A 144179-nucleotide genomic window follows, 5' to 3' on the forward strand; every position below is an offset into this window, starting at 1 on the left:
CAAAGATGATCAGGGGACTGGAAACAAAGCCCTATGAAGAGAGACTGAAAGAACTGGGCATGTTTAGCCTTGAGAAGAGAAGACTGAGGGGAGATATGATAGCACTCTTCAAGTACTTGAAAGGTTGTCACAGAGAAGAAGGCCAGGATCTCTTCTTGATCATCCCAGAGTGCAGGACACGGAATAATGGGCTCAAGTTACAGGAAGCCAGATTCCGGCTGAACATCAGGAAAAACTTCCTGAGTGTCAGAGCAATACGGCAATGGAACCAATTACCTGGGGAGGTGGTGGGCTCTCCCACACTGGAGGCCTTTAAGACGAGGCTGGACAGCCATTTGTCAGGGATGCTCTGACTTGGATTCCTGCATTGAGCAGGGGGTTGGACTCGATGGCCTTGTAGGCCCCTTCCAACCCTACTATTCTATGATTCTATGATTCTATGATTCTAACAGGGTTACACTCCCCCTGTCTTTCTCCCGCGAAGGTCATCATACAGGGTGATCAAGGCTGTTTCTGTGCCAAACCTGGCCTGAACTCTGACTGAAATGGATCCAGATAATCGGTCTCATCCAAGAGTGTTTGGAGCTGCTTGGCAACCACTCACTCAAGGACCTTGCCCAGGAGTGGGACATTTGCAACTGGCCTATAATTATTAAGGTTTTCTGGGTCTAGGGAGGATTTCTTCAGGAGTGGTCTCACCATCGCCTCTTTCAGGTGGCCCGAGACTGCTCCCTCTCTCAAAGAGGGATTAATCACTTCCCTAACCCAGCCAGCTGTTCCCTTGCTGTTAGTTTTTATTAGCCAATGGGGGCAAGGATCCAATATGGAAGTGGTTGTACGGACCTGTCCACATCCTTGAGCTGTACCAACTGAAACTCATCCAAAAAAACCTGGACAAGGCTGTGCTCTGGATAGCTCACCAGATTCACCTGCAGTAATACTGGAGTCTAAGTCCCAGTGGATGCAAGAGATTTTATTCTGGAAGTGCTCATCCAGTGCATTACAGCAAGCCTCAGATGGCTCCATAGTGTCCTTAGGGCCAGAATTAGGGATGTCAGAGAAATCTGCTGCGGATTCAAATGAGGCCGGATTCTTTGGAATCCGGCCTCAGGAATCCGCAGCAGATCGGGACCACTTACCTCTACTCAAGGAGGACTGGAGGTGGAACGGCAGTAGGCTGCTTCTTGCCAGCCAGAGCCGTTCGCCTCCTCCCTGCCAATTGCCATGTCTTTTTTTTTTTTTTTAATGGCGATTGGCAGGATGTGCCCATAGACTTTTACGCAAAATAGAGCCATGGACACATAGACTTAAACGCAAGATTCATGGCTGCATTTGCATCTAAGTCTATGAGCACATCCTGCCGATCTCCATTTTTTAAAAAAAAGACATGGCGATTGGCAGGGAGGAGGTGAACGGATCTGGTCAGCAGGAGGGAAGGTAAGTGGCCCCCAAGCCAGTTTCTCCCCTCCCCCGGAATCCTCACAGAGCAGAGCCTCTCTGGAGGATTCTGGGGGGGAGGAACGGATTGCCTCCCCCCCCACAGATTCCCCACTGGAATGGACGGTGGGGAATCTGTACACCCCTAGCCAGAATGTAAATGACCCTGGACAACCCTAAAAAGCTCCTCTGGGTGGCATATGGACAACTGAATAGAGACACTGAAATATTTTTTCCTTGCCACTCTCACTTCCTTTAAAGATACCTGGCCATAGGCACACATCAGGGTTCAATTGCATCCACTTAGAGTTTTTCTCCACCTGCACTCAAGCTGTCTCCTATTTTGTTCCATCACCCTCAGCTCTGGGGTATACCACACAGCTGTACAAGCTATACTCTGGAGAGGGCACTCAGGAGCGATCGTGTCAACCACCCGGGTCATTTTTGCATTCCACAGGTTGACCAGGTCTTCGACAGGAGCGCCAGCTGGAATCCCCCCCCCCCACAAAGCCCTCTGGGAACCATTTGGATCCATTAGCCTCCAGGGGCGGACCATCTTAATAGGTCCCCCACCCTTGCAGAGGGGAACTTCTGCTGTAAGTCTAAACCTCAGCAAGCAGTGATCTGACCACAACAAAGGGACTGATGCAAATTTTCCCACCTTCAGATCACCATCTCCATGGCCAGTTGAGAAAACCAGGTCTAGAGTATGCCTCGCTACATGTGTTGGGCCATTGACATGTTGGGACAGTCCCATGGCTGCCATGGAGACCATGAAATCCTGAGCCACCCCAGAGAAGGTGCCCTCAGCATGAATGTTGACATCCTCCAGAACCAAGTCTGGAGGATCTCAGCAGCACATCCGAGACCACCTCTGTCAGCACACCTCCAGAGTCTGTTGATAGTGGGGTGGGCGGTACACCAACAGAATCCCTAATCTGTCCCGCTGACCCAACACAAGGTGCAAATGCTCAAGACCAGTGGTCACATGGAGAGGGAGCCTGCAGAGGGAGATGGAGTCCCTATAGACCATAGCAAACCCCCCCCCACCTCCCCGGCCCTCAAGCCTTCCCTGATGCTGGACCAAGTACCCCGGTGGGCATAGCTGGGCGAGACTGACTCCTCCCTGCTCACCCACCCAGGTCTCTGTTAATATGCCAGATTGGCCGCTCCATCTACTATTAAGTCATGGATAACGGGGTCCTTATTCTGAACTGATCTGGCATTCAAAAGCAGCATCTGGAGACCCAAAGGCCTGGTAGGGCAACTACTAAACTTGCGGGTGCGGGGAGGACCAGAACACGGCACAGCCATTAACTGTCTGGGCCTCATTCCCCTTACCTGGCAAGCTCTCCTCATAACACCATATCTCCCTCTACCTGTTATTACACTGATTGGCCCCTCTCAGGTCCCCCCAATTGGCCCCTCCCTCCCAGGCACATACTCAGGCCACCAGAAAGCCAAGCAGAGGAACAGGGTCCAGGTCCTGCAGGACTCACAGCTGGATGGTCTCTGGCAGGAGCATGGCTCTTCTTATGTTCTTATTTGGTTTGAATGGGCCTTTCTCTCTCTGTTTTTCTTTCTTTCCCTCCCCCCTCTCTGGCTTCATTCATTCTTTCTTGCTCTCTCACTCCACCCCTCCCCCTGCACTTTCTCTGGCTCTTCTTTCTATCTCTCTGGTCCCTCTTCCTTTCCCTCTGGCTCCTCGTTCTGTCCTCTCTCCTCTCTCTTCCCCTCTCCCCATCCCCATACAACTGAATGGAGTCATTTCTCCATTCATTGCATGGGGTGAGAAAAAGGCCCCCTTCTGAAAACTGGGTCATTTTCAGGAATATGCACAAAGACAATACATACAACTGAATAATCTTGTCTTTTGGGTCATTGAAAAGCTGCAAGTGCCTAATGAGAGGCTCTTGTTCCAGAGGGAGATGTTCTGGATTTTCCAGCTGAAGAGTTTATCACCTCTTGGCCTCAGTGAAGAGATAACTTACCTCTGTTGGGAACAAGTGCTTGGAGAATATAAATAGTATGGAATAGGCCCATGCAATTAAAGTATATGCAATGTGTTTTATGTTATATGTACGAGCAAGCTGTTATTCATGAGAAAATGTTTGATCCCATACTCATAAACAGAGTGTCACTCATGAATTCACTGCCTAACAATATAGATCTCTGTCTCTTTAATTAGCATGCATTACCATGCATTGTTTAAATGTCACATGAAGCTCATTGGCAGCACTGTACAGAACATTTTCACATACAGCTGATCTGATGGTGCATGAAGGATAGCCACCAACTTAGTAAGCTGTCTGTGTCTGCAGCATTTGAATTGTTTATGGTATTCATTAATTTAAAACAGTTAGGTTTTTACTAAGAGCTTACAGTGGTATTTCATTGTGAACTGCCCAGAGAGCTTTGGCTATTGGGCGGTATAAAAATGTAACAAATAAATACATGAATTTTGGTGTTCTGACTTGTAATAATGTTTGCTTTTTAAAAATGCTTTATTCAGGCTTATAATAGTAGCTTTTATTATCTATGTTGTTCCTTCCTCTTTTCTTTATGTTTGTACTTTTACTTCTTTTACAAGATACTGCTTTCTTTTAAATTATATTTTTATCTCTAACAGCATTGCAATGTTTTGTTCATTAAAATGTATGTGCAAAGTTATTTACTTTGTATAATTGCTATCTTCTCCAGATTGCCCCGATGAAGGAGCTCGCAGTCTTCAAAATGCGATGGGCTTAAATAAGAGATCACTTAGGCACCTCTGATAACTTGTTCTCTTCTTGATTTTCCTTGCAAATTAAGTCACTTCTTTTCTTTTCTTTTTTTTACAGAATTAAAGGCATGTTTTCCATTTTGATTGGTATTGGTAGTTTGTTAAAAGCAGTAAAGCCTAGTTAAAATTTGTGGCAGGCATAGAAATACACCCACAGTGATTACTCTGCAGTTCTATATAGTCTCAACATGGTGTTTCAGAAAACCGCTGTTTTGGAAGGTGATCCTGCAATATACACCATGCGCGCTATCCTGTTTGAGTCCACTGTTAATGAGAGAAGGCTGGAGTTCGGCCAAAATAAAATGGCAGGATGCTAGCCAGCCTGCTCCTGCAGTGCAAACAGGCACTGGAGAGAATGCTGGAAATAGCATCATGTAATTCACTAACAGATACAGATGTATGTTGTTTGAAACAACACTTATAATAACATTACACCATCATGCAATTATAGTATATCCTATATTGTACACAGGACAAGCATATTTATGATTATGGGATTATGTAAGTGGCTACCTTATGGGGCACATACACGTAAAGAATAATCCACATTAATACACATTTTAATGTTAAAATGTTTTTTGGACACTCTTTTAATGAGCTGCAGATGTCCTGTTGGTGGATGCCTGTCATCTTGCTGGGTCCCCCATGAAAAATAGCAAAACCCCCTTTATCCAAGAAAGTATACCTGAAACTAGAATCGTCCAGCCTAGAAGATGCTGCCTTCTAGAAGATGCTGCTACAGAGAGGAAGGCCAGGATCTCTATCAATCATCTGAGTGCACATTACGGGAAGCCAGATTCTGGCTGAACATCAGGGAAAATGTCCTGACTGTTAGAGCAATATGACAATGGAACCCATTACCTAGGGAGGTGGTGGGCTCTCCCACACTGGAGGCATTCAAGACGAGGCTGGACAGCCATCTTTGACTTGGATTCCTGCATTGGGCAGGGGGTTGGACTCGATGGTCTTACAGGTGCCTTCCAACCCTAGTATTCCATGATTCTATGCAAAAAGTATCCTCTAACACTGTTGAAACAATTGTATTCTATAGCCTAGACGAGTTGTGCAGATTCTCAAAGGGTCCCAATCCAGTACTCTGGGGCTCCCCAGATGGCCACACCTACTCCCCGTGGCCCCACCTCCTTTCCCCCAGTCACCATCCATTTGGTGGTTTCCCCACTTTTGTGCAGTTTTTCCATATTCTGAAAGGTTGAAACGCCTCTCCCAAGGCTTCGTTACTGCAGCGAGAGCTTTAAACTAAAAATATGCTGGTATGGTTGACCATTTTGGAACCACTCCTTTGGCCTATGGGCCTGCCCCTGCTCACTACTGGAATGTGGCCACCAAAAGCTTCTCCAAAATGGAATTTGGTGCTGAGGCTGAAAGAGGTTCTGGGTACCCCTGGCCTAAGCTATGGAGAACTTGCAGCCCAAAAGTAGCATGTGTCCTGTGTAGGTGTAGATGGGGAGAGCTCAGAGGGAAGATAAGAGGGTGGGAGGGAAAAGATGGGGGGAAAGCCAACATGGACAGAATACTGGAAGGGGGGGAGGGGAGGGAAGAGAGGAGTAGGGGAGGCAATCAGGTCAAGCCTCTGGCAAGAGCATTGTGTCCCTCCCTAGGCACCCTGGGAGAAAGTGGGGGAGGGAAAGAAGCAGTGCTGGTTGGTGGCTCCAATTTTGGTGGGATATGAATCCATTCTGGGTTTCAGTCAGAGCCAAACAGAACTCTAAAGAAGCTATCCAAGATGCTGAAATTATTTTGGGGATAGGGTTCAGCACTAAGGATAGCTCCTTTAGAGTTCTGGCTGGTTCTGCCTGAAACCCATAATGGATTCACAGCCCCACTGAAATCGGAGCCACCAGCTTCCACTGGAGAAAAGGAGTAGGCAGAAAGAGAGAGAGGATGGTTAATGTAGGTGAAATGAAAAGGATTGCCTACTCTGCACCTTTGGCCACGTCTTAGGAGGTAGCTCTACTGACCTCTCCAGGACTCACTGGAAGCACAGTCTGCCAAACCTGGCTATAAACATGTGGCAGGAAAGCCAAATAGCTCTTGTACCATTTTTACCACTAGTACAAGAGAAAGTTATGTTTAGCAATAAAGTGCAATTGATCTTAAGGGGAAGGTGGCAGAAGTATGGAAGGTGGACCTTACCCATCCATATTAAATACATAAAACGCCAGTGAGCTCACATGCCGAGTGTCTTGGCCAGTAACTGGCGTTTAGTTTTAGTACGAGAAACTCCTATTTTAATTTACAGTAACTGTTACTGCATTAACATGCTGGATTTATATATGAATGATATATGGATTAAGTAGCTACTGAAAAACTATCACATTTGTATGCCACTCTTCCCCTAATGGGCTCAGAGAATAGCACACATGGGATTATTCCATTTTATGACCGTAATGAGCTTCCATTTCATTTCAGTTGTGGGAATCCAATGTATTTGCACAAAAGGGTACATACAAGGTCTGGCATTTCCATGGTCATGAATGGGGACATCCTGTGAGCACAAGAGAGTTGTGTTTGTTAGGCTTTACGTACCTTTTACCTATATTTTTAGTACATATGCAGGCTCTTCTATATTAATTATTAATTTTATTATTACTACTACTAATAATATTATTAGTAATAATAAAATTAATAATTAATATAGAAGATATTAATATTTATCTGCTAAAAACCCATCAAGGCAGTGTACAATGCTTTAAAACAATCAGCCCTGCAACAATAAAAACAGGAATTTCAAAAACCTGCACATTTTAAATGTATTGGGTTTGCCCCATAGCCTTCTTATATTAGGCCGTGTGTGTGTGTGTGTGTGTATTTTGTTTTAGATGTTATATTAAAACTTTCACTATTTTGTATAAATTGCGTTTCAAACTATTGGGATCATAAAACTGTATGACTCGGTTTGCACGATGAACCAACAGTGTGTTAACCATGGATTGTTTGGGAGTCAGCCGAAGTGAGTGAGCATGCTTGGCTCCCAACTGCCTGGCTCCTTTCAGGGAGCTAAATGACCCAGGGATGCTCTGTCCCTGGGTTGTTCTCTGACATCCAAACCCAGAACTCTGGGTTGTTGAGAGAGAAATGACTCAGTTATAACCCTCTGATCGGACAGAAAAGAGTCTGAGAACCAAAGGCTAGGATCTGGTTTTGAGCATCTTTGGAGCAGGACTTCAAAGCAGGACTTTACATATGTCCACCATAGCCCTGCTCAGCATCCCCTTTTTTTCTCTGGGTTCCCAGGCTGGCCATTTAGCAGAGCCTGAGCGACAATCTTGGTAACATACGAGCATGTATGTGTGAGATAATTCTAAGGTGGCCACTTATTAATCGCCCCAAAAGAGGAAATGCATCATCAAAAAAGTAGACAAAAGAGAACAATGATTTTCAAATAATCTGCATATGCTAAATCTGCATATGCTAATTTATATGCACAGATGCAAATTTAGAAAAATATTATAATTTAAATAGAAATACAGTAATCTCACCATGGTGTGGATGACTGTCACCAGGTGACCTCTGTGCCTGCCTATTCAGTCTGCTGTTAGGGTGCTAACTGTTGATGGGCAACAGTACTTACCGGTTTTTTAACCTTTAAACCAAAATTGGAAGGACAGCCCCTCAGCTAGAGAATGTTTCAAATCAAGAGTGGTCCTCTGGCAGCCATTCAACAGACTGCCTTTATTTGTTAGCTTTGTATTCAAATTAAGGCAGCATTCTTCTGTTTTCCTCTTATAAGAGTCTGCTAAGTTTCGGAAGATGAGCTTTATGCACAACATGTGTGCACTTGTATGTAGACAGGTCTCTGTGTGGGATGTCTGGTTAGATTAGCCTCATTATATTTTACTTATTTTCAGTTTAATAACCCGTATCCTGCTAAGCATCAAGGCATTAAAAACTGTGGAAAGGAGTGAGCAATTTCGGATATTTGTTTGAAAGCTCAGTTTATTATTTTTAATCACTAAATTAAAGCCTGACAACCCACAGCTATTCTCTAGATTTGCCATGATGGGACATCTGTGGCTTTATTTATCTGTGATAAATAAACTTTTCAATGGGAGAATCATTTCATAAATGTAGATTATCCGAAGATGAAGATATACAACACAGCATAATTGTTCAAAATTCAAATTTTGTGAAGTGCAAATAATGTATTTGCTTGTATGATCTTATGAAAACACATATATGGGAGTCTCGCTTTTCAGATTGTATTTTTTTAAAATTAATTCCATGCCAATCATGCAGCTTTGCATTTTACACCACCAAAGTTTCATTAAAAGTATGTTCACATCAAAAATGCAACTCCATCTTTCTTCATCATGTTTGCCTCTGAGCACTTCTGGTCTGAAAGCATCTGACAGGAATCACATATAAGTGTGTGAAGAAAATAGAAACATGTCTTACAGGCAAAGTTTCACATTTGGTTTGTTTCTCCCATTATCTTACTACTAGAAGCTGGTATTGCTATTATAATACTGGATGGTTTTCCTTACTGCATACCCTCGGCCCACAGGTTTCCTACCGCTGATAGAGCAAGCCTGGAAGATTATGAGACAGGATGTGTGTCTGTCTGTCCTTCTGTCACCACTATAGCTCCAAGACTGTGAAACCTAGTCACCTGAAACTTGGCATGCATACTAAGGGGACCTTAGAGGTGAGCACCTCAGGGTTGTTGTTGTTGTTTTAATAATAATTAATTTTAATTCATTTAACTGTGTCCAATACATCTTCAGTCACTAGGGGCAGACTACCCTAACCAGCACATTTCTTTGCAGCCCATATAATTCAAAGCCAGGGAAGTTTGTAAGGCCAAGGGATGTAATTATGTGCCTTCCTCCTCTCTCCCCCCCTGCTGTGGGGCAGCCCCTCCTCATGGGGGTGGACAGAGCCCTCCCTCAGCAATCTGCAGTGGTGCTCCTGGCTGGGGTCATGCCTGAGGTGCCAGGAGGCATGGCTTCGCTCAGATGGGGTGGGCACAATGTGTCCAGCTGACAACTGCATAGGTTTGATTGAAGGTTTTGCTGTATCAAACTAAGGGCTATTTAGCAGGCAGAGGGACAGAGTGATGTGCCTCCCTGCTGCTGTGGGGCAGCCTCTCCTCAGAGGAAAGGAGTGGGAAGACCTTTCCCTCAGGGGGCACAGGTGTGCATGAGGCAGGGACTATGCCTAGGGGTGCCAATAGGTATGGTTTCATTCTGACAGGGCAGCCATAAAGCCTCCAACTTTGACAGCGGCGTGAATTTCCTGGCAGCCTTCACTGTATCGAGGTAAGGGCTATTCACCACCCATGTGAAGCCAAGTCTGCTTGCCAGTTATTTAATAAAGAATCTGCCTTGAGATAAATTCCTGGTGAGATTTTACAGTTTCAATGAGATGAAAAAAAAGCAATCCCTAAATGAAACAATGCTAAGGCCACAGGGCTTCGGCTTACATTTCATCAAACATCACTGGGCAATAATGGCAGTTGGTTTTTCTAATTTCTGGAGCCTTGACTTAGTATTCAAATCCTTTCCTTAGGCTGCATTGTGTAATACAGGCTATTATTTAGGCCTAAATGTTAAATTCTCCTACTGAGGATAATGTCTAAATCCCATTAAAATCAACTGCCCACTAGGTGAAATTATGCACTGCTATTATAAGGAAGAATATGCCTTTTAAGCTTTCAGTAATGCATTTTACAGTGCCTGAAAGCCCATCAGACGTAAAATGCTGCCTTCGTGCATAATATTTGCAGTCACAATCAAATATATCCTTTAACATAAGCTTATGTAAGTATGCTGATATTTTAAAAGGGAGCAATACCATTCTAATTATGGTATTTGTTCTGACTTTATTTTGAGGGTTCTCCCCACTCTCCCATTGTTCAGTGGCACAACTGGAATTACGTAACGCAATTACATCAACTTTAGTGATTTTTTGCCTCAGATAATATGACCAAGATATTGTAACTTTCTTCTCTTGATGGTCTTTACCAATTCTGTTTGTTTGCTTACTCTGCATAGTACGTTCGCATGTGTTACTCGATCAGTCCATGGTATTTTCCGTATGCGTCGGTATATCCACATTTCAAAGGATTCGATTTTCCTCAGATCGTTCTTTTTAAGTGTCCAAACCTCCACTCTGTAAAATAATATTGAGAACACGTAGTGTCTTACCATCCCAATCCTTACTGCAAGATTAAGGTCCTGATTATGTAATTGTTTCATTTTAGCAAGCACTGTTCTTGCCATCTCCACTTTCGTGTTTGTTCATTTCTTTCATTGAGCCAAATTCCTAGGTATTTGTATTTTGTGACTTGCTCAGTTGGCATATTTATCATATTAAATGCAGTAAAAGGCTTACCACCATATATTCTGTTTTCTTGATATTTATTTTAAGACCATACTCATTACTTACTTTATTAATTTGATCTAGTAATTTTTGTAAGTCAGATATGTTATCTGTCATTACTATGGTGTCATCAGCATATTGAACTGTGTTAATTATTTTTCTATTGATGTTTATGCCAGTCATTTGTTTGGCAAGTGCTTCATTAAATATAGCTTCAGAATATAAATTGAACAGCATAGGTGATAGGACACAGCCTTGTCTTACTCCTCTTTGTATTTGAATTTCTTCAGATAATTCTCCATCTATACGAACTGAGGCTGTTTGATTCCAATACAAATTTTCTTATAATCAGCATGTCAATCAATCACTCGTGATGAACTTTATCAAATGCCTTCTCATAATCAATAAATCCCAAGTATATGTCTTTATTCATATCAAGACATCTTTGAATTAAGGTGTTAACCCCAAATAATGCTTCTCTTGTTTCCATCCCGCTTCTAAATCCAAACTGTATTTCACTTATATGGAGTTCTAATTTCTTATACATTCAATTGGGAATAATTTTGAGAAATATTCTTAATGTATGGCACATAAGGCCGATTGTTCTGTATTCAGAGCATTCTTTAGCATTGTCTTTTTTGGGCAATACTACAAACGTTGATTTAAGCCATGCTCTTCATATGATACCAGTTTTATAGATAGTATTATATAAATGTACCAAGAGTTGTATTTCATTCCTGTCAATTAACTTGAGTAATTCAAATGGTATCTTATCAGGGCCAACAGCCATTTTTTTCCTTTATGTTCCTGATAGCATATTCTACCTCCTCACACATTATATCATGTCAATCTCTAACTCCATCCTCTTTATTCAACTCTGGTCTTATATCATCGAATAATTCTGTAATGTATTCTTCCCATCCCTTAGGTTTTTGTGATAATTCTACTATAATTGTTCCATTTATCTTTTAGTAAACCACTGTTCCTTTTTCACTACAGCTGTCACTTCCTTTACTTTTTTATGTAAACCGAATGTGTCATGCTTGCTTTCTAGTTCTTCATTTTCTTTACATCTGTCTACCATAAATTCCTTCTGCTTCTATGATCTTATACTTTATTATTTTATGCATATTTTATTAAGTCACGTCCCTTATATTTTCTTCTTTCTTCCATCAAAGCCAGGATTTCAGAGGTCATCCATTTTCGCTTTCCTTTAAATCTATTATTTTTTAAATTAGACTCACTTGCTTTCAATATAGCTTTTATTTCATTCCACCTTTCGGTGACATTTCAGTGGGTTTCATTGTTGCTCTTAATACTTTGTAGATTCTCCTTTATTTTTCTCTTCACTTCTTTTATTTCAGTATTTCTAAACATATCGATATTTAAGTTTTGTGTTATTCTCTCTCTTAATTTCTTTAATCTTATATCAAAAACTGCAACAAGTTGGTTATGATCTGATTTCACATCAGCGCCTGGATATGTTTTTACTGACTTGATGGCATTACTGTATCTTTTATTAATGATGATAAAATCAATTTGATTTCTGATGATATTCTCTTTTGTATGTCTAGGTGATGTCCATGTATATAGTCTTCTTTTCAGAAGTTTAAACCATGTATTTGTTATAACCAAATCTTTCATTTGACAGAACTCTATCAGCTTTTCCCCTCTGTTACCTAACCTGTATGCTCCAACATACTCACTGACTTTTCCTTCCCCTACTTTTGCATTAAAATCTCCTAAAATTACATTGATGTCATGTTTCTTAGTTATTTTAAGAACCTCGTTTATTTGATCATAAAAGTCAAATTAAACATTCTTCACATATTGAATATATTTATGGCTGATGGTGTTGCTATAGTGGAAGTCAGTCTATAAAAGCACACTCCCCACAGGAGGAGTGGAAAGTCTGCTTCCACCAGCCCAGTTGCATGTGCCTAAATCTGGATCCAACCCTATAAATGAAAGTTACCACAATTTATATAACCCAAACTTGTATCAATGAAAGTAATATACGGCTGAATGTATAGTTCATGTTTCAATGATTTATAAATAAACCTCTGCCTTTAAATAAACCTGTCTGGTGAGCATCTTTCCTTAAATCTCTTGTAACATGTAAGCTTTCCAAGTCTCCCCTTTTACTGTCAAACTGATGTTCAAATGAGAATGAGCAACATCTTGTTTTAATCAAATGAGGAAAGATTTCTTTTTCTACCAAAAAAGAAAAACAGTGAAAGACTGCCATGATTGAAATGAAATATTGAACAAGACTCATAAAGCCGAAGGCAAACCAGGTTATCTAAGGTATTTTTTGAAAACGTTCTTGAAACAGGTTGAAATAAGTTTTCTTAGAAAGCCCCAAAGCAACTAGTCCCAGAAGGATGAACATAGTCAGTGATGCCGACAGTGAACTTGTCAGTTAGAAGGGAACTTTGCAGGTCAAAGCTGAAGTAACCTAACGAAGCATTAGTAACAGGAGAAGGATCTTTTTGTCTTCAGGTTTAATAAACATTCAATACACATATCTGTAGACCATTTTTATTCATGAATTTTGAGCTGTTCTACATGTTACTTTTTATAAAATGGGCAATTTTGATCTGGGCACACACTCTGACTGATATGGGCTTTAATGTCCCAGAACCAAACAGACACTTTGTACACAGCAACAAAAGGATTAATTAGCAAAGTGAGTCTTGAAAACAGCATCAAAATATTTCTAGCCCACCTGCCTACAGACAGCAATGTCAGCAGTCAGTGACATGTCAATGGCCTGGAAGAAAAAAAATTTACAAAGCCATCCTCAAGAAGCAATTGTTTAATTGCCATGAGCAAGTAGGAGATTAGAGGCCTAGGGTAAATATTAGAAAATTACGAAAAGATGTCTATTAAGAATAATAATATAAAAAGTGTTTATTGAAAACAAGTACTTACAATATGAAATATCCTGACATATCCAAGTTTTACACTGCACAAGTTGTCTGTCATAAATTGCCGTACACACTGAACTGAGTTTACTCCTACAATGAATAAGGTTTTTAAAATGATGGTATTAACACAGTTCCTCCTGAATTCTGAGATAATTTTAGAGTGCATGTGCATAAAATGTTTACAACACAGTGTACGCATTGAAATATGGTTGTTGTATTTAATCCTAGTTAAACTATTGTAAATCATATGCCACAAAGCAAACAAATATTTGGAAACAATCTTTTCAGAGTGGATTCCACCAACATGTTTCAGGCATTACAACTTTACTCCAGTGATCCTGTTGTGCATACAGCAGCTCTGACATGTTCATGCAGCACCATGCAAACAGGTTCTGCCACATGTTCTTCCATTCTCAGGAATCTTGCATGTGAGCTTTAATCAGGTGCATAGGGAGTGTTCAATGAATAATAAGGCCATGTGTGCTTGCATGGAGCTCAGGAATGTGGGCCTTGACTAATCCAAGTCATAGTTCTGCATTAAATCTCATTGAAATCAATGGGATTAAGCATTGTAAACACTTAATCCCATTGCAAACACTTGATCCCACTGATTAAACATTTTAATATTTCACTGATCTCACAATGTTTTGTGATGCTGACAAGCAGCTGCCTTTAGAATTACGGCCAGAGTCATACGTTCCTTGGCAAGCAAACTAACATTTGAGAAAGCAGTTCTCTTCACTTTGCAGCTGAACAAATAGACTCTGACCAGATTCTACCCTCACAATAATTGACAAAGCACCTGCAACCACTAGTTTTATAGATAAAAGTTTCTGTAGATCAGAATGTAAATTACAGAAAAAAAGACAATTGGAAGAGACTACAGTAAGAATCATTTATTTTTATTATCTCTCAGAAACTATGTGATCTGCCTCAAGAGAAATTTAGCTATGAGCGCAATATTAAATATTTTGATGTGGCCTGGAATACATTGTTGTTGATGCAAGCATGGAACGAATTTTAATATTTAATTGGCCATTGGATGAAAATTTCTGCATTAAAAGTCTAGCATGCAGCATATATATATTTAAAAATACCACTGGACTGCGGGTATACAGAAGCAACCCTGAGTAATTTGTTTCACCCTGGGAGCCAATTAGTATAGTGACTTACTAGTTTGAAAGCCCCCATCTCTAAAACTGGCACCTAAATCAGATTATACAAAGGAGAAAAGCAGATCAGCAGGAGTATAATCCAAGGCCAAATTTAGCTGCCTAGATCACGTGCAGAGCGATCTGGTAAGCAGACACAGTTAAAAGTACTAACAGACACAGCCCTTATCTGAAAGGCATTTGGTAGTAATTCTTTTGTAATTTAATCATCCCTTCATTTTGTATGACCAGAATCAGATTCAAATACTACTGTTCTAGTGCATGTGTTTATAATGCATGATCAGGAGTATTTTAATGAACAAGAGGTCACATATTTAGTTATTTATCTATCTATCCCTATATATTCTGTGTGAACAAGATGACATCACCACTGTGGAAACAAAATATTTGTGCAGCCCAAGCCTCTCGACACATGGATCTATTGCACTGCAATGGATAAAGTGGGATCCTGTACAACAATACAGGGGGGAACCTTATACAGGCAACTAGCACAGAAGCAAGACCCAATGATCCAACTCTTATCAAAGGCAGACTTGAAAAGGTGCCAGCTTAAAGACTGGGCCCGTTCCTGCAGCCCTTACAACTGGCTACATCGTGCACCTCACGGACTCCACCCTTCCTGGATCAAAAGACGGCTATACAGCAGAGCAGAGGGCATGCTCACAATTCTTTCAGGTTCTCAACCACACAGCTGAGTGGCCCTTGCTACATTAGTAAGAAAAAGGGTTATATTGTAAGCTTTAGAGCTTACTGTTTGATTCTGAAAGCCATAATCGGATATACTCAGTTTACTAGGAATATTTGGTGGGATTGGGAGTTGAGACTTTGGGGACAGTGAACCACTAACTGGTTGTGCACTACCAAATCCTGAAGAAATGCAAAGAACTTTCAATGAACATGCATCGATTTTACACTGACAGACACAACATGCCAAACTCCTTTTATGTCTCACATTGATTCAGAACATAGTTATCTATTTGCATATCTAATAGAAAACCACACTCTTTATAAAACTATCTGTATTGTTTATAGATTTAAATGAAGTTTAAAAAAGTATTACAACCCTTGAATCTTCTAAGTGGCTACATATCTTCAGCAATCATAGTGTCAAAAATCTGATAGCACAGTTGTTCTTCTGATCCATCCCGGACATAATAAGATTTGATGAAGCATTCCAGCCATGGCAACTCACCTACAAATCAAAAGCAAATTATCAGTTTTAATGTGGATGTATGTATTTCATAGTTAACTATAAGCACGACCTAGGTGCAATCCTATGCATTTGTTGTTCAGTCGTGTCCGACTCTTCGTGACCCCATGGACCATAGCACGCCAGGTCTTCCTGTCCTGCGCTCTCTCCCGGAGCGTGCTCAAGTCCATATTCATTGCATCAGTGATGCTATCAATCCTATGCATATTTAGACAGAAAAAAGTCCTACAAGTCCCAGCATTCTCCATCCAGCCATGCTGGCCAGGGAATGCTGGGAGTTGTAGGACTTTTCTCTATCTACACATGCATAACACTGCACCCTTAATCCATTTCTTAACCACCTTTCCAGACCATAGCATTCTGAAGGAGGCTTACAGCATAAACATACAAAATAACAACAACAACATATTAAATATAAATAACAATTTTAAGTAAAATAAGTTCCAATAAAATACAATTTTAAACTATAGATCAGCAACAAATACCATTAAAACTTCTAATTAAAAGCTAGGCAAAATATATGAGTTTCTGAAACCCTTGTGTATCATGATCTGACCATCTAGCCCCAATGAAAACTTGAGGGGCCACATACCATAGCAGCCGAGGTTTCTGCTACATCTTCCAAGGCAGTCCCCAAAAGAGCACATTACAGCAGTCTAGTCTGGGGCATAACTGAGGTCAGGTCTGCTTTCCCTAGGTAAGTCTGCAGCAGACATACTGACCGAAGTTGATAGAAGGCACTTCTGACTACTTCCACCACCTGTGCTTCCACAGACTGCAATAATTCCAGAAGGACCCCACAAAGGATAAACGTAGTTTCTATAAGGGAATTGTAACCCTGCCCAATAGCAGTAGAATCCCTCTATCCAGACCAGCAGATTTCCCTGCCAAAAGCACTTCCGTCCTGACAGAAGCTTCAGCTTGTTTGCCCTTATCCATCCCAAAACTGCCTCCAAGCATGGATTCAGGGTTTCCACAGCTACCCCTTGGATTAGTAGATGGAAAACAACATTAGAGCTGCATGTTATCCACCTGTTGATGACCCTGCAGCCCAAGCCTTTGGATGACTATCCCAGTAGTTCCACATAGATGTTAAATAGTGTGGCGGACAAGATGGAACTTTGTGGTACCCCACAGCCTAAAGGCCATAGGACAGAGCAGAAGCTCCCAACACCATCTTCTCAGACGGACTGGCCATATAGGATTGCAGCCACCGTAACACCATGCCTCCCAAACCCAACCCAACCAGGTGATCCAGAACGAGACCATGGTTGATGGTTTTGATGGTTTCAAAAGCTGTTGAGAGGTCCAGAAGAACTAACAGGGTTGTACTCCTCCCCCATCCATTCCCCAACAAGTAATCCATCAGGGCAACAAAGGCCATTTCTGTCCTCAAACCAGGTCTGAAACCTGGTTGGAATTGATTCAACTGACAACTGAACACATTTTAATACAAGTGATATGGAGGAGACAGATACAGTGGCACATACCATGTAGCTATAGTACACAACAGTATCACTTTGTAGCAGATGCAACTGCTTCATGAAAAAAGTTCATTTGTCTTTGGAAAGTAAGATGAGTGAGGGGGGAAGAGAGAGTTACTCTCCCTGGGGTTAGAAGTTACTTTAGCTGAAGCAACGTGAGCCCATATTGCTGCTCCTACAGGTAAAACTAGTTAATAGAATCAGGATGTGAGTTCTGGCAAAAGTACAGATACTGTAGACTAGCCCAGGTCAGAAACTAGTGCTTCAGAGAGTCACTTTGAGAAGGAAGCAGAAGAACATCAGCCAAGGCCCTAACTCCTTGCCCTGACAATGGCCTCCAAATTCTGTTACTAAAGAACTGTTCAACCTTACTTCTTTTTCCTCCGGGGTTAGAAGTAGGGGGAGGGGGAAATGGCACTGCTCAGAGGACTGGACTAGGCTCAGATGCTGCCTCTTGCTGACCCTTACTGCATGACAAATGAATCTTTAGTCAAGATGCAAGACATATTAGCTCATTTTTGTATAAAGCAAGTTCAGCATTAAATACACGAATCTTTAATATGTCAACAAAAGCACCCATCCTACTTGAAGCACAATCTTGTCTTTAGAGTCTTTAAACCATTCAGCTTAGCTTCTGTCTGAAATACTGCCTAACATACAGGAACCACTCCCAAGTGGAATCAATGTTTCTATATTTACTAGCAAAGGAGATATTACTTTACTTTACCTAATTTTGAAATCTCACTATAAAATCCATAGATCTTAGAAGCTGCTGCTGATTCTATCAGAGATTTACACTTCTGAAGGACAAAGTCTATTTCTTCACATGATCTCAACCATTGCCCTTATTTTCACACAGCAACTATGGCTCAGTAACACACAGGCATGCAGAAACTTTTCCCAGCAAAATCCCCAAATATTTAATTCAGAAAAAATAAGCAGGCCATCACATTCTCGGATAGCTAAAAGCCACTTGTAAACTATTTTGGCAGCAAACTGGACCAACTGTGGCAAGTGAATGCACAGACGGAGTCCAGCTTTAAGGATCTTTTTGTAATGTTATGGGATGGTCAGCATTTATAAGATTGTAAGTGATTGCAAGTTATGCCATCTGCGACTTTGAAGGGACATCAAGTTATACCATCTGCGACTTCATTTGAAGTCCTGGGTTTGTATCCAACATCTCTCTCAGGATATGATGGAGCTCTTAGATGGAACAACAAAGTGGCAGAAGTGTCATGTAAATAAACAAGAGCTACCATACTGAGCCTTTTCAAGGTTAACCGTGGTGATCAAGGGAGGTTCAACTGGCCTGTTTGCAATTTTCCTTTCAGAGACAGTCAAAAACTGCTCTTTTAGAGAGAGCTTTTTTGTGGGGGACGGGGGAGATAAGGCCCAAGCTTCTTCTATGCTTCTTCCCTTTAATGTACTTTTATTCATTTATTTGAGTGGTTTGCATTTGTTTCATGGTTGTCTATGTACTTTGATTATGCCGAGTGCCATCTTCAGCACCTTTTGGGCAGGTTGCATGGGGTGTGTGTGTGAAAGGATAAGGTTTTAAATAACAAGTCAACATACAGGCTGAGCTGCATATTTCTCTTTTCAGAGCAGCGTAACACTCATGGCAAGAGGAGCACAGAGCAGCCAAATGGGGCATTCCAGGGGACGTTCTGGGACAGAGAGGGCGGAAATACAGGTACAACGCATCCTATGTGTCGTATAGCAGCCTCCTTCCCCACTCTGCCCTCCTGCGGCTAGACAGCAGAAATAGGCTGTCTAGCCACAAATGCAGAGCAGGAGAAGCATGGAGGGAACAATCCACTCCATGCTTCTCCTGCCCTGCACTGGATAGGCAGTCACATCTGAGTTTGAAGGCGGCTGCCTATCCCCATAGGATTTCACCCTAAAGCAAGAAAATGTGAAGGGGGGGGGGGGTTTGCAAATTTGCACAGGTGTGAATTTGTGCCCATGCGAATTTGCGCAAAATCGGGGAATTAGAAAAAATCCAGTTCCATCAACGAGCGGACAACGGAATGCACCTGACAATTCGTGAAATGCAGATGGAACTGATTTTACAAAATCCAGTGGAGCTGGCTGTGCTGACAGTGGCTAGGGAGATCTATTCCATCAATGAAAGCAGCATATGGTATCTTTTTTATTCCCCCAAGGGCCTTCTGTTTTATATATTCTTTACTTGAACCCTGTTGAACTGTAAGGAACAATAAATACAATGGACACATTGTCTGTTTCAAAGAGGCTTCTCAGGCCAATGGAAGCAGAAGTGCCAGAATGCTTTGCAGAGATCTGCACAAATTGTGTAGTTTTTGCCACAGAAAAACATTAATGTCAGAATACCTTTCTATTTACTGAGGGTGTAAACAGGGACACCTGCATCGTGACTCTGTCAGCCTTGAAAAGCCATGTCTCTGACTGAAGACAAGTGACAATCAAAAGCATGATACCCCTCTCTCTCTTGCAAACTTAGCAGTCTTCTACATCACTACTTGGAAGTAGGAATTACACCCATGGACAGGACTCCAACCATACCTAGTTTCTAGTTCTTTCCTTCCCATTTTTTTCTCCCCTGCCTTCTTATTTCACACAGACATATTATCTTCCATTCATTTCATGCCTTCTCAACTGAAGCATCTCACCCCAAACCTCACCCCCTTTGTGGCAGTTCCTTCTCCTCTAATCACCGGTAATGAAGTCCAAGACCTTCCTTCTTTTCTCTGTAAGCCTTTGGTTTCCAAGCCTCTTCTGCAGTTCTGGTAGCACCTGGAGTCCCACCCATTCTACATTCTGACGAATGGCAGCAATCACCGTCTCACGCTGGTTTTGGCCCAAAGGATATTTATTCCTGGCAAATTCTCCCCTGGACTGCAATTTTGGCATATAGATGAGTTATCCTTTGTACCAAGTTCTTTCATTAGACTACTGCAGCCAATGGGAAAATCTGATGTGAATGGGATGTCTTTCTAAAGACAGAACAACTACTCGGTGTAGGCTAAGAACCTAAGTACAAGGCAGAGGTAGGCTCTGAGCTCCCAAATGCAAAACCACTCTTTTAACCCCATAGCTTTCTGCTCCAACATCCATTTCACAGAAGGTAAACTGGTGAGGCTCAAAGACAAGTAACAGAGGTGGAGGCTGAGCCCCAAATGCCAATTCACATATTTGCCCGCCACAAAGAACAACAAAATACCCATTTCACAGGAGGCAAACTGGTAATGCTCAGAGAAACACAAACACACACAGGCAAGAACACCCCCCCGAACCATGCATGTGCATACGCATGCGTGCACCACACACACATAGTATTCTTCCTCACTCCCCACTCTGCTCTAGTTTCCAAGGACACTCTCTATCATACCTTTTTCTTTTCTCTGGGTAGCTGCGCATGCTGGGCTGTAGCCATTTGCATGTGTATTTTCTATGAATGCCTCTGGAGCTCACATCATTTTGCAGCATGCCAGCCCCTCTCAGGTTTTGTTTTTACATTTAAAATTACAAGAATTTCCAGACTTGTAATTGTACTGCTCTGTTGTAATGTTCACGTTACATTTTTAATGTATTACTTTATACTGTTTTTACATTGGTTTTTATATTCTATGCTCTGTATTTTTTTTAATGTTAACTGCTTAGAGATCATAGAATCATAGAATAGTAGGGTTGGAAGGGGCCTTCAAGGCTATCGAGTCCAACCCCCTGCTCAATGCAGGAATCCAAGTCAGAGCATCCACGACAGATGGCTGTCCAACCTCGTCTTGAAGGCCTCCAATGTGGGAGAGCCTACCACCTCCCCAGGTAATTGGTTCCATTGTCGTATTGCTCTGACACTCAGGAAGTTTTTCCTGATGTTGAGCCGGAATCTGGCTTCCTGTAACTTGAGCCCATTATTCCATGTCCTGCACTCTGGGATGATCAAGAAGAGATCCTGGCCTTCTTCTCTGTGACAACCTTTCAAGTACTTGAAGAGTGCTATCATATCTCCCCTCAGTCTTCTCTTCTCAAGGCTAAACATGCCCAGTTCTTTCAGTCTCTCTTCATAGGGCTTTGTTTCCAGTCCGTTGATCATCTTTGTTGCCCTCCTTTGAACCCTCTCCAGTTTGTCTGCATCCTTCTTAAAGTGTGGTGCCCAGAACTGGACACAGTACTCCAGATGAGGCCTAACCAGTGCTGAGTAGAGGGGAACTAGTACTTCCCGGGATTTGGAAGCGATGCTTCTATGAATGCAGCCCAAAATAGCATTTGCCTTTTTTGCAGCCACATCACATTGTTGGCTCATATTCAGCTTGTGATCGACAACAATTCCAAGATCCTTCTCGCTCGTAGTGTGTTTGAGCCACGTATCCCCCATCTTGTAACTGTGCATTTGGTTTCTTTTTCCTAGGTGCAGAACTTGGCATTTATCCCTATTAAATGCCATTCTGTTGTTTTCTGCCCAGCACTCCAGTCTATCCAGATCACTTTGAATTTTGTTTCTGTCATCCAAGGTATTAGCTATCCCTCCCAATTTTGTGTCATCTGCAAATTTGATCAGCATTCCCTGCACCTCCTCCTCCAAGTCATTAATAAAAATGTTGAAGAGCACTGGGCCCAGGACTGAGCCCTGCGGTACCCCACTCGTTACCTCTCCCCAGTTTGAGAAGGTCCCATTGATAAGCACTCTTTGAGTCCGATTCTGTAGCCAACTGTGGATCCACCGGATCGTTGTTTCATCTAGCCCACTTCGAGCTAGTTTGCTCATCAGGATATCATGGGGCACTTTGTCGAAAGCTTTGCTGAAGTCGAGGTATATGATGTCTACAGCATTCCCACGGTCTACAAGGGAGGTGACTTGATCAAAAAATGAGATCAGATTTGTCTGGCAGGACTTGTTTTTGACAAATCCATGTTGGCTTCGAGTAATCACGGCATTGTTGTCAAGGTGCTTCCAGATGGATTGCTTTATCATCTGCTCCAGAATTTTCCCTGGGATTGATGTCAGACTGACTGGTCTGTAGTTCCCAGGTTCCTCCTTTTTACCCTTTTTGAAGATAGGGACAACGTTAGCCCTCCTCCAGTCATCTGGCACTTCCCCCGTCCTCCATGATTTCTCAAAGAGAATAGACAGCGGTTCTGAGAGTTCTTCTGCCAGTTCCTTTATGACTCTAGGATGCAGTTCATCTGGCCCTGGAGATTTGAACTCATTCAAAGTAATGAGGTGTTCCTTGACCATATGCCTGTCGATCTCAAGCTGCAATCCTGCCCCTTCAGCCTGTACTTCGCCTTTGCCAGGGGGGTCATAGACCCTCTTTTGGGAGAAGACTGAGCCAAAGTAGGAATTGAGCACCTCTGCCTTTTCTTTGTCATCTGTTATCATTTTGCCATCCTTATTTAATAGCTGAACCACCATTTCTTTCCTCTGCCTTTTACTATGCACGTAGCTGAAGAAAGCCTTTTTGTTGTTTTTAGCATCCCTCGCTAACCTCAGCTCGTTCTCCGCTTTAGCCTTCCTGACGCCATCCCTGCAATTCTGTGCTACCTGCCTGTATTCTTCCTTTGTTACTTGGCCTTCTTTCCACTTCCTATATGTGTCCTTTTTTGTTTTCAGGTCATCCCTAAGCTTTTTGTGAAGCCACACTGGCTTCTTCTGTTGTCTTCCACCTTTTCTTCTTGTTGGAATTGTTTGTGATTGTGCCTTGAGAATTTCCTTTTTTAAAAGTTCCCACCCATCTTGGACTCCTTTTCTCGTTAGCGTCGCTTGCCATGGGACCTTACTGATCATTGTTCTGAGTTTATTAAAATCAGCTTTCCTAAAATCCAGGGTACGCGTTTGAGTACACTCGGCTTTTGCTTCCCTTAGAACCAAGAACTCAAGTACAACATGGTCGCTTTCCCCCAGAGTTCCTGTAACTGCTACTTTATCCACTAAGTCATCTCTGTTGGTTAGGATCAAGTCAAGGATAGCCGATCCTCTAGTTCCTTCCTCTACTTTCTGTAGGAGGAAGTTATCCGCCACACAAGTCAGGAATTTCCTGGAGGGGCCATGTTTTGCAGAATTTGTCTCCCAACAAATATCGGGGAAATTGAAGTCCCCCATTACTACTACATCATGCTTCCTTAAAACATTGGCTATTTGCTTTTCAAAAGTTTCATCCTTGTCTTCTCCTTGATTGGGTGGCCGGTAGTAGACTCCGACCACCAGGTTCCTTTTATTCTTTGCTCCATTTATTTCAACCCAGATGCTCTCGATGGGGCTACCAAGCTCCTCCTCCTGTATTTCTGTGCAGAGATATGTATTTTTCACATACAGTGCAACCCCGCCTCCCTTTCTGTTCCTCCTGTTCTTTTTGAACAAGTTATATCCTTCAACTGCTGTATTCCAGTCATGAGAGTCATCCCACCAAGTCTCAGTTATACCTATCAAGTCATAATTTCCCTCCTGTATTAAGAGTTCAAGTTCGTTCTGTTTGTTTCCCATACTCTGGGCATTAGTATATAGACATCGAAGACCATGTGCTTCGTAGTCTGGCTTTCTTCCTACATGTGTCTGAAGACTATTATTGGGCGCTATCAGAGCTGTTCTCTCCATTGCAGTGCATGCACCTATGTCCATCGTTACCCCCAACATTACATCTCCCTTCCCCGTAGGATTCAGTTTAAAGCCCTCCTGATGAAGTTCTTCATGCTGTGGCCAAACACATTCTTCCCAGCCTTTGTGAGGTGCAACCCATCCCTAGCCAACAGCCCATCTTCCAGGAAGTATAGGCCATGGTCCCAGAATCCAAATCTCTCTCGTCGGCACCACCTTCGTAGCCAGTCATTCACCCGGAGTATTTTTCGTTCCCTTTCTATCCCTCTTCTAACTACTGGAAGGATGGATGAGAAAACTATCTGGGCCCCAAAGTTCTTGAGTTTCCTTCCCAAAGCTTCAAAGTCTGACGTGATCTCTTCGTAGCTCCGCTTGGTGGTATCATTTGTTCCCACATGGATGAGAAGAAAGGGATACCTGTCAGTGGGCTTTATGAGTGCAGGCAACCTTTCAGTCACATCTCTAATCTGTCCTCCCGGGAGACAACATACCTGGCGAGTCCACGGGTCTTCGCAACATACTTGGGTCTCGATCCCACGCAGCAAGGAGTCTCCCACTACTACCACTCTTCTCTTCTTCTTCTGGTAGGCCTGGGTTTCATCGCCTCTGTTTGACTGACCTTTAGCCTCTTGCTCACTCTCATGCAGGTTCCCCTGTGATTCTTCCTCTGCAGGCTGTCCTCCAGTCTCATCTGCAAGTACCTGGAATCGGTTCCACAGCTCCACTGCTTCCACTGGTGCAGAGTGGCGTCTAGTTCTTCTTCTCCTAACTGTCACCGTTTTCGAAGGAGTATCCTCTATTCCATTTTTCTTCACCTCAGCATTTCCCACTGCCTCATCTTGCTGTTGCTCTTCAAGCTTCTGGTCTGCCCTTTGCTGCTGTAGTTCCCCCATTCTGTCCAAGAACTCTTCGTGTTCTCTTATTCCCCGGAGGGTCGACAGTCGCCGCTCCAATCCACTTACTTTTTCCTCCAGCAGCGTGATCAACTTGCACTTGTTGCAGGTGTAGGCCATGTTGTTCTCAGGCAAGAAAACAAACATTGCACACACCTTGCAGGTCACCACCACTGGAGAGTCTTGTCCTTCCATAGCCTCTTTTCCCTTTTTGTGTCTAGCTTTGTGATTGTTCTAGACTAGCCTGTGCCTGCTCCTCTACTCAGTAGAGGTTAAAAGCAGAGTCCCACTGGTGTGGAAGTGTGTGCTCTTAGCCTCTGTCTCCTTTGTCTCTTCAACCACTGCAACTCCCCTGGCCAACTCCTGTTTGCTCCCCCTGTTCGCTCGCTCTGTTCGCTCACTCTCTGGGAGCTTGCCTGCTTCTGTAGTCCCTGGACCAGCTGGAGCAGCTTGCTCTGCTCTGCTCAGCTGGGAGGCGGGAAACAGACAGATCTTCGGACATTAAGTGGTATACAAGTAATAGAAATAAATAAATAAATAAAGTGTCTAAAAAATAAAAATCAGGAGGGACAGGGAGCCTGACAAGCACCAAGAGATATTGGTGCCCACAGGCATCACATTGGAGACCCCAGGTGTAGGGTTTTGTGGGACAGTCAGAAAATATGTAAATTAATTTCCTTTCCTGCCCCTTAGATTCAGGACAGGTTGCGGTATTAAAAAGATAATCAAATTACAAATATAAAGGATATGTATAATATTGACATACCTTTATCCAACCTCCGCATTAAGTAAGTGCCTTACCTAGATTTTTGCCTGTAGGGCAAAGTTTATTCATGATCCTCTCCATCTTCTCTTGAAAAATATTACTGATCAGGACTTCAGAAGCTGGAATTTGGAAGAACTTTTTCTGGAGGGCACAGGAAACATAACGTAGATATAATTAAACTGGGCAATAGACCTTTGTTGAAGGTTTCATTTTGAGGCCTAGAATTTAAAGTAACAGAAAGAAACATGTTCAAGTTTCAAGTTTTTAACTAAAGGAAAATAAAAAGGGATAGCATTGTTTATTCACAGAAGAAACCTTAATTGTGTTAAGTACATACTTAATTTTTTTTTACATTCTGATATAAAACTAAAATGAAACTTTTTAAAAGCTATCTTCACATTAATCAAATTCATAAGTGATCCTAAAGTAAATTAAACCTCTCAGAGGGTAAAAAAGCAATCCACACCACTTTTTATCTTCAGTAAAATTCATAGCTTAAATAGAATATACCACTTTGGTATAGATAAGATCACAACAAAATATTAATGTATGCCTCAGGTGTACATTGAGCAATTTCTACCACCAATATGCAACAGGCTCACAAAACTCTCTCTAGTGGAGCATACTATTTTGTGAGCCAGTAAGTTAGTCTTAAAATTATCACCTTGGGAGTTAAGACTGAAATTACAGGTGCCTGTTGGTGCAACTCAGTATGAGCAGTGGTAATCATAATCTGTTTTACAGATTCTGTGTACATGATGACCTCTAATTTTAAATATTGTCTTGTGTAACCCTTCTATTTTTAAAGAACTGATTTAAGTTGGGGAGAAATTGGTAATTCTCATGCAACCACCTCCCCCACAACTTCCTCCTAGATAGTTCAGGTGTTCCATATAAATTCATAGACAACAACTCATCAAAGCTAGGGATTCTGTGGCAGTGCATGGCGGGACCTTGGAGCACACCTGGGTGGATCTCCCTGCCTCATGTGTTGGGCCTCCTCCCTCTGGTAAGGTGGCCCCTCACCCTCCCCTTGGTGGCTGGGATGTGTGGCTTTCAGGGTTTTGTTGTTTTTGCCACTGCGGCAGTGATGACAGCGGCAGGCAGCTGTAGCAGCAGGCAAGTGCTACTGCTGGTGTCCACCATTTTATTTCTCCCAGGATGCCTCTGGCATTGCAATTCCAGAGAGATGCTACTTCAGAAGCACCATGGGGGAGATTAAAATGCCAAGCGCCAGTCACAGAAACCTGAGTCCCAGCACTGGGCAAAGGAAACCAGTGGCCACCCAGTGCCAAGAGGACCACTGGACCCAATGCCTGTAAACAGCATTTGGGGCTGGCTGTGGGCTCTCCTGGATAATTGAGGCACTGGCAGCTGCATGATGGTGCCGCCTCCTAAGGCTAGGTGTGATGCATCAATGTATCATCTTTCCTGTAATGTTGATTAAAAAGACAAGGTTCGGATATGGCTATTTTTTCATCCAATTCTACATGCAGCTAATGAATGCATCTTTAACTAGTGCATATTTCTTACCGTCTTCTCCACTTTACTTGAGAGAATAGTCTCATACAAGCATACAATTATATTCAAGCTAAATATTTTAAGAGTACAAGAATCTCATCTCTTACACAGTCCATGAGATACACATCCAGTGTTCCTGTTCCATCATTCAGTGTAAACTTCATCACAAAGACATATTGGAGGGGCACTACTCCTAAAGCTAAGCAGGAGGAAAACCGCAATTATATTTAAAGATTACTCAGCACAAGAGAACAATAAAAAAGGTAAAACTTTTTTAAAATTCCAGTTTGAGATGCAGACAGGATAAACACTCCAGTCCAATCATCTGTTGTTGCTGTAGGGCACGGGTAAGCCACCTTTTCTCTGTTGAGGACGGCATTCGCTCCGGGTTAATCTGTTAGGCTGCATGCTAGCAGTGGGTGGGGCCAGAGCCAAAAGTGGGGTGGGGCCAACCTACTTTCCTCTTTCTTCTGCCTCCTTTTCTCTCTCTCCCCTTGCCTATCCCTGCTCAGCAGGATGCTGAGGTCTAAATTCAAGAGAGTTTAGAGACTTGCCGGAGGTCTAAACTGATCATCTGTAGATGGCTTTTGAAATTAGGCTGAGGACCAAATGCAATTAGGCCAAGGGCCACACATTGCCCAGCGCTGTTGTAGGGGAAACCAACTAAAGTGCTCTCGACTAAAGCACTCTCTCTCAATTGAGTTGAAAGGGATGTCTAGATTAAGCCATAGGTATAGTCATGTTGGGAACTGCCCAGAGAGGTATGGCTATGGTGCAGCACAGAAATGTAATTAAATAAATAAATCCAGCACAATAATTCTAAATTTAGTGTAGGATTTAAGACATACTTCTCAATAGCTATTTATTTTGCAGTCGAAGTCTTGCCATCATTACTGCGGATTTATTTCATTGTGCCCAGTTCTATTCCTAATGAAGTCAGTGGGGAAAGTGCTACTGATTCTTTAGTAAAAGAATGGTTCCCTGCAGAGCACCCCGGTAGCATACATCCCATTGAGAAAACAATTTATTTTGCATAGCTTAAATTCTTAATGCAGAACCCAAAGAAGAAATGCACACTGCCAGACACTTGCTCTTACTTGTCAGACACAAATTAATTTTGCTGGTTCCAGAAATTTCAGCTGAATTTCCTGGTTTTGGGCAGTGGGGAGAAAACACTCCCAGGAGACTGTGCTAATCTTCAGCCCGCAGGTTAATTTCAGGAACATTCTTATATTCACATACAGTGTATTTTGTTTTTTCTCTATCTCTGTCTCCCTCTGTCTCTCTCTCTCTCTCACACACACAACTATAAAGCCGTGCCGCTGCCCCAAGCAGTTGCTCAACTGCTCTAGCTGCATACCTGGACAGAATGCCCTGAGAATGATGCTATGCAATGTATGGTCATTTGCGGGGCATTCTTGTCCAGGGATGTGGCTGGAGCAGCCGCACCACCCCTTAAGTGTAGCAAGGTTTCTTTGTTGAGAGAGAAATAAAGAACCCCACAGCCACCTCCTATATTAAGGTAAGATAAAAATTTCTGAAATTTGCCTATCTGGCTGAAAGTTGTTGAATCCCCCCCACACACACACATACACATTTTTGTGGGGAACTAATGGTCCTGTGAAAGCAGGAAGATATTTCATATTTAGACACTTTTTGTTTCCTTTTTGTTGTTGTTTAGAGATTATAGAAGGGGAACAGAAAAGCTGTTGGATGTATCTCTCCAATATGTCCTGTGTCAGGACATGACTAATTTAAGTGAACAAACTGAGTGCATGGAGTAAGGTAGGACTTCTTCTCTCTGCTAAAATGCAAGTACCTTGAAGGGTGAATGCTATACAATACAGAAAGCTTTTTCTATGTGTGAAGTACCAAGGCTTTTCTCTATGCCTCATAGCTAGAGGATAATAGTGCACCATAATTCACCATATGGTTTTTTAGACAATAATTTCTGAAAAGAGTTAGGTTTCAATAGAATCAACATTTTGTGCTGTGATTCCTGGGCATATCACTGCACTCACTTGTATTGGTTTTGTAAGAACTCCCTAATTTCTGGAAGTAAAGTCTAATCAATTTTGTCATGGACAACAAATGAAAGAGAAGCAGATCTTGATTGTTGATGTATGTAATCATACACAAATTATTACAAGTTCTATTTAATGTTGCTTTTTGCTAGCCTGAGACTAGCTTGTTTCTATAGATGGCAGAACAGTTGCCTGGTATGTTTCTCAGGGGACAGAAAAGAGTTCCAGAAGAAAACAATTAATAGAAGTGGGTTAGGAGTTGCTGTTAACCTCTGAGTCGTATTCTGAGCAGTTCTAAATTTACCCAACTTTGTCTATATGTGCACATGCCACTACATTTGAGTGAAATTATTTGGCTGCTTCATTTAAACTTAAGACTTTGGGGAGGGGCTGTGGCTCAGTGGCAGAGCACATGCCTTGCACATAGAAGGTCCCAAGTTCAATTTTCAGCATCTCTAGGTAGGATTAAGAAATAATCCTGCCTGAAACCCTTGAAAGCTGCTGCCAGTCAGTGTCAACAATACTGGGCTAGATGGGTCCAATGGCCTAACTCAGCATAAGCCAGCTTGTTCCTATGTGACTTCTCAGTTTAAAAAAAATACAGTATTACTGAATGGCAGAAAAGCATCTTCTAACCTTGTGATATTGTAGTGGACTCCCATGATGGGTCTTCCTGTGCAGCAAGGGAGTTCAGACTCGATATTGGCTTTGGATCTGAACAGTGCTTACACCTAGCATTTAGAACAAAACACTGGTAAGAACTCTCATGTATATTCAGCTATTCTAAAAATCAAACTTGTTGGTGAGAAATATTTTCTGGCTGCATAAAAACAAATGCTTTATATGGCATAGAAAGCCATGAAATTTTAATGCCTTTTATATATAAATGTCAGCAAAAGTATATGACTTGGCCAGTCTAACTGAAGAAGAATGACAACTGTTTATCAATATATTACTAACTATATATTCGCTAAACTCCACTTTTTCTAATCTAATTATACAAACTTGCTTCACAATAGAAATAATAAATCTGGCATGGTACAATATTTTAGAACATGACAGAATAAAGACATGTGACTTTACTTATGCCCAAATGCATTATAAGTAATTTCAACAGCTTATTTTTACTACTTTAGCAGTTAAACATCAACATAACCACAAAAAAGTACTCCAAGAGGGATAATATTTCTGTTGCCACAAAAGCTATCAACATAAAGTTGTGTTTGTAGGTCTTACTAAGAAAACTATGTTTCCTGCTTTTAAAAGATTTAAATGCTTGTATATCATGCTTAAACCATAAAACAGGTATCTACTGATTTTTTATGAGTGCATAAAGCCAATCAGGTATTCTCATAGTGTAGAGGAAGTGACTAATGTTGTCCAGTATAATTGGTCATAAGTCAAGACAAATTAAGATTGTGATTTCAAACACGTTTTCATTAGTTCCACTGACTTACACAATATGCAGTTATAAATGGGATCTTGCACTAAACTACAGACTAGATTAAATTATAACTTGCTTCTGTATAAGCAGACAGCAAAACAAACAGTTCTTATGATCTGAATATGAGCTGTGCAACATATGTAATCAGAGACTGGAAGAGCAAAAAAAAAAGCAGTATTAAAATATCATAGAGCTGGAGGCAGTCTTGCAGGCTATCTAGTCCAACCAAAGTGGGAGCATCCCCAACAGATGGTTGTTCAGCCTCTGCTTGAAGACCTACAATGGAGGGTTCCTCCCACATAGCAAGTGGTTCCACTGTAAACATGTTCTCTTTGTTAAGACATTTCTCCTAATCTTCAACCAAAATCTACTCTCCTATAACTTAAGAATTAGCGCTAGTCCTGCCCTGAGGGGCAGCGGACAAGTCTTTGTCCTCTTCTACATGACAGCCTTCAGCTTTTTGGAGAGTGCCATCACTTCTCCAGGATAAACTTTCCTTCAGTCCTTCCCCATAATACTTGCTTTCCAAATGATCTGTTTCATTGCCCTCCTCTGAACCTGTTCCAATCTGTTTACATCCTCCTTAAAGTGTGGTGCCCAGGACTGTACACAGTACTCCAATGAAGTCTGACTGGTGTACAATCAAGTGGAACTATTACTTCTTGTGACTTGGAAACTATGGTTCTCTTATTGCAGTCTAAAATCACATTGGTCTATTTGCAGTTGCATTGACATGGATTAAGTAATAGCCATACTGATCCAGTGGCACTTTGCATATGTGAGAGTGCTGATATGGATGCACACATACAACCCCAATGCATGCTACAGCTTTCCCCATTTAACTGAATGGAGGCAACTCTGCAAATTTCATGCTTAAAATTCCCCAGTCCACTGAACAAGGTACTCCTGTTCCTGCATATAAACAACATCAGCACAGCTCTGGACTAGGGGGAAATATTTCATTTATGGCAAACTCCTTTTAGGGTCATCAGCATTGTTGTTGTTCAGTTGTTTAGTCGTGTCAGACTCTTTGTGACCCCATGGACCATAGCACGCCAGGCCTTCCTGTCCTCCGCTCTGTCCCGGAGTGTGCTCAAGTTCATATTCATTGCATCGGTGATGCTATCTAGCCATCTCATCCTCTGCCGTCCCCTTCTCCTTTTGCCTTCAATCTTTCCCAGCATCAGGGTCTTTTCCAGGGAGTTTTCTCTTCGCATTAGGTGGCCAAAATATTTGAGCTTCAGTTTCAGTATCTGTCCTTCCAATGAGCAGTCAGGGTTGATTTGCATACATAGGGTTATATCTAATGGCGTTGTTCTCTCTGGAACATATTTGCAAAATATGAAGGGGACTATAAGAGAAAGGACGGGGGAAGAGGAGATGGGGAAGTCCTGTTGCATGAGCAGAAGTCCCACTACGCATGAGGAATGGATCCAACCCACTGAAAGAGCAAGTGTGGTGTAGCAGTTGGACTTGGATTTGGACTGGGGAGATTGGTTGGCACGGAACTCACTGAGTGATACTGGGCCAATTGCTTTCTCTCTAAATCTCCCTCCCAGGATTGTGGGGATAAAATGGAGTTGACTACTATGTATGGCAAACTGAGCTTCTTGGAAGACGCACAGATATAAATCAATATTTTCATAATAACGCATAACATATGTTTTTCTGTATTATTGTTTGATTATCTGATCTTTTCTTTAGATAATTACTTCGATGACAGAGAGTGTAACTCAGTGGACCAGACAATATAAAGAATAACAACAAAATCCAAAAATTGAAGTTATACACTAACATATGGCTAGCTTTTGGTTCACATTCAGACCACAGTCTTATCTTCCTGTCCTATGCATATTTAATATTGGCTAGAGGGACAGATAATGTAATTTTCTAAAGTTCTAACTACTGATCAAAGGCTTCACCATCAGAATCTGAGCAACTGAAAGAAGTCAAGTTTCACTATAATCTACTTTTTAAAAAAGGAGAAAAAAGAAAGATTTACCCATAGTACTGCATATTTCCTTCCCAAAAAAATGGAGTGGAAAGATCCAGTAACATAAGACCGTCTTCTGTGGATCTCACAGGTATAATTCCTTTAAATTTTTTTGAGAGCTTCAGTATTTCCTTTAGTGTCCCTCCTATTGAAGAAAAGTAAAGATGTTAAAGTTATTTTAAAACTTTGATCACTTGGATCACTACCATTATTTATTGGGCTATCACGTTTGTCACTGATCACATAGAATACAAGGCTAGATATACAAAACCTTAGAAGTAGGTAATTGCTAAAATAACATACAGGCACAGCAGCCCAACTCCAGCATTATCTTTTTTTTGCCCAAAAGGACAAGGACTCTGATCAATAATAATAAACATATAACACATTTCTCTTTGCCTGTGCAAGAAGGCAAAGATCTCAGGCAGAGATTCAGAACTTTCACAGCTTCCCTGGAACCAGAAGGAAAGCAAGAACAGACCTGCATTTCATCCACATACTGGTAATACTGTGCCCTGAAATTCCAGATGACCTCTTCCAGCAGTTTTATGTAAACACTGAACAACAAAAGATTAAACCCTATGGATGCCTGAGTAATAGTGGCCATGGGGCCAAACAGTTCCCCAATCCCATCTTCTGAGACTTGCCCTCCAGGAATCATCAGAGCAACTGCAAAACTATGCCTCCAATATTCATCCCCTTCTGGCACTCTAAAAAAATTCTATAATTGATGGGACTGAAAGCCACTGAGAGGTCCAACAGAACCAATAGGGACACACTCCCCCTGCCTATCTTCCAGCATAGATCAATATAGGACTAACAGATCTACAAGTACAAACATAGGTACTCCTTTTTTCCACAAATATAGGCAGCTTCTGGAACAAATTTTTGTTCTTAAAAAAGAAGAAGCTATAGTAGAAGTAGATGGGCACAGTCCAATAGAAAATTCTCTTGCAAAAGTGCACAAAATGAATGGGAGCTTATTAATACGTTCTGCTTGGGTAGCTGCCATTCATTTCAGTAGAATGTATGTGGCTTTGTAAAGAAAAAAACTCCCATGCCTGATCTACTGCTTTTTCATACTAATACAGTTTTATCTATGTGAAAACACTGACATCCAGAGGATGGCTAAGTTAAAAGTACATTTGCAGCAGGAGAGACATTCCAGCCTATATCTTATCCAGCTAGAAGTGGACTTTTCAAAGGACAGAATATGAATGCCAAATAACAATGGAATCAAAGTTAGATTATATAAATCGATTTGTAAAAAACAAAGCTTCTGATTTACTATTAAGTATTTCATTCACATTCAATATATAGCATTTTTCTCCTTGGATTGTCCCTCCCCTCTCACCCCCAGCTGTTCCTCTTATCATGTTTAAAATAGATTTCAGAGCTTCAAGTCAAGGAGACCTATGTCTGAGCACTACCATGCAGTATCCAATAGGGGCTGCCAAGGGCAGCCAGCCCCACTGGCACTGGTCCACGCACACACAGACCCACCACCCCAGGTCTGTGCATAGCCATGATATCATGCTTCTGGGGGCAAGCCCCGATATGTACAAAAAGACGTGTTTCCTGAAGGGGTGCATCCTGCCCCTCCCAGAAACGTGTGTTTTTGCACATGTCAGGGCTTGCCCCCGGAAGCGCAATGTTGTGGCCGTGCATGGGCCTGGGCTAGCGGGGCTGTGTGCATATGGACTGGGGCCCAGTGGGGCTGGCCACATGCACACAGGCCCTACTGGATAGTACCCTAATCTCCCCCATCCCTTCTTTTCCCTTGTATATTTTACCCATATTTACAACACTAAGAAATTTGCAGGAGGATGAAAAGGTATCTAGGATACTATCTAGGATACAAAGCTAAACTTTGAATCATACCCATGGGATCCGATTTTTAAACAAAGTTTAGCTTGAATTGTGTCCCCAAATTAGTATGCATTTAAGATAGTATCCTAGATATCTTTCTCATCCTCCTGCAAAATTCTTAGTGTTGTAAATATGTGCACACAAATCTTCATGTGTACAGAAGCTTGCCAGTGCATGAGGTTCATTTCCCCATAAACAAAAGAAAAAAAAGGGATCCCTGTGTACACATGGATTTGAAAATCAAACATGTATGTGTTGCAAACATCTTCATTTTATTTATTATGTTTCTGTACTGCCCAATAGCCGAAGCTCTTTGGGCAAGTTGCAAAGATTAAAAACCATTAAAATACATTATACATAGGATAAAAACTCATATGCATACAAACATTTACACATATATCTAAACAATTTTGAAACTATCAATAAGAAAACCCAGGACTTGATTAAAACTTCTCTTGTGAAGTTTTGTTGGCTTACTCAGGAATCACATGAGGGTAAGAGCTGGATGGATTAAGTATAATGTGCTATCAAATATACCGGGTATGGTTTAATTAGCTAACCTTCGATCAGGATTAAACTGTCTTCTGGTCCTCGAAGTAGTTCGTCATGTTTTACAAAATGAACAGCTATGTGTCGCTGTTTCTGGTTTTCAGTACCCCACACAGAAGATTCGCAGAAGGATATACTGAGTAAATCTGGATTTGAACATGAAGCTGAAGCCTCTTGCATAAGTGAATCAAGTTCATCCCCATCTGGAACTTCTTGCCTGAAAACAGTTACAACTTGAAGTGAACACCAGGAGCTCGCTCAAAACAACATGGTAGACTGAGGTGGGGCACTTTAATCAATAAACACAAAAATACGGTGACAAAGTTACGACAGACAATTTCCACATGCATGTTTGACACATGGAAAGCAGGATGCAGGAGTTTAAGGTCTTCATGATACCCAATTCCAGAGCATATGGGACATAATAAAAAAGGGTCCAAAAAGGCTACATTTCCATAAAGCATTCAAGGTGATCAGCTTCATTTGCATTTGGTTAAAAGTGACAGAAAAGAATACTGCAAAATTAGACTATCAATTCTCTTTGCTATGATTGAAGGTTATTTAATACAGGGAGATTAAGTAATAAACCCATATTAGGGAGGGATGAATCAGTCTATTTCCTGTCCATCATGCCTGGTGTCACCTGGCATGCTTGGGCAGCTGCTGGAGCCCAAAGGCCAGGCAGGGGTGTCACCTACTCTTCCCCCATCCCCACCCATGGATCCCGCCTAGCATTACCATTGCTGCTGCTTCTTGGGCCCCCAGCAGCACTGCAGCAGCCACTCACTGCCCTGGATGTCCTCGCTGGTGGCATTTCTGGACGGGAGGAGAGCAGCTGCTTGGCTCTATTGCACAGCAGGCAGCTGCCCTCTCCCGCTTCTCCAAATGCAATGCCCATTGGGTAGACAGTTACACTCTGATCTGTATATTAGTCCAGAAGGTGGGAAACCATTCAGTCCTTATTGGAATTTGCAAATACTGAATTCCTCAGGCATCCCCAGCCCACATGTACTATCTCTTGTGTGAAGTATCTTTCTCTGAGAACAGGGAAAAGCTTAACCTTTTAGTATGCCTAACTTTGTAGATGTATCCACCACACAATGAATCAAAAATTTCTCTGAGTAAAAGCAGATTATAATGTGGTTACTTCTGCAAGCCACAAGCAAGTAAGGGTTACTAACGAACAAGCCTATGTACTTCGCATTACATTTTAAAAGGAGCGTATTCTCAAGGTGTTGACATGCTGCACTTTATCTAGGAAGGCACTTCAGCACATATTTACACTGCAATCTATGATGACAGAAGGAAATAATAGGCACTTGACATCTTAAGTTGCAAGTGATCCAAAAATCTAGTTGACCTTAACTGTGCTCTGTAAGTAACATGTTCAATTCAGTATGAGGAGCTTATAATAAAGACCTATCAGGGCACTTACAACAAATTGCACTGAGGACAATGAAGTTTAACAGACTGATGGAGCTTCTTAGGTTCAAATCTTGTCAGCTTAGCTCTGATGCGGTATGGCTGAGGAATCCTGCTGTTCATAATAGTACCCAGTGCTGTCTCATCAAAATGCTGGTGATCCGTTAGCACTGCGAAACATTGAAATATCAACAAACATTTGGATCAGCATGAACAAACATCATGACAGCAGGAAGCTCATCACAAGATCAATGCACTTAAGCAAAGCCTGGCTAATTTGACCTATTTTTCAGTGGTTTTTAAGTGACCTCTTGAATAATGTTTTTGGTGTGTGTGTATGTAGATAGATAGATAGTGTTAGATTGGGACTCAGGATATTCTAGTCCTCATTCGGCCATGAAGCTCATTGAGTGACTTTGTGCCAATCACTGACTCTCAGGCTAACCTACTTCATCGGGTTGCTGTGAGGATAAAATGAAGAGGAGGAGGACAACGTAAGCCACCCTGGGTTCCTTGCAAGAGGGAAAAAAGGTGGGAAATAAATGTAACAATAAACAAATACATAATATATTTAAGATTTATATGTCTATACGTCTTGCTCTTTGCCAGACAGATACAGTAGGCAGATTACATAAAAGCACTTTTCAGTTGCTGGCCTGACAGGCAGGAAACCCCACGTCTTGGAGTGGAGATGGGCGAATCAGTTTATTTTTGGTCTGTGTCACTTAAAAGTCCATTCTGTTTATGCATGAATCTTCTATTTTCTTTAATCGGCATGAAAATTTTCATTTAAATGTTAAAGTGTTTTCTCTCAAAATACACACCTTAACATGTATCTTAATACATTTGCACTCAGAACTGTCTCAGAACATTTGGGATGTGCAAAAAGGTAAGATAATGAGGCTCTGATCTGCAAATTAGTCTGGGAAGTGCAAATCAAGTCAGTTCATATTCAAACTTGCAAAGAATGAATTTGTCAAGCATCCCTAGCTTGGATTCAAAGGTGCCTTAGCAAACAGATAGGCAGTTCTGTTCCCACAAGGTCCCCCCGCCCTCCATTTCTTTCAATGATTGTCCTTTTTTGTCTGCAGAGCAGGGCAAAATGCTTTAAGTACATTTTTAAAATGCCACAACCCACACCATTCTAGAGGGTCCCCAACCTTTTGGGGAGGGGGAAGGGAAGAGGAATGGGCAGGAAGCCCAATTGTGTGAGCAGAGTTTCTTTCGATTCGAGATACACTAAATTTGAAATTCCTACCTGTAACAGATAACTGTTGGCATCTTTCCAAACTGGATCCTACTTAGAAAAGAAAGAAAGCAGGAATTGATTGTCCTTTACCTTATCACATTTTCATACGAACAGGAAAAATCAAAATCATTAGGTCATCATGAATTTCAAAAGAAAAGACAGAACTATATTGTTTTAAGATGACAAAGAAATTGTATGTTTCAGAAATAATACCCATGAGCACTGATTACCCATCGCATTTCTGCTGATCTTTTTTTAAATTGGTTAGCCATACTTCTTATGTAGGATTACCTATTCCAGTTGATGGAAAATGTAATGTGATCTCAAATAACCCAATGTGAAGTTTAAACATTTACCTATGTGGCTTAAATTTCACTTCAACTGCATACATTCTTAGGATACTTTGATGACAGGAAAAGCAATATTGCACATTCATTCAGAAAGCAAAACCTGCTTGCCTAATTCAGCTAGTCTTAACAACATGTTATCTGCTGAGAGGCCAAATTAGAATAGCCAACAATGGATTACAGTTTATGTCTAGACATTTCGAGGATCTCTTGCATATTTTTAGCCTGCATCAAGATCAGAAATGGCAGGTATCATATTCTCACAGAGTGAAAAGGATAGAGATTTTAAAAAACAATTCTTACACGGAATGTAAGTGTGCTCCAGTTCTGTAGAAGAAGCTCCTTCTGCGTACTCCCTTTCTGTCATGTCTGCAGAGTCCAGGAATCTGAAAATGAATTGGGGGGAAAAAAGTGAAACACTTGAAGTAAATAAAGAAATATATGGCTATTAGAAAGGCAGTCCCCTGTCAAAGCCACTGCTTGTGCATGTCACGCCACTTTGTGCATCCTGGTGATGTGAAAATGTTCAATAATGGCGGACTTCGAACATGCTGCAATGCCCATCTTTCTCACCTCTGAATTCACATGCTAATACTGCTTATGATGTTAGGATTTCCAGATCTACTTTTTAAAAATAGAAGGTATTTTCGAACTATGATTCCTAATGTGCACAAGTATGAAAGGGCTTGTTGTTGTTCAGTCGTTCAGTCGTGGGCGTGATAAAAAAAGGGAAATGTAGTTTCGGAGGTGTGATTGTTTTAGAAAAAAAGCTATGTCTTAACATAAATGATATTTGACAACTATTGTTGCATCTGGATTACTACAATTAATGTTAATGGTTCGCTTGGACCCAATGTTGATCTACACTCTACTACAACAGTACAAGAAATGTAATGCTTAAGATTGACTTGCAAATTTAATTATGGATAGGGTATGCTTATATTTCTGGTTAATGAATTCCAAAAAGCGTTAAAAAGAACAATCTTATGCATGCTTACTCAATCATATGCACGCTTCATTAAGTCTCACTGCATTCAATAGTTTGCTTCTTAGTAAGCATGCTAGAGTTGTATCCAATGTTAGCATAAGCGGAAGGCAGCTTGTGCAACTAATCTTTATTTTCTTGTCCATAGTCCTTGCACTCCTTGAAACCCTCTCAAAGTTACAGTACCTCAGAAGGTTGTTCTATTTCTGTGGGGAACCACAGCCTGAATGCTGGTTGAATCCTGTTTTATGCATGGTCACTCATCATGGTGGCTCTTAGGCATACCGGTTCATTCGAAGAAAACTTAGCACGTATACAGTAATTTCAAGAGTTCAAAACATGCCAAATACATTACTTTCTTATAATCTTTACAACAGGGGTCTTGAACCTCAGGCTGATGGGCCAAATCTGGCCCTCCAGGGGTCCCCAGAAGGCCACGTCCCTTCCCCTGGGCCCGCCCCCCCTTCCTCTCGATGGCCTATTGTTTGGTGATTTTGCAGCTTTTGCGCAGATTTTTCCCAATACTAAAAGGTTTAAAAGGCCTCTCCCAAGGCTTAGCTGCTGGCAGCAAAAGCTTTCAACTAAAACAGGCTGCTATTTCTGGTATTGTGGACTCATTGCTTTTGCCTTTGGCTCTGCCTACCACTGGAATGCGGCCCCCTGAGAGATTCTCCAATACTGAATTTGGCTCTTGGGGTGAAAGAGGTTCAGCACCAGTGCTTTACAAATAAAATAGTATTTTAAAATAGCTCAGCTTCATCCCCATGCTGCAGATGGCGGGGGGTGGGGGGTTGAAGTTGAGAGAGAAACAGCAGCTTGCATAAGCCATGATAGGGAAGGTTCAAACCAGAATTCATGGGCCAGCCACCACTACTCAGCACCAGATGGAACCCTAGTCTCCATCACTGATCTGGGGGATGTTCGTTTGGGAATTCAGGAATTTGGGAGTGGGGGTCAAAATTACAAGGCAAAATTACAGTTGAGTCTTCAACTGATGGGGGGAAACTCCCAAAACTTGTGTTGAATATGCTGAATATAGTACCATAAATACACTCTTTCATTGTCTCTTTTCCCAAATGACAGCTGTCTTAAATATTATTTACTCACCCCTTTAGTTCCTTGACATCTGTGTGGCTTTCTGGCAGGGCCGTAATTCCACGGCCATATCCGGTGCCCCCATGAAGATGAAACTGTATATACGAAATATCAGACTTGCCTTCGGGACTTTGGGGTTTTGCATGCAAACTGTACATTCTAATAAAGCTTCCAACCTTAAAATATATAAAACATTATTTCAGGAGGCAAAACCAAACAGGACCATTGTTTTTATCTATGAGAGAGAGAAGTGAGCAAGATAGTGCAGTGCAACCAGGCCATATTGTATGCCATACACAAGATTTACATTTCAAGCAACAAGCAGTCTCTTAACTTTCCATTCAATTCATGGATAAAACCTCCTTCTGTCATCAAACCAGCTTCCGGTTGTTCCCAAGGTTTAATGATAACTTCTAGCTTGCCCTACTAGTTACTGCAATTCTCTCTGCTTTAGAGCAGAACGGACATTACAAAACAGGTTATATCCTACACGCTTAGAATGACAGTCATACTATGTAAAGATGCAGACGTATAGTAATTACATGCATCATTTCACTTTGCTTTATGGCTTGGCTATATTTGGAAACTGGATATAGTATCAGTGATACCAAATGCTCAAAATACACCTTGAAATATGTTGAGTAAAAATTGATGGTTGGAGCATCAATATAATTGTTTACAATTACAGATGAACATTAGGAATGCATTATCTTTGGGTACATGTTATGTCTAACAGATATTTTTTTAATATAGGAGAAGGTAGTTCTACTTACACTCCCAAATTAATGTGTTAGGAATGTAGGTGTTATATTCAGTGATTAAACCAATGGTTTATCATATACCTATATGGAATTATTTAATTATGGTTTATAAGGTTTAATAATATGATTTCATGCTATGACTATTAATGTATTATCCATTTTATATATGATACTTGAAATGACACTTATACACTACTCACTATGTGTGTGTGCATGTGTGTGCATATATGTATGTATATGATATCGAAACTACTTAAAATAAGAAGTATATATATAACTATACTCACCATGCAAGTATGTGTGTATATTTGGCTTTAGGTATGTGTGTATATAACCTATTTGTATCAATCTCAGTATATATCACCTATTTCCCTATGAAGGACAGTAAAGGGTTACCAGCATAAACCTAATTTCTTGGGATTGCATAAAACTAGTGCGTTAAGTTATAACTTCTTTATAATTTCATTTTAAATAAAAACACTCCCTGCGAGGTATTTTCTCATCCCTTCTTCCTATAACAAAGGAAATAACAAAAAGGCTTCATGATGTCCTATATCTTTTGGAGGTTTCTGGTAGGAAATCACTGTTCCAAACAAAATCTGACGTTTTATTATACTCCTTCTGATGTGATGGGGAGGAGAGCCTTACTTTTTATCAGCAATTGGCAAAGGGATTGTTTCACATTTCTCACTCTGAATCCTACTGCTGCTTCCTTTAACCTCCATTAGATGGTGTTAATGTATCACAGACTCTTCATTTTAGTGAGGGTATACACCCCTACCTGGATGCTGGACAGCCATCTGTCGGGGATGCTCTGACTTAAATTCCTGCATTGAGCAGGGGGTTGGACTTGATGGCCTTGTAGGCCCCTTCCAACCCTACTATTCTACCTCAAAATGATACACCCACATACAAATTTGAACTCCTGTCTTTTAACAACTCACTGATTATTTCAAGGTACTACTTGTTGGAAATCTACTCAGTCAAACAAAAGAAACACCTTTAAAGGATCATCTTTATAGAACTGGGCATGCCTTAAAAAGGCACGTTTACAGAAATGTTATTAAGGGCATAATCCTATGCATGTTTAGACAAAAAAAAAGTCTACAACTCCAGCATTCCCCTGGCTGGGGCATGCTGGGAGTTGTAGAACTTTTTTCTGACTATATATGCATAGGACTGCACCCTAAAGAAGATATTACATGTACAATTTTATGGGAACATGACACAAATGGTGAAGTCTGTCTCCAGTAGAGACATGTATGATGTATGCCCTGGATCCAAAGAAGCACCCAACTAGTAGCTGTGCCCAGTACATTAGTTCAACAATAAATCCAGCATGACTGAAAACTGTTTTATTTAGAAACTTAAACATGTTTGAGAAACCTTGGCACAAACAACCCCATAAAAACGTAACAAAACAAAATGAAGGAACATCCAAACCAGACAGTATAAAACATAGAAATTAAACCAGATTATAAAAATGTTCACAATCAGAAGAGATCTCAAATGAGATATATTTTAATGGCTATATATTCTAAGTTTAGCTTTTAAATGTATTAGGGCTCAATCCTATGGGGATAGTTGGCTGCCTCTGAACTTGGAGGTGGCTGACTATCCAGTGAAGGGCGGGTGAAGTGCAGAGGGAACCATCTCCACGCTCCAGCTGCCCTGCATTTGTGGTTAGACAGCCTATTTCGGCTATCTAACAGGGGAGCTTTGGAGCAAGGGGCGTGGAGGAGGTCGGACAGCGTATAGGAAGTGTCGTCACGGCGCTTCTGTGGTCCCCCCCCCCCAGGAACATCCCCCTTTTGGCCGCTCTGTGCTGCTCTTGCGCGTGTGGAGCCGGGGACAAACCATGCCTCTCACAAGGTGGGAGGGGGACAGCGGGGAGGGGGTGGATTTCTGGGAACCAAGCTCAGAATGCTGGTTCCGAGCTCAGTTTCCAGAAACTGAAAAAATCCTATGGCTGTCTAGACGCTGTCTAGCGGCCATAGGATTGAATCCTTATTCATGTTAGGTGACGGCCTCCTATGAGCATTTTGGTAATGCAGGGAACCATCACTGAAATTTGTGTAAACTAGTGACTCATCATGAAGTCTGCAATGTGTTGAGTGTCAGCAGTTATCATGGGACATCACCAATATGCTCCAAAATGTTTAATAAAAAATATTGCTTAAAAAAAGAATGCGTTGTGATAGTACAAATCTTTCTGGCTTGTATGTCAGCAATGTGCAAGACTTGGTTCATATATTCATTTTACCCACTTATGAATATATTTCACACCCTATATCAATAGCTCTCAGGACGGGGTACAATCTAGCAATAAAACAACTCATCGTAGGACTAAAGAACAATAATTCACAGTTCGCTACACTCATAATCATTCTAAAAACAGCACTAATAATCTAAGAAAATTGATCAGACTGACCTGGGCCAAATAAACAGGTCTTAACTTGGAGACACCAGCTGGGCCTCCAAGGTTAGCGCATTCCATAAGCAGGACACTGAGGCACATATAGCGCCTCCATAGGATTCTGTCTGCCTGAAAGTCTGCTGTCCGAGTTGCTCTTTGAAGCAACTGTTTGAGGGAGGCTGGATGAACAAAACTGGGACGTGGCAGGGCCAAGATGCAGCAACTCATAGCCACCTTGAGTACGCTTCGGTGTAGACAGGTGGGATAGAAATAATACAAATAAATACAGCATTGCAAAAATAAATGTATTCAGATTTATTCTACTGAGAATCACCAAAATAAATTTAGGAAAATGGTAATGATTCTTAATATTGAGATCTGATACAGTTACTGCTGCAATCTTGTCTTCACCTAATGCAAACAACCCCGTCCTCCCTAAGCTGACTGTAGCTATATTGAAAATGTGCATTATCAATATTTTTCCTTTGGAGGGCAGCATTGTACACCGTTACCTTGCTGACTTGTGAACAGCAAATTCTAATCATGGTTTTCTGCACAGAAAAATAATAATCAAGAAATGTTAATGTTTAAACATCCATAAAAATGGATTTTTAAACATTAACATTTAAAGACAAAAAAGAAATAACCACTAATGCTATTCTAAAAATGTTTGTGCAAGCACTACGCTTGCCCAGAATGCTTCTACTGGTAAACAAGTGGGACCTGTAACAAAATGGAACAGGGTGGACTGCTTCTATTCATTGTTCCAGCCAGTCATGCCCTCACCTAGGCTATTCCATTCCATTTTTTCCTCATATCCAGTTTTCCATTCCCCCCCGTCAGTATTCCATTACCACTAGGCAACCTCATTGCTCATGGGGCTGTTCTGGGTTTGTTTGTTTTTTGTATTTCTGCAAACCTTGAGGTTCCCCCAAGTCTGCTTATACATCTCTCTTGTGCATGGAAGTTGCCATTTTAGCAACTCATGGCTGAACACTGGAAATAGAATGATTCTGTAATAGTTCTCATGTTTGTGCAAGTGGAAGAAGAGCTTCCTCATGTGGAAGATACTACACCTGCCACAAAAGTGCTTCTCATCTCACTTCCATGTCTAAAGTCCTCTTAACACTACTGCAGATATGGCTGGAACTCAGTGACAGAGCACACGGTTTGCACACAGAAGATCCCAGGTTCAATTGCCAGCATCTTCAGGTAGGACTAGAAAATATCCTGCCTGAAACCAATAGTCTGACTCTGTATAAGGCAGGTTCCTAAGTTACTAGAATTAAGATAGGTTGACCTTGGAGGAATGCACAGACATACTCAAGCCCCCTTGTAGAATCTCTGGCAAATCTGTGTGGCCTTCAGGATATGTGTATCTTACCCCTTCCTGTGTTATGGGTCAAGAGAATTTTGGACTGGGCAGTTATGCAGAGGCACATCTGTGGCATGCAAGTATAATGTGGAAAGAAGCTATTAGGGTTAAAGTTCCAAAAAAGATATCTTTGGGTAAAAGCTAATATAAGAGTAGACCCATTGAAATGAATGGGACTTAGGCTAGTCATGATTAACTTAAGTCCCATTCATTTCAATGAGTCTCTTCTAAGTAGGACTTACATTAGATTTACCCTTCATCTGAGTCTTCACTTCTGCCTATACCAGGGAAATATAAATACCAACATATGCAGATAGCAACTAAGTATGTGATAAAAGTGTGGTCTAGAAATATTATAAATAACTAATTATTTTGGTGAACAGCATATGCAGGAGCCATTCTGACTGCATTACCTGGGAATGCAACACATGGTTTGGAAAACATACAATTTGCCCTGAAGTGTAAATATAATCAACACCACATAATAGGCTGCAAAGCCTATTTTTATCAGTAGCAAATAAAAAGCAGAGCCATAATTTACCATTCAAGTGGTATGTAATTCAGTGAAATTAAAGTTTTGTATTACATTCAAGGGAAAATAGTGTTTTAGACAAACTGCTGTTGGCAGGAGTACTGCAATATAATTTCACACTGTGCTCTTATTTTTAAAAATGAAACATAATGTACTACCACCCCCTCATAGTTTTTCCATATTTTCTTATTGTATGCTTTCATGCTCACTACCATGTGTTCAATTATATATCATTTAAAAAATAAAATTAAACATTTCATTTTCACACAGCTTTTGCTATTGACTATGTGGTATAAAGATAGTGTAAAGGAGATTTGTACATTAAATCCCCACCTCCATATTCCAGCTGTTACTGTAAGAGGGAACATGATGCTATTGAAAAAAGTCACCTGCCATTTGATTAGGAATTTACATGGCAACACAATCCTGAAGAAATTTCAAATGCAGAAGAGAGTTTCTGTGAAAAATATAGCACTTGACTGCATCCAAATACTCATGGCAAAATTCAACTCTGTAATTCTGGTCATCAGAAGAACAGAGTTTAATGTGTTTATTTCAGTTTGGAAATTCACAACGACATGTGCTGACTTCACTCTGGAAGGTGGTGAATTGCAAAAGCATGTCAGAACCTCGCTACAATGCAATCCCATCATGTGAGAACCATGTCCCATCTCCCCAGACACAGAAAACAGGGGCATCCACTCCCCCTCCCCCCATGACCCCAACAGACAGAGAAAATGGGAGGGGATTCCCAACTCCTAGGGAAAATTAATGGCTAAGTAGAGAGATAAGGGGAGATACAGTGGATATTCATCCTTTCCACCTTTCTCTGTCTGCTGGTTGGGGAGCCTTTGGAATTCTTAGCACAGAACCGTTACATTGTGAGAGTAATGGGTACCAAGCTCAAAATACTCTCTCATGATATTAGAACCCAGGGTCATCCTATGAAGCTGAATGGTGGGAGATTCAGAACAAAGAAAAGGAAGTAGTTCTTCACATAGTGCATAGTTAAACAGTGTAATTCCCTTCCACAAGATGTAGTGATCGCCACCGAGATGAAATTGTATTTTGTTTTGTTGTTTCATTGTGTATTTTAATATTTATTTACTTGACTGATGTATTCCAACATATCCTTTCTCCTTAAGGCTATGACAAATAGATGGGAGCGGGGAGTTAGAATGTTCAGATTTAAATGGTGTCTCCTGATTGGCTGTTGCTTGTTCAGTTGGGCGAGAGAGGGAATAACAGTCACTTGGTTTTCTTTAGAGGGTGAGGTAGGGACTGGCTTTCTGAGGGGTAGGATTAGGGCTCTAGCTTTGGGGGTGGTTAGATTCCCCTGGGAGGTGGAGGAAGGTATATTTATTATTTTGATGTATTATTATTAGAAAGGGTAGAGTAGGTAAGGAATTAATAAAAACCTGAAACAAGAATTTTTACGACATAAAACTCAAACTGCACTGAAACATCTTATACCGTGTAAATAAAGTTTCGTTTTTAATTTGTTCTTTCAAACCGCACCATTCTTGGTCTCATTTGTTAGCAGTAAAAGGGTTAGATGAAGCTAGGAAAGAAGTAAGCCATGGTCCAGGAATCTACACACACACAGAGAAATGAAAGGTTCTCTCCTTACGAGGAGAAGGGTGGTGGCAGCGTCTTAATTAAGTGGTTGCTTAGGTTATAGCTGATGTATTCTTTCCACACACACTTGCTCAAGAAAAAGGTTGAGATTATAGAAGTACTTGGTGTTGTAAAAATATTTATGAGGAGTGATGTTATAATAATCACAGGTGGGGGAAGGGAGATATATCACAGCCACCAATTTGGATGGCTTTAAAAGGGGACTGAACACATTAGTGGCGGATTAAGATTATCAATGGCTACTAGTCCTGATAGCTATGTGCTACCTCCAGTATCAGACGCAATATGACTACGTATACAAGTTGCTGGGGAACATGGGTGGGAAGGTGCTTTTGCAATCATGTCCTGCTCATTGGTTTCCCTTGGGCAGCTGGTTGGCCACTGTGTGAATAGAATGCTGGACTAGATGGACCCTTGGTTTGATCCAGCATGGCTTATCTTATGTTCTTAAGAGGTTCCCTGAACAGGGAAACACATCTTGCAACATAATCATAAGGAAAGCCTGTACAAATAACATGGAATGGAATAACATGGTTAGGACTGCAGCAGACAGAAGCAAGGGATTTTAGTCAACAGATCACAGTTTGGAATAATTTTACCTGGCTTGAATTTAATTCTAGTGGAAGTACCCCTAGAGGTTAAGGCTGACAATCTAATAAGGTGCCAATATGATTTTAGGTGTTCAGGAATTAGTGAAGTTCTTTGTAAACAGCATATAGTTATATTAACATAATGTGGGAGGCTTCAGGACAAAACCAGCTAACCTCACAATGTAACAGAATACAATTTAATCCACTGGGTCCACCAATAATTTAACCTATTAGGCAGGGACAGTGGCTGATTCTTTTTATTGCTTATTAATAATATCAATGAATGTCTATCTACTACCATCTGCCACTCATTTATCGGTAATGTGATTTTATAGGGAGCTTTAGCATTTAATACAGCTGGGCATGCACTTATCTAGGAGTTATTTGCCTGTTTTTTTATTACAAAAACCCTTATGTGGAAGCAAGTTGGCACTCTTTAAGAAAACATTAGTTTTCTGTTTTCTCGCTTTCCTGAAGAATGAAAACCACAGAGCTACTAGAGAAAGGGGATCATGCAACTAAGAAGTCACTAACTGTGGCTTTCATAGGCAACAGCCTTTTATGGAGTATAAAAATATTGCTTAGAATAGGGACTACAAATTAGACTGCAGTTTATTTCACTTATAGGAAAGAATCTGAATACACAGAAAGATATAGTCTGTTTTGCATATGTTCACAGTCCATGACACCAGAATATCTGGAACACAGCTGCTTACTTCGGAAGCCACTTTTTCACAGTGAATTAAAGCAACAAAGTCTTTTTCAATTTCTCTCCTCCGCCGCCCCCTAGAAGAGTTAACCTGCTGGGAGGCTTTAACAGAGTAATCACAGGCAAGTACACCATTTCAATAAATGTAGACCTGAGGCTGCTAGCTTTTGGTGAGATCACAAATATAAAGTAAAGGAAAGCTAGCAAAAAGCCACGTTAGAATTGCTGAGGAGTTCCATTACCTTCAGTGATTTTGCTAACTGCACGTGATTATCGTAAACTACAATGTCCACTGTCAGATTTTTGAGCTGACGGATGAGAATGCTGTCTCCTTCAAGGTCATCTTCTTTAACAAGCACCTTCCAAGATGGGAAGGGGCATTTTGTGCCATCCCATACCTACCAGGAAACAAAATTAACTCTCATTTAAAAGCTGGCAATATAAATATCGTACACATTTAATATTCCAGATTAAGGCTACGATTCTAAGCACATGTGCTTAAATGTTTGACTGAAGCGCACTTCCAAGAAAATGTGCTTAGGATAAAGGAAGAAATTGCATGCACATAATTTAATTTAAAAGTCTGAGGCTTGAAGACCAACACAAATGTTATTGTATTTATTATTTAACAGGCTTATATAGCACTTACCATATTTTAAAAAAGCACATTAAAATACAGTAGGATACATTAGAGCATTTATAAAGGCATTAGAACCAAGTACTCACATTACCATAATTAGCAAGCAAACTGGGGCAGCACAATCAATCAGAGACGGCCTAGATAAAGAGATGGGTCTTTAATTGGTTTCTAAAGCATGCCACTGTTGGCACCTCCTGAATACCAAGGGGGAGGCCATTGTGGGTGCCACCACAGTGAAGGCTGCAAGATGGCAATCTGCAGGTCGCACTACAATCAGCAAATTGTTTCTGATGTGCTGGGGTAGCATACTGGCAGTAGGGGGATGCATGTTTTATTCATCCTCCTGATCACACTGGTTTCTGTTGGCATGAAGGCCATGAAGAGCTCTGAAATTCTGTCTTCTGCAGAGCTCTCTCAAACTGTCTACCATCTGTGCTGGTCAATGAATCAGTGTTGGTATAGGAGTGGAAATCAAGGAGGACTGCTGATGTTTGTCTATCTTGGGAAGAGATCCCAGAATGCTGGTGGTTAAGGCAGTCCCAAAATGTGCATCTAGCATTGACCTGACTTTATACACATATATGACTGAATACCTCAGAATATCTTTTCAATTTGAAATGGAAAGGCAAGGTATAAATGGTTTTAAGTAATTAAAAGCATTACTTATTCAAATTTCACTATTTCTCAGAAGAGGTCAAGCTTTAAGATATTAATATTTTAGACTAATATTTTCAGAACAGGCTAACAGAATTAGTATTTTGAAAAGACAATGATGGGATTGGCATTATTGCAGTTCCATTACTGTACACTATGGCCAGATCTTCAGCAGCATAAAAACAGGCCAGGAATCACAAACAAAGGGAATAATCCCTTCAAGTGCCATTTGAACATGGTGGCCAGATTCCAAAAAGATCTGTGCAAGCACTCCTCCCACCCCCATATGCTCCCATGCACATGTGGGAAATGTTCCCTATTTTTGCCCTTGGGCAAGTTGCAAAATACTCCGGTAGGAAGGAGGGGGTGGTGATGATGAGAACAACCAATGTACAGATGGAAACAAATACTTTGGATCTAACCCAGAAAATGAAGCTAAGGCAGTAAATAGAATGTACTGAAACTGTAAAAAAAAAAAAAAAAAGCTTTTAAGAAACGTTGATCTTGGCTTGTTACTGATAAGCCTAGTTTTTCTTATCTTGCATTTCAAAGGAAAAGAAAGGTTACCTTCAACCAGAGCAGTACAATATTTCAATTTACCAGTTCAAACAAAGTACGATAGGGCTATCCAGCACTGTGACATGACTGGGTCAAGCCGAGGAAAAACAAGCTTTTGATCACCATACATTCAGCTTGTTTTCGTGAACTAAAAGTTAACCTATTAGGCTGCAAGGATTTCACCCTCCTCCCCTTTATTACCTCTGTGAGATGACATTAGTATTTATTTATTGCTACTTGTTCCTGTGGATTTAATTCTTAAAAAAGAAAAGAAAAAAAGAAAGAAATCCCAGCAGTTGGTAAACACCTGCCAGCTATTGGTTTGCTCTTTTGCACATCCTGTTTTTGCACATCCTTGTGAATGGTCATTTGTGTATTGCAGAAGAGAAAACATCTGTTAAAACAAATGCCATAAGGGCTTAACAATAAACAGTTTCTCTGTTACCAGCACAGTGTTTAGTTGGTCTTGCCACTTTACACACATCTTTTGGTTTTAAGGGCAGACTGCTGTATTTGTTTTCTATTTATGTTTCCTTAAACAGTTGTTCAAATGTGTGACTGCCCAAAATGGTGAGGCTGTCAACGATCACAAGGGAATGTTGAAAACTTTGCATATATCTGGCAAGTGCCCCACACTATAGAAACTATCAACACTAAGCTTCTTTTAAAGGAGGAGAGAGAAATCCTATGGCCACTAGACACTGTCTAGAGGGCCGTAGGACTTTTTAGGTTTCTGGTAACCAAGGTTAGAGCCAGGGCTCCATACTCAGTTCCCAGCAACCACACTCCCTGCCCCCTCGTAGCGAGTGCAGTTGTCTCTGCGCTGGCTAGGTCTCTGCACTCGGAAACAGAACTCAGAGATGGGGAAAAGGGGGCAGTCCTGTAGGTGAGGAGACCATGGAAGCTGCTGTATTACACAGCTTTCTGTGCGCCATGCGGCCTCCTTCCCTCCCTGAAGCCGCAGCTAGACAGACGAAATCAGCCATCTAGCAAAAAATGCAGGGAGTCCAGAGCAAGGAAGTAAGGATTGCCTCCGTGCTATGGCTGCCCTGCATTGGATACTCAGAAGCTTCCGACTTCAGAGGCTGCCAACTGCAGCAATAGGATTGCACACTAACTTGGTTAAACTATAACAATAAAAGAAGATGTGTATCTGGCTGTCTCTCAGCGCCACAGTACCAAGACTGTGAAACCGAAACACCTGAAACCTGGCATGTAGTCCTGGTATATACATACGCACACGCAGCAGCAGGAGATAGTAGAGTCCCGAGGCAGTAGAACAAACTGTTCCACAGCAGATAGCACAGGATTTTGTTTTGTTTTATATCCATTTACATGACTTGGATTTGCATTTTAAGATAAACAGCTATGATGCAGGAGATGGTTTAAATAGAATTCCTTTTTATGTAGCATAAGTAACGATCCACATGAGAAACGTCACTGCTGCTTCAGTGAAGGAATAAAACACAATTTTGCTACTATCTAAGAATATGAAATATGGCTGATGATAACCGCTTATGATGCTAAAATGCAGATGCAGAAATATGAAGGAAGAAATAATCTAAGTGCTTCCCACTGTTTTTAAAACAGTGAACCTATGGTTGTTAAAAGAACCCGCTGAGACAAAAGAAAAAAAAATGAACACAAAAAGGAAAAGAAAAATGGAGATCCCTTTTGATTTAGCTGATCCTATGGGTTAGTTCTCAGGTAGTGCTACTTTGCAGGGGGACTGCATTTTGTTCCTTCACTGGTGTGGAGAGCTCTCTAGGTTGGGATAAGCAACCTGGTGCCCTCCAGATGTCATGGACTACATTTCCCAACTGAATGTTGAGTGTCAGTTGAGAAAGAAAAACTGAAAATGAGGGGTGGAGTAAATTGGCCTGGAAGAGGGCATGGCTGATACCCTGAACAGTAGAAGATCTGCTAGAATGTGAGGATACACGTGGCTGTTTTTTTGCAGGCCCCACTTGTAGTAAGCTGCATCTCCATGATCTTTCTTCTACTTTGTCACTCTATTATTATTATTATGCATGTATTACATTTATATCCCACATTTCCTACAAGGAGCCAATGGCAGTGTTCAAAATCCTCCTCCTCTCTATTTTATCCTCACAACAGTCCTGTGAGGTAGGTTAGACTGAGAGTCAGTGACTGGCCCAAAGTCAGCCAGTGAGCTTCATGGCCTAGTGGGGACTAGAACCCAGCACTCTAACCACTATAGCACATAGTATGTTAAGCTGAGAGACTGGTCCAAGGTCACCCAGTGAGCTCCATGGCTGAATGGCGATTTGAACTTGGGTCCTCCAGTCCTAGTCCCACAATCTAACCATTATACCACACTGGCTCTCTCTCCTTGCCCTCCCAAATCCAAACGTTAATTGAAGATATGATGCATGGAAGTAAATATGCAAAACCAGTTCATGCACACACATCTGCCTTGCCAATCTAACCACAGAGTTTGAATTTCATGAGTGGAATATAGCACCTCCAGACGTAGCTGGATTTGCTTGTTCTTGGCAGTGAAATACATAGGAAGGAAACCTGGCATAGATTGCACAACAACTTTTCAGTTAAAACTTTATGCGGGGGCAGGGGAGCAGCAAACCTTGAGAAGAAAGGAAGATCCATCCACTTTTGCTTTCCCTACTAGCTGGCAGGTGAGTTCAAAAAATACTGATGGCTGGATGTCAGACAATTTTGCTGGCGGTGCAGAGTTTTGAAGATTGCTCGCCACCCAAACGCGCAAGTCTTCTACGGTTTTTCTGTCTTCATCTGTAAATGTGAATAATTTGCTGGATGTTCGAGGAGCTACCGGTGTTCCTATGGTGCCATCAAATGTAAGTGCTGCAAATCCACTACTGGCAATCCCTTGCAGCTGGCCATTAAACTCCTTGACCTAGACAACAATAATAAAAATACAATGCCATATGGAAAAATAAGTGGTTTCTGTTCTTTGCATTCTTCTAAAAAAGCAAATATCAGGACTGCTTTACACATCTGAAGGGAATAACAAATTATAATAAATTGTAAAATGAAATAGACACTATGGTTTAGAAAGCTACAGTCAAGTAAAAGTCAATTATTATTTGAACTTATAGTTTTAGAACATTCCTGAATTAAAAAAAAAACAACTCTTGACTTTCAAGATATAGAATTGAAAAAGGTGCTCCATTATCCAACATGTTTTGGGTACACCAACTGGAATCCAACCCATACAAGCCAGAAATTAATCCTGATCCTAAACTGAACATATGTGAACCTAAGTAAAATACTGGGCGGGTTCGCACAACATGACAACCCACCCTGTGAATGAGCTACACGGTGTGGGTTGTTAGCAGAACAACCCATGGTGTGCGGAAGAGATGATGGGCTCACTGAGGGTTGTTCTTCCTCTCAGTCTTTCAGCTGGTATACCCGTCCTTCACAGAAAAATCCATCTTGTCAGCCTGTTCTGTCCCCCTCCCTGCTCTGATCGTGACCCCTTTTTGTTCCCCTGCTTTTTTGAAAGATTTCTTTGGCCCCACAAATTTGCACAAATGGGGCCATAGTTTTTTTTAAAAAAATTCAGCCCCAGAAATTTGTGCCAACGGAGCTGCAATTTTAAACAATTCTCCCCCCCCGGGGGGGGCTTTTGGAGGTGTGCAAGTGCACACTTACAATTTGTACAGCCTTGCCTTGTCAATCCCCTTGCATGTTTCAGCTGTCCAAGGGAACGAAGTACAGTAGAAAACATGCAAAGAAATTGACAAGGGAAGACTGGATATAGGCTAATTTGCGCACTGTTGACAGTGATGGGCCGGAATATTAAGTGCACCCAAAAGGGGGTAGGGACAAGATCGGCCACTTAGCAAGGTGATCCTCTGGGTTTTAAGTGTTGAACTGACACTTGTCGGTGTCCTCCTTCCATTCAACACCAACCCGAGTCTCCAGCGGCTCGAGAAAAGAAAGATCTAGGCTCCCACACTTTTTGCAGCTCTGTTTTGCAGTAACCGTGGCAGTAACTGGTTCAAATGACAACCCCTCCACAAAGTGCCATTTGGGCACTGTCAGAGGGGCAGTCACTGGTGAGGGAGCCTTGAGGTGGTACGGGCAGGCACAATTGGGAAGAGCGGCTCTGTGCCTGATCGCCACAACCCATGATGGGTTGGCTCTGCCAGGTTCGGACAACACGCCAACCCACTGTGGGCTGAATACCCCCAAGAACAAGCCGTGGGTTATCAGAGTGACTTGCTGCCCCAAAAGAAACCATCCTGCAGGAAGCGGCCTCGGTTCGGACCCCAGTCACTCTCTCATTTGGTGTGAGCCATAATGCAGTTTCTTCAAAATCCAGAAGCTAGTTATGAGAAGAAGACTGGCTTCTGCAGGGCACAAGATAGCATTCATTTATTTATTTCATTTCCATACCGCCCACTAGCCGAAGCTTTCTGGATGAACTGGTCCCAAGCAGGTGGGTACCAAAGAACAGAGCTCACCAGGCTTCAGGAGGTGGCCATTCCTGAATTAGGCTATAATCCTATGCACACTTACCTGGAAGTAAGCTGTCTGTAACACGGTGGGACTTCCTTCCAAGTAAATATGCATAGGACTGTACTATGAGATATGACCACTAGTATAATAAACATATGATGAGAAAAAAACAGATTTGTGACTTCTTGATAAAAATACCAAAGGCGTCTGAGATGCACAGAAATTTCAAAATTATTATTATTTTTATTTATTTTATTAGATTAATTAGCTGCCCATCTGGCCAGCTACCTGGCCACTCTAGGTGGCGTACAATACAAATAACAACACAAAATACAACAAATTTACATAATCAACTGAACAAAACAACATTGCCCTAAAAAAACCCAATCCATCCCAAATGCCCGCCTGAACAGCCAGGTTTTCAAAGCCCAGTGGAAGCTCATCAAAGAGGGGGCATGGCAGAGATTTCTAGGGAGGGAATTCCACAGAGTGGGGGCCACCACAGAAAAGGCCCTTTCCCTAGTCCTTACCAGCCTAGCTGTCCTAGCTGAGACAGAAGGCCTTCTGAGAACGATCTTGTTGAGCTTCCCTGGTGTTGTTGGAGGCGCTCCTTAAGATAGACTGGGCCAGAACCATATAGGGTTTTAAAGGTCAATGCCAACACCTTCAATTGGGCCCGGAAAACAACTGGTAACCAGTGCACGCCCTTCAGCACTGGAGTGATGTGGTCTCGCCAATGGCTACCTTTAATCAGATGGGCCGCCATGTTCTGCACCAGCTTGAACTTCCGGACCATCTTCAAGGGTAACCCCACATAGAGCCCATTACAGCAGTCTAGGCAAGAGGAGATCAGGGCATGAACGACTGATGGGAGCAGATGGTTAGGGAGGTAGGGGCACAGCTGCCGTATCAGATGGAGCTGGTACAGTGCCACCCGGCTCACGGGTGCACCCCATTCGACACCAAGTCAACACCCCCCAACCTCCTCTTGTCTCCCACAAAAAGTACTTTGGTTTTGTCGGGGTTCAGTTTCAGCTTACTCCTTTCCATCCAGCCCCTCACCGACTCGACACTTTGACAGGGTTTCTACAGCCAACCTTGGCGATAATTTAAATGAGAGGTAGAGTTGCATCTCATCCGCATATTGATGACACCGCACCCCAAACCTCCTGATGATAGCCCCCAGAGGCTTCACATAGATGTTAAATAACATTGGGGAGAAAACAGAACCCTGTGGCACCCCGCAAGTGAGCAGCCAAGTGTCTGAAGTCTCCTCCCCCAGAACTACCCTTTGGTACCTGCCAGAGAGGAAGGAACGGAACCATTGTAATACGGTGTCCCCTATGCCCAACCCCTCTAGGCGGTCCAGGAGGATACTGTGGTCGATGGTATCAAAAGCCGCTGAGAGATCAAGGAAGGAGCATTTGCCCCTATCCAGAGCCCTCCCCATATCATCCACCAAGGTGACCAAAGCTGTTTCTGTCTCATGCCCGGGCCGGAAGCTTGACTGAAATGGATCCAGATAATTGGCTTCTTCCAAGTGTGTCTGCAACTGCAACATCATCACCCGCTCAATCCCCTTGCCCCCAAACAGCAGATTCGAGACTGAGTGAAAGTTATTCAAGTCTTGGGGATCCAAGAAGGGCTTCCTTAAATTTAATACTTTATAGGAAAAATAAAACTTTCTCCCTTACTCCCAGTCTCTGATGAAGTAAAAAAACATCTCTAACAAATACTGTGAAACTGTGATAAATGGGTAGCCTTTAGTTCTTCAGCTGATGTCAGCAATATATATTCTATTACAGCTCAAGAGTGTATACTAACCAAGGAGAACATGTGGAAAAGCAGTTGGTCTCATTCGTCGTCTCCCTCAAATGGCTCACCCTTTCCCCCTTGTTGCCTCATGCTTAAAGTTCTTCCAAGAATATATGTGTGGTGCCTACATCTCTCAATCTTCCATCAAATGCCTGCTCAAAACCCACACACTTCTGGCACATCCCCTATTGCCCACGCCAGATTGCAGCATTATTTAGTTATTACATTTATATCCCATATTTTTTCCTTCAAGGAACCCAAGGCGACTTACATGATCCTCGTCCTCTTCATTTTATCCTCAAAACAACCCTGTGTGGTAGGTTAGGCTGAGAGTAAGTGACTGGCTCAAAGTCACCCAGTGAGCTTCATGGCCAAGTGGGGTCTTGAGCTCAGATTTCCTGAGTCCCAGTCCAACAGTCTAACTATTAAACTAGCCCTCTAGATGTGTTGGACTACAGTTCCCATAACCCCCAGCCATCATGGGGATCAAGGCACCGGGTTCGGAAGACTGCCCTACTGTAAGGAAGCCTAAGTACGTGTAACTGAAATAATGCATATTGTTCCCATATTTGCCCTTGCTTCCACTTCCTCCTCTGTTGCCTTCCTATGGTCTAATAATAATAATAATAATAATAATAATAATTTATCATCATCAGATTGTGAGCCCTCTATACTAGGATGAAAAGAAAATGATCCAGCGTCATATATATACTGATGTTGTCTAGATTAAACTGTAGCTCTCCTGAAATGAGATCTTGGAGGCCACAGTGGAAAGCTCACTAAAATCGTCATGTGAGCATATTGCAGAAGTCGAAAGAAAGACAAACTTTACAAGAAGTGTTAGGAAACAGTCTGAAAATAAAACAGCAGATACTATTACATAGGTCCATGGTACAGTGATATGAAAAACATGGCCACATTTGTATGCCACAAACAATTCTGCTTTCCCATTTCAAATAGGATATTGCAGAACTGCAAATGGTCCAGAAAAGATCTAAAACAGACTTCCCCAGCTTAGGGCCCCCAGATGTGTTGGGGCCATCACCAGCCAGCATGGCCATTGGCTGAACTAAAACGATCTGGGCTACAGCACCTTCCCTAAGAAGAAAGGCTAAAGGTGTTGGCTTTTTAAAAATTTACTTTTTTAAGGACTACTAAGACAGAGGAGAACTTTATAGTAGGCGATAGCATGTGGCTGATTATCAAAGACTATCTGAGGATCATTGGTCTGACCCAGCAAGACATTCTGGCCCTTACATAAGTTCTTAAATCAGAAAACGGAGGAAGAGATTCAGGGTTTGCCTTCCCAGTGGTGACACACTTAAGGTACTGACCCAAGAAGGAATCCCAATTTGGATTTAGATTTTGTTTCTCCACACAATATTTTAAGACCGTATAACTGTTTAAGCTACATCACCGAAAAAAGGCTATTTAAAGAAATCTGAGAATCATCCCATGTTTGCGATCAACTACAGTTTTCTTAAGTATGACTACATGGTCATATGAAAGCAAAGAACAATATTGATACTTAGTGTTTATGTAAAACTTTTTGACTATTCCAAGCACCTCACATACATTCTCTCGATAACCCTTACAACAATCCTGTAATGTTGTCTAGTGTTATTACTGTCCTGTTGTATGGGACAAGAGAAAGAGAAGAGCTCTAGGCTCAGGGAATATTGTCTGCCTAAGGCTACTATATCCATAGCTGAGGTAATATTTGAATGAGTAATTTCCCAGCTTACATTGTTAGCCACCACATGACACCTCAATTTCTTATGCTTTATATGGCCAGATGTGGGCCGGGGGAGCCCCACCCCTGATTTATGAACATACTTAATGGGAATGACCAAAGCTCAGTGGCAGCACGCAAAAAGTCCTGGGTTAAACCTCTGGCATCTCCAGGTAGGGTTGGAAAAGCCCCCTGTTTGAAACCCTGGAGAGCTGCTGCCAGTTGGTGTAGGCAATACTGAGCTGGAAGGACCGGTGCTCTGACTCAGGATAAGGCAGTTTGCTATTTTCAAGTAGAGGATGAACCCTAACATGAAGGGACACCTCACACAACCAAATCAGCACAGTGAATATGGGCTTGGCTGGATCCCAGAAGAACCGGGCACATGATAAAGTGATTGCTGCTGCAAAAGACATTGGTGGTGGTATAGCGAGTTAAGCTGTGAGCACAGTGAGGCCTATTTCTCCATGGCCCAAACTCATCTCTGATCCATTCATATCCACTGGGATGTCTAAGCTGGTTCAAATTTAGCTATTTCATTGGGGACAGTGGTAGAGGGAAACCTTATATTCTATGGGGAATGCAAAACTAATGTAAGAAGACTTTTTTTCGTCACAGATGATTTTAACATGACAAAATGTATGACCAAAAAGACAATGGGTGGAATCCAATTAGCTCATCCCACTGATGCAACGGCTTCTGTCAATGGAACGGGGGGGGGGGGGGGCGGTGATTCCTCCTCCACCTTCTGCCCATGCACCCTCAAAATCTGCTTTGGAAGGTTGGAGGACCCGCTGGAGAATATTTTGGGATGGCGGAGGGGCTGCAAGGGAATAGAAAGTCTCGTCACGTGAGCAGACCATGCTGGATTCCGCCCAAGGTGGGCTTATTATGTTCACACAAAGAAGGGTATTCTGAATCAAATTCAACAAAGCTTTCTAATTAGATTTGGGTTAATAACATATTTAAATCCTGATATATAAAACTCTCTATCTGTGCACCTTTTAAAGCATAATATTTTATTTTAATCATAAATTATATTATGATAATGCCAAAGTATTGAAATGTCTATACTTTTATATATTTTAAGATACCCCTGTTTGTTCACAATTTATTTTTTTGCAATGTGTGATAATAGGATAAGATGGCACTCTATTGCATAAAGAGTTTTGCACTGCAAGTACATGAATTAATTGAAACAATGGGTGCCTATTCCACATGTAACTTTTAGGCACCGATAAGCAGGAAAATTATAATTTACTTAGGCAGCTTAAAACTATAATGTTTAAGTAGCTTAATTAAACTTTTACTATTCTAAATTTGCCTGCCAATTGAACCCTGACCACTGTTAAATTGGATTCTCAGATAAACGGCTGCGAATTACACCATTGTAAGCGCCCAGAAATGGCCAAACCCACATGAAGCTGAGAGCTGGCAAATATTTTTTTTCTTTTTTCCTTTTCTTAAAGGAACAAATAGATATCCTGAAGGAATGTGGAGTTCACTATTAATTTTGCAAATATTTTGCTTCTATCAGATTTCTTATGAACAGATGTGAAGAGTAATGGAATACAAAGTTAAGTGTTCCTTCTTAGTAAATAGCGTTGCCTTGCCTAAATTAGATGTTCGTAAAAAGTTTAAACGTAACAAAACAAATTGGTGCAGCAGCTGCAGAGACTTGACTGTTACATTGTGCCTTAAAGTATAATCAGCTTCGAAGACAGGAGACCTATAATGATACCCAGTATTTCCAGTTTAAGTACAAGGTCCATGCACTGCCTTCCACTTGGTGAACAGTAAAAAAATCTATGATGTTTGAGAATGAAAAAATAAACTACAATTCTATTTAGGAGTGGAAGAATTATGCATTTTGCACACACCAAAAACTTTGATGTGCGGTGTTAAACTATTCAGGAATTTGTGGATCACAATCTTACTTACTTTGGATGAGTGCCCACATTATTAATAAATGGACGTTGCCTTTAGTTGGTGGTTTACAGGCTTTCAACACAGCAATGAAAGAAGGAAAGACACTGACTGCAACTCTGCACCCAGTGACATCCATTCAACTCTCATGAAAGTCCAGGAAATTAAAGCATGCACAACCTGGGACAGAATTTCCTTAACAGAGATGAACAATATGGACCTTAGAAGGACAGAAGTTCTATATTCGGAAGAGATGCCATAAGGGGACAGATTTCTCTTAAAACAAGAGCCCTAAAGAGACCCCTCTGATCAATTTTATGAAGGCCTGTCCTTTTTTAATGAGGTAAAAGCTTTTTCATAGGAAAAAGGCCAGAACCAGACTACTTAATAGGAACAGGTAAACTACCATGGAAAGCACTTAGGACCTACCTTCTCAATGAGCATATTATCAGCAACCCCTGATCACATACAAAAAATCACCCTCATAGTAAGATAGGACTGTATGCATAGGGTGCTCTACTCTAAGGAGGCTTCAGATTAGCTGGTCCACAAGGGCTATGGGGATATTCATCTATTATCGCCTATGAGATGAGAAAGAGAGACATGCACTCATGTATCTTTCCCTCCCATAAACAAGAATGGCAGCTCCATATGCCTATGTAATTCCATCTCACTAAGATGGATGGGAAGAATGACCTGCTCTTTTCTCCTCAAGAATGCTTCCTCTCCAAAATTAACAGCAAAAGCACTAAGATTACCTTTATTCTGTGAAATCGAACTATGTCACCATTTTTGTAGATTTCTGGAAGGGCATTTCTGTTTGTGTTAAACAGTGTACATATCAACTTGGCATTAGATTGGTCCACAATGGTTATCACCGAGCAATAATCTGTACAAAAGAAAGAAGGAAAAAAAACAGAAGTGAAAAAGAAGGCAACATATTTCTAAAGGCATGAATTATTACGCCAAACGATCATATTCTTTTATTTTCTGTTCGCTGAAGTCAAGTGACTTATATCAAAATAAATACACCGGCTGTGCCTTAAGCAAAACAATACAGTTTCCTGAGAAGAGCTATGAGTCAGATATTCTGCAGTTTTACACCTTTCTCTGTTACAAAATTCATGAGTTCTCAGTTATGTCATCCTCAGACTATGACATGTACAGAGATGTGAACTGGGCTGAAACTGCTACAAAATTACAAACATTGAAGAGCAAATATTTTTAAAGTATTCAAGCTAAAGACAGATAAGGAAACAAGTTCAATGGCAAACCAATCCTATTAGGAGCCAACCTTGACATGATCACTCTGCTCTGTGACATGAGATAACAATGATGATAGTGTGGCATGTAGAAATTCAGTCTAATGTTCAGTGGCCATGTTCAGACATCACAGTAACACAGGATACTCTGGAGCCTTGGCTGATTAGCAATGAGCAGCATGCTAGTGCACAGTCCTTGATCGCTCCCACTTGGCTCCTCCTACAAGCGGAAGTGGGTGAAGAAACCACAGACCCTCCGTCCATGGTTTATCGTGGCATCCGAACCAGGGATTCTGGATCGTCTCTCTCTGAACAATCCAGAGTCATAAACCATGGTTCGTTGTTGGCTTATGACTCTGGCTTGTTTAGTGAGGGACAATCTAGAACCCACTTCAGACAACACAATAAACAAAATCTGGGCGGAGAGTCTATGGTTTGTTTAGCTGCCCCCTCTTGCAGGAGCATCCAAGCGGGAGCTATCAGCCAGATGTCACAAGTATATTCTATAAAATAACCAGTTAATAACCAGCCTTAAGTCCCTACTGCCAAAAAATAATCCCTGGCCAAAAAATAATAACCCCTGCAGTGCAACTGTTCACTCATGCTGCCATCAAATAAGTGGCACATCTGGAGGATTGTGTAATCAGAATTCATCATGGATTTGGGCAAATTTAGCAAATTCTATCACACCTTTCATGACCACTCCTGGTTGTGTCAGCTCTCAACAGGAGCTTACTATGTTACGTCTTTGTACTTCTCATCAGTAAACTCTGTGCTGTGTGCGGATCACAACAACGTTATCTTCTAGTATACACCACTTCCTACAGAGGATGCACAAACGTTGGGGAAGGCTACAGACATTCAGGAGTGACATCTGATACAGATGTGTTGGATTACAGCCCCCATCATCTCCAGCTAGCATGGCCAATGCTGACTGGAAGTAATGGGAATTGCAGTCCAACACATCAGGGGGACACCAAGTTGGGGAAGGCTACATCGCTCTTTCCTTGCCATCCCCCTGATTCAGATGGTCATAAAACATAGGCAGGCAATTTTGTGTGGTTTGAAGGGCCACAGTGGAACTGTAGGATTTAATGGTGGACAAAGTAATTTTTATAATGCTCATAAAACAAGTAGTAAAACCTAGGCAATTAGTAGCAGACAAATCCAGCTTCCATCAGCTCAAGATCTTATCTTCCAAAAATGGTCAGTTGTCATGCCATAGCTATAGCAAGGGAAGATCATCAGCCTACTGGTCAAGTAGGGCTACTGTGATTTGCACCCCTTCTTCTCATCCACTTGAAGATAAGAAATGACAAAATAATGCAGGGAAGTTTAGACCTCTGCTCTGTGAGAAGCCAAAGGGCCAATGAATAGTTGCATCACCTCCATACCAGCAAGAATACCAGCATAGGAAAGATGAGAATAGCCCTAACTGGATGTAAATGGCTGTTTACAACTTAACTCTTTGTTTTGAACTGTCAAATGGATTTGCCTCCCTTACCTTTTCCATTTAACCACTTTCCTTATCTGTCCTGACTTCTAGTTATAACCCTGATGACAGGGTGTATATTTTCCTTCATGTACTATCTTCACCAAGCAGCCCTATGAGTTGCTTTGGGAAAAAATCTTTGTCTGAAAATTTGGCTAAACATGATTGAATGACTGTATGCATGCATGCTTTGACAGATGCAGTCTTTTTTTTCCCCAACTGACACATGAAAATGGCTTCATGCTTTATTACTCCTTCAAGTCCAGTCATTTTCAAATATATTAAGAAGAGCCACAATCTAAAGAAATAAATATTTTTTTTTTGGGGGGGGGGGAGGAAACACAGGAAAATGTCAAAAAACAATCTACCAGTGTGCATTTAGGTTATTTCTTTTACACACACACACACACACACTCTACCTATATACACTGTTAGAACAAAAAACCCTAAATAGGTATTTATGACATGATTAGTAGAAATATAGTAACATTTGATTTAAAACGTGACCATTCAATATAGTTTGCTGGATTTGTCCACTACTATGGAAATCATTTATATTTTAAATATTGCAAACTTGATATAAATCTTAAAACATAACAGAAGATTAAACTTCCTGTTTTGTATTAAAAACAATCTTGAGCAATTCACCTAATTTCCTCTGTATGATTAAGTGCAAATTGCCTTGGAGTTTTATTCTAAAGCCTAATAGTACTTTCAAGCCATCTTTAATCAAAACCCCACAAATATTATAATCATCTATATTATCCATTATAAATACTTACACACAATTCTCTGCAACTGTTGCAGAATGCACTGCCTGGATTAAGGTTTACATTATTTAACTTTTGAACAACCCAATAATGACACATTCAACAAATAGAAGTGGAATTTTTCTATTGACATGTTTTAGACGAATGGCTAACAATATGGAAAAATGATTACTTAACCAATTAATAAAGATACATTTCAGTAAACATTCAACATAATGCCAGGTGCCTCCCATGGGATCCACCTAAGGCAGGAGTTCCCAAACTTTTTGGACCTGCGGGCGCATTTGGGAATTTGAGATTCTGCTGTGGGCACCACCACAAAATGCCTGAGACCATGACTCAGAATAAGCTCAACTGCAAGAGATCAGTGAGAATCAGTGTACCAGAAAGCAAAGTCCTGAAAAGTAGCTGTACATCACAGTTCTGTAGCTACAGTGCAGCAGAATTGTGGTGGAAAAGCTGACATCTACTTATTCAAATTAGACCACATTGTGGAAAGGTAACTAGAAGACTATTCTAATCTTTGTGGGCAAGCATATAGGGCATTCAACCCTTCTATGGCTGTCACTGTAACCCACTATGTCATCTGTTATGATTTATAAACCATCAGAACCATACAAGGATTTAAACTTTTCATGATATTTGTCCTCGCAATAGCCTTCTGAGGTAGGGACGTGATCACAACAGTATTCCTTGGGGTTGGATCCAGACCTGCCCTTCTACAAGTAGAAGAGTTCTTTCACTTTGAGGAGGGGACCAAGATTCAGCAGAGGGTCCCAGTGGAGGCAGATGATTTTTGCAGATTTCCCCTTCCCCCTATAGCCCCCAGCACCACCACCTATGCTATTCCAGTGGATCCCTCGACCCCCCAGAGCAGGAGGCACAGTTGGCTGCAGGGGAAATGGGGAACTGACAAAAAATCACCTCTGCAGGTAATCCACAAGAACTCTGCCCACAGGTAGTTTGAATCCAACACCACATAAGCAAATGAGTCAGTCACTTGCCCAAGATCAATGTAGGTTCCCCAAACCACAGTGGAGCCGTGGATGTGCATGGCCTCCTATCCCACTCCTTGCTATTTAGTAACTTAGGGCATAATCCTATGGTCGTCAGATAGAGGCTAGACGGCCATAGGTTTGTTCAGTTTTCGGGATCCGACCTTGGAGCTCACACTCCAAAGTTGGTTTCTGGAAAACTGCCTGCCTCCGCCACCTTGTAGGCTGCGCAGATCGTCCCCGGGCTCCACCCTCAGAGGAGCAGCGTGGAGTGGGGCAAAAGGGGCATTCCTGGGGGTGGGGAAGGTGGGGAGTGCAGAAGTGCTGGCACAATGCATCCTATGCATCATCTGGCCTCCCCCTCTGCTCCGAAGTCCTGTGGCTAGACAGCTGAAATTGGCCAGCTAGCCACAAATGCAGGGCGGCTGGAGTACGGAAGAGAAGATCCCCTCCACGCTTCGTCTGCCCTGCATTGGATAGGCAGTTGCCTCCAAGTTTGGAGGTGGCCACCTATTCTGATAGGATTGCTCCCTTAGTTCACCATGAGGTATGAATAGCAAACGATCATTAGTGCATACTTAACTGGGCGGGAGGTGATTCTGGTTTGGAAAGCAAATTATTGTAGGATTTTGTTAATTCAGACAACATGGTAAGCTATGGCTAGCACCAAACAGGAAATCTTCAGGGACATCAGGTGTGAGAGGGTGTAAGATTGTGTGCAGTCTGCAAATCATCCATGATCCTCCAACCAATGAAGGAGCATCTGAACTGAGCCATAGCCCATTATCAGTTAGGTTCATAGCTAAGGTAAACCCAGGTCTTTCTTGTCAAGTTCTAAAAATCTAGTCACAACCGATGGTGAATGGAACTATTAGTGAAATGAACCTATTTAGTTTTAACAGATTCTAGATCCAGAGGAAACCTAAATCTATATCCCCACTCTATGTTCATCCCAGTCCTTTAACTATTTCCTACTACTTTACTTTAGAATGCAACTAAGTATTGCTCCATCCCCAAAATTACTATTAGATATATTAAACACCATGATAAAATCAGCCTTATATTCAGGCTGATTGGGGGAAATGAATTGATATTCAGACTCTAACTGGATCAGCAGTTTAAAGGAATTTGAATCCCACAAATAAGTCAGTAAAGAAACAGCAATGGGCAGTAGTTAAACTACAAGTAGTTACACTACTTTTCATGTAGCTGAATAGTAATTACAACTACTTTATGAAAAGAAATTCAAACTATATAGTTAAACTATTTTTTGATAGTTAATTACTACAATTTAACTACTAATAATGACTTCCATCAATTTGAGGGGAAAACTATTCAAATCATTATTAATTAAAAACACTGTAAATAGCAATAAAAATCCTAAATCAGTCACTAAGAAGAATTTAGGCATAGCTTCAATTCTTCACATCCAGAGAATGTGGCAACCCTCCTTTCAGTGCTATATCTAGTTGCCAGAAGCATGCTCAGTATGTAGCATTTTTTAGAGGACTGGGTGAACTCAGAGGGCAGTATCCAACTGTGTCATTTTGCAAATTCAAATAGTGCTAGTGGAGCTCTGCCAAATCTTTCAGTCGCGCAAGTGTTTGTACAGCCAGTTGCACAACAGTTTGCAGAAGTGCTTGCCTTTAGTGTAAGTAAAGTGTAACTTTAGTTGGATTCTCCCCCTGTGTAGAGTTTGGAACCTCGTTTCCACTAGTGCAATGTCATTTGCAGTAGTGGAATGACAGCGCTGGATACTGCCCAGAATATTTTAACAGTCCAGCCTGACCTAAGAAGTAAGGAGCTGCACGATAGGGGTAGAAAGGCCAGAACAGAGTTCTGCTGCTCTGACTACTTACAGATTTGCACATGTTATCTGAGTAAAGTAAATGTCAGAGAGTGCAATCCTATGGTTGCTAGACAGTGTCTAGATAGCCATAGGAGTTTTCGGTTTCCCAGAAATCTCACTCCCCGCCCCCTCCTGTCACCTTGTAGGCTGTGCGGTTCTTCTCCAGCTCCGCGCTTGTAAACATAGCGCACAGCGGGTGAAAAGGGGCATTCCTGGGGGCAGGGAGGGGAGGAGACCGCGGAAGCATTGTTACAACGCTTCTTACGCACTACGTAAGAAGTAGTGCGTAAGGCCCATGCAGGGCCCCCCCTACTCCAAAGTCTCCACCTAGACAAGCCAAATCGGCTGTCTAGCTGCAAATGCAGGGCAGCTGGAGCACAGAGGAGAGGATCCCTCCGTGCTCTGCCCCGCCTTGCATTGGATAGTCGGCTGCCTCCAAGTTCGAAGGTGGCCATCTATCCCAATAGGATTGCGCCCTAAGGCTGCAGTCTTTTAAGTCACCTAACAGGGAGTCAGCCCCACTGAACTGAATAGGATTTCCTTAGAGGAGATATGCACAGGATTGCACTGTAAAGTTCCTAGACTCCCACTAAACTGTTTTTGTTTGATGTATTTAACAATACAAATGTTTTATTTTCAGCCCAAAGTAGCAGTTAAATAAAAGGAACTAATACTATTTCACTCCTTCAAAGTAGTTACAAAAGCTGGTTCCAATTACTTTTACTGAAATGTAGTTAACTCACAGTTAAAAGTATTTTAAGGTAGCAGTTCATAGGTATAGTTAAATTACTAAAAATAGTTAATGGCCGATGTAAAGAAATTATTTTCAGTGACTAAAATTATTTTAAAGCTACTACACTTAAAGGAACAGTCCCGAAAAACATAGCCTAATAAGCATGAGACTGTGAATTAGCTCATAATTAGATAAGTCTGCAAATTATCTTCAGCAAATAAGCACAGAATAGATACAGCATGTGTGTCATCGACGAGGTATAAACAGCAGATAAGAAAAACAAATTATCCCAAGCATCATCAAAATCTGACAGCTTATTGTAAGCCTATGTACTGTATACCTCACTTTAATGAATACGGTAAAGAAATTGCACATTAGCAAGATAAACAAGTTTTAAGGTAACTCAAATTGAAATTTAATCTACTTTTTAAACCTAGACAAATAGACTGGCTGCTTGCATTTACAGCTCTGCATCACTATGCGGTTAACTTAGTTCAGAGAAGTAAAACGGAATGCAGAGTGTAAAATACTTCTACTAAACAAGGGACCTCACATTGCTTGAGGAGAGAAACTGTGTCAGTTCAACAGTGCAAACCTAAAGCTAATATATCCGCATGGATTACTAGAATCTGGCAGTAAAGTACAACTATCGCTTATAAAAATCTACTGTGCTGGTTTTGATTTTTTTTAATAACATGTTGGGCAGCATGCATGTCCAAAGGGACTTTCTACAGCCTGAAGGTTCTTCCTAGCACTCTAATAACCTCTGCTTTAATTTTTGTTTTAAAACAAGTAGCCCATGGGATTGCAGATACAAACTAGAAAAACAAAGCTCCTCTTTGGCTCACAGGCCTGCAATCAAATAAAAAGCGCCATAAACTCATTATGTTCTCAACATCATCTTCCAAAGACATTTTACTGCCTGAGGTGGAGCAGCAAATGGTACGCCCCCCTATGCCTACACCAAGTCAAGGCGCATAGTACCAAGGCCAGTCAAATTATTTTGGCAGCTGAGGCAGAAAATCCCATGAGAGCCTCTCCCCCTCCCAGGCAGTAAAAATAACAATAATAAATTAAACAACTAACAAAGTTGGTGCCCTTCCATGACACCCAAAATCAGCTGCCTCACTCTGCCGAATGGTAGAGCTGCTCCTGGTTCTCAAACCTTAGCTGTTGACTTAAAGAATTTGATATTGCTTATCAGGAGTTAGCATGACCTAGGCAACTAATCACACCGTAAAAACATAAGAAGAGCCCTGCTGGATCAGACCAAGGGTCCATCTAGCCCAAGCATTCTGTTCACACAGTGGCCAACCGGCTCCTCATGGGAAACCTACAAGCAGGACATGAGTGCAATGGCACCCTCCTGCCCATGTTCCCCAGCAACTGGTATACATAGGCATACTGCCTCTGATACTGGAGGTATTATATAGCCATCAGTAGCCACTTATAGCCTTCCCCTCCAGGAATTTGTCCACTCCTCTTTTAAAGCCATCCAAATTGGTGGTCATCACTACATCTTGTGGTAGCAAATTCCATAGTTTAACTATGCGCTGTGTGAAGAAGTACTTGCTTTTCTCTCTCCTGAATCTCCCACAGATCAGCTTCATGGGATGATCTTGGGTTCTAGTATTATGAGAAAGGGAGAAAAATATCTCCCTATCCACTTGCTCCACACTACGCATAATTTTGTACACCTCTATCCTGTCTCCCTTTACCCTCCTTTTTTCCACGTTAAACGATCTCAGCTGTTGCAACCTTTCCTCATAGGGGAGTTGCTCCAGCCCCTTGATCATTTTAGTTGCCCCTTTCTTACTTTTTCCAACTCTGCGATATCTTTTTTTTAGGTGCTGTGACCAGAACCATATACAGTATTCTAAGTGTAGTCGCACCACAGCTTTGTATAAGGGCAGTATGATATTGGCAGTTTTATTCTCCTTTCCTAATCATGCCTAACATGGAGTTTGCCTTTTTTACCGCAGCTGCACACTGGGTTGACATTTTCATCACGCTGTCCACCACAACCCCAAGATCTCTTTCATAGTCAGTCACTGCTAGCTCAGATCCCATTAGCTTATACTCGAAATTAGGATTGTTTACCCCAATGTGCATCACTTCACACTTGCTTACACTGAACTGCATTTGCCATTTTGATGGCCATTCCCCCCTGCCCCCCCCAACTTATGTGATATCATAATGAATGTGAGAACTACCTTAGCAGCCTTCCCCAACCTGGTACTCTCCAGATATTTTGGACTTCAGCTCCTATCCGCCTGAGGCAGGATGTCCACTGGTCCATAATGCTGGGGATTGCAGTCCAAAACATCTGTAGGGCACCAGGTTGAAGAAGGCTGCTTTAGGAACGTAAAGCAACCTTCATGTTCCTAAAGTTATATTATGTATAACTTGGTTTGTTCATAAAATTATCATTATATTTGAAAACTTTAAAAAGTGAACTCAGTAAATTTGTAATTATTTTCTGAATAAACTACACTTTAATTTAAAATACCAAACATGATTAATTTTATGAGCAAACCAAATTACACATAAAATATTTAGGTTCCTAGCTGATGTCTGACCAGAGAGAACTTCAGCAAATAGTCCCTGAAACATATGAATCACCCTAGAAGCCAGCATCAGGAAGCACTAGAGGCAGAGGAAGACAAGTTCAGAAACACAGGACACTGTAGAACAAAACCCAAACTGTCAAAAATGTACATTTTCTTCCATATTATATGGTGACTCCATTCACATGGGAAACTGAGCATGACTTGGACCATCCCAAAATGTTTATCAGTAAAAAATACACTGGATCAATAATTTTAATAAAAAATGGAAGAAATAATTATGCTGAGAATCTTACAGAGAGGATTAAAAACATTTTCCCCCATGGCTTCATTATTTCCAGATATTTTACATCTCTAGACTTTCTATAAATGTCTTATTACATAGTTTTTAGAAAACATCTGGGGGGGAGTAAAGTCTTGGTAACAATATGTAAGCCACCTTGTCTTAAATTCTAAAAGAAAATATTTCATAATCCAAAGCTATTCAACTTTTTTGGTGGTGGTGGTGGGGGAACAGTCCCTGGAAATAACAGAAAAAACATAATTCCCTAGAATTTCCCGTTTTTTCCAGGCCTTCACATCACTACCCAAATGTATAAAATTGAAGAAAACTACATTATTTTGTAACATTTAGGGTTGATATCTTCATTGAGCTGTCCACCACAACTCCAAGATCTCTTTCCTGGTTGGTCAGCGCTAGCTCAGATCCCATCAGGCTATACTTGAAGTTGGGATTTTTTGCCCCAATGTATATCACTTTACACTTGCTTACATTGAACCATATTTGCCATTTAGATGCCCATTCTCCCAGTTTGGAGAGATCCTTTTGGAGCTCTTCACAATCCCTTTTGTTTTAACCACCCTAAATTATTTGGTGTCATCCCCAAACTTGGCCACTTCACTGCTCACTCCTAATTCCAGATCATTTATGAATAGGTTGAAAAGCATTGGTCCTAATACAGATCCCTGTGGGACCCCAGTATTTACTTCCCTCCACTGGGATAATTTATCGTTTATTCTTACTCTCTGCTTTCTGTTGTTTAACCAGTTACTGATCCATAAGAGGATCTGTCCTTTTATTCCATGACTGCTAACTTTTTCAGGAGTCTTTGGTAAGGGACTTTGTCAAAAGCCTTTTGGAAGTCCAAGTATACCATGTCTACCGGTTCACCCCTGTCTACATGTTTATTGACACAAAGAACTCTAAAAGGTTAGTGAGACAGGACTTACCTTCGAGATAGCCGTGTTGATTCTTTTTCAGCAGGGCTTATCCTTCTATATGCTTACTAATGTTATCTTTAATAATGCCTTCAACCAATTTACCCAGAACACACGTTACGCTAACCAGCCTGTAATTTCCCGGATCCCTTTTTGAGAACTGGTGTTACGCTGGCCATCTTCCAGTCCTCTGGTACAGAGGCTGATCTTAGGGACATGTTGCATATTTTGGTTAGAAGATCAGCATTTTCATATTTGAGTTCTTTGAGAACTCTAGGATGGATACCATCTGGGCCCGGTGATTTATTTTATCAATAAGGTTGAGAATTTCATCTTTTGTCATCACTATTTTCCTCAGTTCCTCAGACTCCCTTCCTGAAAACATCAGTTCAGGCACAAGTATCTGTCCTATATCTTCTGCAGTGAAGACGGATGAAAAGAATTCATTCAGCTTCTCTGCAATCTCCTTGTCTTCCTTCAGTACTCCTTTAACTCCATTGTCATCCAATGGTCCAACTGCCTCCCTAGCTGGTTTTCTGCTTCTGATGTAGTTAAAGAATTCTTTATTGTTGGCCTTGATGTTGTTAGCGATATGCTCTTCAAAATGCTTTTTTGCATCTCTTATTGTCTGCTTGCATTGTCTTTGTGCAAGCTTGTCCTCCATTTCGTTTTCCTCACTTGGGAAAGACTTCCATTTTCTGAAAGAAGCTCTCTTTTCTCTAATAGCTCCCTTAACACTGCTCGTTAACCATGCTGGCGACCTCTTGGACTTGGTGCTACCTTTCCTAACTTGTGGTATACATTTTAGCTGGGCTTCTATTATTGTGGTTTTGAGTAATTTCCAAGCATTCTGAAGGGATTTAATCTTTTTGACACCCCCTTTTAGCTTCCATTTCACCAGTTCCCTCATTTTAGAGAAGTTTCCGCTTTTGAAGTCAAATGTGACTGTGTTGGACTTACTGGGCTCCCACTTAAATCTATATTAAACCTGATAGCACTGTGACCGCTGTTTCCAATTAGTTCAACAACATTTACATCTCATTCTAGGTCCTGGGTGACACCACTTAGGATTAAATCCATGGTCGCCTCCCCTCTGGTTGGTTCCATGACCAACTGTTCTAGGGCACAATCATTTAGGGTATCTAGAAATGTAACCTCTTTCTCGTGGCTGGAACATGCATTTATCGAATCAACATGGGGGTAACTGAAGTCGCCCATTATTACAATACTTCCTTGTTTGGAGGCCTCCCTGATTGTGTTTTCCATCTCAGGGTCACTCTGAGCATTCTGTTCTCATGGATGATAGCATATTCCTAGCACTAAATTAGTTTTGGAGCCTGGTATTGTCACCCACCCCCTTCATGGATCACTGCCTTGTTGTGGCAAAGGGGCTTGTGTAACTCAGTGAAGCCATAAGCTACGCCATGCAGGGCCACCCAAGATGGACAGGTCACGGCAGAGAGTTCTGACAAAATGTGGTCCACTGGAGAAGGAAATGGCAACCCACTCCAGTATTCCTGCCAAGAAAACCCCATGGAACGTATCACAAGGCTAAAAGATATGATGCCGGAAGATGAGCCCCTTAGGTCGGAAGGTGTCCAATATACTACTGGGGAAGAACAGAGGGTACTTCCAAGTAGCGCCAGAAAGAGTGAAACGGCTGGGCCAAAGCCGAAATATATAGGTCAGCAACCTTGGCCTCAAGGGAACACACTTGTTCCCTGAGAACCAAGAGCTCATTACACCGAGCACACACCCACGACTTCCGTCCAGCAGGTAGACAGTTGTACATGTGGCACTCAGTGCAATACACTGGATAGCCCCCTCCCCATTGCTGGCTTTCCACCTTCATAACTGTTTTTTCGGGGGGGACGGGGGGTTACCTGGAAAACTTAGTTGTTTATTACGAAAGGTGGGGAAATTATTTATAGTTATTTATTTACAGTTACTTATTGTGAGTACGGAGTAAGGAGGGAAGAGTTCACCACCCTGGCTTCTTCGCCCTGTTGTTACAGTCGCACAGTTGCTCAACTCGCTTGTTTGCTGACACTTTGTCACTGGGCCTGAGACGCTTTGTCACTGGGGCTCCTCATGCTCGGAGCAGCTACATCCTGCCACCTGTGTCCCACTGGAATGTCAGTGGAATCCACAGTTTTTATATGTATGCATTTCTACCAAGCAACCTGATAGCAACGCACCTTGAGTGCCATTTTTTTTGGTAGAAAGGTGGCGAATAAATGAAATAAACAAATAAACAATAGAAGCAAACTCTCTCTTTACTGAATGTCTCAACTTATTTTGAGCTGGTCACTTTGCAGAGATAATGAGTTTGGCATTTTGCGGAGTTCCACGTTATATGCTGGTGGTTTAGGTAATGGGGCACTAGGTTAGGGGATCTTGTATTTAATCTGCAAATTTACGATTCCATGAAATAATCTGATTGCATTGCTATTGTTTCAGAATAGCACAAACAGTTGACATAACATAAGCAGCACATTGTAACACACCACATAATTATCTGAAAGTCTGAGCTGTCTATATGCACCTCAACAGCGAATCTACTGAACAGCTATTTTAAGCCTGCTTGGTTTAACAGCAAAAGGCAAAATGGAAGTATTGCATCCATGCATCAGTAGCTGAATCCACAGCTATTTCTGTGTCATTAGAAACCCTAGCCTAGAACCAAATGCCATTTCAAATGGGTTCCATTTTCTATCATCATCTGTGAAGACTTCATATATCTTTATAGGAGGTCGCTAGCCTTAAAATTTCCATTTGATATATTTAGATGAGAAATGCCCTTTCTTCTAGTTATTCATTGTCTAGATGCCCTTTTTGGTTTTGACCAAAACTACAAGAGCTTTGGAAAGCGAAATAAGAGGATATCTGCCTGTCTAGAAATAACATATAAAAAATCAGCAACACACCCTCTGCAATATCCTGAAGGATAGAAAATCATGATCTTTTCAACTCTCTGTAGCTTTCAACAGAAGGGAGAGAGAGAAAAAAAATCCCTATTAAAATTAAGGCTGAGAATCTCACACTGAATGCACTTCTCTCAATTCTACAGACCCAGCGTAACATAGCATTAAAAGATACTGAGGCATAAGAATCTAAAAGTTTCATCTCAGCTACAGGATGACAATTCCATATATTGTTTTAGTGTGGTATACAAAAGATCCGAGAATATTAACTAATAATAAAATAACTTGTATCAAAGTTGTATTTGATTTCATCTGCAGGGACTCATTCATAATTATTTTACTTTTTTCATCTGCTAGGCATTCTACAAACTCTAGAGTTAGGTGCACATAGAAGGAAAACTACATGGACATTACATAAGGTGTGTGTGTGTGTGTGGGGGGCATTTTATGACATCTCCAAGCCCGAAACCCAATTTTAGCCAAATCCTGGCCCCTAAAAACAATTGCTAAGGCTCCCTCTGGCCCACAGTTTTTAACAATATGGCCATTTCTGAAATGGTCAAATGTTTGCAGAACATCTCATGATCTACAGATGTGTGTTGCATTTATTAGCATTTCAGTTCCATAAGATCTTGACAACAGGAGTAAGACAGTAAACAGTAGCTTGAAGCACCTGCCAGATTGATGAAATTCCATATAACAGAAAGGAAATTAGTTTCTGTCAATCGTATGGTTTTTCCCAACCATGCAACCTTTGACTCAACAAGTGAAACACAGCCCAGCAATCATGGTAACAGACCACCAACAGCTAGTGACTGACAGCTGAGTGAGGTTGGTGGATCATAAGTTGAATGTTCAAATACAAAATGTTGGTGTACAGTGAATAGGTAGACTTTATATGCCTTCCTGAATATTTCTATGGTATCAAAGAATAATAGAATAGTAGGGTTGGAAGGGGCCTATAAGACCATTGAGTATCTTTATTCCACCTGAGTCTTCTTTAGAAACTGCAGGTTCCAGAAGAGTCATGACAGCCACCTATTCTAACCAAGACTGCTGAACAGTAGTAATGTTAACAGTTAATATAGGCAAAATAATAATGTCTTCTCTTTTGTTTTGTTGCTTTGTATCGTTTTAGTCGAAAGTCATGAAGGGTCCAATCTTATGCATGTTTAGACAGTAAAAAGTCCTACAACTCCCAGCATTCCTCAGCCAGTTTGGCTGGCTGGCGAATGCTGGGAGTTATAGGACTTTTTCTCTCTCTAAACATGCATGGGATCGCACCCTAATACATTTATAAATAAGCATTTCCCCCAGTTGTATACTCAGGTATTTCCCCTTTCCTGTTTAAATAAGATTCTCATCTACTGCCAGCTTGGTTATTTATAGGGAGATACAAGTATATTAGGTACACAGTTTTGCTAGTGCACTATAGGTTTCTACAAACAGACATATACCTAATGATAGACATTGTGGTAAAAGAGACTACACCATTCCAAACTCACAGCCAAATTCTTCAAAGTGTCTTCTGTTCACATCCTTTCCTAACCTTTGACAATTAGGATTGCAATCCTATACACCCTAACCTGGGAGTAAGTCGCACTTACACAATGGGACTTACTTCTGTGTGGATGTGCATAGGCTTGTGTGGTTAATGGCCCATTTCCACCACCCTCTAGCCCAGGCAATTGGCCATGCTGCCTGGGAATTATGGGAATTGCAATGCAACACATCTGGAGGGCACCAAGTTGGGGAAGGCTGCTCTAGCTCTATTCAGACACTCAGCTCCATACATACACTAATGCACAGAGGGAGTGGCAATACACCTGCTAGCTCTGTCCCCAATATTGCATACCCTGCCCCGATGTCTGTGCAGCATCAGCACAGACTGGCTGCACAGACTGGCTTTGGGAACCCTGATTGTTAAGGGCTCCAGAACACGTGGAAGCTACATGTGTATAAGTATATGCATGTAGGATTCCTTTTGCAGATGCTGCACCGAACACATAGACACTGGTGAGTGAGGAGAAGACTGCCTGAAGATGGCTTCTGTATCCTCACAATCTATACTTCTTCTCAGCCCATATTCCCACAGTCACTTGTCTCTTCTCATTCTCACCACCCAGTCACTGGTGAGCTCCTTTTCTGCCCTACTCATATACTTTCTAAGGTTTACTGAGCCAGTAATTGCCTCTGTTCTCGTTTGACACTTTTCTCTTTCTAGCAGGTCATGGATCTCTCATTTCTGTATTTCCTTCCTGACCTTATAGCCATTGCCAATGATGTAGCCTATGGGGTTCACATGCAGTTGGACCAGGTCCCTTGGGGAAGAGACTTTTGGGGGTAGATATCTGCTACAGTTTAAACCAGCTAGCAATCTACATTTATTTATTTTTTTAAAAATGTGAAAATTCATATTCTTGGTCTAACAACGTTGTCAGTGCACAGGTAGAAGGGTTAGTATTTTATCTGCTCATATATTTATGGCTCACTTTATCTCAAGGGCTCAGAAAAGTTGCACATACTCTCTCAATCTCTCTCTCTCTCACACACACGCGCGCGCGCGCACACACACACACACACATACTTTTGTCCCAGAAGGGTTCACAAACCAAGTAAAACTGTGCTTATGCTTTCTGTAAATTGTAGATTCAAATAATTTTCATTACTGCTACAGTCTGCTTGTCAGATATGAAATAACCATGTTATAGTATTACGAGAAAGGTTGGCAATTTTGGAAGTCCGTTCTATGAGAGTGAGCCTTCCATAAATGTTCTATCAGCCCAAATTAAATTCCTGCAAAAACTGATAACCAAACTGAAGATACAAATAGATTTATAGAGTAGCCATGCTATTTTCCAGGTTCATGCATGCAATTTAATTTTAAATTATAAGTGAATGTAAGATTAAACTAATGATATTCATTTTAATTTCATTTTGCAGAAAAATAGACAAAGCATATGGTACAGTATCTATAATAACAGATGGACCATTACTAGCTCTTGATACCAAATTTAATTACCATATCAGTTTTAAAGGTCTGACATATAAATTATTTTACCTCATGGCACTTTATTCCCAATTTTTCATAACTGGATTGTGGAAGCACTTTTATCTTTCAATACTTCAACAGTTTTATGTTTGGAAGCTACTACCACAGACTATCTTGGGCTTGAACATTCATATTTTAAAGTCATTTGTAATTTTAAATAAAAGAATTGAAGGATGCAGTTCTATTTTAAATCAATGGGTTGGATCCAGATCAGTCATGCTTAGAGTACATCCATTGAAATCAACAGGATGTTAGTCATGAGTAACTTAAGTCCCAATGATTTCAACTGATTTACTCTAAGCATGACTAAGCCTGGATCCAACCCACTGTTTACAATGAAGGATGACTATCCTCTATTAATCTATCACGAATGATAGAAAAAACTTTCTTGAGTTTCTCACTGTTGCATCAAACAGTATGCATGGAAAAGTTGCTTTCCATGGCTGCTCTACAACTGTAGAAAATTCTTTAAACCATGGCTGATGAAGACATTACGCTCCACCTTCTCCTAACCATGCTAGCCTGTAGACGCCAACATTTCCTTCTTCCACATCTCTCATACAATAATGTCTTTCATTTTCAAAGCTAAACATAGTTAGGGTTATATTTGCAGGGGTGTTTTTGCTAACCAAACCCCAGTTTACAGGTATACTTTGATCATGTTTGCAAATTTTTATTTGGAAATAACCACGGTTAATGATAATGCCACAGGCTATGGGCTCGCTTGCTCTATCTCCAGCCTTCTAACCCTAGCATAATAATTCCCCCTTTCTTTTTTTGGACTTTACCATAGTTAGGGTTACATCTGCAGTGGTGTTATCATTAAACACATTTAGCACGAGACAGTTTGCAACCATGGTTCAAGTGGGTTTGTAAACTGTGGCCAGGAGTTTACCATGGTTAGCAATAATGTCACTGAAAATGTAACCCTGATTGTGGTTAGAAAAGAAAAAGGAAATGGGGGATTGGTGTGGTGGGGTAGGAGGAAGGAGCAGGCCAGCCCATAGTGCATTCCTCCTTTTCTAACCAGAGATCAGACATCACCATTATCTGTACTAAGCCTTGGAATCTCACAAAGCATAAGCATTTTTGAATGCTTTTTATGATCATTATCATAACAATGATAGACTAGAATCACACACACTAGAATGTTGTTTTTGGTATACAGACTTAATCTGATAGCAGGATGTTTTAAAGTAAAATCCACAGTTGGGTAATACTTTTATTATGGCCAAAGATAAGGCCACAAAAGATTGAGCAAGCTTTCCAGGTCTCCAGAATTCTTCATCAGGCTGGGTGATACAAAAAAACAGGGGATGCAGGAAGAACAGAAAAGGAACAGTAAAAAAAAGTACAGAAAACAAAACCCAAAAGCTTGCACAATCATTTGTGGCATTTTGGTTGGTCTTAATAAAAGTATTGCTTAACCATGGATTTTTCCCTTTGCTTGTTGTGTGTTTTAATACTAGTTATGCTTGTATCTGTTTTGGTTTGATATGCCATTTAGCATTCATTTTATGCCAAGAGCATACTAGGCACTGCACAGAGACTGTAGTGACACAATCAGTACGCAGAATGCTGAAAATTTCAGGCCACAATCTTCAGCACACTCACATGGAATTCAAATCAACGGGGATTGATCAATGGGATTTTCCCAAATAAATATATTTAGGACTGGGTTGTAAGTTCTGCAATACTCTAACTGAAGACTGGGCTGACTTCAGTCTTACATACTCTACTCCCCCCACTCCAGGAATCCCTGCGGTCAACTGATGTGATTTTAATTTACATGAAGAATAAATACTCTGGATATATCTTAATAGTTAAGGTGTAGGAAGCTGGCTTATACCATCAGACCATTGGTCAATCTAGTTCAGCATTGCCTGTACCAGCCTTCCCCAACCTGATGATCTTCAGGTGTTTTGGACTTCAACTCCCATCAGCCCCAGCCAATGTGGTTGGAAATCCTCAGAGTTATAGTTTAAAACATCTGCAGGACACCAGGTTGGGGAAGGCTGGTCTATGGATGCAGCTTTCCAAGAGTCAGATGTTTCTGGCCCTACCTGGAGACACCAGTGCTTGAACCAGGAACCTTTTCCATGCAAGCTTTCTTTCTCAGTTACTGAAATATGGCCCTTCTCCAACTAATCTATATTAATTGATCCCAATTACACACACTTGCTTAAGAACTTTAAGAATACCTTGCTGGATCAGACCAAGGTCCACCTTGTCCAGCATTCTTTGTAAGAATCCTAGCAACCAGCAAGAGTTGGGTGGTTCATCAGAGATAGCAGCCACAACATACTTTCTGCACATATTTATTAAAAATAAAAACGTCAATAATTTGGATTTTCTGTATTCAATAATATGTACCTGTTCCTTTGGATACATATGGAGGCTTGAAGAATTTCACAGCACCGTACAGGTTGACAACAGTACCATCTTTAAGATGATTCAGAGGGGTGTATGTGTACTTGGGGGAAACAGGCTAGCAAGACAAAAGAAAAAGGGATCACATGAGAAAAAACTTTCTCTATAGAAAGTTCTTTGTCAAAACTTGTTCTCTCTTGCCAGGCTTTAGAAACAGGAGCTGGATGTCTTACCGATTATGAGCAAACAAATGATTTTTTCTTTCTCTGGATACAATGCTGTATACAAAGGTTCTCTTCCTCCATTGGAAGACTTCTCCCTCTTTTGGAAGAAGGGAACCTTTGCATCTAAATCATTATTCTTATCAGAATACGATTCTATTTATTCTATTATTTATTATTCTTATTTCCTGAGGAATGCGTGACTGTATTTTGCCCATTAGCTGCAATTGTCACAGGCCGCCAGCATTTGATTACTCTAGGAAGACCAACAATCTCACAACATATTAAAAAAAAACCATTTGCAGGACATTCTACAGTTTGAATAAATGTATAAGCTACTTGCATGGGCAGAGAAAACATACGGTTCCACTATATACAATGACAAAGAAAATTATGCCAATTGATTTTTTTGACACATTGGAATTTTAATCTGGCCCTAGTCAGTATAAAATCTTGCCAACTGCTTGAATTTATGTTGGGGAAATCTGAATTGTTGCCCTCTCCTGATACAGCAAATTTGTTTTAATAAAGTTTTGGAAAGGCTGCTGGGACATGAACATTTGTAATTTGTCCAGCAATGAGCAGAAGGTGCCATAGGCATTCTAATTATTCCTGTCATCATCTTGTTCTGCTGGCTGGCCTAATAACAGCTGGAATACTTTCAGACCACCTCCAACAATTTAACATGTTCAGGAAATTAGGGCACTTGCCAGCATTTCTGGGCCTGCAGTTTGGTTTGGTTTAATTTGGTGATGCTGCTTGATGAAGGATTTTCTACACAGAGAAGTTTTCATCTCTGTGTAGAGCTTCAGAAAAGAGATAAAAGAGCTTCAGAACACATTATAAAACACTGGTGGGCCTCTGTGTGAAAAGAGATGTCCAAAGGAGGAATTATAGTGTTTGAAATTGCTAAAAAATTCTGGACACTTATTTTCTGTCTTATTTCTTGTATAAGAGGGATTCCCTACAGAAGCTGTCAAATGGAGAATTATGAGATCTATAGCTATTATTTCTCTCCAACTTAAAGGTGCTGCAAAACTTATTTTAGGCTTTATTCCTGCAGTTCCTTGCTTATTTTCAAACTCTAAAAATAAAAACTTACCATGGATACTGTTTCTGAAGCAGTTGCTGTACATGATGACCTAGTACAAATCTGGGGAGAAAAGAACTGAAGACTGTAAACACCGTAAGACAGCAAAGATGATTTTAGACTTTTAATGCCAAGGTTTTAACAAGGCTGGACTTAAAAAAACCAAAAACTAAATACTATGTCCAGTTTCCAAAGGGCTAATTTAGAGAAGTGTGATAAATAATACTGCAACTGTAATAACTACTTTAAAAACAAGGGCTCTATTAATACAGCTAACATAGCATGCTTAGATATTTAATATAATTCCCATCTACTTGTCAAACATTTACTTTCCTCAGTGAGAGTGAAGAGCCTTTATGCTTTCTGCAAGCTCTTGTTTACTGCTTGTGCTTCTAGACAATTTGCAGAGAGGGCTTGTAACAGTTCCGTAAAAATAAAAAGAAATAAAATTTCTGGCTATTTCTCTAGCAGGGGTACCATGCATATAATAGCACAGTTGCTATAAACTGATCAGATGAAGCTATTCCACCATGAAGAAGAGTGCTGGAGGAGCTTCATCGACTGAAATTCTCATTGTCAGGTATCTTATAAAGTCACAGAAGCCTTTCCCTTCTGAGAGTGGCAACTATACCTTAAAACCTAACAGTTGGTAACGTAAGTTCAAGAGAGGACATGAAAAGCGTAAGAGAAACTTGCAGGCTTCAAATAAAAATTCTCCTTGGACATGCAGAATTAGTTGCATGGTTGCCATATCTGAGTTGCTTTCTGATTGCCAAACATTCTACAAAAATGACAAAAACCTGTCCTCCAAAAGCCTCCAAGGCAGGCTTTTGCTAACAGAACTTTGAGAAATCTCTTTTGCTGAAATCTCTTGACCACAGAAATGTCTGCTCTCTTATCCAATCTCCAAAATAAAGCCATCACTATGTAAATAAATTTACAGCATATTTACTATCCCAGAAAAATGACAAGAAGAGTAAAAAAATATGTTTCACTCTGCCAGTTCAGCAAGATCTCCAACTTCTCAGGCCAATGTCAATACAATGCTATTTTTATTTATCTGGCAAAAGGGCTTTCCACACATAAATGAGGAAGCAACACTGTGAAATGTAGATCACTACAACTTTAACACAATACAACCAGATTTAAAGGCCCACAACATATGGTAGTAATGGTTCCAACAGCAGTACCCAATACACTCAGTTGTATATTTCAGAATAACACATAAATATCCTGCCCCATGGACAGCACTGTCGAGATAAAACCATGTTAGCTCCACACCTTTAAATGCATAGATCAGGGGTGCAGAACTTATTTCAGTCCAAATTCCATTGTCAGAGAAGAAATTCCAGTCATGGGTGGGGCTGAAGGCAAATGGGTGGGGCCAAAAAATTCAAATATTCCAGCATATTTTAGTTTAAAGCTCTTCCTGCCAGTAACTAAAGCTTAGGAGAGGCTTTTCAACCTTTTAGAATGGCGAGAAATTGCACAAAAGCCAGGAAGCCACCCAACAATAAGTGGTTGGAGGAATAGGGATGGGGCCAGGGGAAGTGGGCATGGTCTGCTGGGCAACTTCAGAGGGCTAGAATGGGACCCTGGGCCTGAGGTTCTGTACCTTGCTGTCACGTTCTTCCGTCCTCTTCCTTCACAAGTAACACACTCCAGGAAACAAAGTTCTAGGCTAACACTACTTTATTCGTTAATGACTAGCTTCATTACAAATGTAAATTCTAGGAAACTCTCAGACTGCAATGAACTAGCTAATCCACACATCTACAAATATCAACAGATGATACCAAGTGTAAGTTAGGAAAGTTGCCAGCAGTCTGGGCAAGAACTTCACAGCCAGACTAGGTTTGCAGGGATGCCCGTCCCTTGGAGGGGGGCTCTCTCCTACAATGGCTATCATGAGTGGCCAACCTGGTGGAGTATCTTAGCTCTGCCCCTAACTTTTCCCACTTTGCTCTGCGGTGGACTCTTGCATCCCTCAAGTTATGTCCTTGGCCACCCCCCTCCTCCTCCAAAACTTGCGTTCTCATGGTGGAGGAATGGGAGAGCCGTTCAGCCTGTGCCATCTGTGAGTCAAGGTCTTGGGAAGAAAGTCTCGCTGTATCTGGGCTCACTGGGGAGGTTGCCTCCCTCTGTTCTGGCTGTTCCTTTCTGATTCTGAATCTGAGCTGCCAGACATCTCCACACGCTCAGATTCATTCCTGACACCCTGGTATAGAGTGATGTTGACTTTTCCCACTTAGATGAGCCTGCATAATGCATCAAATTGCTTTGAAACCCTGCCCAGCATCAAAAATGGCTTCCCACATGGCGCAGTACTGCCCATAATCCCCGAGTCCAAATCCTCCTTGGGCATGCAGTAATAGTTACATGGAGTTCGATCCAGATTTAATCATGCTTAGTGTAGGCCCACTGAAATCTATCACTAACTAAAGTCTCATTCATTTCATCGGCTCTAGATATAATTAAGTCTGGATCCAACCTAAGACTTGCTTTGGATGCTCGCTGAGGGCACAGTTGTTAATGTAGAGAAGAATTCTTGATATGCTTTTTAATAATTAAGACTTAGAAACTTTTTTATATTTAACACTCTTATTATATAATCCAGTTACAGACCACTTGGGGTTGGGGCGGGGAGAGAAGAAAATCTTGCACAACATACATAAATACTTGACCCAGCTTCGTCAGATATTTCTAGCTGACAGCAATGTCTGTCATCTTCATTGGTGGACTTGGCCAAGCTGAATCCAGTTACTATCATGATGTCCTATCGGAAGCAAAAATGCATAATTACTTAGCATGTTCTTAGTTATGACATTTCCCCTACAGTAATTCATTTAATTCCCTCTCAGAGAGGAGTAAAAAGAACATTTTGTGTGGAAAATGTTCTTGAGATGTTTAGGAAATATGACAAATTTTCACTTATTAGCCAAGTCCCCTTAAACAAAATCAAGGCATGATGTGGCCTAAGTTAAATCCCACTAATTTCAATGGGATTTACATACATGCTAAAGCTTCACTGAAATGGGTGTTTGGCTGGATCATGTTTGGAGTGAACAATACCCCTTAAGTGCTCATGAACAGTTGCAATTAGGAATGACACTACCAAAGAAGGATAGAATTGACCATTCTAAGATGAATAATGCTTCTTGGTACTAGAGCTACACATTTTAGCATACATAGGTTATGATTTTGAGATCTGTGGGTGATCAACGAATTGGGTGCATATGAGAGATCCTGAGCATGTCCTAGACACTGCATGGGACAAGTGACAACCTATCTTTCAAGTGACTGGAGCAAGCATCACAATATGAATGTTACCCATGTTTACATAAGAGTAATTAAATGTTTTACCTGTAGCTAATAAAAAGTCCATAACCAAGAATATAAATCACATACAGTTAAAAATGGTACTCTGGAAGAGCGCAACCGAGTATTTCTATCAAACAGATTTCTTGCAACTGGGGTGAACAAAATAACCCTTTTTTTTAGGACTGTGGAGATTAGGCTAGGAAAACAAAAATTCCTAACAAACAAATTTAGTGAATGGAAAAATTCAAAGATCTTGAAATGTGCAAGAATCAATATGATGAGTTACTGAATAACATAGGTAATTTAAACACAATGATGTTTAGAAAGAAAATTCTGATTGCAAAATTCAATTCTAAAAAGTTCCCTTAGCCAATGCTTATGTATAAATCAAGAAGACGAATAGATACTGCAGTTTCACTACTTGCTTCTATACATATAGGTTATTTTCTCAGCAACCAAACTTGCGTAAAGCCAAAGAAAGTCATTTTATAGAGACTGATTTTTGTAATGGCATTTACCATTATAAGATTTTAAAGTAGTTTTTAAAATGTCAAGGATTTGAAAAATACAGTGAAGCAATAATGGAATAATATTTGCATGGAATCCCCGTTAGGAAAAAAAAATCCGATGATTTTGGCTTGTCAGAATAAGAAGTGTAAAATATTATTAATCAAACAGGAAAATAAGAAGAAATTCATAAATGTTATTTTTGCAGGAAAGTGACTAACATATTTCTGTGATTGTTTTGACTTACACAATTTTTGAGGCTGATGTCAAAAAAAGATGTAATCCAAAGGAAGTTCGGTATATGCCAGTCTAACTGAAATCAATGGAATTACAGATGTCTCACTAATCTCAATTGAACTTATGCAAACTTCACTTTAAACCAGCCTTCCCCAACCTGGTGCCCTCCCGATGTTTTGGACTAACTCCGAACATTGTAGGCCATTGGCCATGTTAGCAAGGGCTGATGGGAGTTGAAGTCCAAAACCTCCGGAGTGCATCAGTCTGGAGGTCTGCTGCTTTAGACTATATACCCCAACAGGAGATCCAACAACTAAACTGCACATTGTTGAAAGTCTGTTGGGGTATATTTTCTACTAACTTTTAAGAATTGTACATTTGGATTCTGTGCAAGATATATGCAATTACACTTCATAATAAAACGCATATATAACTTTTGCATACATATTAGAATCTAGTAGTTTAATTATATCAGTTGTCTGTTTTTCGATACTTTTTGGTTATTTTCACTTCCAACTGCTGCCCTCATTTTGTTTTGCTTGTAGCCAACTCAAGCCAGGGTACACAAAGAACCTCTCCTGTCAGTAGCTGGATTTAATCACATCCCTTGTCTCTCACAGAGTCAAACACTGTGTGCTAGACGGTCCAGTATCTCTTAAGATCTTCAGTGTTGTGAGATATCCTGATGCTCATTCAGAGAACGCAACTGGATCACAGACAGCAGTGAAGATGTTGAGATACTGGATTGCCTAGCATACAGCGTTTGCCAACGAAGATCACAGATGTCAGCAGCTATCAGACCACTAGAAGGCAGGTTAAAAAAAAAGAAAGAGTAAAGATAACTGCCCATATTGCCTTGCATCACTCCTCATCTTACTATATTGTAAACTCCCAGATAAACGGGGGAGTATGAAAAGAAGAAAAGGTTGACCGACTGCATTACTGACAGGCAGGGAAACTAAGCGAGGTATCTGAGATGAAAATGAAACTGAGCACAGGGAATTGCAACGTAACTTAAAGGCTCCGTAACTTTAGTTAATTCTGGCATTGTCTGCGTTTTAAAGTGCTGCCTCAATTTGGTTTCTGCCTTCTAAGTACCTTCAGACAGATGTGCTCTTACTGAGAAGCATTTTACCCTCGGAGCCTCTTCTTTTGCATTCAATCTTGTACCAACAGCACTCCCATTAGCTTTACAGCCATGCCTTTTGTTCATGTGTTTATTTGATTACAATAAATAAAAGAGATTAAAGCTGACAGTTTTTAGCAAAATACTGCACTATGATTGCTCTTTTGGGTACTTCAGCAGTCTCTGACAGTGCTCCCCTAAATGATTTAAAATCCCCAACCTTAATGTTTTCTGTGGCAAAAAAACTACTAACTTAAGCGATACAGATTAAATTGTCACACACAAAAGTGTGAAAACAAAGCTTCATGTACAAAATTACCAAGGCATGACGCATTGTATTCCGTACCACAAACAGGGAAACATGTTACATATGCTATTGTTTATCATATTTCTTCCTCAATAAAAAATATCCTAATAACAAAAATGTGATAGGGAAAATTCCTTACACTTGAAACACAAAATGCTTATAAAGGTGTGTGCACGGTGGTGGGACTTCCAGCACTTGTGGACAGGTGTGTGTGTGTGGGGGGGGGGCTTCCACCACTTTTCCATGGAGTTCCTATAATGGCACCTAACTCAGCCACAGTTTCCCCAATTGAGGCATTCTGAAAAGGCCATTGTAAAACATCTTTGTTTAAGAATTTACGGTCGGTAAATTCATGGCTTTTTTATAAATGGTGAAATAAGAGATAAAGCAAAGATCTATGCTCCAGGATATTTCATTCCTGCTTCAGCATTTTACAAGATTACTGGATGCACAAGTGATTCTGGAGCTTGGCTGCTGACTCATGGTTAGACTTCCGCACAGCTGAGTGGACTATCTTAATCTCCCAATTTACTGGAAACTAATGCTAGCCTTGTGCAGACTCACAGAGTTGAGGACAGGCTAATAAATCTAAATTTTGCTGTATACACCAACGCTATACCACTGTTTACCTTCTTACATGCAACATGAGAAATATACAAGATTCATAATGTAACATCTCCTATTCTAGGTGTCTCCTTCCAAGACATCAACATGGTTTCCACAATTTGAACGTATAATTTAACCCCAAAGGTTGTTTTTAGCAATACATTACAAAAACTGATAACATTGGTATATCTCATACATTTGCATGACATGCTGTAATCAAGTACATTTGGTGTTATATATAAGCTTTAAACGCAGTAGCATTAGTAGCAGCGATGGTACGCATATACCCTTTCTAGGTTAGAGCTTTCGCCTTCCTTTAGCAAATCCTTGATTCCTTATATCTCCATATACAACTTATATCCACAACTCTGTTTGTTTAGAATAGTAACAGGTTTGCTCATTTTGCTTTGTAAAATTGCTAAGTTTGGCTGGCTGGTAAAAGCTGGGAGTTGAAGAACCTTTTTCTGTCTCCCTTGAGGAGGGAGTGATGCCATCAGCCCTCAAGGAGGCAGTGATAAGACCGCTCTTAAAGAAGCCCTCCTTGGATCCTCAAGTTCTGAACAACTTTCGCCCAGTCTCAAATCTGCCATTTTTGGGCAAGGTGATTGAGCGGGTGGTGGCGGTGCAGTTGAAGGCACACTTGGAAGAAACTGATTATCTAGACCCATTTCAGTCGGGCTTCAGGCCTGGGCATGGGACAGAAACGGCCTTGGTCGCCTTGGTGGATGATATGAGGAGGGCTCTGGATAGGGGTGAATGCTCCTTCCTTGTTCTCCTCGACCTCTCAGCGGCTTTTGATACCGTTGACCACGGTATCCTCCTGGACCGCCTGGAGGGGTTGGGCATTGGAAACACTGTATTGCGGTGGTTCCAGTCCTTCCTCTCTGGCAGGTACCAGAGGGTAGCACTGGGAGAGGAGGTTTCGGACCCGTGGCCACTTACTTGTGGGGTGCCACAGGGTTCCATCCTCTCCCCGATGCTATTTAACATCTATGTGAAGCCACTGGGGGCTATCATCAGGAGGTTTGGGGTGCGGTGTCATCAATACGTGGATGACACGCAGCTCTACCTCTCATTCAAATCTTCACCAAGGTTGGCTGTAGAATCCCTGTCCAAATGTCTGGAGACGGTGAGTGGCTGGATGGGGAGGAATAAGCTGAAGCTCAACCCTGACAAGACCGAGGTACTTTTGGTGGGAGACAAGAGGAGGCTGGGGGATGTTGACCTGGTGTTGAATGGGGTACAGCTACCCTTGAAAGACCAGGTCCACAGCCTGGGGGTCATTTTGGACTCCCAGCTGTCCATGGAGGCTCAGGTGTCAGCTGTGAGCCGGACAGCGCTGTATCAACTCCATCTGATACGGCGGCTGCGCCCCTACCTTCCCGACCATCTGCTCCCATCGGTAGTACATGCCCTGGTCTCCTCTCGTTTAGACTACTGTAATTCGCTCTACGTGGGGTTACCCTTGAAGACGGTTCGGAAACTGCAGCTGGTACAGAACGCGGCGGCTCGCCTGATTAAAGGCAGCCGCCGGCGAGATCACATCACTCCAGTGCTGAAGGAGTTGCACTGGTTACCAGTTGTTTTCCGGGCCAAATTCAAGGTGTTGGTTTTGACCTTTAAAACCCTATATGGTTCCGGCCCAGCCTATCTTAAGGAGCGCCTCCAGCAACACCAGACAGGCCGCTTAACAAGATCAGCCTCGGATGGCCTTCTCTCTGTCCCATCAGCCAGGACAGCTAGACTGGTGGGGACGAGGGAGAGGGCCTTCTCTGTGGTGGCCCCCACTCTGTGGAACTCCCTCCCTAGGGAACTCCGTCATGCCCCCTCTTTAATGAGCTTCCGTCGTGCATTAAAAACGTGGTTGTTCAGGCAGGCATTTGGGGTGGGTTAGGGTATTTTTTTTAAAAAAAATTTTATGGTAAAATTTTATTGTTTTAAATTGTTTATGGTGGGTTGTACATCGCCCAGAGTGGCTGGGTGACCAGTCAGATGGGCGATTAATAAATTTAATAAATAAATAAATAAATAAATAAATAAACATGCATAGGTTTGCGCCTTTAGTCACAGAACTAGTGTTTTAAAAAACAGAACTGAGATTGTCCTCTCACATTTACATTAAACTTTTTTTAAAAATCACACACACATTTGAGAAGCACACCAAGCATACCCTAGTCCTAGGTCATAAGGGAAACATGAACCCTCTGATGTTAGCTCACTTGGGCTGTTTGAAGTTTTCAGCTCAAGGGCTGGGGTCTGCAGCTCAGGCTCCTTAGTAATGATCTTTGTGATCTCCTAATTGGTGCTTTAGGCTTTGCTTAACACTTCTCTTTTTATCAAGAAGGGAACAAGCCGGTAATTAAGTTTCAGACACTTTAACTGATTTGGTGGAAGAGCTGATTCAGTAATTGGAATCAACTCTTAGTGCTCAATCTATACTATCATATTGGTATGCAGAACGTCACGTGGCTTTTTGCATATCCCCTGCTGTGCTAGAAAAATATTTTGGACCAACTCCCAACAGCCCCAGCCAGCATGGCCAATCTTCAGGAATTTCTGGAGTTATAATCCAAAACATCTGAAGGGCACCAGGTTGGGAAAGTCTATGGGGGAGCAACCCTATGGCCCCTGGACAGCATCTGAGGGGCCATAGGATACTTTGGATTCCCAGCACTGAGGTCTGAGACAGCGCTCTGATCTGAGATCTGGGACTCTGCACTCCACCCCCCTCTTCCCCTTACAGCCAGCGTGGAAAGAACCACGCTGGCTGCCTCTCTGAGATAAGGAACACAGTCTTGGAGAGGGGGTAAAGGGGGAGTTCCAGTGAGTGGGGAGGGGAAGGGACTGGAGAGGCTGGGATATGAGCTATCCTGAGGCCTTCCCAGTCTCCTTCCCTTCCCCTCCAGAACACCCCAGCTAGATGGGGGGGAAAGCCTGTCTAGCGAAAATGCAGAATGGGAGGTGAAGATCACCTTGCTACTTCTCCTGCTCTGCACTGGATGCTCTTAAGCCTCCAAGTTTGGAGGCTTATGACCATCGAGGGCAGAAGTCATCAGATTGCACTCTAAATGGGTTTTAATCTTGTAGTCAAGAACAAGAGAATGCAGAGACTTTGATCTACCTTGAAAATGTTTCCACTCGCTCAAAATTCTGAAAATTCAAGTTTCACTCATTGCAGAAAGAGCCATTTAGGCTGCAGCCGTATACTCACCTGGGAGTAAATCCCATTGAAATGAAGGGGGTTTACTTCTGAGTAAATATTTACAGGATTGAACTGTTACATACAGTGGGTTGGATCCAGAGCTGATCCTCCCAAAACAGAAAGGCTCCTTCTGTTGAGAGAGGGAACCAGGATCCAACACAATTCCGCACTGGAGGAAGGGAGCAGGGTAGTGATTTTTGCGTATTCCTCCTTCCCCAGCATCACCTTACACACTGTCTTGGAGGGTCCCCCAACCCTCCAGAGCAGCTGTTGGATGGCACTGGAAGATACAGAGGGAGGAGAAATAGGCAGAATCATCAAGTCTGTGGATTTCTGCTTCGTGCAACCCTGGATCCAAACCAATGTGAACATTCTTACTGAGACTGCTGGTTGACTTTTAATTTTAAAACACCAAACAAAGGAAGACCTCTCCATTTCTGGGGTTTCCGTGAGGTACAGAAAATGCTGGGAAGAGCATTTTTCACACAGAGGGGCAGGAAACTATATCTTTGTGGACTCATCTTAGCACACTCTGAAGCAGTGCTTTTTGGTCATGTCACATGGCTGAACTGTCTTTTCCCCACACCATCCTCTGGTCGCATGCTTGCCGAAATTAACTGAAGTCTAGTTCCATGGAGCAGGAGAGGTATGTACTAGAGAAGACAATGAAGTGCCTTTTTCAACAAGTACTGCTTTATAGTTTGCGATTAACTGATGCCATAGTACTATTTGAGCATACAGTACTACAGTAGATTTTGGTGAAGGAAAAGAGTGCAGCTCTCATATAACAAATATAAGGGTAGAAAGCATCCACATTTTGCAGCCTAGAAAGGCCAAACACTAACTTACTCACCATGCAATCTTATACATGTCTATCAGTGGTAAGCACCACTGTTCAATAGGACTTTTGGTATGTTTGGACTGCAGCCTTAAAACATCACAAGGCCACCCCTTGGTCTTGTAAAGTCACCTAGGTCAACTAGATGAGTAGAAAACCCTTCAAGAAAAAGAAAACCCAAGAAAAGAAAAACTTTTTAAGAACGAGAGAGATAAAAGCATTTACCCCTTGGTGTACAACTTTGTCACAATCCTCCGCCAACTTCCCAAACACTAAAGTATTGATGGCATCAGTCCTGGAATATGAGTTTTCTGACTCTGGAAAGACACACATGAATGATGCTACTATGACATTTATCTAAAAACAGCAAAGGAAAGCCATGCAGCAGTGGTTTCAGATGAGATTCACCCTGTAATATTACAAGGGCTGAGAGGCTAGGAACACTGTGTTGGTCCCATATAAATGTGCAGAAATTCCACTCACACTTGTGACCGGTGAAACTAAGAAATAAACACCTCTTTGTACATAGTAAATGGTCCAGTCACAAAGCATGCTTTACCTTCCAATAGGCCACAGAAATGACCAAAGAATAAGCTGCCCATTGTCAGGGTATAAATGATGCATGTAGCAACACAAGGTATTTTGCAAGTCCAGTCTTGTTCAGGGGTGGGTGGGTAACAAAAGACAAGATTCATGATTAGCCAATGGGATCACTTTATTTTAATAAGGGAGCAATCCTACTGGGATAGGTGGCCGCCGCTGAACTTGGAGGCGACTGCCTATCCAATGCAGAGCAGGAGAAGCAAGGAGGGGATTGTCCCCTCCGAGCTTCAGCTGCCTTGCATTTGCAGCCAGACAGCCAATTTCGGCTGCCTTGAATTTGCAGCCAGACAGCCGATTTTGGCTGTCTAGCTGCGGGAAGTTGGAGCAGGGGAAGCGGCAGCTGGATGACACGTTGGATGTGTCGTACTGGCATTTCTGAGTTCCCCGCTCCAGCACGTCCTGTTTTCGCAGCTCTGCGCTCCTCTTCCAAGCGCGGAGCCGTTCCACACTGCCTATGAGGTAGCATGGAGGGGTGGAGGTCAGTTCTCGGTCTAGACAGTTCTTCAGGGAACTGACCTCGGAGCACGGGCTCCAAGGCCAGTTCTTGGTCTAGACGCTAACTAGCGGCCATAGGACTGCGCCTTAAGGGAAATTGATTTTTGCAAAAGACTACATACTTATTTGAGTTCAGAATGCCAAAGAATGGGTTGTATCCAATGGTGCCATTCCATTAGTACATAGCTTTTATTACTTGCAGAAACAACATGTTATCCTTGCACAAACATAAAATCCAACATTTTGATTCCACTTGTTCAACGCATTCTGCAAGGTATTCCACAACTTATTATAATTTCATTAGGCGAGGTGTTGCTGGAGCTAGTTGGGCTAGCTGTTCTGCAAGCAGTTGTGCAGCCACTAGCAGAACACCGATTCCTGTAATTTTTCTGCTAGCATAGTGCTGGATATAACTGAAAGTCTTCTCAAATAAATTATCCCTAAACAGAATTACATTGCGCAGCTCTTTATATCTTGCACTGGTTCTCTCTTGTTCTTTACCCATTAGCTTCGTGCAACAGTTCTCTGTTATTGTTCCCGTTATTTCCCACCCACACCATTGGCTTTCGGTGCATATCTAGAATGATGAACACAACTGAAAACATTACACTTAAATACCTTGAAGTACAATCTTGAAGAAAGATGTCCCATTTCCAAGTCTAGTTAGTGGGTAGGAAATAACAACTGTTCCCTGAAACAGAAAGAAAGAGAAATCTAATTAAAGAGTCAATAACCTTTACAGCAGGAATTATCAATCATATGCAGACCTTCAATATATGTGCCAGCATTATCTGCCTGTGTTGACTTGCAATATCTCTGCAACACTAGTTCATATCAGGCTTCGTAGTGGTGGAACAATTATGAAAGCACTTTGAACATATACAAACATAGCATATACAACCTTAATTTTTGTGAACCGCCCGGAGAGCTTCGGCTATTGGGCGGTATAGAAATTAAATAAATAAATAATGAACCAAATCATGAAAACCTGTAATTATTCTCTTCATGTGTTTCTGAGGAGTAGCCAATTATGATTTTATGCATGGGGAAACAAGATGAGACTGACCACCCCCCAGCCTACTTTCACATCCAGTACTAATTTTTGAGCGAGTAACAAATTCTAGAGAACATTCGTCTGTTGTAGCAAAACCGAGTCCCATGGCACTCAAGAACTACCAAATTAATCTCAACATTCACCTCTATAGTCTAGAGCATCCAGATGCACATTGGTCACTCGTACTCCAAGTGGATCTTACATTTATTTGTGCTCAGCAAAAAACTGTGATCAACCTACAGCTCCCTCTTCTTTAGTTATTATTCATTTATTAAAGACTTTATAAACTGCCCCTCATTCTTATGGATACCACAGCAGTGTACAATAAGTATGACTCTAAATAGTCATATAAACCCAAAATGCAATAAAAACGATGAAATTAAAGTAACTGAGAGGCAGTCAATACAATAAGACAAGAACCTCAACTTAAAATGCCTGGGCAAACAAAACAGTTTTAACCTGATTTACATGTCAGCGCCAGACATACCTATAAAAGGAGGGTATCTCACAATTGGGGCACCAGTGCAGAAAAGGCTCTTTCCGTCATCATCACATAACAGACTGAAAGCACTAGGAGAAGAGCTTCTCCTCCAGATCTTAAGACATGGACTTGCTGATACAGGGAGACATGTTCCTTCAGATATTTGGGTCCCAGGCCATTAAAAGGCTTTAAAAGCAAGCACCAGCAACTTGAATTGGGCTTGGATGCAAATAGGTAGACCAGCGGTCCCCAACCTTCTTGGTGCCAGGGACCGATCCAATTTTTCCACGGAATGAGGGGGGGTTTCCGCTGGCGGACTTCAGGCTGCTGGGACGCAAATGGCATCTGCTATGCGGACGTCCTTTGCATCCCTATTCTTTGCAGTAATCAGCTACGTAAAGATTTATGTAGCCTATTACCTGTAGAACAGGGACGCAAATGGTGTCCGTGTAGTGGACGCCATTTGCGTCCCAGCGGCCGGAGTCGGCTGGCAGCTCCGCGGATTCGCCGCAGAGCGGAGCCGACGAGGATTCCGAGGGGGGGGGACAGATCGCCTCCCCCCGCGTAGACCCAAAAGTGAGGGGGTTTTGCACACCCCTGCGGCTTGGTTTTGCACACCCCTGCAGCCCGGGGACCCCTGAGGTAGACAGTACAGCTTCTTTTGAATCTGTGTAATGTGATTCCACCTGGCTACCCCAGTTAGTTTTGGAAGCTGCACTAGGAGACGCTTCTGGATTGGCTTCAAGGGCAGCCCCACCTGCAACACATTATAGTAGTTCAATCGGGAAGTTACCAGGGAATGATCAATATGGACAGGCTATCCCTATTCAGAAATGTTTGTAGCTAGTGTACCAGCCAGAGCTGGTAAAAGGCACTCTGAGCTGCTGAGGCCATCTGGACCTCAAGTGACAAAGCTGAATCAAGATATATCCCCAAGCTACAAACCTGCTCTTTCAGAGAAAATGCAGTCCTGTCTAGAACAAGTTGAATCCCAAATTGCTGGACATGAGAACCAATGACCACCTGTGCCTTCATTCTATTGGGATTCAACTTCACTTTTATTGGCTCTTATCTAGCCCATTACCAAGTACATTCTTGGTCTGTACTTACCAATGTAATATTCATGCACATGAAAAACTATGCTCTAGCTAATCCTCCAAAACTTATACCACAATCAATTTGTTGGGCTTTAAAGTGAAACAAGACTCTGTTGTTTTCCATTCAATACTTATGCATTGAATGCCTCATGCAAATATTTCATCAAACTGGGTAGCACTGCAATACTACTGAAGTAGTACCTCAAGATGGCCTAACATGATCCATACTTTCCCTGACTGCACTCACCATGGTGATTGTTTTGCCATCCTCTTGTGAGCACAAGAAGTCCCCACTTCCTTGCCAACCTTGGAGCAGCAGAGAGGAGACAAGGATCATCCCCACAGCTGTGCTCATTTTCAATTAGAGAATCTCCAAAGTTCAACACAACTGCAGGACCTCTCCAGATTCAAAGTTGGAAGGCTGGGGTTTGTTCTGGTGTTCCACTCCTGAGGTTCTCCAAGCTACCCAATTACAGCACAGAAGACTATTGGAGCCTTCCCCAACCTGCTGCACTCCAGAGGTGTTGGTCTGCAACTTCTAGCAACCCCAGGCCAGGACTGGACTATTGCAATGCACTCTATGAGGGGCTGCTTTTAAATACAGCTCGAGAACTTCAACCGGCATAGAACACATCTTGCGAAATGCTTGCTGAGGCTAGGTATTCAGAAAACGTTATGCCTATATTGTACCAGCTGCATTAGCTGCCTATTTGTTTCCAGGCCCAATTTAAAGTGCTGGTATTGACCTTTAACGCCCTAAATGGTTTGGGGCCATTTTATTTTATGGACTGCCTACACGCATACAAAGCTGCACAGGCCTTAAGATTGGCCTCAGAGGGCCTGCTTGCAAGCCCACCATCAAGATCTGTTAGACTGGAGGGCACAAGAGTTGGTGCCTGTGTGTGTGTTATATTTATGGATCTCTTTCCCAAAGGATAGACATCTAGCTCCATCTTTATTAGCTTTCCAACAGGCCTTGAAACCCTTTCAGTTTCAATATGCTTTTAAGTAGTGCTCTGGGCCGAGTTTTTAACTGTTTAAACTGATGCCGTGTTCAGTTTTTAATTTGTTTGATCTCAGTCGCTGGGCTGTATGTCTTTGGACTGCTGTTTTTAATTTTGTGATTGTAATGAGATATTTTAAACTGTCTATATGAGCCACCTTGAGAGGGCTTTGACCTGGAAGTGGCATATAAATACTGGAAATAAATACATAGGTTAGAGTCCTACATATGAAAATAATAATTCTTCCCTAGCTTAGTACTTCATATATTTCTTTGCCTCTCTCAAGTTGAGACAGCAGAACTTCTTAAACATAGGAAAATGTTAATGGTATGCACAGCAGAAGACGTCGGGTATAGTAACAGCCTTGCGTTAATCTGCCTCAATTACAACTTGCCTGCTCTCCTTTGGTGTTACTGCTTGTATGCCAGGTACATATTGGTCTGTTTTGGGCCTATGCATTACAGCAATAGAACTTGAACAATAAATATGCAGTGCAACCACTGTGATCATAATAATATGTTTCAAATCTGCTTCTAGGTGGAAAACAGATGTGGATCCTCCAGAGCAATCCCTGGCACATTAGCAGATGCCCCAGTAAATGCTTCTGTCAAATTAACAAGAGCTAGTTTCCTTGTTAACAGTGTTTCTGTGCCAGTCTTTCACAGTTACCTGGTTTGCTTATTTATTCAGGCAGCAGGTTTAAGCTGCATTACATTTGCTCCTCACCATGAGGCAAGTTTCCTCTAAGGATATTATCCATCACAATCAAATGGAATACTGAACATATATTTTACACCGACAGCATAACATATGAAATGTTCTCTTTGTATATGAACAAATTATGTCAGTAATTTTTACCAACTTAAACTGCATTTTCCCTCCTCTCCGCCCCCATATTTATTTTATGAGTAGAAATATGTAGCAGATTAAATTCCTGTGCCCAAATGGCTTAACAGTACAGATTCTGAGAGAAAGTACAAAGGCCTTAAGGGGAGGATGGATGAGAGTCTCTTTCTTTAAATTTGAAGGGAAGGGGAGGGGAGGGGTGGGGGGAGAAATACCATTGTACAGCCCGCTTGATTAAGGCTACAATCCTATACCCACTTATTTGGGAGTAAGCCCTACTGAACTCAACAGAACTGACTTCTTATTAGGCATGTACTGGATTGCATGGTTAAGTTATTGGGAGCTTGGGATACAGTTATCGCAGTAGAAAGAAGCAATTGAGAAGACATTCACATTTTGGGACTAGGATGCTGTTTCTGGTGCCTACGCAGGTAAAACAGAAGTAGCAAAGAGATGGTGAAAAGAGCAATTCAGGGAGATAGTACCTCCTGCATTCAAGTAACAAGCCCCACAACTTCACTAAACATCCTGGATCATTCTCAGATCACTACTGTGATCTTCATGCGCTGGAGACAAAAATGTATCCCAGGAAAAAAAGGAGTGAATCAAGAGCAATTGATATTGTTAGAGGTTAACAACTATTTTCAACCTTCAATTTACTTCATAGAAAAATTAAAAGGTAAGTGATGTGTTTCCGGAATGCTTTCACAGCACAGATGATCGTTGCCTTCAGTGGTGTTGTCCATCAGTATGTCATATGCAATTTGGAAAAAAAAAACACAATTAGCTAATAAAATGTGGTCCATAAGACTAAACAAGTGGGACCAACTCTTATTCAGGATACTCCATTTCATTTCCCTTCCCAGGATGGTGCTGTTCAGCTACAGAAGAACTGTCATATATGATGATTTAGGATGCAATCCTATACCAACTTACCTGGGAGTAAGCCCTACTGAACTCAATGAGGCTTACTTCTGAGTGGACACGTGCTGTAAGACCTTTTAAAAATGATTTGTAACTTTTGCAAGGCTGAACCAGGAATTATTATCTTTCATATAATCTTATTACTGTTACGGATTTAGCCTTTGTTTTCAAACTATCTTTAGGAAGCCTCTGGCTGCCAGTTAACTATCCACAGATGATCAATATACTTCAAACAAAGCATACACCAAATATTGTTTTAGGTGGATTCAATTTTGGTTTTGTACTAACAAGGATTAGTATGGGCAAAATCTTTTGGTCTATTTTTTCTTTTTATTAGAAATATACCTGTAACATCACATCAAAATACAACTTGCATAAAAACACATAAACACATTTTTTTTTGTTAAACAGAGCTTTGATAAAAATGCTTAGATTCAATAGCTTAACAGCAAATAGAAATTCTCGTTCCTATACTTCTAGTACTAACAGCTCAGAAAAAGGAGAGATCTCATTCTAAGTACGAAGTTCCGCATTCAGTACCAAATAGGCTATTCAGCTGACAGGTACGCAGGCTTGGTGAGCTTCTAATAAGAAGCGCTGACATCGTGATGTGCAAACCCACCCCTATCTGTGTTCTCGGGTGCCTGCCCAGCTGTTCACTGGACCACACTCGAGCCCCTCCTGCGCTCGGCGAGCAGCCTGCACTCACCACGGAGGCCTCATAGAGCTCTGTGGTTGCCATTGTTTGGGGAAAAATGGGGATCATGAAAATGTGCATATTTGCACATTCGCAAAATGCGCATTTTCACGCATTCACAAAATGCACATTTGCAAAATGTGCATATTTGCAAATGTGCAAAAATGTGCATTTGTGTGACCGCCATTTTATTTTCCAAAAAATGGCGACCACGGAGCTCACCAAGGCTGCTGGGGTGAGTGCACGCCACTCGCCGAACGGAGGCAGGGGGGTGAGTGGGGGCAGGGTCTCAGAGAGCAGGGTTTGAGGAAGGGGGTTTCTACTGGATTCCCAGACAGAACTGGGTGCCCAATCCATTCCTACTCCCACATTATAAAACCAGTATTTATAGAATTTTGTTTAGAAATTACCTCATAGGTAATATTATCTACTGTCCCATAAATTAGGGCTTACAGTCGTAATCATCTCATTGTTATTAAACATTCTTTAAAAATTAGAACATATAAAAAAGGCTTACATTTTCATCTTTCAGGATAGATACAATCAATTTTGAATTATACCTCTGAGAAGGTAACTCCTTACTCAAAATATGCCAATTAAACCTCTCTATAATTTTTTTCTAGACATCTGTGTATTCAGCTTTTTGATGTGCATACCTTACACAATACTTTTGCTCATTAATTGATAAGTGAAAAATTTAAGTACACTTTTGAATTGGAATAATACAGTCTTACACCTATTCATTACTCAAATAACTCTTCGGCCCAAGTGATAGGGCTTTAACTCAGCATTTTCTCTTTGGAAACCACCCAGGTCATACTGACAGTTATTTTTTTTTATGCCAGTTACCTAGAATTCATTGTGAACTTGCTTGGGTCTTTGTATATCTTTCCTTTAATACAATTACTACTCTTTACTTATTTACATTTTAAAATTCTTCACTATTCATCATTAACATTTGTCATTTGCATTTCATAATAAAGACATCCTATAATGAGAGATATGTTAGCATTTTCTATATAGTTTTCCCAGCAAGACCAATAAAGCAAAATCAGCTATTTCCTAAAAATTCAGGACACTATTGCTCCCCTCATTTTCCTTTTTCCTTTCTAACTATCGGCCCACTGATCAACATGGAAGAGAAACACATCATGTTGGGTTTATGCTCTGCATGTTTGTGCACACAGGGCAGTATCCACCTGAGTCATTTACATCAGTGCAAATGATGTTGTGCTAGCAGAAACTAGGTTCTGAACTGTGTGCAAGAGAAGAATCCAACTAAAGTTCCATTTGTGTAAGCAGTTGTGCATTATGCTTGTGGTATGCTACCAGCAAGATTTAGTGGAGCTTCGCTAGCGCTATTTGATTTTGCGGAATGACACCCTTTTACACATATGAGAAAAACTAATGAAGACTGAATTGCAGAGCTTGTTTTCATAACAAACAAAATTAAACTTTAGCTTATATCTCCAAGTGGCAGTAGCAATTAAAATACGTTAAAATTAAGTTCATCAGCATCAAATAAAAGCAAACACGTTGGGAAAAATCGGTCTCAAGTGTTCTAGTCTGTATATTAAAAAGTTTATACATTCTGCCTAATATACTGCAGCTACTAGCACTAAGCATTTACAGGCACAATCCCATTCATGTTTAGACAGAAGAAAGTCCTACCAATCCCAGCATTCCCCAGCCAGTTGGCTGGGGAATGCTGAGAGTTGTAGGACTTTCTTCAGTCTAAACATGCATAGTATTGTGCCCTAAAAGAGCAATCCTATGGCCCCTAGAAAGTGTCTGGGGGGCCATAGGATTGTTCGGTTTACTAGCTCCAAGGTTGGAGGCAGCACTCCAACTTCGGAGCCAGTAAACCGTGCTCCTGCTCCTTCCCCCTCGTAGCCAGTGGGGAAAGAACCACACTGGCTACCTCTCCGTGCTCGGAAACCTGAGTGTGGAGATGGGGAAAGGGAGGTGGTCCCAGGGAAGGGGAGGAGACTGGGCCTTACAGAGCTTCCTATGCTCACCCCAGCCTCCTTCCCTCCCGCTCTGAAGCACTGCAGCTAGAAATGCGGGGTGGCTGGAACACAGAGGTGAGGATCATCTCCATGCTCCAGCTGCCTGCATGAGGATACTCAGCAGCCTCCGCTTTCAGAGGCTGCTGGCTATCAACATTGGATTATGCCCTAAACGGAGAATATGCTCCTAATCACAGGTGGAGCAACACAATGTGTATTCCTTGCATGGGACTCACTACTAGACAGCAGAAAATTACTGTTAGAAACGGACCCAATTTTATGTCAAAGAAATAAAAAGAAAAGTTACATTGTGATGTGGTCCCTCCAAGTTAAAAAAAAAAAAAAGTTTGTTCATAAATTTAGGAGACTCTATTGATTCATTACAAGAAGAAAAATCCATTAAATCACCAGACTGGAAATTTTTATTGCAATGCCATTTAAGTTTGTGTCTTAAATGAAAAGCTCCTAAGCCATCAGTACATGTTCTAGCTTACCAAGGGTGCTAATAATAAAAAGGCAATGTTCAAAAGTTCTCCAACTATAAATGTCTACAAATAACAGTGCAATCTTATGCGATCCACCCACGCTACTCGTAAGCATCCTGCTCTGCATTTTAACTAGACGGGCAAGTTTTCTCATCGGAGGCTTCAAGGAGGGAAGGAGGCTGGGGTGGCCATAGAATTTCTCATATGGCTACCGCCCTGGTCTCCTCCCCTTCCCCAAGAATGCCCCCTTTACCCTATCTCTGGGTTCCGTTTTCCGGGCGAGGAGAGGGAGCCAGCACTGTTCTCTCTGCACCGGCTAGAAGGGGGTGGGGAGTGCAGTTTACTAGCTCCAAGCCCTGTCTCTGAGCTCGGAACCAGCAAACCAAAATATCCTATGTCCCCCAGACACTGTCTAGGAGACATAGGATTGCTCCCTAAGGGAGCCATCCTATCTAGATAGGTGGCCGCCTCTGAACTCAGAGGTGACCACCTATCCAAAGCAGAGAAACATGGAGGGGATCATTCCTTCTGCACTTCTCCTGCTCTGCCTTTTCAGCTAGACAGCCGATTGCGGCTATGTAGCCGTGGGAGCACGGAACGGGGAACGAGGCTGCTGTACAACACGTAAGATGTATCGTACAGGTAGTTACAATCTCGCTGCCCTGGAACACCCCCAGCCACACCCCTTTTCGGCCACTCCGCACTCCTCTTGCGAGCGCATTAGACGGGGCTGTTCCGCACTGCCTCTGAGGCAGCGCGGAAGTGTGGGGAGGTCTGCGGGGAGCACAGGCTCCAAGGTTGGTTCCCGGAAAACAGCATATCCTATGGCTGTCTAGCTGCTGTCCAGTGGCCATACCATTGCTCCCTTAGTTAGATAAGCCAAGAAGATTATTTTTAAATTAAGGCTAAATTCAGTAAGACTTATGTAAGTCTTAGGTAAATGACTTAGGTAAATATGTTTAGGATCAGGCTGTAAAGAGTAGGGCTGAATTTCCAAAAAGGAAATAACAAACAAAACAAAACAAAACGTGGCCTAGTTGTTAATCATAAGTAACTTAAACTTGTACAAATGATAATTGATTATTAAGACAGGTTGCACTTGTCTACAAATGGAATTTCCCCTGAAATGGGGCTGACATGTGTTTTTTCACATCCCTAGGAATGGGAGATATAAAGAGGAAAACTTTTACTGAACCCTGTGCCTATTGGTGTAAGAGTACGCAAACGTTCAGGTTTCAGAGTACGAAAACTTTCAGGAACCTGACAAGAAAGAATAGAATGGCAAACCAGTTCACAGGTATACAGTAAGTACAAAGACGCATTATAACAGTGCAATCCTGTACACTTTTACTTCACTGTGTTCAATGGCACTAATGCCCTACACTAATTTACCTGGGAATACACCCCATTGGACTCAATGGGATGGGCTTCCAAGTAGACACATAGAGAGTTAAAAGTAATGAAGAGTGTTGCGCCACCTTAGAGACTAACAAATTTATTCTGGCATAAACTTGATAGCTTATTCTAGAATAAATGTGTTAAGTCTTTAACGTGCCACAAGACTCTTTATTGGCATGACTGCAACAGATGAACACGGATACCCTTCGGCAATGCAGAGGACTGGAGCCTTAGGGCGCAATCCTATGCATGTTTAGACAGAGAAAAGGCCTACAACTCCCAGCATGCCCCAGCCAGCATTGCTGGCTGGGGCATGCTGGGAGTTGTAGGCCTTTTCTCTGTCTAAACATGCATAGGATTGCGCCCGTAGTCGACTCAAAAACAAGCATATTCCTACACCAAGTAACAATCCCACACTTCACGGCACAGACGGCAAATGGAGAGAGACGAAATCCGGAAGGAGATCTCCCTGGGGACCAACTGCCATCAGCTTCAAGAAGATGATAAAGTTTACCTGCAAATATTTGCTGGCATAGTCGCACCCCAGTTGCAGATGCTCGAAATCAACTTTTTGCAGGCCGCTTGGCAGCGAGCCCTTTAGCGCCCTGGCGGGGCCCTTCAGCACTTGGAGGGGCATGGCTCCTGCTCCAGACCAGGAGGCAGGCCTTTAATACACTAATAGCGCCCACATCAGTTCAGAGCTTGCGGGAAGGAGTGGCAAACGTGATCCAGACCCGCTTAAGCGCGCGCGCGAACTTGCGAGGCGATGCCGTGCTGGAAACACGGCCGACAACTTCGCGGGGCTCCCGGCCGCACGGGCGCTCTAGCTTGTTCTCTCCCTCCCCTCTCTATGGCTCGCGGAGGCGCCGCAACCCGGAAGTTGCCGCGCCGCACCCACGCGCATGCGCCTTTTGCTGAGGGAAGCTCGGCGAGCTCCGCTGTGGGCAGGGACGTTGTGTGGTTCTGGCGGGAGACACAGGTCAACTGGCTATTCGACGGCAGGGGCGACGGTTGGCGGTTTTTCCTGCTCTTTCGGTTAGACGAGCCCACTGTGGATGCTCGGGAGCGCTTGCCTCGCCCCGCTTGCTCCGCGGTAGTTTGCGCAAAGTGGCTCGAGACGCAGAGAAAGATGAGAAGGAGTCGCGGCTCCCGATTCTCTGCATGTTTACTGGGAAGCAAGTTCCTCTGCTGTCCTCAGTGGGGCTTATTCCCAAGTAAACGTGCATAGAATTGGATGCTGAGGGGCAATCCTAAAATACTTTATGTAGGGGAGTCAGGCTATCACAGTCCTATACACTTACTTGGGAGTAAGTCCCACTGCGAATAGTGGGACTTCTGAGTCAACGTGTATGGGATTGCATTGTAAGCCTTTGATAGTATTTGTGGTACATCTGAGTCGACGTGTATAGGATTGTGCTGTAATTCATTTAGGGCACAATCCTATGCATGCTTAGACAGAAATAAGCCCTACAACTCCCAGTATTCCCAGCCAGCTGGCAGGGGAATGCTGGGAATAGTACGACGTCTTTCTGTTTTAAAGATGCACAGGACTGCACCCTTATTCGCAATCTTCTGCTCAAGGCTGCAAAGCTAATCTCTTCGAAGGCTGGAATTCCTTTTTCCACCTTAAGTGTGGAGCTACCTGAATACAGGTGCTCTACTACTTCTAAGATCACACACACACACACACACACTAATGTATAGTTAGCCTATCCCAAGGCAAAAGGGTGAATTACAAAAGTTGTTAAAGAAATAGAAGAACCCCTATTCCATGATGACCTTCTCCATTGTAATGTGCAGATATGGAGGGGAATGTGAAAACGTCCACTCTGTGCTGCTACTGTTTTTTATTCGTTGTAGTTTTTTTTACCTTTGTTGGTTTTATGATGTTTTAATTGTTTTAATGTTTTCTGGGTAACCTGAGAACATTTGTGTGAAAATATATTGTTTATAAATAAATACTGTAGAACAGTTCTGTTTCTTGGATCTTAATTTAAGTTTTTCCCTGAAGGAACTGTCGTCAGATGCATTAGTATTGAACTTTGACTACAGAAGAGAGATGTCTGAGTTGACATCTGTTCTGAGAAAAATGTGTACATGCTCACAGCAATATGGAGCCATATACCTTTACACTCTGTTTTTTGAACAGGAAGTTTTCCTTTGAGTTATGTGGAGATGCAGTTCTCCATTTATTACTTTTATTATAGAAAACTATTTTGTGGATGTAGGTGCAATTTTCTACAAGTTTACTGCCAGAACTACCTACAAAAATGTTCAAATGCTGAGTTCACCTGTGGCCAGTAGTAAAGTGTTTCCATTTTTCAAGCTGCCCCAGAAATGTTTATATTGATTAAAACTAAATGCATAAATAAGTGTTAAGTTACTGGTGGAATTTTTTTATTTTTTTATTTATACAAAAATATATAGCAACATAATAAACAGAAACAGGTACAGCAGGTAAAACAGGCGCATCAGATAAAAACTTAACTAACCCATAAAACAAACACCTGCCTAAACAAAAAATAGTTTGCTCCTGTTTCCCCAAGGATGCTGAAGAAGATAGTATTCATTGCTCTGGAGTGTCAGGTATTTCTGTCGGGTATTTAGGTAGAGTGTCCCCTTTCAAAGGGAACTTCCTTCAGTGCAAGGGAATAAGGGCTAACCTTATTAGCTATGTTTGTCTGTATGACAGCAAGACTTAAGAAGATTGGTGTTGGGGTCAAAAGTGTGAACTGTGTAGTCCCTGGTTTGGATCTTGCTTTCACCAATAACTTACTCAACAGACTTAGGCAAACCATTATATTTATATCATTATTATGTGTCATCATAATTATTAATGTTCATTTACAGAGTGCCACTGTCCTTGGATGATTATAAACTATACTTTGATAGTGGATAGATGACACAACAAATAGAGGTGGTCAAAGCAGGAAAAAGAGGTAAGAGTAATGAGGGATTAATATTTGCAAATGCAGATGCACATGCTTTCAGCTCCATTTTATTAGGGGATGCCTTCCATCTGCACTTGTAATATTGGGAGAATAGTATTGGCCTATCTTACCTGGTTGTTCCATGGATTTCTTAGATCATGTATGTGAATCTCTTTGGACACTCAGGAAAAGTGTATGTAAGTGCTAGGTATTGTTAATAGTGTAACCTACTGCTGTGTGAAAATATGTAGGTGAACACACTTGCTAACGTATTGGAAAAATGAATGCTTCTTGCTCAGGCCAAGACTCAGTATTTTCACATTATCCTCTATTGGTACTTAGAATTAAGATGACTTATTTTCAAATGAAGTATTAAGCAAAGCAACTGTTGATCATTACTGCTAAATCTGACATGAGTACAGCTGAACAAATGAGCTTAGTACCTAAGCTTTTTATAAAATAAATCAGGGTTGATTTTCTTCCTCCAGAGACCAGTAAATATGCCTAGCTCTGGAAAGCTGTGGCTATCACATAACTTCATTGAGATGTCAATGGTATTGCTGTTCTAAGTGATTATTTCCTACAACAGCACTTGTTTACCAAATGCAAGGGAAAAGTAAAATAAAGGCCTGGATACTAGGCAGGGGATTCCTCTCCAGAATCTGTTTAGATGTGGAACAGTATATAAATGTTGTAAATAAATTTTTAAAAAGTTTTCATAATAAAAGTACTGATACAAAACAAAAGCCACTGAGAAATGTCCACTCAGCTCAATTCCCCCCACCTCTCAAACACACACATCCTGCCCCTGCTCCTTTAGTTTGGAATTTCCAGTGGCTATCCTGAATCTGTCCTCATGTGTCATGTCTACCTGACAGCCTGATCCTATACATGTTTACACAGAAGTGACTCCCACTGAGTTCAATGGAACCTATTCCCAAGTAAGTGAACTTTAACTCACAGTTTTAAGATAGTTACTCTGTGGATAAAGCTCATATTGACTGAATTCTGTCTACAGTTCCTAGCTATTGCAGGCAATTGATAAATACTGAGTATTCTTGTTAAGACAAATCAGCTATATTAATCTTTCCTCAGTCTATTTCATTAAATGTTTCAGCAGGATATCATTATTAACAAAAATCCATACTGACCTTTAAAGTTGGCATTATTGCTACCTTACAATATTGTGCCGTGATTAGCTGTTATTACAGTAGAAATAATGAGAGCTGTCACCATGCTTCTGTTTGACATTCTTGCACTCTTGTTCTCTTAGATCTCCTTAGTGGCTTGTACAACAACGTTTAGAACTTGCACAAAAGGTTTTCTTATATTTGGAAAACAATATTAACAAAGACTTCTTCCTTGTGCTTCCTTGCGCAAGGAAGGAAGCTTCCTTGTGCTTCCCAGAAGGAAATAGCCCTCTCCTCCAGTCCTCATCACAAAATAAGCTACAGAGTGGAAGGGATGGTAAATATACTCTGCCCATGTGCCTAAATGTTGCTGCTTCTCCAAAAGTTCTGCTGGATGCAGAACTATGGATACAAGTAGCAGTTTTTCTTCTCATTTTTTCCTACTTTTTTCTTCAGAGTAAGTATACACAAGGCTGCAGCTTCCTCTGAAAACTATTTGGAAGTTTCAATTAGTGCAGAATTCAATGTCTTTTCATGTGGATCATATCTCTCCAATCTTCATTGGCTGCATATTCACTTCTGAACCCAATTTAAGGGGCTGATGTTTACCGTTAAAGCCCTGAATGACTTGGGGCTCACATCTGAAATCACAAAGTAAAACAGCCCATCATCTTACGCTTTCAACATGGAGAAATATATTCAAGTAAAAAGAACTTGCTCTTCAAATGCAAAGCTTAGCAGTCTTACAAGAACAACAGAAACTGGTAGATCAAAATTAATTCAAAATCGTGCTGAAATGTTTGACCCTTAGTCCTACTTGAAATGCTCAGTTCAGCATATCTTAATCAAAGTAATTTTGACCGGATCTATTGAACTAGGATTGTGAAGAATTAGCTTAATAAAAGAAGCAAATCATTTTAAATATACTGGAATATACTAGGTGCTGATTGATCAGGAATTTTTCATTTCAGTCAGAGCAGTAGCGAAGATGAACATAAAGTGCATTTTAACTATACTGAATGAAATTAAGATTTGCTGTTACCAGTTCAAATTAGAATGAGGCTGCTGATCTCGTCCGTATTAACAGAGGACACAGTTGAGTGGCTGAAGCATGTTGAGCATAAGCCAGCGATGTGCGGATAAAGAGGTTGAGGCAGAGTGGCAATGATCTAATAAAGACAACTTGGTCTACCAGTGGTATTCAATGCTTAACTCATCTAGTACTGAATGTAGGTCTAGTACCAGAAGCTAGGAGTACATTAATGTACTGGCACAATTCAGAGCGCTACTTATGACCTATAAAGCCCTAAATTACTTGGGACCAGGCAACCTGAAAGACCACCTTCTCCCATATGAATCTGTATGGGTTTCTAATATCTTCAGGGGAGACTCTTCTTTAAGTCCCATTACCATCAGAGGCATGTTTGGTGAGAATGGAAGAGAGGGCCTTCTCAGTGGCGGCTTCCAGGCTCTGGAGCTTCTAGGCATGGCAGAGAATTCCGCCACGGATCTTGGTGAGGCTGAATGCCAGTGCATTTGGCCCCTGAAATCTGTGGCGGAATGAAGCCCCGCCGCCCCGCGAAATGGGCCCAGAACGGAGCACCTACCTGCGCTGCATAGCAAATGGCGTCCGCGTCCGCCATTTGCTTCGTCCATATAGCCGTGATAGGTTACATAAATACTTACGTAGCCTATCATGGCTAACGCAGGGACGCCATTTGAGTAGCCTATCACGGCAAAACTAAGGGAACGCAAATGGCGGTGGCTACGGCGGCCGCCATTTGTGTTCTCTTTTTTTCCCTCCGTGATAGGCTATGTAAATCTTTACGTAGCCTATCATGGCAAAACAGAGGGGCGCAAATAGTGGCCGCTACGCCATTTGTGCCCCTCTGTTTTGCCGTGAGAGGCTACGTAAAGGTTTACGTAGCCTATCACGGCGGAAAAAAAAGGGAACGCAAATGGCGGCCGCCGTAGCCACCGCCATTTGAGTTCGCTTTTTTTTTTTCCGTGATAGGCTACGTAAATATTTACATAGCCTATCACGGGCTGGCGTAGGGACGCAAATGGCATCCTCTACACAGGACGCCATTTGCATCTGCACCAGCCCGGCAGTGGCTGGCTGGAGGCCCAGCTGCGGGTTGGCCTGGCCGGCAGCTCCGCAGCCTGGCCGCAGAGCGGAACCAGCCAGGCAGGATTCCACGGGGGAAGAATGGATCACCTCCCCCCACCTGCGGAACCCGGCAGAGCCAGGTAAGCGGGGTATTGTACACCCCTAGGAGCTTCCTGCTGAAGGAGGCTAAGTTGGCTCCCTCTCTGCTGTTCTTTGCCAGCAGGCAAAGACATTTTTATTCGGCCAGGCCTTTGGCTGGTTTGCTGCTGTCTGAAAGGTGTTTTTTTTTTTTAATTGATTGAGTGCTGTTTATTCCTCTTATTGTTGTATTTTTAATTGTGTTTCAATGGATCTGTTATGTTACGTTTTAAGTAAGATTTTGTTTTTAGTTGTATTTTATTATTGTTAGCTGCCTTGAGTGCCATTTTGGCAGAAAGACAGGATATAAAACAAGTAAACAAGGAAATAAAATAAAGATTCTGTTGGTGTATCAGCCAGTGATTGGTACAGCAGACTCTGCAATCAAATGTCTGAGTTGGTCTTGGAGATAGTGTTGAGGACACTCTATCTCATTTATTTTCTTGAATGGCGTAACACACATACTGAAGCTAACTCAGGACTTCATTACCTCCATGACAGCCACCATGGGTTTGCACCCAGATAATAGCTGTCTCTGTAGGAGACTTAATTAGAGTTGATGATGAAATAAGTATTCCATAGTTAAGTGTTTGCTTATTTATTTGATTTCTACCCCACCTTTCTACCAAAAAAAAGGCACCCAAGGCATTGTGAAGAAAGAGTTGACCACCATGTCATATATTTATTTACTCTTTATTTATGAAGTGGGTATAGCCAAGAAAGATCTAAAGCCCAGGTGACTCTCCCCAAGTGTCTGGGGGCTTACTTACACAACCAGTACATTGACAGAGCTATAGCAAAAGTCTGTGCGATAATGATTCAACGGCAACAATAACATCTTAGCCATGTCTACAAAATACCATTTATAAGTTCCCTGCTAGGTGGAGAATGACCTAGTACAGGCATGTTGAATGTCTTTCAGCCTGATGGCCAAATTCTATTTTGGAGAAGTTTCAGTGGTGGGTGGGGCCAAAGACAGAAGGGGCAGGACTAAAATACCAGCATACTATAGCTTAAAGCTCTTACTGCAAGTAACTAAGGGAGCAATCCTGTGGCTGCTAGTCAGCAGCTAGACAGCCGTAGGATATCTTGTTTTCCAGGAACCAACTATCAGGAGCGCCTTGGCGGCCTCTCTCAGTAGATTCCAATAGCCAACTCAAGACACAGATGAAAGGAATTCTTTTCAAAGCTTTAATCCTTTTACAACTTAATGACTCTTTCAGATGCTAATCACCAACGACTAAAGCAAGGAACAGCAGAGTGGCCTAAGCATCAAGTAGGCAGTTGATCCCCATTTGAAAGAGAGTCACTTGAAGACCCAGAACTTATGGGCTAGGGAGAGATCCTCCCTCTTTCCCTTGGGTCCATGGGAGGCAGCCGTTGCTTGCGCGCCAAACGGGCGCTACGCCTCCTTTCCGCGCCCTCCATCGCTTGTTGCTCTTTGCGTCTGTGTAGAGCATCTAGGAAGCCCCCCTCCTGCACTCCCTCACTACCAGGGTCACTATCTATCTCTGGAATGCCAGCACGAGGAATCTCTGCCAGGTGCTGAGCCTGTGAGGGATGAGCTGGCTCCTCTCCGACAGATTGCTGTTCCTCCTCAGAATCAGAACTGCTCTGGGGCTCTCTGGGCTCAGTTTCCACCCTGACACAAACACGGAGCCCGCGCTCAGAGGTCAGTTCCCAGAGAACCAACCTTCCCCTACTTCCGCAGTGCCTCACAGGCAGCACGGAAAAGCTCCTCGCAAGAGGAGCACGGAGCGGCCAAAATGGGGTGTTCCTGGGGGGTATAATGGGGCGGAGAGGGTGGAAATGCCTGTACGACACATCCAATGTGCCGCTCTGCCCTCCCGTAGCTAGGCAGCCACAATCGGCTGTATAGCCAAAAATGCAATGCAGGAGAAACGCAAAGGGAACGATCCCCTCTGTGATTCTCCTGCCCTGCATTGGGTAGGCGGTCACCTCTGAGTTCGGAGGCGGCCACCTATCTCCATAAGATTGCACCCTAAGTCCATTTCTGCCTTTTAGAATGGGAAAAAAGATTCCTCTAAAGCCAGAAAATTGCCAAACGATTGGCGGTTTGTGGCTAGAGGGGGGCAAGGAATGGGGCATGGCCCTCTGGGGGAACCCTGGAGATTTGGCCCATGGGCTTCAGGTTCAACACCCCAGGCCTAATAAATATCCTAGATGGTGGTGGTTGAGACATGGTTTATCTGTTTTGATCAGTATGCACACGATGGATCTGGACATAATGCCATGTAGCCCTAGTTGTTTTGTCCAGGGCTTAGGCCTATTTGTATAATCACATTGGGACATCTTTTGTTCCAGTCTGGAGAGACTTGGCAAACTGGTCATGTACATCTGTTCTTATCCATTTACCATGAGCCAAAGCTGCCAGCAATGCTGGGTAGATTTTTCTTCACAATTAATTTACCATAAGTGATGCATATCAGCTTTTCTTTGTGGCAAGCACTGCTAAATAGCACTTTTCAATATACAGGTATTAAAATAATTTTCACTTCTCACAACCCTGCAAAGTAGGTTAGGCTGAATATGAGCAATGTGTGGCCTGGGTGAGTGGATATTTGAAGCTAAATCTCGAATGTCTGAGCCTGCAGTACCATACAGGATATAAAACAAACCCAATGAACCCAATGGGATTTAGTTCTAAGTAGGCATGCATAGGATTGTGTTGTAATGATGAAATACTGTGCACACTTACTTGGGAGAAAGCGTCATTGAACACAGTGGAACCTAGGTAAACATGTATAGGATCGGAGGATCAGGCAACGCATCCAATAATCCACTACATCATTCAAAAGAAGTTACTTTCAAAATGAGAAAGTTTGCACTTCTACTGCAAACAGGAAGGCCCTTCCCTCCTTCTTTTCAAACCACACTTGAACCAGAATGGACTATCTGCCAAATTTCATGTTGCTGTTTAGAACTGAGGGGAATCAACGAGGTTGGCAAGCATTCTACAGGCTAATTCTGTTACTTGTGCAACATTTAAGTAACAGTAGATGGTGCTGTTCATAAAGAAAGAAACCTGTTAAAATAAAATATTATTAAGGGAAGGACAGATGGAGATTCAGAGAAACATCCCCATTACAGGTAACTGAGATCTTCAGTATTTTGAGTAATAGACCTTTTTTTAATCACACTTCAGTATTTTTCATTCTGTACTAAGATTAATTTAGGTGAATTTACCACTTAGATTTGAGGGTTGTGTCACAATAGCATTTCCCTTCTAGCCATATAGTTTGATTCTGGTAATATAATAGACTCGTACCCTAATCCCAAAGAAATATTGGGAATTGATTTCAATGGAATTGTTTCTTCATTCTTGCAATGATGTCGTAAAAGGTCGGGAAAGAAGTCTACCTACCCGCAAATTTTCTTTAATTTTAAATTTCTACTTAAATTTTAAATTTTAAATTTCTATTTCTGCAGCCACTTAAAGCTAAATGGTTGGATCCAGACTTAGTCATGTTTAGAGTAGAGCCATTGAAATCAATGGGATGCCTGACTTAAGTCCTATTGATTTCAGAGGGTCTACGCTAAGGACAATTAAGTCTGGATCCCACCCATTGTGTTTATAATCAAGGTGTAAGACTGGGATCTGAGGCACATGTATTTGGTTATAAATCTTATTGAAAGCAATAGGCTGGCCAGGTTTCAAACAGGTACATACATTTTAACCTTAATTCAGAAAATGGCAACATGCTCAAGACATATGGAAACACCCAATGTTTGCTTCCACTACTCCTTCAGCTTTTAGCTTCGGCTTTCTAGAATCGAATTGCCAAAGTGCTGTTAAAATTGGGAAATATAGGAAGATTAAAAAAAAAAAAAAAACCCAAAACTTGGCAGTTGGTATATATCTGTACTGGGGAAAAAGCAGCTGCATAAATGCATCTGCTATACACAGGACCAGTTCTCACGATCACCGCAGCTAGTGTGTCCTGGCAGCCATCTTTAATATTCAGCCCATTGTATCATCCGAACCTGGGTGGCAGGGGTAGTATGAGGGTTAAACAGTCTTCAAATAACCCTACAACAGACCATTTGACAGCTTAAATAAGCCACAGCAGGCTGCAGAGATTGTGTGAACCCAGTCAATGTCTAGTTGTGAATTGCAGTCAGTGTTTCTTGTGGGGAAATGGCCATTACATTAATATTTACCATCTTTGACCACATACCCATAACTATTAAACTATGGCTTAATGATATATCAAGATACTCTAATACTGCAGGAATGTTAAAGCAAACACCACATAACATTTAAGACTGAAATTTCAAAAACTACTATTTTTCTCAAGTTGACCATGTTTTCAGATGAATATTTCAACAGCATGAATGATAAAGAAAAGTAAGGGCACAATCCTATGCATGTTTAGACAGAAAAAAAGTCCTACAACTCCCAATATGGTTGTAGCACTTTTTTGTGTCTAAATATGCATAGGATTGTGCCCTAAGAGTCTTTGGCAAGTCATCACTCTGAATCTAACCTGTTTCACAGGGCTGCTGTGATAAAATGGGATACTATGATATAGCTATATCTGTATCCCACCCTTTTTCCTACCTGGAACAAGGGTGGAATATACAGGTATGATGAATATTAAATCAAAAATGTTTTTGTTCTCAAGTTATTTATTTATGTCAAAGTTTGGGTATAAGCATAAAATTTTTAGGTGTCCAAGTGACCAGGCATCTGGGATTTACAGCCCAGACAGATGAGCTGCATGGACAGTGGTCCAAGGGTCAAAGTTAAGAGGAGACTAGAAAGCCCTAGCTATGACAACTGGCCGCAGTCTATGATCCAGAAATGAATATGATCCCTATCTTTCTCAGACAATCAGAAATGGCTGCAATTCATCAAACAGCATGTTATTGGATCTTATCAATTCAAGCCCTAAATGGTTTGACAGGAGGTTGGGTATGCAGCCCAGAGAACCTTGGTTATGGGGTGGTTTAGAAATATGATAAATAAAATTAATTTTTTAAAAAAATCTAAAGGACCACCTTCACCCATATCATCCTGCCCATACTTGAAGATCAGCTTCAGTGGTCTTGCTGGTATACCCACTGGTAAGATCAAATAGGTTAGCAGGCAAAAGTGACAGGACCTTCTCTGGGATGGTCCCACCGTTTTGGTATTGTCTTGAGAATGAATTACACTTGTCCCCTACAGTAAGCTTTCAAATGGGCCTTAGGTACTTTTCTCTTCCAGGCTGCCTTTCCCTGAAGGTGTTTTTGTGCAGCTGGCTTTATGTGATTCTGAGCTGTTTATTTTTTATTGGAATCCTTGCGATATTGTTTAGATCAGCTTTCCCTAACCTGGTGCCCTCCAGATATGGATGGAGCCAGGTTGGTCTCCCTGTGTCAGTCTTTGAATGCAAGCTGTTTGATTTTCCACCTGTTGCTTATCATCCTTAGCCTGGTCTTTGCATTTTTCATTGCCACCACATACTAATTTGAAGTTTTCATGAACTGTCAACCATCTTTACTGGATTCTTCCAGCCAGCTCTCTGATCCCATCAATGTATATATCAAGTTAGGATTATTATTATTATCCCAGCGTACATCACTTCCTTACACCAAACCTCAACCATTATGTAGTTCCTTCTCCATTAATCCACAATTTGGCAAGAATTCCTAATATAGTTAGGGAGTTGCTTTATAAGAAGAGTATTAAACACTTGCAACTATAACTGGGTCTAATGAAAGATATACAATAAACCTATACCAAATCCTAACAATGTTTAATTAGATACAAGTTCCACTTAATTTAGTCGAATTTTCTTCTGTGTGAGCACGCTCATGTTTGGGCTGTGAAATAAAATAATTTGCACACACCATGTAATTTGGATAATGTATTCTGTTTATGTAAACTTGCATAATTAAGCTGCCCTGGTAACCGAAGTCTGGTTTTTGGCTGTTCAAGGATGCTCTGCAGAACTTCAGGCAAACATTTAACCATAAATATGTTTTTCTATAAATGCAGCAGACAGCCCCAAACCCTGCATCTTGTATTACTCACAAAAATGGCAGTTGAGGATGCAATCCTAAGCATACTTACTAGGAAGTGATCCTCATTGGACGTAACATTGGACATTGGGCATGAGCAGATATGTATAGGGCTGTACTTTAAGGGCCTTTTATATATAATTTACCCAATGATGCTACATGTAGAGGGAACACTGGAGATACAAAACCAAATAATATACTGTTGGAGTTAGTTACACAATTAACAGTTTACAGAGCCGTTTATTGCAAACAGTGCAGCAAAGTATTATATTTAACTTTCAAAGAGAATTAATAAAATGTGACTGTGCCGGAAAATGGCAGATTTCTGCTTAGCTAAGAGTATAAGAAAAATCCCAATTCCTGCAAGAATAAATATGGTGAAAACTTCCAGAGGGGTAGTATAAATATGAGGCATCTCAACTGTAATCATCACAGGACATGAAAAGTAATTTTTTTAAAAAAGTTGGTGTCCATATGATATGTGGTGGTTGGGGGGCTGATATAGTAAAGAATCTTTTGGGAGCTGAACCCTTTTACCAAGAATCTATGATTCCAAAGAACTTAAATATTTAATATGTCTAGTCCTACTTTTCTACCAGTTAGGAATTAAATCAGTTCATTTTTACTCAGCGCTGAAGCTTAGTTTCATGGTCTGTGAGTACAAGAGCTGGAGCTAGCAAGCCTAGGGTCAAATTGTCAAAGTTATTTCTCAACTGTTATTCCATTCACAGCAACAGTGAAACATAGGATTGTCAGGGAAAGTCAGTGGAGGAAATGTCCTTTTAAGTTTCATACTTGGAACACAGAGACCCAATAGCATAGATAACAATTTCTCAGAAGTGTATTAGAAATCTTATTCTTGCAAAAGTTTCCTTCCTGTCACAACAGAAAATTGATATGATTCATCTTTATTTTGTTAAAAGAAATCTCTGTCACTCATGCTTGCAAATACAGACCATTCAAAAACCGTTGAAACACACACACACACACACACATGCATTTTTCAACTGTCCAAGTTGAATGAAATCATGCAAGTTTTAATGTGCACATACTATTTCATTTCATTTATTTATTTAAGATCTTTCTTAACTGCCCTTTATCCAGAAGATTCCAGGACAGTGCACAGAAGTGTCAATAAGTCTATTCATGTAAACATATAAATGCAATACAATAAAATAAAAACAACAAATGACCATCACAGAATGCAATGTAACAATTAAGCAAAATGAAAACAAATTAAAAGTATAAAAACAAACAACAAAATTTCATCTAAAATGCCTGAATGAGTAGGAAGCTCTTAAAGTGGCATCGAAAAGATTGCTGTGTTGGTGCCAGGTTAAACCCTTTGGGGATGGCATTCCAAAACCAGGGTACTGATGCTGAAAAGGCCCTTTCTGTTCTAAATAAAAAAATCACACTTGCTAAAGAGGGCATTTGGAGAAGAGCCTCCACAGAAGACATATAAATTGAAATAGTTTGTACTGGGAAGCTAGGAAGCCCATGCTGCCCTAGTAGAGCCTTCCCCAATCATGGCTGGTGGGGGCATACTGAGAGTTATAATCTAACACCTCTGGAGGGCAGCAAGTTGGGGAAGGCAGCCCCAGTAGTTCAGAAACAAAATTAAAAGAGCTCTAAATAAACAGCTTGATGAAAGTCAAATACGTTGAGGTGGAAACTAATAGATTTGATTAAAGGATATGCTAAGAACATCAAAAAATATCCCTGTTTGTCCTCCAGATTATATAGTGGGGGAGAGGAACAATAAGTGATGTAGGAAAATAGCATGAATTGTCTGCTAAAGCCTTTCCAAATCCCATTCTTGTGCCAGGGAGGATCACAGAATGGTGACTTGAGCAATGTAACCTCAGCAAGTACTCTTCTTGTACAGGAACCACTACTCACTCTATGTCTGGCAGGTAAGAATATTCCTTTTGCCATTAATCAGAGGAGAAGTTATGTTCTGCATTGAAAAGAGGCATAGAAAGTCTGGTTCTGCATAGTCAGCATGGGAAGCCACACTTAGACATGCCCCAGATATGAGCAGACATCCCTCTGTATTGCATGGCAGGGCTGAAGCACATCAAGCTAGGAGAGGACCTGACGGAAAAGAGCCCCAAATCCACAGTCAGACAGACACCATCTTCCTGCTCACCAGCTATAAGGGCTCACTTGATGTACTGCATAGAAACTGCTGTGGGCCGAGGTTGGCTGCCAGGAGACAGGATCAGGAAGGAATTTTTGCTGGGATGCTTGATTGGCCCTGGAGTTCCAGGCGTTTTGCATTCCTCATAGTTACCCTGGGCACTTGGTTGAACAATGACATTTGTTAACACAAGATGTAGTGATGGCTACCAATTTAGGAGGCTTTAAAAGGAGATTGGACAACTGAATGAAAAATAAGATGATCAATGGCTACCTGGCTGAAAAACATTTCAGGTTCTCTGAAAGATTTCCCCCTCCAGTATGAACGTGCCCATAATTTTAAACTTTAAGATATGCTTCTGAGGCTCTTCCTACCACCAAGAGAGACTAAGGTTTTGGATGATTTTAAATGTATTCAGTGCAATCTCTGCTTTTAAATTATTGTTTTTCTCCTGTTCTTCACTTGCTGTATTATAATGTTGTTTTCAAGTTTTAAATTGTAAGTTGCCTTGAAGGTTCTTGTTAGGTGACTTGGAAATAATTTTATAAATAAATAAATAGTCATGATGACTACATGCTACTGCCAGGAAGATAGCATACCTCTGAATACCTGTTGCTAGGCAACCACAGTGGGAGAGGGCTATTGGTCTATTGTATTGCTTGTGGGCTTCCCCCATAGGCACCTGGCTGGCTACTCTGGGAAACAGGATGTTGAGCTAGATAGAGCTTTGATTGGATCCAGCAGGGCTCTTCCTATGTTATGATGTTCATATAATAGTATCAGTCTCAGAACTGTAATTTTGTACAACAACCAAGGACAATCAGGGAGGAACTCTTCCCTTTACCTACCAAGCAGATGAGTTGGACACTACTATTGCTCAGAATGCTGTCTCCTTTCGTGTTGCCAAACTGCTTGGATGTTTGAACATTTCATAAAGTTGTAGAGTATTTCTACCTCAGTCCTCTGCATTTGTCTGTGTCCTTTCTTTCATTCACAGAAATATGCTTCCATGCTATTTTAAGTATTCTGGAAAACAAGTGGAAAAGGTGTAGCAACATTTTTGTTTTGTTTTGTTTTTCTTATAGAAGAGGAAAGCTACAGTTCTGCTTTGATCCTGATGTCGATTTGTTCTATCTTCTTGAGTGACACATATCAGAAAGGCAGGTGCACAAATTCATATGCAGACACCTGGACAGTAAACCCTGCTTGGCTGAGATAAATATGCATCAGCATCACTCAAAACCAGGTTTTTAGTGGCACACCATACACAATATAGGATGAATTTAGGAGTTTAATTCTGGACAAGATTTTGAAAAGTGGGGCTTATGAGAACCCGCTGTCTATAACTGTGAGATTTCTAAAGACATCCCCCCTACCCCGACATTTGGCTTCTCTGTAACAAAATCCCGATAGCTGTGGATTTATTGTGTGAAGACAAATACACTGTGTGAGCAGTTTAATGATTAACAGTTGTAGTAGCAGAGAATGGCTACCATTCTGTCTGTCCTGTCCAAATGATATAATGTCAATATAAGAAGAGCCCTGCTGGATTGGACCAAAGGTTCATCTAGTTAGGATTCTGTCTCTTCCAATGGCCAGCCAAATGCCTCCAGGAAGTCCACAAGTAGGGCTTCAAGTCAATAGGCCTTCTCCTTCCATTGTCCCACTCATCAGCACCTGGTATCAGTGGTACTTTGCCTCTGAACACTTTGAGCAAATTAGATTCTGGATTCCTGGATTCACAGGAAGCACTTTGCAGTGTGTTTGGGAAATGCACATCAAAGCATTTGATGGAGTCAAACTATAGAATGGAGTTCAGAATCAAAGGTGGTGGGAGCAGAAGGCAAACATTTCTATTTCCTGGGACTGTGCTGCTTGAGCAAAAACTGACAGCCATGTCCAAGAGTCAGAGATATTGGCCTAAATCTAACATAGAGTTAGACTTAATCATGCCCAACTGTATTAGATTTAGCCCATTGGACCTTTTAGATAATTGTTGTATTATTATATCTTCATTCATTTGGAATCTGGACCACTTTGAAATTCGTATCTGGCATTAGCATATATAAAATTTACAGAATGGTACAACTATTTATGATATAGGGGTTGAGTGAGATGTAGAATGCTTAGAGTAGACACACTGAAATCAACTGGACTTAAATTAGCCATGACTGACATCCCATTGATTTTAATGGGTCTGCACCAAGCATAACTAAGCCTGAATCTAGCTCATCGCATTAAATGTTTCTGATTATTTGTTATGTGTGAAATAGTGGTGTTTTTTTTAAGAACTAGTTAAATACACAGAATTTACTGGATATGTTTATTGTACCCTACTTTGGGGAAGATCTTTTACTCTTCAGCATTTACTGTGCACTCCTGTCCTGTGTGGTGTAGGCTAGTCAGCTAGAATGAATTCTTTTGAGAAAATTGGCGAATTTTGGGGGGAAGCTTATAAATCACTGAAAGTTGGCACAGAATTTCAGAGTTACAAAACTGAAGAACACTCATATAGTAGATAAGAATCATAGGAACATAGGAAGATGCCTTAAATTGAATCAGACCTTTGGTCCATCTAGCCCAGTATTGACAACCCTGACTAGCAGCAGCTCTCCAAGGTTTCAGGTAGGAGTTTTTGCTGCCCTACCTGGAGATGCCGGGGATCGAACCTGGGACCTTCTGCATGCAAAGCAGGTGCTCTGCCACTGAGCTATGGCCCCTCAGTCTGCAGAGGGAGGGGGCTATTGCCTCAAAGCTCCGCATGTGGACTCACATATAGACAGAATCTAGATTGAGAAGAGGGGCATAACGGGGTCTAAGGCCAGAGTCCACAGTTAGGCATATTTAAACTTCTGGATTGAAGGATCCCCTTCATGGATCACTGCCTTGTTGTGGCGAAGGGGCTTGCGTAACTCAATGAAGCCATAAGCTATGCCGTGAAGGGCCACCCAAGACGGACAGGTCATGGCAGAGAGTTCTGACAAAATGTGGTCCACTGGAGAAGGAAATGGCAACCCACTCCAGTATTCTTGCCAAGAAAACCCCATGGAATGTATCACAAGGCTAAAAGAGATGACGCCGGAAGATGAGCCCCTCAGGTCGGAAGGTGTCCAATATGCTACTGGGGAAGAGCAGAGGGTATTTCCAAGTAGCACCAGAAAGAGTGAAGCGGCTGGGCCAAAGCCGAAAGGACACTCAGCTGTGGATGTGTCTGGTGGTGAAAAGAAAATCCGATGCTGTAAAGAACAATATTGTTTAGGAACCTGGAATGTCAGATCAATGAATCAAGGTAAGCTGGAGGTGGTCAAACATGAGATGGCAAGATTGAACATCGACATCTTGGGAATCAGCGAACTAAAATGGACAGGCATGGGCGAATTTAATTCAGGTGACTATCATATCTACTATTGTGGGCAAGAATCCCTTAGAAGAAATGGAGTAGCACTCATAGTCAACAAAAGGGTGGGAAAAGTAGTACTGGGGTACAATCTTAAAAATGATAGAATGATCTCAGTACAAATCCAAGGCAAACCATTCAACATCACAGTAATTCAAGTCTATGCCCCAACCACTGAAGCCGAAGAAGCTGAGGTTGATCGGTTCTATGAAGACCTACAACACCTTCTAGAACTAACACCAAAAAAAGATGTCCTCTTCATCATAGGGGATTGGAATGCTAAAGTAGGAAGTCAAGAAATCACCGGGATAACAGGCAGGCATGGCCTTGGTGTACAAAATGAAGCAGGACAAAAGCTAATAGAGTTTTGCCAAGAGAACATGCTGATCATAGCAAACACTCTTTTCCAACAGCACAAGTGGTGACTCTACACATGGACATCACCAGATGGTCAATATCGAAATCAGATTGATTATGTCCTTTGCAGCCAAAGATGGAGAAGCTCCATACAGTCAGTAAAAACAAGACCTGGAGCTGACTGTGGCTCAGATCATGAGCTGCTTCTTGCAAAATTTCGGCTTAAATTGAAGAACGTCGGGAAAACCACTAAACCGTTCAGGTATGACCTAAATCATATCCCTGATGAATATACAGTGGAGGTGAGGAATAGATTTCAGGGATTAGACCTGATAGACAGAGTGCCTGAGGAACTATGGACGGAGGTCCGTAACATTGTTCAGGAGGCAGCAACGAAATCCATCCCAAAGAAAAAGAAATGCAAGAAAGCAAAGTGGCTGTCTGATGAGGCTTTACAAGTAGTTCACGAAAGAAGGGAAGCGAAAAGCAAGGGAGAAAGGGGAAGATATACCCAACTGAATGCAGAGTTCCAGAGAATAGCAAGGAGAGACAAGAAGGCCTTAAATGAACAATGCAAAGAAATCGAGGAAAACAACAGAATGGGAAAGACTAGAGATCTCTTCAAGAAAATTGGAGATCTCAAGGGAACGTTTTGTGCAAAGACGGGCATGATCAAGGACAAAGAAGGCAGGGACCTAACAGAAGCAGAGGAGATTAAGAAGAGGTGGCAAGAATACACAGAAGAACTATACAGGAAAGATCTGAATGTCCCTGATAGCCATGATAGTGCGGTCACTGAACTTGAGCCGGACATCCTAGAGAGTGAAGTCAAGTGGGCCTTAGGAAGCATTAGTAACAACAAAGCTAGCGGAGATGACAGTATTCCAGCCGAGCTATTTAAAATCCTAAAAGATGATGCTGTTAAAGTGCTGCATTCAATATGCCAACAAATCTGGAACACTCAACAGTGGCCACAAGACTGGAAAAGGTCAGTTTACATTCCAATTCCAAAGAAGGGCAATGCCAAAGAGTGTTCAAACTACCGCACAATTGCGCTCATTTCACATGCCAGCAAGGTGATGCTAAAAATCCTATAACCTAGGCTTCAGCAGTATGCGAACCGAGAACTACCGGAAGTACAAGCTGGGTTTAGAAGAGGCAGAGGAACTAGAGATCAAATCGCCAACATTCGCTGCATCATGGAGAAAGCAAGAGAATTCCAGAAAAACGTCTATTTCTGCTTCATTGACTACGCTAAAGCCTTTGATTGTGTGGATCACAACAAACTGTGGCAAATTCTTAAAGTGATGGGAGTACCAGACCACCTTACCTGTCTCCTGAGAAACCTGTACGAGGGTCAAGAAGCAACAGTCAGAACCAGACATGGAACAACCGATTGGTTCAAAATTGGGAAAGGAGTACGACAAGGCTGCATATTGTCACCCTGCTTATTTAACTTATATGCAGAGTACATCATGAGAAATGCCGGGTTGGATGAATCAGAGGTCGGAATTAAGATTGCTGGGAGAATTACCAACAACCTCCGATATGCAGACGATACCACCCTAATGGCAGAAAGCGAAGAGGATCTCAAGAGCCTCTTGTTGAGGGTGAAAGAGGAGAGTGCAAAAGCTGGTTTGAAACTCAACATTAAAAAAACGAAGATCATGGCATCTGGCCCCATCACTTCCTGGCATATAGAAGGGGAAGAAATGGAAGCAGTGACAGATTTTACTTTCTTGGGCTCCAAGATCACCGCAGACGGTGACTGTAGCCATGAAATTAAAAGACGCTTGCTCCTTGGGAGGAAAGCTATGGCCAACCTAGACAGCATAGTAAGAAGCAGAGACATCACCTTGCTGACAAAGGTCCGTCTAATCAAAGCTATGGTTTTCCCAGTAGTAATGTATGGCTGTGAGAGCTGGACTATAAGGAAGGCTGAGCGCCGAAGAATTGATGCTTTCGAACTGTGGTGCTGGAGAAGACTCTTACGAGTGCCCTGGACTGCAAGGAGGTCAAATCAGTCCATCCTAAAGGAAATCAACCCTGAGTGCTCATTGGAAGGACAGATAATGAAGCTGAAGCTCCAATATTTTGGCCACCTAATGCGAAGAGAAAACTCCCTGGAAAAGACCCTGATGCTGGGAAAGACTGAAGGCAAAAGGAGAAGGGGACGGCAGAGGATGAGATGGCTAGATAGCATCACCGATGCAATGAATATGAACTTGAGCACGCTCCGGGAGAGAGCGCAGGACAGGAAGGCCTGGCGTGCTATGGTCCATGGGGTCACAAAGAGTTGGACACGACTGAACGACTGAACAACAACAACAACAAACTTCTGGATGTTAAAATGAACATTTTTTTGCCTTTGGGTTATTTAAACGTATTACTCATGGAAGCTACGTGGCAGCATTTCAGCATATGCTCATTTATATCATCAATTTGTATGTCTATTTAGGTTTTCATGAAGTGAGGATGTTTCAGAAAAAGAGTGAGCACAACTAAAATGTCGACAAAGCATAAGAGAACTTATTCAGACCACAAGTGTCTTACACACTTACCTGGGAATCGATCTCACTGAACTCAGCTGGACTAATTTCTGAGTAGACATGCATAGGATTGGATGGCATACGTTCATTTAAATAATCAAGGTGAAATCAATCATGTGTGTAATATATGCGGTGTTCAACATGTTCCCTGAACACATGAGGGGGAAAGCAGAATGCTGTTCACTGGCCACACTCAAATGCCATTGTGCCTGCCGGCAATGTTCCGGGCAGCTGAGCATTTAGTGTTAGTTTGAGGTTGGTATCTACCCTATGTAGATACAGATGTACACTCAGGAATTGTGCCTGTGCTATATGAATGCATCTGTTTGTGAGCAGGGCCCCTTGACACCAACATTAATTGCACAGCTTCCAGGGGTGTGTGGCTGGTGGGCACATTGTCATCAGGGAGTGTGCACAATCCAACTCCCCTCTTGTTTTCAGCGAAGGTGTAGGGCTGTTGGGTGAACACCAATATTGTTACATGATTAAGGGTCAAACTACATGTTACATTAATTGCGTAGCATGTAGCAGGTCCCTCTCTTTGTTTTTTTACTCCAGAGTATGTGTGTGCAGCCCTGATTTAGATTGGGATTCCAGAACACTGGGAGGGGAGAATTCAACCTTTGCCCCACCCCAGCCCTTTTCTTCCTGAAATCCATCCTCTTGCGCGGGGTTTAAAAAAAAGGTGGGGGGAGCTTCTGTTGGCACCTATTTATTTATTTATTTGTTTATTTAAAATATTTCTTGGCTGCCTTTCAGGGCAGGAGCCCTCCCAAGGCAGCGTACAACAGTAAAACACAAATGTGGTATTAAAAAACGATAAAAACACAATAAAAACAGTAAAGATACAGTAAAAGCAGCAATAAAACACCAATAAAAACAGCAACAACAGCAAACATATCAGGGCCTTCTTAAAAGCCTGCAATGATGGGGCTTGGCGGACCCTGATGGCAACTTAATTCCAGAGGTGTAGGGCTACTGCAGAAAAGGCCCTCTTTAGTGTGGTGGCCCAACTAACAGCTCTCACAGGTGGGCAAGTGAAGGGCCTTTCTTGCTGATCTTAAAGTGCAGGCAGGCTGGTATGGGTGGAGGCGGTCCTTCAGGTAATTTGGTCCCAAACCATTTAAGGCTTTAAAGGTCAAAACCAGCATTTTGAATTGGGCTTGGAAACACACCAGTAATCAGTGCAGCTGGCACCGTACAGACATTGTGTGATCAAAGCACCACGCCCCCACCAACACTCAGGCGGCCACATTCTGCACCAGCTGAAATTTCTGGACCATATTCAAAGGCATCTCCACATACAGCGCATTATAGTCCAGCCTGGATGTCACTAGTGCATGGATAACTGAGGCAAGGTCCATCCTCTCCAGACAGGGCCACAACTGGTGTACCAGCCTAAGCTGGACTCCACAGCCACCTGGGCTTCCCCAGTTAGCGCAGAGTCCAGGAGGCCTTCCAGACTATACACTTGGTCTTTTAGGGGGAGTTCAACTCCATCTAAGACCAGTTGTATACCTCCATCCAGTACCTCCATCTTGTCTAGATTAAGCTTCACCTTATTTACCATCATCCACTCCCAAACGGCCTCCAGACACTTGTTCACAAGTTCAACAGCCTCCTTGGGATGTGTAAATGGAAATGAGAGGTAGAGCTGAGTATCATCTGCATATTGATGACACTTCAGCCCAAACCTACTGATGACTTCCCCCAGTGGTTTCATCAATGGAGGCTGGTGACTCCAATTTCGGTAGGTCTATTAATCCATTCTGGGTTTCAGTCAGAACAGCCAGATCTTTAAAGGAACTATCCAAGGTGGTGAACCCTATCCCCAAAATAGGTTCAGCATCTTGGATGGGAATTCTGGCTTGAATAGACACCAGCCTCCACTGGGTTTCATGTAGATTTTAAAAAGCATGGGGGACAGAGTGGTACCTCGTGGCACCACACAGGCTAATGGCCATGGGGTGTAAAAAAGTCCCCCAGTACCACCTTCTGCTCCTCCAGAAAGGACTGGAACTACTTTAAAACTGTTCCTCTGAAGCCCGATCCAGATAAACAATCCAGAAGGATACCATGGCTGATGGTATTGAAAGCCGCAGAAAGTAAAGGTATGTAAAGGTTTATTTGAAAGTAAGTTGAAATATTATTACATTAAAATACTGCCTAATAGACTCTTAAATAACACAGCACGTTAAACACAGTGGATTTCATTCTGTTAAGAGCTGCTAGAACAAAGTGAAAGTAGAAAATGATTTGGTTTTGCAAAGACTTACCTCAGTTCAAGCTAGCCCTTGTCTACCCAGCTTCTATTACTGATGGCAGCATTTTGCTCTCCAAATTTCTGTACATGGTCCAATTTTCTTCCATTATGCCAAGGCAAAGATCAATTATCCTAAATTTGCTATGATCTGTTGCCCATTTGATTCAGTACATTTCACAAAAGCCAAAAACAAATTTATAAGAACGAGGGAAATGATTGCAGGGTAAGTGTCTAATCATTTCTAGATGTTTTCCAAACATATACTCCCACGAAAAATGTCCCTGTAAATATATTGCATGCATAATTAATAAATACAAACGTAGGTGGTTATGTGGTGCTTATAAATCGTCACATTCAATTCTGTGTATTCTGCTCATTGTAAATAGCAGTAGGAGAAAGGAAGGCTTGTCATGTCTTGGCAGCACCACAGTTAGATATGTTGGTTGCTGCCCTGCCCTTGAAACACACAACCAGGAGTCACGGGGAGAAGCTGGTCTCATCTGTACTTCCCCTGCTTGCTTCTGAGATGACATCCAGTCTCACATGTGTGTAATTTTAATTGTTTTACTGTTTTAGGGAGCCCCATGCTCCGCGCTCACAAGAGGAGCGTGGAGCGGCCAAAATGGGGCGTTCCTGGGGGGCATTCCGGGGCAGGGAAGGTGGAAAAGTCGGTACGACACATCCTATGTGTCGTACAGCAGCCTCCTCCCCCACTCCGCTCTCCTGTGGCTAGATAGTCGCAATCGGCTGTCTAGCAAAAAATGCAGGACAGGAAGAGTGTGGAGGGAATGATCCCCTCCGTGCTTCTCCTGCCCTACATTGGATAGGCGGTTGCCTCCAAGTTTGGAGGCAGCTGCCTATCTCCATAGGATTGCGCCTTTAATGGTCTTGCTTCTATAGTTTTAAGGTTTTGTTGTTCACATTATTGTACACTGTCTTGATGGCTTTTTAGCAGGTAAGGCGGTATATAAATGTATACCACCTTCAATCAATCAATCAATTTGATTGATTGAATCAATCAATCAATAATAGCTGAGAGTGATTGCGTCTGCACCTCTAAAGGAAAATACTCCACGCAGGGCTTAACTATGCCCTGTTTGCTCCAGCTTGATGAGTGCTTTAAGGAAGATGGTGAGTGTTACAGTGACTTCTGTACTAGACCTTCCCCTGTGATATTAGTTAGTATATGTATTTGTTATCTGCCCCTCCTTCAAGGCATTCAGGCAGGCATATTAAGAAACACAACAGCATTCTGTGACAGGTCAACCTAGCCTTCCCCAACCTGGTGCCCTCAAGATGTGTTGGTCTAAAACTCCCAGCATCCTGGGGGACCTGGGAGTTGTAGTCCAACACACCCACAGAGACTAGGTTGGGGAAGGTTGGGTTAAACTGAAAGATGGTGCTTTGCTCAAGGCTGCCACATGAGTGTCATTTGTTGATTATTTGTTCAATTGCTTCCGACTCTTCGTGACTTCATGGACCAGCCCACGCCAGAGCTTCCTGTTGGCCGTCACCACCCCCAGCTCCCCCAAGGTCGAGTCCATCACCTCCAGAATATCATCCATCCACCGTGCCCTTGGTCGGCCCCTCTTCCTTTTGCTTTCCACTTTCCCTAGCATCAGCATCTTCTCCAGGGTATCCTGTCTTCTCATGATGTGGCCAAAGTACTTCAGTTTTGCCTTTCATTTCATTCCCTCAAGTGAGCAGTCTGGCTTTATTTCCTGGAGTATGGACTGGTTTGATCTTCTTGCAGGCCAAGGCACTCTCAGGATTTTCCTCCAGCACCACAGTTCAAAAGCATCTATCTTCCTTCGCTCAGCCTTCCTTATGGTCCAGCTCTCGCAGCCATAGGCTACTATGGGGAATACCATTGCTTTCACTATGCAGACCTTTGTTGTCAGTGTGATGTCTCTGCTCTTCACTATTTTATCAAGATTTGTCATTGCTGTCCTCCCAAGAAGTAACCGTCTTCTGATTTCCTGGCTGCAGTCAGCGTCTGCAGTAATTTTTGCTCCTAGAAAGACAAAGTCTGTCACTGCCTCCACGTTTTCTCCCTCTATTTGCCAGTTATCAATCAAGCTGGTTGCCATAATCTTGTTTTTTTTGAGGTTTAACTGCAACCCAGCTTTTGCACTTTCTTCTTTCACCTTCGTCATGAGGTTCCTCAGCTCCTCCTCTCTTTCAGCCATCAAAGTGGTATCATCTGCATATTGGAGATTGTTAATGTTTGTTCCAGCAATTTTAACTCCAGCCTTGGTTTCATCATGGTTTCATGTCGCATGATGTGTTCTGCATACAGGTTGAATAGGTAGGGTGAGAGTATACAACCCTGCCCTACTCCTTTCCCAATCTTAAACCAGTCCGTTGTTCCTTGGTCTGTTCTTACTGTTGCTACTTGGTCGTTATACAGATTCCTCAGGAGGCAGACAAGATGACTTGGTATCCCCATCCCACCAAGAACTTGCCACAATTTGTTATGATCCACACAGTCAAAGGCTTTAGAATAGTCAATAAAACAGAAATAGATGTTTTTCTGAAACTCCCTGGCTTTCTCCATTATCCAGCGGATATTGGCAATTTGGTCTCTAGTTCCTCTGCCTTTTCTAAACCCAGCTTGTACATCTGGCAATTCTCGTTCCATGAATTGCTGGAGTCTACCTTGCAAGATCTTGAGCGTTACCTTACTGGCATGTGAAATATGTGCCACTGTTCGATAGTTTGAACATTCTTTGGTGTTTCCATTTTTTGGTATGGGGATATATAGGTTGATTTTTTCCAATCTGTTGGCCATTCTTGTGTTTTCCAAATTTGCTGGCATATGGCATGCATCACCTTGACAGCATCATCATGCAAGATTTTAAACAGTTCAGCTGGGATACCGTCATCTCCTGCTGCCTTGTTATTAGCAATGCTTCTTAAGGCCCATTCAACCTCACTCTTCAGGATGTCTGGCTCTAACTCACTGACCACACCGTCAAATCTATCCCCGATATTATTATCCTTCCTATACAGATCTTCTGTATATTCTTGCCACCTTTTCTTGATCTCTTCTGCTTCTGTTAGGTCCTTGCTATCTTTGTTTTTGATCATACCCATTTTTGCCTGGAATTTACCTCCAATGTTTCTAATTTTCTGGAAGAGGTCTCTTGTCCTTCCTGTTCTTCCACTTCCACTTCCACATTATCTTCTTCCACTTCTGTGCATTGCTTGTTTAAAAATAATTTCTTATCTCTTCTGGCTTACCTCTGGAATTTTGCATTTAATTGGGCATATCTCCCCCTATCACTGTTGCCTTTTGCTTTCCTTCTTTCTTGGGCTGCTTCCAGTGTCTCAGCAGACAGCCATCTTGCCTTCTTGGTTTTCTTTTTCTTTGGGACGTTTTTTGTTGCCGCCTCCTGAACAATGTTGCGAACTTCCGTCCATAGTTCTTCCGGGACCCTATCTACTAAATCTAGTCCCTTAAATCTATTCTTCATCTCCACTGCATATTCATTAGGAATATTAGCGAGCTCATATCTGACTGATCTGTGGGTCTTCCCTATTCTCTTTAGTCTGATTCTAAATTGTGCAATAAGAGTGTCATAGCTAAATGGAATCTAAAGGTGCATTTTCTCATCAAAACCTATTCTGGCCAGTGCACCAGAATGACTCTGATGAACATCACTGTACCTCTAGAAAAGTAATGGTAAATTAAATAACTATTGTGTGTGTATAATAAGTAGCCAAAACTATTGTTACCTTTGAGAATGTTGTATCCTCTGAAACATATCTCCATGGAGTATTTCGGCTTTTTAAAAAATAAGTGCCTCATAGCCATTTGCTGTAGGTTCGCATTTGCGCAGTTCACAAAAGCAAATTTCATATTATACTAACTACATGCATAGCATATACAAAGAGCTCCAGCCAACCAGCTCACAGCAGCCACCATCCAACCAAAGTCAAGTACTTTCAGGTCCCATTTAATTCAATGGGAGAGTAAAGCATGTGCTTAAACTCTTCTGTTGAACCCAGTGGGATCTGAAAGTGCTTAACTTGGGCTGGATCATGCTAAATGTGTTTTGGATACAAAATCAGAATGCATTCGTTCTGTTAAGTTCATTAGATTTGGGATCAAGTCCTTCATGAGGATTAGGAAACAGTCATGTAAAATCTGAAAATGCTTTTCCCATTGTTCGCTAAGGCAATATCAATGTCTTTGTTTAAAATGAGATATCTCCTTTGCTAAATTAATACACTTGCTAATTATCCTCTAGTTGCTGTTCTGTACTTCCCTAATTAGTTTAGCTGTGTCATCCTATTGTCAAACTTGCAAATGATTCAATTAATCTTATCTTGTCCTCCCAATAGCCCTCTGTGAAAGTGAACAATAGCCTGGTATTTGTTTGCATCTATCTTTGGGTATAATAACTGTTCTGCATTCTGTTGTAAAATTATCTTGCTGCAAAGATATTTCCACATAGCTCTTTGTCCTAAAACATCAGCTGTCTCAATAGTGACAGCAGTTTCTGTTTTTTTCACTGATGAAGCAGAGTGTTCTTAAATTGGTTACTGAAACCACTGCAAAAAAACCCATGCATACTTTTTTTGGATCATTTCCCACTGAGCAAACATTACAGTGTGACACATATCTTGGCATTACAATAACAGAAAGAAGAAAATAGTTTAGCAGCAATGGATTCTTTATTTCCTTGCAAACCCAGGAACAAATGTAGCACAGCTATATATAAGTTGATTAAAATCAAAATGGTATTATGGAATGTATTTGATATTTAAAATGCTTGCATAGAACAGTGGTACATTCGTTATTATAAGAGATACTTATGGGATGAGATATTTAGCAAGAATGTTCACGTAGTAAAGTAGACTAAATTAAAGCCCCAGAATAAATGAGTAAATTTACTAAGGTGCTACTGTATGCACACAAGAATAGCCTTTTTTCAGCAAGGACTGTTTAAAGCAGGACTGGTGACTTCTGGAGGTCGGGGCGGGGGGGATTTCTGCTTCTACCAGAATTGCTACTGCTACCATTATGCCTGTGTTCATACAAATGGATCACTATTTTGCACTATAAATTGTAGGTGCAGGGCCCCCAAGCTGAATTGGGACCCCAGCCAGGGGAGGGGAGAGGGGAAGGGTAAATGTCCCACCTCCTCTCCATGCTAGTACCCCAGTTTGGATCAGCTCCGCCTTTTCACATTAGAGTGAAAAGGAACAAAACCCACAGCTTTGGCCCACAGACACCCTTGCGTTGGTGAGCTGATTAGTGTGATAAAAAAAACACCTTTGTTCCTATTCAAGCCATTGGAAAGATAGAGCTGAACCACTTGATGAATTGTAGCTCAGCTATGTTGCATTGAAATCTGTTTCTGAAGTTCCTTTATTCAAGAATGCCACCTTAAGGTCAGTGATCTGGGAAGCTGAAGTGTTCTACCATTGGGGAACATTTTGAAATGTTGCCATTTCTGATGTCAGACCTATGTCCATTTATTCTTTTGTGTAGAGACTGGCCTGGTTGTCTTACGTAGAATGCAGCAGGGCATTGCTGGCAATTGCTGGCATATATCACATTGGAAGACGAGCAGGTGTGTGAACCCATGATGTTGTAGATGACATTATTAGGTAATAGCATTGCCAGAGTAGATATGTGGACAGAGTTGGCATCTGGGTGTACCACAGGGTCTTGTTCCTGTGTATGTATCTCTGTATTCCCCTGTCTGACCCACTGATTTTCAATCAGTGGGACTTAAGTTAATCATGATGTAAGTAGACACTGGGTCTTCTCCAAGTATCACTACATCTGGATCCAGCCCAGTATAACTATGTCTAGTATTGATTGTTTTTTGTGTACATGTGCTTCACACTTGTAGCTGACCATAACAATGCTTGTCACTACTGCTACCACGTTTAGAATATGAGCATGCATCAGGGTAATCAATAGAACTATGATTAACCTGCCAGATGATCCCAGCGAAACGTGCTTTCTTTTTATTTCAGTGACATGAGATCAAAGACATGAGGGAACAATGGGAAATTTGTTCTGGTATGGCACTAGCTTAAAGAAGCCTGAGAGCAATTTTCACCTGGCAGTAGATAATGTCAAATCTTCTGTCCTTATTTATTTGGGCTGTGAATTATAGAGTGCTGCCTCATCCTTGTGAATGGCTGGAGGTACCTTCAAAATATTCAGAAATTGAATAAAGGAATTTGCTATTTGCATGCCTAGAGTCAGGGATACTTTGACTTGGATTCCTGCATTGAGCAGGGGGTTGGACTCGATGGTCTTGTACGCCCCTTCCAACCCTACCATTCTATGATTCTATGTGTGGGCTAGAAGGAAGGAAAACATAACTTTTGATCTGAAAAATGAATAATGGGGCATTCAGTTGTATTTTCTAATTTGTTGCATATTATCTATATGTAGAACACAAAGCATGACCTAATATTGTTTCCCATACCAGTAATTTTCTCTTTTTAAGGGTAGGGAGTTGTTATATTGAATCAAGGTATATATTTCACTAGTGTGTTTATCTGGCATTGCAGCACAGGAACCATGCCGTTTTCCGGCTATTTAGACACTCAAAATTTGTTTAGCACTGAAAATGTTATAGGTAATTAAAAAATTAATTGTATTATAAAGTCTAAAATTTGGTAATCACTAAATCCAAGCCAGCACTGAACAAAATACTCTCTAGTCATTATCTATATATTCAGGACACATATGGAGCAATCCTATGCAAATAGGCGTCTGCCTCCAAACTCGGAGGCAACCGCCTATCCAATGCAGGGCAGGAGAAGCACAGAGGGGATCATTCCCTCCACGCTTCTCCTGCCCTGCATTTTCAGCTAGACAGTGAATTTCCGCTGTTTAGATGTGGGAGGGTGGAGTGGGGGAGGATGCTGCCGGATGACACATAGGATGTGCTGTACTGGCATTTCCGCCCTCCCTGACCCAGAATGCCCCCCCCCCCAGGAACACCCCATTTTGGCTGCTCCGCACTCCTCTTGCAAGCGCGGAGGATGGGGCTGTTCCGCTCTGCCTGCAAGGCAGCATGGAATGGGGGGAAGGTCGGTTGTCTGGAAACCAACCTCGGAGCTTGGGCTCCAAGGTCAGTTCCTGGAAAACCAGATATCCTATGGCCGTCTAGCCGCTGACTAGCGACCATAGGATTGCTCCCATAGATGCTTGATTAGCCATCAACTTATGTTGGAAAAAATGCTGCTGACTGCCAAATATATGACTGTTAACCTTAAGATCATCCTTACTACTACTTTATGTTCACTTATCTAATTAAACTGCTTCATACTGCATTGAAGTTGTTTTATTGAGTTGGATCCTGGATCTGCATTCCATGAGAGGAAGGGCTCTGTTCGCAGAAGGTCCCTCTGCCTGATTTTTGGGGATCCCCCAGTCCCCCACAATTTACCCCATTCAGCAGGGTCTCCTGGCTCTCTGTGTAGCATTTTCAGGAAGCTGGAGGGGCTGCCATGGGAAGAAAATTGTGAGAAAGTCCACTTCCATCACCGCAATTAGTCCAACATAAATTTGGATCCAACCCATTGTTTTCAAACTGTACAGCATGTTATGACATGTCAACAAGCCAAAAAGAAAGGCCAGTTAGCATATAAACTTGTTCAGCAGCATTACCCAGAGACAAAACACTAATGCAGCCATGATGGTGCAGTCCGGGGTTTTCAGCTAACTGTTGAGCTCCATCCTGCCGACACACTGAGCTGAATTATTTATTATTTTTATTGTTATTTATTACTTATCAACAGCCCTAGCCTAGAGGCTTCCAAAAAGTGCTTTTCTCTTGGTGCCATTTCAAAGACTCTCTTACCATGTAGCAACCCAAACACATATAGAGTTGCATGCATGCACTGTAGATCCTAGGCTGTTTCTCCATCATTGTGCAGATTAGAGATGGATGAATCTGTCAATTTCAGTTTCTCTCAGTTTCTCATTAGTTCATCCCAAACTTTGAGAATTTTCCCAGTCTTTAGTTTGGTTTGTCATGAACTTTGAGATTTTTTTTCAATTGCATGAAAATTTGTACAGATTTTTGTGCACATTTATCCTATACATGCATTTTTTTACACAATTTTCTTTGTACACATTTTTGCAAGAAATTTTACTAATATAATGCATTTTTGAATGTAATTTCTCCTACTGTACACATATTTGTGTGCACATTAATATATGCAGGGTTGTGGGCTTTTTTTGATTGGTGAACTCCATTGCAAAATTCAAAGGAGTGCAACTTTTGAATACCTGAATTTTGGTGTATGTATTGGTTCAAAAGTGCGAAAGTAGGCAAGTTTGCATTAAAATGTGAACCAAACACATTTCTCCCCCATCCATCTTGCAGATGTTACATGCATATGGACTACTATATAGGATATGTTACTATGTGTCCTCATTCACACATGCATGCAGTCTTTACCAGAGCAAAAAACATAGAGAATGGGCTTTGGTGATGCCAGCAAAATCACATATAAAAGCCATCATTGCCAAGCTTCTCAGAAGCAGATAAGATTTTTTTAAAGTGGAACCAGCATGAGTAAATGTTTTTCAGCAGCCTCCCCATACAGGTTTATTTACCCTGAAGTAAACTCCAAAGGAATCCAAATTAGGAGTATATTTGCATGTTGCAGTCTCCTTCAGTTTGGGCAGATGTTTGAGTGGCAGTGTTCAAGGAATTTACCATCTTCTTCTAAGGGAGAACTATTCACCTAACTTAACTTGGCAGAGGATATTTAGGTTCTACTTCTATGGATTTTCTGCTCCTTAGTGTCAAACATATGTAGTCCTCTTACTCAAGGGATGCTCACTGGAGTGAGATTTATCTTAACAAACAGAATAGCTTTAAAAGTTGTGCTTCTCAGCTAGCTTTTTAAACATTCTTTCTTTAGCAATGTCCTTGAAAGCAGCCAGCTGGGAATGTGATGAAGCTACAAAGGTTGTATAATTCATCAAAGCAGAATACACTTGAAAGGTATGCTTGGGGCGGGGTGTCAAGGGGCCACTCCTGGTGACTTGATGGTCTCATCTGTGGGAACTCTGCATGCTTCCAAGTGCACTGTGTTGCTTAAGGTTTATTAGGTATGAGTAAGACTGACCCCTTTGCTAGGACAAAGGGTCTCTGACTTTACTAGCTATATAACAGGCAAAACCCAACAGATGATACCTTCATCATCATAATCACATCTCCTGTTACTATTAAAGGTAGAGACTCTGTTTATTAAAAAGCAACATTGTTGTGAATTTTGCACAGTACAAGTTTCTAGTGCATTATGCACAAGAGAACTGTATGTATGATATCATCATAGAACAATATAGTTCCCTGCAAAAAGAACCATAGTACAAGTAAGTACAAGGACCAAGCTAAATGTTACAAGAAAGGTGGAGTTGTCACCAAAAATGACAGCCCCGTGGCTCTACAGATCTCAGGGTTGCCTCTGAGCATATAGAGTGTCAGAGTAGCTTAGTTTCTGAGGAAGAGCTGCTACATGTGGGGGAGGAACTTTCCCAGGCTTCAGAGGCACAGCTGCATGGAGAGCCCCCCCCCCCTTCACACATCCCTCGGAGTGATAGAGGACAAGGGGAGGCGAGGGAAGGACAACCTGAACTCTTAGACGCAAGGCGCAGAGGCAGGCACAAGCGGGAAGTTGCACGGGTGGAACTTTGGCACTCTGCCTGATTGGCTCGGTGTCAACAGCTGCGCCTGGAAGTATCACGGGAGAGGGGGAGATCTTCCCCTCCCACCCCTGAAGTTAAGAGAGCTTGCTGTCTTTTTTCCCTTTGAACTCCCCGAAGGCTGTTTCTTTTGTGTTCCGTGAGTCTCTAGCAATTTGCATCTGTATGCCTCATTAGTGTAAATGGAATGAAAGCCTTGGAAATGCAGCCTCTGGTCTGAGTGTTGATTTGGCTCTTGGAGTTCTCAGCCAGGCAAAAAGGGAGTCCTGACAGCTTGATCTCCGTTTACTTTCTTTCTTTCTTTCTTTCTTTCTTTCCTTTTTCTCTTCTTTCCTCATCATTTTGTTCTTCACTGCCTCTGGGACTGCACCATGGAGCAGGCTTTGAACACGTTGACACAGGAGAACCAGGCTCTTCGCGATCAGGTCAATCAATTGACGGGTGCTGTACAAGCCTTACAAGTCGCCTCTCAACCCCTTCCGCCCCCAATCCCTCCCCGGCGAAAGGACCCGGTTGTGCTGCCAGAGAAATTTGCTGGTGAGAAGGGACTGTGTCAGATTTTCCATGCCCAATCGGAACTGTATATGCGCCTCCGGCCGGAGGATTTCCAGACGAACCAGATTCATGTGGGGTTTATCATGAACCTGCTTTTCAGGCATGGCAGCTAAATGGGCTTCTGTGCTTCTCCTCGCTAATGCTTCCCTGCTGGGGACTACCAGTGTTTCATGACTGTGATGGCGGGATTTTTGGGTGACCCCCTTGGTGTGGAGACGGCGACTCGGGATATCCACCGCCTCAAGCAGGGCAGGGTCTCAGTTTCCAGCTATGCGACCACTTTTCGCTTGCTGATGCAGGATTTACAGTGGAATGATGCCACTCTGGTGGCCCAGTTTTTGGTAGGGATGGCGGAGAATTCCACCACGGATTTCAGTGAGGCTGAAATCCCCCCTGAAACCTGTGGCGGAACGGCCTCCCCCCCCCCGCGGAACCCCCCCCGGGATGAAGCTTACCTGGGGCGGATGTTCCAGTAGTGGCTCCAGCGGCGGCAGCAGCAGCTGGTCTCTTAGCCAGCTGCTATGGACTCAAATGGCGGCTGCTGTACAGGCCGCCATTTGCATCCAGCCAGGCTGCCGTGATAGGCTACATAAGTATTTACGTACCCTATCACAGCAAAGGCAGCCACGCAAATGGCGGCCACCACGGCAAGCTAAAAAAAAAAAAAAACATACGCAAATGGCAGTGGCTATGGCGGCCGCCATTTACGTTCCCTTTTTTTCGCTGTTTTAGCCTATGTAAATATTTACATAAGCTATTACGGCGAAAAAAAGGGAACGCAAATAGCATAGTGGGCGCTATTTGCGTTCCTTTTTTTCTCTCGCCATAATAGCTTACATAAATATTTATGTAGGCTAAAACAGCGGAAAAAAGGGAACGCAAATGGCGGCCGCCGTAGCCGCCGCCATTTGCGTACGCTGTTTTTTTTCCCCCGGAAGGCTGCCCAGCTGCACCACGAATCAACCCGTCGTAAAGGTAAGTGACTTTCGTACTTCCCTACTTTTTGGACGGTTTGAATGACGAGATCATGGATGAGCTGGTGTGAGCGCCCCGTCCACCAACGCTGGCAGAGCTCATCCAATTGTGCCTGCAAATAGACAGTTGTTTGGAGGGGCGTTGTCAAGCCCAGAAGAGCTCCCTTATCCAGGATTTCCCTCCTCCCATTCCTCACTGGCCGCTGCCCCCTCTGCCCTGCAGTCCTGCCGCAGGGGCAGAAGAGACCCTGATGCAACTGGGAGCAACCTGAGCCACGCTATTGCTGGAAGAACTGGAGCGGCGGTGCACAGAATGGCAGTGCTTCAGATGTGGAAAGCAGGGGCACTTTGCCAGATCCTGTCGCTCCTGACCGATGGCCCCACCTCCTCCTCCACCTCCTGGGCCCCAAGCCTGACTAAGCCACCCCCCAAGCCTGTTGGGGGTCTCCAGTGCGGGGGCCCACTCCACAACTGGGGGCCACCTTCCCCACATCCCCCCACCGTCCCATCTGCTGCTTCTTGTGCACATCCATTCTTCCCAGTGGGGTGAGGAAGATGTCCTGGCACTGGTGGACTGTAGGGCTACTATCAGTTTCATGGATGAAACATTTGCTCAGCAATGCAACATTCCTGCTCTGCTCCTCCCTACCCTGTTGAAAGTGGAGACTGTTGATGGCTGTCCTCTCTTTTCCAGAACTGTTACGTGGATTACAGCTCCCCTCACTCTGTGTTCCCAGGAGCACGTTGAGCAGATTCAATTTCACATGGCCAAGGTGCCCCAATACTCAATTGTGCTGGGCGTCTCCTGGCTGTCTAAGCACAATCTCCATTTTTTCCCAGAGATCAACTTTCGTAGTTTCCCTTTGAACTCCATGAAGGCTGTTTCTTTCGTGTTCTGTGAGTCTCTAGCAATTTGCATCTTTATGCCTCATTAGGGTAAATGGAATGAAAGCCTTGGACTGCAGCCTCTGGTCTAGGGATGGCGGAGAATTCCGCCACACATCTCGGTGAGGCCAAATGCCAGTGCATTCGGCCCCCCGAAATCTGTGGTGGAACGAAGCCCCCGCCCCCCCAACCCACGAAAGGCGTGCAGAACGGAGCCCCCAACCCACGAAAGGCGCACAAAATGGAGCACTTACCTGCTGCTGTCCGCGCTGACTTGCGAATGGCGGCAGCCCTGCGGCTGCCATTTGCTTCCTGATCTTAGCCGTGATAGGCTATGTAAATACTTACGTAGCCTATCACGGCTAATGCAGGGACACCTTTTGCGTCCCTGAGGAGGCCGTGATAGGCTACGTAAGTATTTACGTAGCCTATCACGGCAAGCAAAAAACCCACAAACAACGCGTACGCAAATGGCGGCGGCTACAGTGGCTGCCATTTGCGTTCCCTATTTTTCGCCGTTTTATCTTATGTACATATTTACGTAGGCTATCACGGTGAAAAAAAGGGGAATGCAAATAGCGTAGTGGGCGCTATTTGCGTTCCCCTTTTTTCCCCGCAGTAATAGCCTACGTAAATATTTACGTAAGATAAAATGGCGAAAAATAGGGAACGCAAATGGCGGCCGCCACAGCTGCCGCCATTTGCGTACGCTGTTTTTTTGGAGGGGCCCTGCCATGATAGGCTACATAAATACTTACGTAGCCTATCACGGCAGCCTGGCTGGATGCAAATGGTGGCTGCTACGGCAGCCGCCATTTGCGTCCACAGCAGCCCGTCCGTGGCTGGAACTCCGGCTGCGGACGGCCCTGGCCGGCTGCTCCACAGAGCTGCCGTGGAGCGGAGCCGGCCGGGCAGGATTCCGGGGGGGAGGACCGGATCGCCTCCCCCCCCGTCGAGGATTCCGGGGGGAGGGATGGAGCGCCTCCCCCCCCCACCGCGAATCACATCCGCGAAAAGGTAAGTGACTTTCGTACATCCCTACTCTGGTCTGAGTGTTGATTTGGGTCTTGGAGTTCTCAGCCGGGCAAAAAGGGAATCCTGAGAACAGCTCTGTTTCATAACATCTAGGACAACACCCCTAATACCATTATGCTGTCCATTTCCCTCCCCTGTTCAACAACATTGGCTGCCACTGATGAAAGGAGCAAACACACAGTGTGATAACACCAAGATGTGGCACTTGACTTTACAGAGGGGGGGACAATGCAACTCAACACAGGGCTGCCATTGTCAGCAGCAGCCCTGTCTGAATACATGAAACTTTGTCACAGCAGACCAATGAAACTGAATCAGTCCATGAAACTGAATCAGACCATTGGTCCATCTAGACCAGTATTGTCTACTCTGGATGGCAGTGGCTGTCCAGGGTGGGCTTCCTTGTTAACTGGAGATGCTGGGAGTGCACATGGAGCCTCCTGCATGAAAAGCATGTGCTGTGCCACTGGGTTATTATGGCTCCTCTCCTTCCTTCCCTCTTTTAATGTTTAGTTAGGCCCCAAGTATTGTTTATGTAGTGTGCCTTGATCTGGCTGTGGAAATTCATGTTCTGGAGATTTCCAAAGCTTGCATCTGAGCATCTTCTGGAAGCACTGTATGACTTTTAAAAAATGCCATTGGCTTCTGGTTGCCATGGATGGGCTGTGATAAAACTTGAGTTTTTTAAACCCTTTTTCCTTTTTGCTCGTGTACGTGTGTGTGTGTAGATAGATAAACCTTCCCTGACCTGGTACATCCGGATGTTTTGGACATCAACCCATCTGCTCCAGCCAGAAGACTGGGACTTGTAGTCCAAAACATTTGGAGGGCACCAGGTCAGGGAAGGCTGAGACAGACAGATAGACAGACATTCATGATAGAAAATGGGGGAGGGGAAACCATACCACTCTCATACAATAGCATAAATTAGGATGATTAAATTCTTCAAGGAAAGAGAGATTAACAATAAGGAATTAGAGATACTGATCATTTAAGAAGCAGGATCCTCATAGTAAGCGTTAATATTTTATAAAGCCAGCATGAAAGCTAAAAGATGTTAACAGCTGGTGGGCCTTGTGAGACATCAGAGCTGGACTAAAAGTCTGACTGAGATAATACCTTTCCTTTAAATCAATGTAAAAGCAATTATATTCTCCTTAACTACATTTAAAAAACCTCCACCAAGATGCAGAGAAGGAAGATCACATCTGCCCCAGCTGCAAGCGGGCAGATAAGATAAGGCACTAGTCTACCCTTAATTACATGGTTCAATCTTTCTCTGGCAAGATGCTAGGGCTGAATAAGTTTATTATTGCATAAGTATATCTAGTAATAGTTCTGTCAACTTTTATCATGCCCTAGAATTGCAAGGTACCTCCTAGAATCAGCATAAAGATGCACTGAACTTCTGTAGTCAGTTGTTGGACTAGGGTTGCATCAAGATCCAGGTTCAAATCCATGCATACCAATGATCAAGACCACTGGAGAAGTCATGACTGCAAGGCCAACTTATGCCAACTGTGTAGGAACTTAGGAACTTAAGTTCCTACACAGAAGTCACTACTATGTAGAAAACTGCATTGACACCACATGTAGTTCCCCATCTGGTGATGATCCTACATGCGTTTATGGCTGTATACCATGCAGGGCCAATCCAGTTTTTAACCACCCTTAAAGAAAATTCGTGAAAGATCTATGTATAGCAATCATATAATTTTCTACATGGAAGAAACTTCTGTGTAGGAAGCTTGTAATGTATGAAATAATTCTTCAGTACCCATCTGTAAAATGGGTAAGATGACCTTGTCACAGAACAATTGGGAAGATAAAAAAGAAAAGATATAGCATGTGGTATATTAAAAGAACTGTTACCCTTTATAGCAGGGATGTACGAAACACTTACCTGGTTTCGTCCAGGGACATCCGCGGTGGGGGGGAGGCGCTCCGTCCCTCCCCCCAAAATCCTCGATGGGGGGGAGGTGATCCATTCCCCCCCCCCGAAATCCTGCCCGGCCGGCTCTGCTCCGTGGCCAGGCTGCAGAGCCGCTGGCCAGGCCAACCTGCAGAGCCGCTGGCCAGGCCAACCTGCAGTGGGGCCTCCAGCCGCTGGTGGGCTGCTGCGGACGCAAATGGCGTCCTGAGTAGGGGACGCCATTTGCGTCCCTATGGTAGCCCGTGATAGGCTACGTAAATATTTACGTAACCTATCACGGCAAGCAAAAAAACCCCCAGCGTACGCAAATGGCAGCTGCGGTGGCTGCCATTTGCATTCACTTTTTTCGCTGTTTACATAGGCTATTATGGCGAAAAAAAGGAACGCAAATAGCTAGGAGTGCACGAAAGCCACTTACCTGGTCTCGCAGCTTTTCGCGGTGGGGGGGAGGCGCTTCGCTGCTCTCCCCCCGAAGTTCAGGCTGGGGGGGAGGCTTCCCGCCTCGCCCAGCCGAAATTCAGGCCGGGGGAGAGGCTTCCTGCCTCGCCCGGCTGAAATTCAGGCCGGGGAGGAGGCGCCTCGCCTCTCCCGGCCGCGAAATAAAAAGTTTAAAAAAAACAACAACAACGCCACCATGATAGGCTACGTGACGATTAACGTAGCCTATCACGGCTAGATCTGCAAAGTCAGTCGTGATAGGCTACGTAAATCGTCACGTAGCCTATCACGGGTGACTTAAAAAAAAAAAAGCGCATACGCAAATGGCGGCCCCCATAGGGAGCCGCCATTCGCGTTCCTTATTTGGTCGCTGTAGTCTACGTAATCTTTACGTAGACTACAGCGACCAAATAAGGAACGTGAATGGCGGCTCCCTATGGGGGCTGCCATTAGCCGTACGCGCTTTTTAAAAAAAATTTTAAAGTCACCCGTGATAGGCTACGTGACGATTTACGTAGCCTATCACGGCTGACTTTGCAAATCTAGCCGTGATAGGCTACGTTAATCGTCACGTAGCCTATCACGGGGACGTTTTTTTTTTTTTTAACTTTTATTGGAATGGCGGCGGCGGCAGCCGGTCGAAAGATTGGCTGCCGCCCCCGCCCCTGACGAAGACCCGACGAACCGCTGCCAGGAACCGCCACCGGGAGGGACATTCGGGAAAGGTAAGTCCCGTCCTGGGGGGGGTGCGGGGGGCGCGGAGAATTTCTCCCCGAAACTTGTTCGGGGGGCTGAACACGTTGGCGCTCGGCCCCCCGAAGTTTCGGGGAGAAATTCTCTGCCAGCCCTACAAATAGCGCCCACTACACCATTTGCGTTCCCCTTTTTTTCCTGCCGTAATAGCTAATGTAAATATTTACGTAGGCTAAAACAGCGAAAAAAAGGGAACGCAAATGGTGGCCGCCGTAGCCGCCGCCATTTGCATACGCTGTTTTTTTTTTGGCTTGCCGTGATAGGCTACGTGAATACTTATGTAGCCTATCACGGCCTCCACAGGAACGCAAGTGGCGTCCCTGCGTTAGCCGTGATAGTCTATGTAATTATTTACGTAGCCTATCACGGCTATGATAAGGAAGCAAATGGCAGCCGTAGATGTGGCCACCATTTGCAAGTCAGCATGGACAGCACCAGGTAAGTGCTCCATTTCGCATGACTTTTGTGGGGAGGGGGGCTTCGTTCCGCCACGGATTTCGGGTGGCCGAATGCCACTGGCATTCGGCCTCACCGAGATCTGTGGCGGAATTCTCTGACATCCCTACTTTATAGTAAGAATAAAATAAAAGGTTTGTATACCCTTGTAGAGCTTAATGGAGCCATGATTTCATCCATACTCCATAATCTTTTCTCCATAATAATTTAATTTCAGCTTTGGCATCTCTGTTGATTTAGCTTGCAAAAATACTAGGGATGTATGAAAGTCACTTACCTTTCCATGGATTATGTTGATGGTGGGGGGGGAGGCGTTCCGTCCCTCCCCCCGGAATCCTCCACGGCCGGCTGTGCTCTGCGGCAGCTCCACAGAGCAGCTGGCCAGGCCCAGGCCAGAGCTGTCAGCTGCCGGATTTCCGGCCGCGGAGGGCTCTGGGTAGAAACAAACAAACACACAACCGCGTACACAAATGGCAGCGGCTATGGCCGCTGCCATTTGCGTTCCTTATTTTTGGCCATCTTAATCTATGTAAATATTTACGTAGACTATGATGGCGAAAATAAAGGGGAACGCAAAGAGCATAGCGGGCACTATTTGCGTCCCTTTTTGATTCACCGTTTTAGCCTACGTAAATATTTACATAGGCTAAAACGGCGAATCAAAAAGGGATGCAAATAGCGCCCGCTACGCTATTTGTGTTCCCCTTTATTTTCGCCATCATAGTCTACGTAAATATTTACGTAGACTAAGACGGCCAAAAATAAGGAACGCAAATGGCGGCGGCCGTAGCCGCCGCCATTTGCATACACGGTGGTTGTTGTTGTTTTTTAACCCAGCCATGATAGGCTACGTAAGTCTTTACATAGGCTATCACGTCTTGTAAAACAAAAAACAACCCCCCCCCCGACAAGACTGCAAATGGCGGCGGTGGCAGCCGGTCGGAAGACCAGCCGCCGCCACCACTGCAGCTGTCGCCACCGCCTGAAACATCTGCCCCAGGTAAGTCTTGTCCCGGGGCGGATCTGCGGGGTGGCGGGGGGGGGGTGGCAGGCCATTCCGCCACAGAGTTCGGGGGGCCGAATGCACTGGCATTCAGCCTCACCGAGATCCGTGGCGGAATTCTCTGACATCCCTAAAAAATACCCTAAGAAAGAGCTCTATCCTCACACTAAGGATTCTGTGAAGTTGGTCCCTTGGACAGTGTGAGAGCCGCCTACTTGCTTCTCTTTGGCAGCCCTTCTGTGAGACTGTGTCCTTATCGGCAGTGTATCCTTGAGATATATGAGCCCACAACTGAACATATCCTACAGCACTTCTCAGTGGCATACCTCTGTTATTTCTTGTGGCTATAGTGACCCATATAATGCCAGAAGGTATCATACTGCAGTGTTGCCTGTCAGAGGAAGGTGCTTGGAGGGTGCTGTAAAGATGTTTTCTGTATGTGTGTATGTGTGACAGAGAGAGGGGGGAGGGAGGGAATGGGGAGGGAGAAGGCAAGAGAGAGAGAGAGGGTGGGGAAGAGAGAGAGAATCTCACCTTTGGTTGGGATGTCACTGCTATCTGAGGAAGGCAAGTGTCGGTTTTGTGTTCATGAGTAATGTGTTACTGAAATCTTTGTAGGGGTGGTCAGCATCTCTGAATTCACTGCCAGCAGTCTGATTACACATTCAAAACATTTCCACGAGTAGGTGTTGATGCTATTTGTTTGCATAATTCTGTCAAGATCGACGATACTTGTGTTATGTCAAACGAGTGTCAAGACCTTAAGGCTAACTGAGTTGACCTATTCTGTGATACATCTTACGAACATAAGAAGAGCCCTGCTGGATCAGACCCAGGGTCCATCTAGTCCAGCATTCTGTTCACACAGTGGCCAACCAGCTGCCATGGGAAACCCACAAGTGGGCACAAGTGCAACAGCACCCTCCCACCCATGTTTCCTAGCAACTGGTGTACATAGAAATACTGACTGTGGTACTGGAGGTAGCACATAGACATGAGGACTAGTAGCCATTGATTGACTTTGCTTCCAGGAATGTTTCTAACCCCCTTCTAAAGTCATCCACATTGGTGGCTGTGGCATTCTTTCCTGAGGTTCCACCTTTCCCCAGCCTCCCCCTCAGAAACTGAGAAGCAAACCCCTCAGGAATGTCTGCTTTCACTTTGGGATGGCTGTACTCACTGTCCCACAAGCTTCAGCCCTTTTACTCTCTCTGGGTTCCAGAGAAACTCAGTATGCTTAATTGGTTCTCTCAACCCACTACAGGAGAAGCAACAAGGAAATAGATATAATAACGGTAGCATAAACACATGGGAATTTGGATTTTTTTAAAAAACAAAAACAAACAAAGATTTATTTAAAACATGAAAAGTTGTAAGTTATTATTATTAATCAATGGTTTGTCCCTAACTTCCCTACCTACTCTACCCTTCCTAATATCACACACACAGACCCCACTACCTAGATGTTGCTTCTTCAGTCCCAAACCCTATTTGACTAAGTGTCAGCTCATTCCTTCTATAACCTTAGAATCTCCCTGCCCCACACGCACACACGCCCCTCACACCTGTCACTCAATCTCTGTCATACTATTAACCCTCTCTTACCTGGGTTAAACTTAATAATATAAAAACATAGATAACAAAACAGGCAGATGGTACAGTGGCCATCACTACATCTTGCAGTAGTGAACTTTGTGCTGTGTGAAGAAGTCCTTCCTTTTATCT

At 42.2% G+C, this 144179-nt stretch overlaps 1 protein-coding gene, 1 long non-coding RNA gene and 1 pseudogene across 9 annotated transcripts; 1 reads left to right on the top strand and 2 right to left on the bottom strand.

Annotated features, from left to right (window-relative positions):
* Positions 1 to 1726: 1726 nt before the first annotated feature.
* Positions 1727 to 2769, bottom strand: LOC146340057 (uncharacterized; annotated as a pseudogene).
* Positions 2770 to 13087: 10318 nt separating this feature from the next.
* Positions 13088 to 102536, bottom strand: POT1 (protection of telomeres 1). Of its 8 annotated transcripts, XM_084810876.1 has the most exons (19): positions 102199 to 102536; positions 92308 to 92380; positions 90817 to 90908; positions 83119 to 83223; positions 80460 to 80510; positions 79140 to 79254; positions 60663 to 60793; positions 52570 to 52860; positions 48355 to 48510; positions 40104 to 40267; positions 38315 to 38397; positions 37674 to 37715; positions 36429 to 36585; positions 35005 to 35210; positions 32585 to 32720; positions 29775 to 29869; positions 27222 to 27313; positions 25629 to 25734; positions 13088 to 15855 (listed from the first exon to the last, which is right to left on the bottom strand). In XM_084810876.1, exons 1-19 carry the CDS (start codon positions 102319 to 102321, stop codon positions 15746 to 15748), a joined length of 2328 nt encoding a protein of 775 aa, XP_084667002.1. In that variant the 5' UTR covers positions 102322 to 102536; the 3' UTR covers positions 13088 to 15745. The 8 variants fall into 8 exon arrangements, 7 of the variants coding, with proteins under 7 accessions (XP_084667002.1, XP_084667005.1, XP_084667007.1 ...); XM_084810879.1 differs by lacking the exon at positions 80460 to 80510; XM_084810881.1 differs by lacking the exon at positions 90817 to 90908 and having other exon boundaries at positions 102199 to 102288.
* On the top strand, positions 102535 to 115935 carry LOC146340059 (uncharacterized). Its single transcript, XR_014784455.1, has 3 exons — positions 102535 to 102663; positions 104535 to 104623; positions 115848 to 115935. It is a non-coding gene; the product is annotated as an uncharacterized LOC146340059 (long non-coding RNA).
* Positions 115936 to 144179: the final 28244 nt, after the last annotated feature.

The sequence above is a fragment of the Heloderma suspectum genome, chromosome 7 (genome assembly GCF_057233095.1).
Source record: "Heloderma suspectum isolate Gila_16-S chromosome 7, 16-S_ref, whole genome shotgun sequence".
NCBI lineage: Eukaryota > Metazoa > Chordata > Lepidosauria > Squamata > Helodermatidae > Heloderma > Heloderma suspectum.

What these genes read in the sequence shown, in the direction of transcription:
- POT1 (XM_084810876.1), bottom strand. Translation starts at nt 102,321, where the DNA reads ATGCCCCTCCAAGTGCTGAAGGGCCCCGCCAGGGCGCTAAAGGGCTCG. An exon ending in ATGCCAGCAAATATTTGCAG is followed by an intron (nt 92,381 to 102,198) that starts GTAAACTTTATC and finishes TTTCTGTTTCAG; the next exon opens with GGAACAGTTGTTATTTCCTA. An exon ending in AAGCTGGGTCAAGTATTTAT is followed by an intron (nt 80,511 to 83,118) that starts GTATGTTGTGCA and finishes TTTTCTCCCCAG; the next exon opens with ATTTGTACTAGGTCATCATG.